Source organism: Oncorhynchus clarkii, chromosome 8 (genome assembly GCF_045791955.1).
Source record: "Oncorhynchus clarkii lewisi isolate Uvic-CL-2024 chromosome 8, UVic_Ocla_1.0, whole genome shotgun sequence".
In the NCBI taxonomy this organism is placed as follows: domain Eukaryota; kingdom Metazoa; phylum Chordata; class Actinopteri; order Salmoniformes; family Salmonidae; genus Oncorhynchus; species Oncorhynchus clarkii.
The window spans coordinates 14,126,067-14,270,245 of NC_092154.1; the positions used below are offsets into that span (position 1 = coordinate 14,126,067).

A 144,179-nucleotide genomic window follows, 5' to 3' on the forward strand; every position below is an offset into this window, starting at 1 on the left:
TTCCAAAAACAATAAAACAGTAACAAAGAGCAGATGCATCCCATTACATTTACGCAACTACGGTACCACTTGAATAACATTTATAAAATAATAATTGTTGCTTTTTCTGTATATAAACTATATTGAAGCCACTTTATAATGATCTTTTTCTCCTATATGCATTTTATTAGGCAATATTTGAATTAAAGTAAAGATTTTGTTTTTCCATACTGCACAGTGCATAGGATTATATTTATTATTGAACTGTACATAAGGGTCCATAAGAGTGGAGTGGAAGACCATCATATTAAAATGAAATTACTTGAGCTGAATATATGTCAGTCCTGCATAAAATGTAAATGCCTTGCTTTGCTAGCCCCCCCAACCAAAATAGCAAAACTACTAGCAGGCAACCGAGGAAGTGATGTAACAGCAAAGTTACACTTCCTGGAAATCGTTGCTATGACAAACGTCAACAACTAGACACTCTTCTTCACTTTCATTTAGCTACCAGTTTTAATGTTTTTATCAAATAATACGGTTTGTTTTCATTAGAATAATTTTGCTAGTTAGAGATTAGTTATTTGCTAACTGTAAATCAAAGAATGACATCCGTTTTACAGCCTCAAAAGGAGGCTCCAAACGGGACTTACACATTCGCCAGTCGCCCAAGACCTGTTCAAAACCGCACCAAATACAGAGAGCCCGCAGCGGAGCAGTAAGTTTGATAGACAACGATATATGCTGTCAGTAACTGATAGTTTAGCCAAAAGCTAACTTCAGCAGCGTAAACAACTAGACTTTTTGCTTAATGAAATGGGTAGCTAGATTATTGTCAGCATAGCAGAGTTGGGGTCAGTTACATTTCGATTCCTGTCAGTTGTTGCACTGTATATTTTGCAGGGTCAGGCAGCTGAAATGGTGCTAGCAATTGTTCAGGTTTTCAATAAGTACGCTATCCAGTCTTGATTGATTAAAAACAGGTGCAAAACCTGGTTCATTAATGTAACTGCATTAGTGCACGGCTGTGGATAAGTGTATGCTAATTCGTTTTTATCAAGATTGTACATAGAAAAAAAAGAGCACCTGTTCCCTTGTCATGCAGAAGTGATGGACAGAGCAATTATGGAAACATCATGTATGACCGACGTGTTGTCAGGGGAAACACGTATGCCCAGCACATCCTACCAGTGGTGAGTTTCCAGCTCACCAAGTCAGATATTGAAAGTGATAACCACATTGGTAAAAATGTTTCCATCACGTCTTGTATAATTATGTATTGGCCAGGCAGCTCAGCCTGACCCTATTGAGGTCCAGAGACAGCAGGAGTCCAGAAGGAGATCGGTCGCTCGGAAGCGTGCCATGGAGCAGTTCAGGCCCAGGACTCCAGAGGCTCTGGAGGGAAGGAAGCACATAGATGTACAGACAGGTAAAACCTAAATCTATGGGTAAAACAGAACAACATCTTAGCTGCCTACTGTCATTGTTGATTGATAGGACAACACAGAGGTTGGATTATTTCAGAGCTTTATCTTGAGGAGCTGAATGATCGCGTAGAGGACACCAGCGTCGAGTGCCAGACCGACGCCTTCCTGGACAAACCGGCCACCCCCCTCTTCATTCCTGCCAAGTCCGGTAAAGATGTGGCCACACAGATAGAGGAGGGAGAGGTATTACATCTTTTTATTTTTCCTCTTCTTCATTGCTGTGCAATGAAAACAATTCAACATTTTGTGAAGGAGCTTCCTTCAAATGGATTGGCAACAGGTTGAAAACACGTTAGGCATATCTTTGTATTTATTATGGATCCCCATACTCTTCCTGGGGTCCAAACAAGATTAAGGCGATTACATCAGAAAAAATATAAACGAAACAGTACATCATTCAACACATTATTACACCACTACTCTACCACTACATATCTACAATACAAAATGTATAATATAAGAATGTGTGTGTCTCTTCACAGTCCGCATTGTTCTAAAAGGTGTAGTTTCATCTGTTGAAACAGTATATTTGAAAATGTATTCAACACACTTTTAACCCTTTATTTTTTATTTGTACCCACTTTTTAACCCCTCCATGCCCATGTCCCCTGCCTTGTCCTGCAGCTGTTTGACTTTGACATGGAGGTGCGCCCGGTGCTGGAGGTGCTGGTGGGGAAGACTGTGGAGCAGGCCCTGCTGGAGGTCATGGAGGAGGAGGAGCTGGCCAGCCTGCGGGCACAGCAGCGGGCCTTCGAGGAGCTCCGCAACGCCGAGCTGGTGGAGGTGCAGCGGCTGGAGGAGCAAGAGAGACGCCACCGTGAGGAGAAGGTACAGGACCACCAGACATGGCTGCTGCCACACGGATACATGTAACCAATTCTCAGGCCAAAGATACATTACGGGATAGATTAGTTTTAAAAAGTTAATGTCCATTACTCTCAATAGTGCAACAGAGGTGGTTTGTTAGGGTGCTGAGTAGTGGTCTGCTTGCCTGAGACCTGAAAATATTTGCTTCCTGAGTGAATGCCTAGGCTTTCACTAGGGAAGACGGTGCCAATTAATCAGCCTGCAGGGATTGACATTAAGGTCTGAAAGGCAATCGCCCATTGGGCAAGTCAGCAGTATTTTGGGGTTCCCCAAAATTATGATAACTTGCCAGAACATTTAAAGTAGCTATTTTTACCAACACACATGGGAGGAACCAGAAAGACCAGACTATTGGAATTCTTTGCATTTTGGTTGTTATTAGTCAAGTAAAATAAAACACCTGGCGAATGGAGCAGCCTCAGAGCATGCTTAACTTGAGCGACTGCTCAGGGCACTTTCCCCAGGCAATAAGGCAACCCTCAATCCCTGACCTGGGTTTGATATCTGCTCAGGCACCATAGCATGAGGTTCCAGACAGACTCTTTGGAGGGAAACAGACCCATGACTTTCATTGTCTCTCTTCTCTGAACAGGAGCGTCGAATCACCCAGCAGCGAGAGGTGCTGAAGAAGGAGATGGAGACTGCGGACAAGATTGCGGCGCGAGCGTTTGCCCAGCACTACCTGGCCGACCTGCTCCCCTCAGTCTACACCACGCTGAGGGAACACGGCTACTTCTACGACCCTGTGGAGAGAGGTCAGTCTTCCCCCAGGGCCCTGCTGACTGTCCCTTGACCCTTTCCTCCAACAGTTACATAAGAGGTCGTGCTACATGAGATGTTCAATGCACAAGAGAGGACTGCCAAGACTGGTATTAGTTTGGTATTTTATTAGAATTCCCATTAGCTGTTGCGATGGCAGCAGCTGGTCTTCCACGGATCCACGTGAAGATCCATGGAAGAATCTCAATGCATAGTCCTCGCATCCTTGCTCCTTGCCTCCTGGAGGTGAAGGTCAGAGGGGAGGGACATCTGGCTTTCTCAAATGGGTTTTGAGGAGGCGAGGAGAGAGGACTCAAGGAGTATGCAATTGAGATTCTCCCTATGTATAGTTCGAGTACCAACATATTAAGTATTTGGTTCTAAAGATACATGCGTATTTAACATTCAATGTGTTTTTTTTGTTTTTTTTGCGTGTGTGCTCTGGTCTTCTCTAATGTCCAGATATTGAGACTGGCTTCCTCCCGTGGCTGATGGCTCATGTCAGTAACACTTTGGAGAAGAGATACGTGGCAAGAGCAGTGTTGGACAGTAAGTGGATGAATGCACTTCTGAGATTTTTCAAATATCAATACTTTAAATCTTAGTATCTGTGCAGTTAACACATTCCCATAAGCCTTCCACAGAAGTGCATTTGCTGTGAGGCCCTCTTGAGATTTAACTGGTCATAAACATTGTTTTGGCTCCATCTAGTGGCTATAATTTAATACTACAGAAGCGATTGTAATTGAGAGAACCACCCCCCTGGCATTTACAGTGCTGCAGTTCTAAACTCAAATATCCTACAAAGACCATTGATGCAACAGCAACCTATAAAATGCCATTTCAAAGACGTGTTATGCCTATGTTGTATCTGTGTTATGTCCGCAAGGGGTACTAGAACCATGAGGGTTAAACCCACCAGGGTACTCCGACACAGACCAAAGAGTTATAGCATACCCTCTCCGTATTTGTTTTAGTGCTTATCCATGATGTCACCCAGAAGAGGCTGGAGCTGTTCCAACAGATGCAGCCCCACGACCACTCCACCCAATGAGGGCCTGTACCACTATGGGGGGACATACAGGTAACATCAGCCAATTCGAAAGAACCAGCATTTGTTAATGGTATAAACAAATGAATAAACCCACTGCCTGTATGCTTAAGGCTAGTTATTTGATATTGGAGCCAGAACCATTGATGCTGTGAGTGTGTTCGTTTGAATGAAAGAGACCTCCCCATTCTGTCAGGCCTGAATCCAAAACCGTTATTCGGTAGTCCCCATAGGAGAACCTTTTTGGATTCCGTGTAAAACCCTCTGTCGAAAGGGTTCTATCTGGAACGAATAGGATTCTTCAAATGGTTCTCTTCTGGGGACAGCCAAAGAACCCTTTAAGCGTGTAGCTTGAAAACCATGCCTGCATAACTCAAGTTTTCATACAAATCTTTCATCCATGTTACACACAAGTCAGACTTAAAAGGCGCACTTAAGTCTGACTTTTGTCACAACTTAAGTGCGTCAGACTTAACATGCATGAATGATATGTATGACAACTTGAGTTATGCAGGCATGGATTACAAGCTACACGCTTAAAGGGTTCTTCGGCTGTCCCCAGAGGAGAACCCTTTGAAGAAACCTTTCTGGTTGCAGGTAGAACCCTTTCAAATTATGAATCGGTCCTTAGAGAGATGTACTACATGTTCCTCATGCTGGCCTACACCACTTAACAGCTCCTCCCTTGAGTTACAATCAAAATCAGGATGGTAGAGTGACTGATAAAGCAGGTTGATGTTAATGTTTTTAACCACACATCTGTAAGAATAGAAGAGTCTTCGAGCACTGTTTTTACACCTGACGACTCATTGCTATTGCATATACAGTAAATAACCCATAGCCGGTCTGGTCCCAGATCTGATTGTGCTGTCTAAAGCCACAGTGTTTAAAAATAAAAATATTTGCATCAGCATGTTGTTAATCCAGCGGTCCTGGCTAAATGCAAAAATCCATCAAGATTACGTATAGGGTATTCCCCTCCATTCTGACACTTCTGTCTTTCCCCAAACAGAATCCAATCACATTATTGGTTGATATTCTGAACAAACACCAATTTGATTATTTTAAAGTGTTTAATCTAACCCAGGCAGCACAGCACCTTTAATCATATGTACTGTACGTAATGTAATCCATTACAAAGTTCATCTCTGCTGCTACTGTGTCCAGGAAGTTAACACAAACCATGCTTTTTTTGGTCTGTTTTCTTTACAGGGAATGCATTTCAAATGAAAAGTTGAGGAGCTGAATGGTGAAAGGAAAATCTCTACATTAAATGGTTATTAAAAAATGATATATTCATGATTTGAAAATATCGAACAACTGTCTACAATAAAGACTATAGATTTAACTCTTAGCATTTTTCTACAAATCTCATTAGTCTTTGGTTTCATGGACAGTGCATTTATAGCCTATTAGTTTCCTGTCCTTACCCTTAGTGTTGTCGACCGAGTTTACTGACTTTTGATGTAATGTGTTGGAGGCTTGTGTTTCAGTAGCTCATAATCTGCAATTGGTGACTTGTCTTATTTTCCCTGCTGGTACAGTCATTTTCCCAAAATGGTATGTCTCTTGAAATTATACTGGTATTCAATCACTAAATTCCGGTTTACAAAAAGTCACATCCCTCAACAACAATCCTATAGTATTTGTGCCAGTGCCTTAACTTGAAAGTAATCTGCTAAACCAAAAATATTGCCTACTTGAAAATGTTTACCAAACATTAGCTCTTGCGGTCATACCATTATGCTATTATTATTATTTTTTAAACAAATAAGACATGCTGGAAAGTACAGTACATCTGTGTTTCAGGACACATGTATACGATCCTTGTTGTTTATAAATAGATTGTAAACTATTTCCTCTTTACAAGTGGCTGTTTCGGTCCAATAGAATGCATGCGTTGTGACCTATAGCGCGAGTTTTAGTGCACGCACTTCAGCGTTTATCTCTGATATATACCGTTCTATTTTAATCCTACTCAACTATTGGTCCGTTTCCATTTATGAAACCTTCCCAACCCGTTCACAGCGTTCCCTAGGTTGAGTTTTAGAGGGTGTGCTTCTGACGCGCACTATTACTCAACTATACAAATAGAAACACAAGAATGGTAATCCAAACAAATATACACGTGCATCTAATATCTTACTTTTGTTTGTTTATGACGCCATAGTTATTTTGTTAGAATGAATGTGTGGTATTAAATTACCACTTCCCATAATAGACTTAATCCACAGTAGCAACAGCAATTCGTAAAATTCTCAGATTATGTGGTGTTTTTATATGTAATTTTGACTGTAATGTAATTGACTTTTAAATGTAATTTTGCACTTTTTTTTGTAGTTGTATGCCTAAACCCAATAAATCATGTTAAAGCTACTCTGGTAATAAACTTATGGCACATAATGCTCACATAATGCTCTCATCTGAATACTCTTATGATGTGGCCTCTTGGTTATCTCAAGGTCTTCCCTTCTGTACAATGACACAACTATTCCATCTGGTCTGTTTTATCCTCAAGGTCATGGAGTGAAGCCATTGCATTTGTGAAATAAATATGCTGTTTAGTGCCTGTCTTTTTATAATTAGCCAAATATAACAGGCTAATTGTATAATTGTTTGCTAGTCAACAATGAGCAGTATGTACTATTAAGAAAATGTGCTTTGACTGTAGCCAAAGTTATATTCTGCCTGGTTGATATAGCGAGACTCAGGTTATAAATGATTATACTGTTCTGCCTGCGGCTATGGAATCCTGACCTGTTCCCCGGACGTGCTACCTGTCCCAGACCTATTATTTGACCATGCTGGTCATTTATGAACATTTGAACATCTTGGCCATGTTCTGTTATAATCTCCACCCGGCACAGCCAGAAGAGGACTGGCCACCCCTCATAGCCTGGTTCCTCTCTAGGTTTCTTCCTAGGTTTTGGCCTTTCTAGGGAGTTTTTCCTAGCCAACGTGCTTCAACACCTGCATTGCTTGCTGTTTGGGGTTTTAGGCTGGGTTTCTGTACAGCACTTTGAGATATCAGCTGATGTACGAAGGGCTATATAAATACATTTGATTTGATTTGATATAAATGCAGGCCTACTGAGTGGTTTCAACGGTGATAAATGACATACTGTAGGTGCCCCATAAAGGGTTGTCAGGGTACCAGAAACAATGTGCCCATAAAGAGTTATTGACCACATTGAATCACTGATCCTTCAATGGTCAACATTTTTCTATGATAATTTTAAAGCTTTGCCATATATTTTCACCCCAAATTAATTGTAATTACTTATCACAAATTAGGTTACTAATTTTAAAATAATGTTTCTCCATAATAAACATACCATTTTAATCCTACAGTAGATCAGTTGTAGGGTTTTGCCCTTATTTTGCATTTTTCTACAAGCTTGCTTGAGTTCAAACAGTTTTCAGTATAAACTACGTGTCATTAATGGGAGTCGCTGTTGTACGAATGACGGTTCCCTCTTGCCTGGCACCGGTGACAAACAGGAACTCATGCAAGCAGGCGGCAATAGTCGGAGCGCTGAAGTAGCGGAGGTCAGCCATATTGCCGCGCTGTTAGTTCTGCAGAGGAGTGTCCGAGGCTGCCCTGCGGTAGAACCATTTTAAATCACACCTGCTCTGGTAAGCCATTGTACCTATTAATGAATAGGCGATCGAATATTTATGTGAACGTGAGACAGTTGAACAGAATAGGGATGCTCACTACTTTGTTTCCGCACTTGTTGCACCACTTCTACCGCCGCTTCCCACAAAGGGGAGAAATATAACAACAGGTGTCTGGGATAATTGTAGTGGGTTGTGGCTTGGTAAAATGCTAGAAATGGAAGAGTATGTAGCTTGCAAGTGTAAAAATGTATCCATGATGCAACGGCTATTTTATTCGAATGTTTGCTCCAAAATGCACAATTAAAACCTATTCGAGTCGGTCAAATAATTATCTTGGATAATAATATTATGACATTTGACAACAAAGAAGATTCACTGATTAGCCTAGTAGCCTATGCTAGGCAACTACAGATTTAGGTTGGTAACGTTAGGTGGACTCAACTTGTTTCCTTTGTAGGTCTGTCTACTTCTACACACGTCGTGTAACCTAATAGGTTTTGTTATTTTTGAAAAAGCCTAAACAGTGTTGGCCTAATGTGTATTTTCTTCAGAAGTTAATGAAGCTCGTGGCTATTTAGTGATCCCAACTGCCCTGTTAAAGGATATAGACAAGGTGTTACATTGTAACAGACGGCAGACCCTAAGCGCAACAGTATATTTGATACGCAACAGTATATTTGATGTCCCTGTGATGGATAGGCTACTTTGTATTGGCTTCACATCACCCAGTAGTAGCCAATATTAATTGATTCTGAAGGAAAATGTATCTGCAGTACACCGTGTATCATATATTGTAGGCTACATCGAACGTCCCCTCATAATTTTATCCGAGCAAGGATCACACCTAGATACCACAGTAGTGGTGCTGAAGTAAGATGTTTACCTATAAGGGTGGAGACTCCTAATTTATTTCGGTATTAAAGCTCGACTCTCCGTTTTGTGGCTGTTATGGGTGAGGATCGTTTAATCTGAATTTCCATAGACTATTTATAAAAAGTGATTCATACGGCTGTACGAGGGCTGCGTCAACCAATCTCTATTTCGCACCAGCGTTTAAAGAAGGCAGGGTAGTCCCGTCTGACTGGTTATCACCGGAGTGGCTGAAACGCGTTTATCCTCTTTCGCTCTCTCTGACAGGAAGGCACTGACTGTGGAGACGTCATTTAGTAGGCTATCCGAAGTATTTGGAAACCAACTTCACAGCTCCGCGCACGGACCCAGGAAAAGGACACAAAATGCCTAAAGCTGTAAGTATTGCAGTGATTTTATATATTTCAAATATGTTAAGGTCGTCAGAGTTCTGAGTTGTCTAAACATATGCTTGGTAACTAAAGAGGATACGTTGGCAGTCCTGAGTCGAGATCCAAGTAGCCCAGGCAGGCAAGAGACACGATGTCTGCTCATGATAAGAGGAGGTACTATAAGCTATTTGTGCTGTAATGACTATCTTACACCAAATATATATTATTTTTCTATGGTTTAATTTGTAGTTTCACTTGTAGATGAAAATACAAACATCCTCACTTATATCAATACATTCTCTTGAAGATGAGAATAAGAAGTTGGCCTCTTGTAAGTGGTCACACTGTCTGAATATATGTGCTTCCTCACATGTTTAGTCATCTTCATTAGTCTTACTCTCAGAACCTTTTTATTTGACTTAATGTAATATCCTAGCTGAGGCCTACCTGGGTTTAAAGCTGGTCATTTTTTTGGTGACATTTGTCTTTGACAGCACTTCCCCAAAAAACTATGGACTTTCATTAGCCCCCCCAGTCTCTCATCCGAGACACTAGAAGACTAGGAGTCATAAAGTGTTAAGAGCATCACTGGAAAGTGACATCATTGTGGTGCTGGCTACATGACACAGTAGCACTCTCTGGTACTCCACATTTAGGCACACAACTTGAAAACCTGCCCTTTTTGGTAATATAATGGCAGACCGTTTTATTTTCTCTCCACGATATCAATGATGAGGCATAAGCATTGATTTACTGCCACTTACTGGCTTCTCTCTATATACCGTGAGTTAAGAAAGACATTAAATATTGCCAATGTTTTTTTGATGATCTTGCGCCTATTTATAGCATTGGTTGGTCAACATGTTTTGTTAGGCTGTGGCTGCTATGCTCACTACTGACTAGAAGTGCTTTCTATAACACAAACTGAGTTTCACTGACATGATGATCAGCCCATATTGAGATTCAGTATCGTGAGTTGTGATGCAATACTATCAACCATTTAAGCCAAAATCCTATTTACTGTGAAAAACACATCAAACCTGGTAGAATGTATCTATCATATAGAGAAATACAACTAGAGTAGATTTCAATGGTTTAGAAGAGAAAGTAATCTGACAAGAGAAAGTTGAGATTTGAGCAGCTGAGATTGAGATCCTGGTTTGGTGTTCTCTCTCTCAATTTACACTTGTCAGAATGACACATTGTCAGCAGGTTGACCTTTAATAGGATACATCTTGTCCTGGAGGCAGATCCAAGTGATTTCCACTAGATGGGCTAGCTGCAAAGTCAAAATTGGCTATATATCGTAAGAATTCACAAAAACTAAAATTTGCTTAAATTTGTCTTAAATTAAGGTTAGGCATAAGGTAAACAGTGCGGTAAAGATTAGGGTTAGATTTCAGATTGTATTACTTTGTGGCTATGCCAGCTATTGACTATCCTGCAGAGCTGCCTCCAGTACATGAGTCATCCCAATAAATGCCAACCTGCACATTGTCATCAAGTGAATCATGTTCCCTCCTTGGCTCTCCCTGAATCCTGTTTCACGGCCCCTTGAACATCCATTTGACACACACACACACACACACACACACACACACACACACACACACACACACACACACACACACACACACACACAGATGTGGGTGTTTCCTTCTCTTGTCTGAAACCCATTGTTAATAATTTGTTCTCGTGTATAATTGATAACTCAATAATATGACGATGCCTGCTGTTACGCCCTCTGGGCATGTCACTCCGAAGAGTCATCATGTTGGCACTTATCACATCATTATATATTTAGACATCATTATATAGTCTTTAGTTGTTAACAAAAAAGTTAATACACTATGTTCAGTCAACAAGTTGGCCAAGCTGAGGTGCCCCAGTCTGCAAAACTAACCCACTATTAGAGGTCTCAGTCCTAAATACCTAATTGAAAGGGACGCAGCAGGGGTGTATTCTACCCCCACTCCAGTCTCCATGGGACCTTCAGCTGGTCAGCAGGTAGGACCCAGCCCAGTGGGAGTTTATGGCTATATGGTTCTGTGGGGCATTGCAGACATGTTCCCATGACAACCCCACATTGCAACAGACTCCTTTAAAGTCACACCGTTGTTAAATATTGAATGGGAATGTAGCATGTAGCCCATTCTGTTGAGCCACTGTGGTGAGATGATGATCACCATCGGTCAACCAACTCATTAACCAGTGAAGGGTGTTGCATACTAGACTAGAGGTTCTCAAATGGTTTTGCCTCGGGACCCAGGTTGTCTCAGTCGTGACCCAATATTCATATCTTTAAGGCCGAAATGCAATCTGGAAAACTAGTTTTAATGCTATATTGACTGTAAATGTAGCAATTACATTACACAAGTGAACAACATTCCTAACTTTTTCATTCTCAATAATTCCATATTGATCATATTCTTGATGAAGAATGTTGTCAAGCTCACATGTTTGAAACCACAAAATCTGCTAATTGGCGCTAATAACTACATATTGAAAATATATTTATTCAAGCTTTTTTTTTCAAAGAATACATTTCTACACACTTTCTACCTGGTATGTTGTTTAAATTCAGACTGCAGCATTTTTTCACCCCCAAAAAATTTATTATATTTAAAAATATATATTTATATATTATTTTACTTAGACACCTGCGATCCACTCAACCTCAATTTGGTTACGACTAGGGATGTAAGGATTCACAGATCCACATCGGTCACCGGTTCAAATGTTTAATAAGATGTGAGTGCATCGGTCCGCGGGACCCCAAAAGATCCAAATGTAGCATGCATCGGTCAGAAAATGTATTCAAGTGTATTCAATCGGAGTTGAGTTTTTTTTGTATTTTTTGTATTATTTTCTTTATACCTTCCGAAAATACCTCTCATCTTTTGTGACAACCGCGTCCTCGCCTTCAGTGTCGAACTTAGTATGGAATTGTGTTGACAGTCATTGATCTACAAGTCATTTTGCATTCCCAACAACCCTATGCACTATCAGTAGCATAGTCAAACTGTGTGCTATGCAGCTTTGCACAATGATCAACTAGAACTATTCTGTTCGGTTTCTGTTAGATTATAAAAATAATCATCTCTGTTTTCTATTATTATTTTAAACATTAAACGCACTATGCATTATGAGGGTTGAATGCCTTAAGAACACAGAATAAAACTATTAATAAAAGTCCCATGATGGTACTGACGGCCCATTACACTTATTAACCATCATTTATTCACATGACTTTAATCAAATATTTCAGTTGTTGTGTATATTACATTTGTTTTATTTGATGACTTTATTTCGTTCCAAGTCATCATCTTCTCTCTATAGAGGGGCTGCCTATGCAGCCTGACAAAATCACTATTTTAGTAGTCTGGATTTGATTTATCTCTAGATAAACTGTGCGTTGTGCGCACTGAGCTCACAAAAAAACCCCACATGAAATGGAATTCAAATTATTGAACCAATGTTGGTCAATTAGTTGTTTAAAAAATGGAAAATAACCAACATTTGGGTTAATCGCTCAGCACTAGTGATCTGGCACACCTGCGCATCACCTTCAGCATTCAAATGTTTGGAAAATGGCTTGCGCTTTCTAATGTTGGTAGTTTTGCTTGAAACAATCAGTATTATGGTAATTTTTGGATATACAGGATAAAGTTGATAATTTCATAACGAGGACAGTAATCACTTTTGCTACACGCACTGCATGGTAGAAGCAACTCACTCCGAGTCTGTCAACACATCCAAACAGTCTAAACTATTCGATTGAGATGAGACGGGGGCGATTTTAAAAGATAAATATAGAGCCAGTAATGTATCAAACACTTTTAATCTGCAATAATGACAAATTCATGAGTTGGTGATGGGGATTTCAGATTGAAAGTGTGGGGGGGGTAGGTTCTCAGTTTCCCTTATGGCTCAGCTCAGGTGCCTACATACACCATAGACAAATACATCATTTACAGGCCTCTTTCCTGTGACTGACACACAGACACACAGACACACAGACACAGACACAGACACAGACACAGACACAGACAGACAGACAGACAGACAGACAGACAGACAGACAGACAGACAGACAGACAGACAGACAGTTCAGAGAGGCCCATAATTTAGAATGGAAAATGAATGTGTTTATGCAACAAGTGTTATTGTATCGCATTGAGTCAAATCACATTTGGTTTGTTGATTAATATACAAAGGATCATTTCGAGTCAGTTGGAAAGTTTGCTGTCATAAGCATACGTGTACTTCTCTTGTGGTTTCAGAATAATAATTATAGTCATTCTCACCAGAGTTGCACTTTCTGGAAATGTAGGTCTTTGCCCAGTGTATTTTTATCATTAATGTCATGTTTTCTGGTAATGTTCTGACTGAATGGCTTCAGTGACTTACCGTTAGTCGAATTGCATGAGATCAGATGTCACTCACCCACTGGTTTTGTGTGTGTGGCGGTGCCCACTCACTTGTTCCTCTCTTTGTTGGTCTGGGTGTGTTGACTTAGGGTGCCCCGATTTAGTCATTACTCTAGGTATATTATACAACGATGTGGAGGGATAACGTTGTGCACGTTTCCTGTCCTTTTCCTCCACTTAGCTGATCCGGAGTCAGTTTAACTGTGTCGTCACAGGGAAAAGGCCTGTCTGTCTCCCTCACACAGCTGATCTGGAGTCAGTTTGACTGTGTGCAGTCTGGGACCTAAGGTCTGTTTAGAAGGCATAGTGGTATAGGAGAGGAACCACTGGGGAGACCCAGCTGAAAGGGGATCTTTGTGTTGCTGTTTAATGGAGTTTTCTTCTGTCTCTCTCTTTTTTTTACCTCTGTTTTGGATGCTGCTTCCCACAGTGTGAGCTAGGAGCCCCCCACCTCCAGGTTTAGTGATGATACTGTCAGTCCCTGGTTGTTTAATAGAGAGCTAAACTTGCTAAATTTGTCCAATAAGAACACATATTTTAATTTTTCTGTTGGAAAATGTTTTGCTACGGTGTGCCATGCTGAATTTCTGTTGAACTACCCCCCCTCCTCCAACTGGACTCCCAGACTCAGACTGAACCAGTCACAGCTGACCACAACATTCAATATGTCCATTATGAGGCTTTTCCAATGCAAAAAATAAACAACCTTTCATGCTACCTTACCTACCTGTACCTTTTCATCTACCTTACCTACCTTACTTTTTATCTATCTATCTTTCCTACCTTACCTTAACTTACCTACCTTACCTTTAATCTACCTTACCTACCTTACCTAAACTTACTTACCTACCTTAACTTTAATCTACCTTACCTACCTTAATTTTAATCTACCTTACCTACCTTACCTTTAATCTACCTTACCTAAACTTACCTACCTTAATTTTTATCTACCTTGCCTACCTTTTATTTACATTTCTACCTTACCTGAACTTACCTACCATACCTTTTCATCTACCTTACATTTTCATCTACCTTTTATCTACCTTACCTACATTACCTAACTTACCTAAACTTACCTACCTTACATTTTCATCTACCTTACCGACCTTACCTTTTATCTACATTACCTACCTTACCTTTTATCTACATTACCTACCTTACCTTTTATCTACTTTACCTACCTTACCTTTTATCTACCTTACCTACCTTACCTTTTATCTACATTACCTACCTTACCTTTCATCTACATTACCTACCTTACCTTTCATCTACATGACCTACCTTACCTTTTATCTACATTACCTACCTTACCTTTTATCTACATTACCTACCTTACCTTTTATCTACATTACCTACCTTACCTTTTATCTACATTACCTACCTTACCTTTTATCTACATTACCTACCTTACCTTTTATCTACATTACCTACCTTACCTTTCATCTACATTACCTACCTTACCTTTTATCTACATTACCTACCTTACCTTTTATCTACATTACCTACCTTACCTTTTATCTACCGTAGTTGAATGTGCTGACTGTAAGTCACTCTGGATAAGAGCATCTGCTAAATGACCTAAATGTAAATGTAGATGCAATTTTCTCTTTGTAGTCCATTCACATTCACTTTGTTCTGAAAGGGTTGAATTGTTCTTTCTATGGAATAATTGTCTACTGCCATCGTCACGTCAGTTATTCTGTGTAGGCTCAGTATGTAGCCTACGAGGCAGCTAGGGAGCATGGCTGTGAGTCAACAGTCAGTCAGTAAGAGCCCAGGGCCCAGCCCAGCAGACGTCCCGTTTGGCCGTTTCCATTAGGCACCATTGAGTTTGCTCACTACAGAGCCTCAATGTCATTCACAATGGCCAGGAGATGACAGATTACACCAAAGGCTCTGCTAACAGCAGGCTTCCACTCCCTCATCTCTAAGTCCACACACTTCTTTATAGGGTTGTCAGTCAGTGCTAACCAATAACCTGGGTAAATACTGTACTGTAGAACCGAATCATAACTGAAACAACATCTGACCTAGAAGAGAGAGTTGAAGGACTGGTGTGTGTTAGAGAGCTCACAATGCTGACATTGTAATGAATATGATGTATTTTAGCAGGACTTTAGTGACTGAAGTGGTGATATCCTATCACGGGTCTCTATTGTGAAAGCCTTACACAGTTGATGTCATGTCTCATTCATTGAAATTGGGAAGATGCTCTCATTGCAACTCACAAGGCAGTTTTTTCCCCCTACGTTTTTCTCCGTATTTGCAACGTTTTAGTTGTTTGAATCATTTTATTACCTAAGTGGACCTCCGTAAGCAGACCAAAACTAGGACTGTTTGTGCAGCATAGGTCAGCCTTATCAATCATTAACCGAAGAATGGAAACGCATGCCTTTTCTCTCAAAACTGCAGTGAATGGACATAGGCTGTATTGACAAACTTCCCTGCCCACCCACGCCAACCTGATAGGCTGGTCTGTGTCAAGGGGTTATGACACTATCGCCCTCACCACCTATGGCTATCTCCGACAGGGGCCCCCTCTGAAGTCAACCATGTGCCTTTACTGTAACTAGCTAACTGCAGCTGGTAGCTACAAAAGGCTGACGTGCTTCACAACCACACACAATGTACTTTATAGTCAAACAGAGAAGTTTACCAGACTAGCTTAGTATGAAATCTGAAACGAGAGCTCAGGAGTAAATATTTGAGGTAAAACACATCGTGATTTTCCCACTCAGTTCCCTCCGATCAGTCTTTCTGTCTGTTACAAAGCATAGATAAACAAACACATGCTCTGTTGTGTTTATTCTGTCTTTACATACAGTATCATCCCCTTTGAAGTACACGTCTTTGTGACATGTAGATTACTCCTCAGCTGCTCTGTCACTGTTAGTTCCTATAGTGTTTTAACCCCTCTCTCTCTGACTAGATAGTAAATAGTCATGTTTTTGTGTTACTAATGTCTTTCTGTCATGTCTCTCCCTCCACAGGTCAATGTTCGTGTCACCACCATGGACGCTGAGCTGGAGTTTGCCGTCCAGCCCAGCACCACTGGTAAACAGCTCTTTGACCAGGTCAGTGTTTACAGTATCCTTCTTGCTGTTATATTCACAGGGTTGGTCCTGTTATTACCAGCAACAACAGAGCACCTAGAGTATTTACAATACATTTTTGCAGACATTTTTATTAAATATATTTTAAAGCCATCCTCTCGTGTGTGTGTGTGTGTGTGCGCGCGCGCTTATCAGTTGCCCTGCTCTAGTGACCCGGCCCCAAGCCCACTCCCCCACCTCTCCATACCTCCAGGCCTGTCCTGTACCCACTCACAGCCATTGATATGTTATCTAAGGCAGGGTTTCAAGAGATTTGAACTGGAATTGTTCTTATCAGACCCTCTCTCCTCACGTACTCTAGCAACCATTTCCCGAAAGGGGTGTTGTGCTTAGAGCCAAGAGGTTACTGAAACTGATTACCGGTAGGGTGATGTTACTGAAACTGATTACTGGTAGTGTGAGGCTGCTGAAACTGATTACTGGTAGTGTGAGGCTACTGAAACTGATTACTGGTAGTGTGAGGCTACTGAAACTGATTACTGGTAGTGTGAGGCTACTGAAACTGATTACCGGTAGTGTGAGGCTACTGAAACTGATTACCGGTAGTGTGAGGCTACTGAAACTGATTACCGGTAGTGTGAGGCTACTGAAACTGATTACCGGTAGTGTGAGGCTACTGAAACTGATTACCGGTAGGGTGATGTTACTGAAACTGATTACCGGTAGTGTTAGAAGAGAGAGCATGATAAAAGCCTTTTTCTTTTTATCAGATTACAATATATATAACAATCTAGATGTAAAATTGACATTATTTATGGAAGTGAATAGAGGTCGACCGATTATTCGGAATGGCCGATTAATTAGGGCCGATTTCAAGTTTTCATAAAAACGGTAATCGGCATTTTTGGACACCGATCATGGCCGATTGATTACATTACACTCCACGAGGAGACTGCGTGGCAGGCTGACTACCTGTTATGCGAGTGCAGCAAGGAGCCAAGGTAAGGTGCTAGCTAGCATTAAATGTATCTTATAAAAACAATCAATCTTAACATAATCACTAGTTAACCTCTCTAGGATAGGAGACGCAGCGCGGCAAATTCAAATAAAATTATATAAAAATCAAACTTTCATTAAATCCCACATGTAAGATACTAAATTAAAGCTACACTCGTTGTGAATCCAGCCAACATGTCAGATTTTAAAAAGGCTTTTCGGCGAAAGAATAAGAAGCCATTATCTGATGATAGCACAACAGTAAACAAAGATAGTAGCATATTTCAACCCTGCAGGCGCTACACAAAACACAGAAATAAAATATAAAACATGCCTTACCTTTGACGAGTACCTCTGGCACTCCAATATGTCCCATAAACATCACAATTGGTCCTTTTGTTCTATTAATTCCGTCCATATATATCCAAAATGTCAATTTATTTGGCGCGTTTGATCCAGAAAAAAACAGCTTCCAATTTGCGCAACGTCACTACAAAATATCTCAAAAGTTGCCTGTAAACTTTGCCAAAAGATTTCAAACTACTTTTGTAATACAACTTTAGGTATTTTTAAACGTTAATAATCGATCAAATTGAAGACGGGTTTATTTGTGTTCAGTACAGGAAGACAACAAACCAACGCTACTTTTCAAGTGTTGCGCAACTCTCAACAGTGTCACCCAGTTCCTAGATGGCCGTACTTCTTCATTGCACAAAGGAATAACCTCAACCAAATTCCAAAGACTGGTGACATCCAGTGGAAGCGGTATGAGTAGCAGGAAGTTGAAATTGGGCACGCTATTTATCCAAAAGTGAAAATGCTGCCCCCTATACCTTAAGAAGTTAACTACACATAGTTGATGATATTACTAGTTTATCTAGCTTGTCCTGCATTGCATATAATCGATGCGGTGCCTGTTAATTTATCATTGAATCATAGCCTACTTTGCCAAACAGGTGATTTAACAAGCGCATTCGCGAAGAAAGCACTGTCGTTGCACCAATGTGTACCTAACCATAAACATCAACACCTTTCTTAAAATCATTACACAAGTATATATTTATAAACCTGCATATTTAGTTAATATTGCCTGCTAACATGAATTTCTTTTAACTAGGGAAATTGTGTCACTTCTCTTGCGTTCTGTGCAACAGAGTCAGGGTATATGCAGCAGTTTGGGCCGCCTGGCTCGTTGCAAACTGTGTGAAGACTATTTCTTCTTAACAAAGATAGCCAACTTCGCCAAACGGGGGATGATTTAACAAATGTGCATTTGCGAAAAAAGCACAATCGTTGCACGAATGTACCTTACCATAAACATCAATGCCTTTCTTAAAATCAATACACAAAGTATATATTTTTTAAACCTGCATATTTAGTTAAAATAAATTCATGTTAGCAGGCAATATTAAACTAGGGAAATTGTGTCACTTCTCTTGCGTTCATTGCGCGCAGAGTCAGGGTATATGCAACAGTTTGGGACCCCTGGCTCGTTGCAAACTAATTGGCCAGAATTGTACATAATTATGACATAACATTGAAGGTTGTGCAATGCAACAGCAATATTTAGACTTATGGATGCCACCCGTTAGATAAAATACGGAACGGTTCTGTATTTCACTGAAAGAATAAACTTTTTGTTTTCGAAATTATAGTTTCCGGATTTGACCATATTAATGACCTAGGGCTCGTATTTCTGTGTGTTATTATATTATAATTAAGTCTAGGATTTGACAGAGCAGTCTGACTGAGCGATGGTGGGCAGCAGCAGGCTCACAAGCATTCATTCAAACAGCACTTTACTGCTTTTGCCAGCAGCTCTTTGCAATGCTTCAAGCATTGCTCTGTTTATGACTTCAAGCCTATCAACTCCCGAGATTAGGCTGGCAATACTAAGGTACGTATTAGAACATCCAATAGTCAAAGGTATATGAAATACAAATGGTATAGAGAGAAATAGTCCTACAATAACTACAACCTAAAACTTCTTACCTGGGAATATTGAAGACTCATGTTAAAAGGAACCACCAGCTTTCATATGTTCTCATGTTCAGGGCAAGGGATTTACACGTTAGCTTTTTTACATGGCACATATTGAACTTTTACTTTCTTCTCCAACATTTTTTTTTTGCATTATTGAAACCAAATTGAACATGTTTCATTATTTATTTGAGATTACATTTATTTTATTGATGTATTATTTTAAGTTCATTCAGTATTGTTGTAATTGTCATTATTACAAATATATATATATATATATATACAGTGCCTTGCGAAAGTATTCGGCCCCCTTGAACTTTGCGACCTTTTGCCACATTTCAGGCTTCAAACATAAAGATATAAAACTGTATTTTTTTGTGAAGAATCAACAACAAGTGGGACACAATCATGAAGTGGAACGACATTTATTGGATATTTCAAACTTTTTTAACAAATCAAAAACTGAAAAATTGGGCGTGCAAAATTATTCAGCCCCTTTACTTTCAGTGCAGCAAACTCTCTCCAGAAGTTCAGTGAGGATCTCTGAATGATCCAATGTTGACCTAAATGACTAATGATGATAAATACAATCCACCTGTGTGTAATCAAGTCTCTGTATAAATGCACCTGCACTGTGATAGTCTCAGAGGTCCGTTAAAAGCGCAGAGAGCATCATGAAGAACAAGGAACACACCAGGCAGGTCCGAGATACTGTTGTGAAGAAGTTTAAAGCCGGATTTGGATACAAAAAGATTTCCCAAGCTTTAAACATCCCAAGGAGCACTGTGCAAGCGATAATATTGAAATGGAAGGAGTATCAGACCACTGCAAATCTACCAAGACCTGGCCGTCCCTCTAAACTTTCAGCTCACACACACACACACACACATATTTTAAATACTTTATTTTAATCCACCAATCAAATGTACAAACATTTCAAAGGTCCCTGTATGCGTGGCACTCAAGTGTACAGAAGGCACCTCCTTCTCCTAACAGCTAGGCTTCCCACGACAGCTGAAACAGACCAGTACCTAGCCAACTGGTCTCCTTCTCCTAACAGCTAGGCTGCCCACGACAGCTGAAACAGAGCCGTACCTAGCCAACTGGTCTCCTTCTTCTAACAGCTAGGCTGCCCACGACAGCTGAAACAGACCAGTACCTAGTCAATTGCTTTGCCCTAGTTTTTGTGAGGCCCATAATCTGGAGGCCACGCAAGCCTGTGTACATGGTTGAGACTGCTGAATATCAGAGCCACCAGCTTGCACCTTCATGTGAGGCTGTCCCAGCATGCCACGAGGGGCTGTTTATTTAAGCAGCTTCTCGGCAAAGGCCTGCTCCATACTGTATAGCCGTCAAATGAGCAGCCCAGCCCAGATCATATCCTCCTCTCTGTGGTGGGCCCTGATCATATCCTCCTCTCTGTGGTGGGCCCTGATCATATCCTCCTCTCTGTGGTGGGTCCTGATCATATCCTCCTCTCTGTGGTGGGCCCTGATAATATCCTCCTCTCTGTGGTGGGCCCGGATCATATCCTCCTCTCTGTGGTGGGCCCTGATCATATCCTCCTCTCTGTGGTGGGCCCTGATCATATCCTCCTCTCTGGGGGGGGGGGGGGGGCTGATCATAGGACCATTGACGTGCAGCCCTGCTGCCTCAGCCCTACCTCTTCAACACACTCACTTTGATTTTTCCATAGAACTGCTTAAAGCCTTTTCCCCCACAGTTTTTCTTAGATACTGTGAATGTATACGTTCAGGACAGGCCACCTAAACAGTTCACTGTTCACATTTGACTGGAGTGACCGTACAAGGTGTGGCATTCGTGCTCCTGTCTCACTGTTCAGACTGCATGTGATGCAGAGTGGGAGATTCTCTAAAGTTGTCCAGAGGTGGTTCAAGCTGCTTCTCAATAGTTTTTTCCCCTCCAGTTTTATATACAGGATGTAGATTGTGTATATTATACATCTTTAATCCTTTGAATAATACTGCATATTTAACAATGATCTGCGCCCCAAAGATAAAGAATGAGAGAATCTTTTGATGTCATGCATGGCACAATTCTTGAATCCATTGTGGGACTAAACTAGGTCTTTTGTGTTGGGTGAGAACAGCTAACATGTAATCTACAGTTTGAGCTTCATTGATTCAACTGCAAATGTTTGTCTTAGAGCTGTTTAATGATTGGCTGATGGCCTGGCAGTGAGTGTCACACCCAGTTTGTAACTCTTTGGTCAAGTACTTTGCAGCCTTTTAACTCCAGGTTGATTAGTTCATTCCAGTACTTATGGTGGGGTTTTGTCTTTAATACAGGTACTATTGTTATTTGATAAAAATCTGTTTGACCCATCCCTAGACGGACATGTTCTGCTTTTGCAGACGGACAAAGGCCTCTAGTTGTACTTATTCCCCTGGGGAAAAGGAATCCTTCATTTAAATGACTCAATACCCTCTCTCTCTCTACCTAGCCCCTCTCTGTGTGGTTCCCGGTCCTGTTTGTGTCCTGAAACCCTCAGGACTTTCATTCCAGGGGAGACAACACAGTCAGATGCACTCTCTCATTTCAGGCCTGACTAGTCAGTGCTTGTTGTGCTAAAATACAATTTGGAGAGAAAAAACTTAACCTGAATCAAAGTCATTCATCTCCTGCAACTCTGGCACGTTAGCCCAGATCCATATTTGGTGGCAGCTAAGTAAGTACTGAGCGCTTGATTTTATGTTAACCTTGGCCACTGCTTATCGGATAGGAATGGGTGTGTGTGTGTGTGTGTGTGTGTGTGTGTGTTCACTCAAGCTGCTTCAACCAACCAGCTAAGCACCCCACATGATGATTGGGTGGGGAATCTGGCAGCGACACAAACAGAACATGGCCTGGCGACTGGTGAGAGTTTCTCATCCTAATTGAAATGCCTGGTCGATAGACTCTCCATAACCCATAATATATAACTATAGGGTGCCATTTCAGCCTATACATATATCTATGTTGCAGTCATTTTGGAAAATAATTTAAAAACCTAGAGATCAAAGAAGTCTCTGGTCTATCACAGTTGAGCTCCGAAGTCAGCGGAAAAGAGCACCTCTCCTTACAGCAACAAGTGGTTTCCCAGATCTGTAATTGACTACTCTTCCCTCTCACTACGCTAATCCCTGATTAATGGGATAATAAAATTGATATAGTTACATATCAGGGTATAGTCTTTTACGATATATGTTATCTTATCATTTTGACAATAGCGTAATATAATTTTTGTGCTAGTTGGCTGTACCTGCACCAAAACTCCAGTATTTTTCCTTCATAGCTTGTTCTCCTTCTTTTTAAATAGGGAGCCAATTCGTTTTCAGCCCTTTTATTTCCATGACTGATCAGAACTGGTTTTCTCATGGCTCTCTCTTCTCCCTCTGCTGCAGCAAAGTTATGGTGAGCAATATGTTTGTGCCCCCGAATCGCAATAGAATGATAGTATCGAATTGCAATACATATCGTATCGGCACCGAAGTATCATGATAATACTGGTTCGTGAGGTCCCTGGCAATTCCCAGCCCATCATTTCCTAATGTTCCAGTGTGTTGTAAAGAAACCAGTCATACAGACAGTACACACTAGTCATTCACTATTAGGGTTCCTCAGAAGTCAAACAATAGAGGCATAGTGTTGGGGAGTAGTGTTGGGGAGTAGTGTTGGGGAGTAGATATTGGGGAGTAGTGTTGGGGAGTAGTGTTGGGGAGTAGTGTTGGGGAGTAGTGTTGGGGAGTAGTGTTGGGGAGTAGTGTTGGGGAGTAGATATTGGTAGGATGCAGTTAAAGAGTATGCAATGCTTGAGATGTCCAGCCCTGAGAGGGTGGAGAGGAGAATCAAATGCTTCATGGAGCGGAAGGCAGAGATCTAGGAGGATGAGAACAGAGGAGATGAGTCAGCTTTGGCAGTGAGGACAGCCTCTGTGACACATAGAAGAGCAGTCTCGGTTGAGTGACCCGTCTTGAAGCCTGACTGGTTAGGGTCAAGAAGATCATTCTGAGAGAGATAGCGAGAGAGTTGGTCAAAGACTCAAGTGTTTTGGAAAGATGATACATAAGGGAGACCAGTGAGAGTGTTGGTTTTTGAGGAGGGGAGAGACTCTAGCCATTTTGAAGTCAGAGGGGATGCAGCCAGTGGTCGAGGATGATTTGATGAGGGAAGTGAGGAATGGGAAAAGGTCTCCAGAGCTGGCTGGAGAAGGGAGGGGGGTTTGGAGTCAAGTGGGCAGGTTGTCAGGCGGCCGGACTTCACTTGTTACAGAATTTCAACTGGAGAGCGAGGGGAGAATGAGGTCAAGGCGTAGGATAGTTATGTGTGAGTGGGACCAGTGGACTCAATAGGCTAATTGAATGAGGAGCGGATGTCGTCAACCTTCTTTTCAAAGTGGTTAACAAAGTCGTCCTCAGAGAGGAAGGAGGGAGGGGGAGGGGTGGACGATTAAGGAGGGAGGAGAAGGTGGAAAATAGTTTCCTAGGGTTAGATGCAGAAGCTTGAAATTTAGAGTGATAAAATGCAAAAGCAGCAGCTACTCTTTCTGGGGTCCACACAAAACATAAAACATGACATAATACAGAACATTAATAGAAAACAACAGCTCAAGGACAGAACTACATACATTTAAAACATCTGACATAGCCTACATATGAGTATGTACACAAACTATCTGAACCAAGTTTGTTGTTCCCTTGAGCAATCTGAAATGGGAGGTCCATACAATCATGGCTCTATATAGTACTGTAAGTTTTCTTGAATTTGTTCTGGATTTGGGGACTGTGAAAATACCCCTGGTGGCAGGTCTGCTGGGTTAAGTGTGTGTGTCAGAGCTGTGTGTAAGTTGACTATACAAACTATTTGGAACACATTGTTTTTATAAAAACAAGAAGTGATGCAGTCAGTCTCTCCTCAACTTTTAACCAAGAGAAACTGCTATGCATATTATTGATATTAGCCTTCTGATTACAGGGAAGAGCAAGATGTGCCATTCTGTTCTGGGCTAGCTGCAGTTTTTCTAGGTCCTTCTTTGCAGCACTTAACCACACGACTGGGCAAGAATCAAGATAAGATTAAACTAGAGCCTGCAGGACTTGACCACACGACTGGGCAAGAATCAAGATAAGATTAAACTAGAGCCTGCAGGACTTGACCACACGACTGGGCAAGAATCAAGATAAGATGAAACTAGAGCCTGCAGGACTTGACCACACGACTGGGCAAGAATCAAGATAAGATTAAACTAGAGCCTGCAGGACTTGACCACACGACTGGGCAAGAATCAAGATAAGATTAAACTAGAGCCTGCAGGACTTGACCACACGACTGGGCAAGAATCAAGATAAGATGAAACTAGAGCCTGCAGGACTTGACCACACGACTGGGCAAGAATCAAGATAAGATGAAACTAGAGCCTGCAGGACTTGACCACACGACTGGGCAAGAATCAAGATAAGATTAAACTAGAGCCTGCAGGACTTGACCACACGACTGGGCAAGAATCAAGATAAGATTAAACTAGAGCCTGCAGGACTTGACCACACGACTGGGCAAGAATCAAGATAAGATTAAACTAGAGCCTGCAGGACTTGACCACACGACTGGGCAAGAATCAAGATAAGATTAAACTAGAGCCTGCAGGACTTGACCACACGACTGGGCAAGAATCAAGATAAGATTAAACTAGAGCCTGCAGGACTTGACCACACGACTGGGCAAGAATCAAGATAAGATGAAACTAGAGCCTGCAGGACTTGACCACACGACTGGGCAAGAATCAAGATAAGATTAAACTAGAGCCTGCAGGACTTGACCACACGACTGGGCAAGAATCAAGATAAGATTAAACTAGAGCCTGCAGGACTTTCTTTGTGGAGTGTGGTGTCAAAAAAGCAGAGCATCTCCTTATTACAGACAGACCTCTCCCCATCTTTACAACCATTGAATTAATATGTTTTGACCATGACAACTTACTCAACAGCCACATTATTCATTATCAGATTCAGCTGAGGTCCAGGATTTAGGGAATGATTTGTACCAAATACAATGCTCTTAGTTTTAGAGATGTTCGGGACTAGTTTATTACTGGCCACCCATTCTAAAACTGACTGCAACTCTTTGTTTAGGGTTGCAGGGATTTCACTTGCTGTGGTTGCTGACACATATAGGGTTGAATCATCAGCATACATAGGCAGACAGGCTTTGTTTAATGCCAGTGCCATGTCATTAGTAAAAATAGTAAGTAGCTTTAGCAGAGGATGCAGAGGAAGAGAAGGTAGGGAGGAGGGAGTGAAAGGATGATAGGTCTTCCATAAGTTTAGTTCCCCTCGATTTTCACACAGCTGCCTGCAGCACTGTTCTTTAAGCTTGCAATGAGTCACTCAGCCAGGAGGGAAGGGCTGAGCCAGCCGGGGGGAAAGGGGGCAGTGTGAGTCAAAGGATGTGGAAAGGGAGGATAGTGAGGTCGAAGAGGCAGAATCAGGAGACAGGAGGGAGAAGGATTTAGAGCGAGATGATGGCGATCCGCGATGGCGGATGTCCATCTGGGTAGGGGATGAGTTGGTAGGGTTGGAGGAGAGGGGAAACTGCTAAAGAAACAAAGTAGTAATCAAATACCTAGAATGGGGTTGCAGTGAGATTAGTAGGCAAATAGCATCTAGTAAAGATGAGGTCAAGCGCATTGCCTGCCTTGTGAGTGGGAGGGGACTGGGAAAAGAGGAAATGAGTGGAAAGAAAGAGGTGGAAAGAAATTAATCGGAGGCAGACGCCAGGAGGTTGAAGTCGCCCAGTACAATGAGTGTTGAGCCATTGTCAGGAAATTAGATTATCAAGGTGTCAAGCTCATTGAGGAACTCGATGGTTACCTGGTGGCCAGTAGATGGCAACGATGTTAAGCTTGAGTGGACAAGTGACAGTGACAGCATGTAAAGCAAATGAGGAGATGGATAGGGTGAGTGAGGGAGAAAAGAGAAAATCTCCACTTAAGAGAAATGAGTATCCCTGTGCCACCACTGCGACAACCTGATGAACTGCGACAACCAGATGCTCAAGAATCAGCTGCAAGTTATGAGCAGCCAACAGTTCACACACCAAGTAGGCTACTGGGTAGACAGACAACATTTAAAGTAGATGGCACTAGCTAGAAAAAAGACAGTACTAGACAACAACAGATTAGGATAAAAATGTACTTATCACTCCTGGAGATATCAGGAGTCCTCTAGCTATAGATTGAAGCACAACAACTGAATATATATGACGTTGTTGTGGCTAGCTACTCGCTGCTTTCAGTCAGTGCAGATTTGATCTTACTGCTTTTCCCATTAAAGTCTCCTGTGGAGAAGGAGCCGAGTCTGGTCCCAGATCTGTATGTGCTGTTGTGCTGTTATCAACTCTGGCAAGACAGCACAATCAGATCTGGGACCAATACGAGTTGGCAAAACATAAGAAACAGATCTGGGACCAATAGGAGTTGGCAAAATAGCACAAACGGATCTGGAACCAATAGGAGTTGGCAAGACAGCACAATCAGATCTGGCTCCAGGCTAGAAGGAGCTAACCCGTATGTCTGGGGCTGGGAAAAGCGTAATCCTATGAGGCCTGGCCAGATTAAGCCTGGTACCTGAGTATGTCATTTTAAGGGCAAGCGCTCCGGGTCGTGCCAACATAATGCCACAGGGCTCAAAGGCCTGTTTATACAAGACGCTCTGCTCTGCTTGTGATCATGCTACAATCTAGTTTATTTTACAAATCAAATCAAAGTTTATTTGTCACGTGCGCCGAATACACCTTACAGTGAAATGCTTACTTACAGGCTCTAACCAATGGTGTGTGTGTGTGTGTGTGTGTGTGTGTGTGTGTGTGTGTGTGTGTGTGTGTGTGTGTGTGTGTGTGTGTGTGTGTGTGTGTGTGTGTGTGTGTGTGTGTGTGTGTGTGTGTGTGTGTGTGTGTGTGTGTGTGTGTGTGTGTGTGTGTGTGTGTAAGTAAAGAAATAAAACAACAGTAAAAAGACATTTGAAAAAAGAGTAGCAAGGCTTTATACAGACACCTGTTAGTCAGGCTTATTAAAGTAGTATGTACATGTAGGTATCGTTAAAGTGACTATGCATATATGATGAACAGAGTAGCAGAAGCGTAAAAAGAGGGGTTGGTGGGTGGTGGGACACAATGCAGATAGCCCGGTTAGCAAATTTGGTTACCTGTTCAGGAGTCTTATGGCTTGGGGGTAAAAACTGTTGAGAAGCCTTTTTGTCCTAGCCTTGGCACTCCGGTACCACTTGCCATGAGGTAGTAGAGAGAACAGTCTATGACTGGGGTGGCTGGGGTCTTTGACAATTTTTAGAGCCTTCCTCTGACACCGCCTGGTGTAGAGGTCCTGGATGGCAGGCAGCTTTGCCCCAGTGATGTACTGGGTATATGCACTACCCTCTGTAGTGCCTTGCGGTCGGAGGCCGAGCAATTGCCGTACCAGGCAGTGATCAAGTTTTTAATCAATGTACAGTACCAGTCCAGTTTTGACACACGTACTAATTCAAGTGTTTTTCTATATTTTTATTATTTTCTACATTGTAGAATAATAGTGAAGACATCAAAACTCTGAAATAACACACACAGCTTCACCTGGAATGCGTTTCCAACAGTCTTGAAGGAGTTCCCACATATCCTGAGCACTTGTTGGCTGCTTTTCCTTCACTCTGCGGTTCAACTCATCCCAAACCATCTCAATTGGGTTGAGGTCGGGGGATTGTGGAACCCAGGTCATCTGATGCAGCACTCCATTCCTCTCCTTCTTGGAAAAATAGCCCTTACACAGCCTGGAGGTGTGTTTTGGATCATTGTCCTGTTGAAAAACAAATGATAGTCCCACTAAGCGCAAACCAGATGGGAGGGCGTATCCCTGCAGAATGCTGTGGTAGCCATGCTGGTTAAGTGTGCCTTGAATTCTAAATAAATCACAGACGGTGTCACCAGCAGAGCACCCCAACACCTCCTTCTCCATGCTTTATGGTGGGAACCACACATGCAGAGATCATCCGTTCACCTACTCTGCGTCTCACAAAGACATGGCGGTTGGAACCAAAGGACAGATTTCCACTGGTCTAATGTCCATTGCTCGTGTTTCTTGGCACAAGCAAGTCTCTTCTTATTATTGGTTTTCTTTAGTAGTGGTTTCTTTGCAGCAATTCAACCTTTAAGGCCTGATTTCACACAGTCTCCTCTGAACAGTTGATGTTGAGATGTGTCTGTTACTTGAACTCTGTGAAACAATTATTTGAGCTGCAATTTCTGAGGCTGGTAATTCTAATGAACTTATCCTCTGCAGCAGAGGTAACTCTGGGTCTTCCTTTCCTGTGATGGTCCTCATGAGAGCCAGTTTCATCATAGCGCTTGATGGTTTTTGCAACTGCACTTGAAGAAACTTTCAAAGTTCTTGAAACTTTCCGTTCGTGTCTTAAAGTAATGATGAACTGTCATTTCTCTTTGCTTATTTGAGCTGTTCTTGCCATAATATGGACTTGGTCTTTTACCATATAGGGATATCTTCTGTATACCACCCCTACCTTGTCACAACACAACTGATTGTCTCAAACGCATTAAGAAGGAAATAAATTACACAAATTAACTTTTAACAAGGCACACCTGTTAATTGAAATTAATTCCAGGTGACTACCTCATGAAGCTGGTTGAGAGAATGCCAGGAGTGTGCAAAGGGTGGCTACTTTGAAGAATCTCAAATATATTTAGATGTAACACTTTTTGGGTTACTACATGATTCCATATGTGTTATTTCATAGTTTTGATGTCTTCTCTATTATTGTACAATGTAGAAAATAGTCAAAATAAAGAAAAACCCTTGGAGTAGGTTTGGCCAGTACTGTATATATTTTGACCAGTACTGTATATACTATTGCCGTGTGGCAGTTGTGTAAGCTAGTGGATTTAATATATAGAGGTACTATACATTGTTCATTTTGGCCTAGAGATCTGTGCATGTAACTTGAGTTTTCACTCAAATCTTCCATTGACATCAATGCATGATTTATGCAATTATCAAGAAGTGCTCAGATCTCAATTCAGGTTCCTGCCTTCACAGTGTATCCTATTTATTTTGTGTTTGGTATGTACAGTTTGTCTCTAGTAACTGTCTTACTGACAGTGTTGATTCATGGTACTGTCTCTTTCTCATTCACAGGTGGTGAAGACCATCGGCTTGAGGGAGGTCTGGTACTCTGGTCTTCAGTATGTAGACGGTAAAGGATACCTCACCTGGCTGAAGCTTGACAAAAAGGTAAGGTTAATCTAGGACTAAAAATGTTACAAGTCCCCTGTATTTTTCCTGATGTAGTACTGTACAAATATTTGTTCATATCTGCTCAGGCATTCTCAAACCATTTCCTGCTGTATTCTTAAACCGCTGGACTCCATAACCATTCTATGGTAAACTAAATAAAATAGGCCATACAAAAAGAGCACATTCTTGTAAAGGCGGGGTCAAATCACTCCACACTACATTTGCTTGCCACTCACTCACTGCATTATTGAATTCACATAATGCATTGCGGCTGCCCAATGGCCACCCTCTCTCACTCCTGTGCAGGCCAGTGGCTATTTCTTAATCTCTCTTCTTTTATTTTCACATCCTGTCAGGGACTCTGTCAAATGGCACCCTATTCCCTATTTAGTGCACTACTTTTGACCAGGGCCCATAAGGATCCCCACGGGGCTCTGGTCAAAAGTAGTGCACTCTATAGGGAATATGGCGCCATTTGTGACGTAAGCAATTTCCAGTGAATCCACTCCAAGGAAATTCCTGTGCAGTCGGTAGTGTGAACTCTTAGTGAACTGCTAGAAACTATAATACTAGTTCTACTTCACTCTTGCTGTTGTTCCTGAGCAAACAGAAATCTCACACTGCTCTGTCTTCATTCACTTGTAGATCATGTAGGCTCTGTACTGACAGTATAGCGACGGTATAGCTACAGTATATCTACAGTATAGTTACATTATAGGTAAAACACCTCCACATGTGTTTGTGGAATTGAGTTGAGCCTGTGTCAATGTGCAGCATTTCCAAATGGGTCAGATGGTTATCACCAGAGCTGTATATACAGGATATGTACTGTATGTATCAAATGGCTCTGGTATCACATCAGAGGTCACACACATGGTTATAGGGGTAGTAGAGTAACTTTACTTAGTTTACAGTGAAAGGTGTATAAGTGGTAATAGGGGTAGTAGAGTAACTTTACTTAGTTTACAGTGAAAGGTGTATAAGTGGTTATAGGGGTAGTAGAGTAACTTTACTTAGTTTACAGTGAAAGGTGTATAAGTGGTTATAGGGGTAGTAGAGTAACTTTACTTAGTTTACAGTGAAATGTGTATAAATGTGTATAAATGGTTATAGGGGTAGTAGAGTAACTTTACTTAGTTTACAGTGAAATGTGTATAAATGTGTATAAATGGTTATAGGGGTAGTAGAGTAACTTTACTTAGTTTACAGTGAAATGTGTATAAATGTGTATAAATGGTTATAGGGGTAGTAGAGTAACTTTACTTAGTTTACAGTGAAAGGTGTATAAATGTGTATAAATGGTTATAGGGGTAGTAGAGTAACTTTACTTAGTTTACAGTGAAAGGTGTATAAATGGTTATAGGGGTAGTAGAGTAACTTTACTTAGTTTACAGTGAAAGGTGTATAAGTGGTTATAGGGGTAGTAGAGTAACTTTACTTAGTTTACAGTGAAATGTGTATAAATGTGTATAAATGGTTATAGGGGTAGTAGAGTAACTTTACTTAGTTTACAGTGAAATGTGTATAAATGTGTATAAATGGTTATAGGGGTAGTAGAGTAACTTTACTTAGTTTACAGTGAAATGTGTATAAATGTGTATAAATGGTTATAGGGGTAGTAGAGTAACTTTACTTAGTTTACAGTGAAATGTGTATACATGTGTATAAATGGTTATAGGGGTAGTAGAGTAACTTTACTTAGTTTACAGTGAAAGGTGTATAAATGTGTATAAATGGTTATAGGGGTAGTAGAGTAACTTTACTTAGTTTACAGTGAAAGGTGTATAAATGGTTATAGGGGTAGTAGAGTAACTTTACTTAGTTTACAGTGAAAGGTGTATAAGTGGTTATAGGGGTAGTAGAGTAACTTTACTTAGTTTACAGTGAAAGGTGTATAAGTGGTTATAGGGGTAGTAGAGTAACTTTACTTAGTTTACAGTGAAATGTGTATAAATGTGTATAAATGGTTATAGGGGTAGTAGAGTAACTTTACTTAGTTTACAGTGAAATGTGTATAAATGTGTATAAATGGTTATAGGGGTAGTAGAGTAACTTTACTTAGTTTACAGTGAAATGTGTATAAATGTGTATAAATGGTTATAGGGGTAGTAGAGTAACTTTACTTAGTTTACAGTGAAATGTGTATAAATGTGTATAAATGGTTATAGGGGTAGTAGAGTAACTTTACTTAGTTTACAGTGAAAGGTGTATAAATGGTTATAGGGGTAGTAGAGTAACTTTACTTAGTTTACAGTGAAAGGTGTATAAATGTGTATAAATGGTTATAGGGGTAGTAGAGTAACTTTACTTAGTTTACAGTGAAAGGTGTATAAATGTGTATAAATGGTTATAGGGGTAGTAGAGTAACTTTACTTAGTTTACAGTGAAATGTGTATAAATGTGTATAAATGGTTATAGGGGTAGTAGAGTAACTTTACTTAGTTTACAGTGAAATGTGTATAAATGTGTATAAATGGTTATAGGGGTAGTAGAGTAACTTTACTTAGTTTACAGTGAAAGGTGTATAAGTGGTTATAGGGGTAGTAGAGTAACTTTACTTAGTTTACAGTGAAATGTGTATAAATGTGTATAAATGGTTATAGGGGTAGTAGAGTAACTTTACTTAGTTTACAGTGAAATGTGTATAAATGTGTATAAATGGTTATAGGGGTAGTAGAGTAACTTTACTTAGTTTACAGTGAAATGTGTATAAATGTGTATAAATGGTTATAGGGGTAGTAGAGTAACTTTACTTAGTTTACAGTGAAATGTGTATAAATGTGTATAAATGGTTATAGGGGTAGTAGAGTAACTTTACTTAGTTTACAGTGAAAGGTGTATAAATGTGTATAAATGGTTATAGGGGTAGTAGAGTAACTTTACTTAGTTTACAGTGAAAGGTGTATAAATGGTTATAGGGGTAGTAGAGTAACTTTACTTAGTTTACAGTGAAAGGTGTATAAGTGGTTATAGGGGTAGTAGAGTAACTTTACTTAGTTTACAGTGAAAGGTGTATAAGTGGTTATAGAGGTAGTAGAGTAACTTTACTTAGTTTACAGTGAAATGTGTATAAATGTGTATAAATGGTTATAGGGGTAGTATAGTAACTTTACTTAGTTTACAGTGAAAGGTGTATAAGTGGTTATAGGGGTAGTAGAGTAACTTTACTTAGTTTACAGTGAAATGTGTATAAATGTGTATAAATGGTTATAGGGGTAGTAGAGTAACTTTACTTAGTTTACAGTGAAATGTGTATAAATGTGTATAAATGGTTATAGGGGTAGTAGAGTAACTTTACTTAGTTTACAGTGAAATGTGTATAAATGTGTATAAATGGTTATAGGGGTAGTAGAGTAACTTTACTTAGTTTACAGTGAAATGTGTATAAATGTGTATAAATGGTTATAGGGGTAGTAGAGTAACTTTACTTAGTTTACAGTGAAAGGTGTATAAATGTGTATAAATGGTTATAGGGGTAGTAGAGTAACTTTACTTAGTTTACAGTGAAAGGTGTATAAATGGTTATAGGGGTAGTAGAGTAACTTTACTTAGTTTACAGTGAAAGGTGTATAAGTGGTTATAGGGGTAGTAGAGTAACTTTACTTAGTTTACAGTGAAAGGTGTATAAGTGGTTATAGGGGTAGTAGAGTAACTTTACTTAGTTTACAGTGAAATGTGTATAAATGTGTATAAATGGTTATAGGGGTAGTATAGTAACTTTACTTAGTTTACAGTGAAAGGTGTATAAGTGGTTATAGGGGTAGTAGAGTAACTTTACTTAGTTTACAGTGAAATGTGTATAAATGTGTATAAATGGTTATAGGGGTAGTAGAGTAACTTTACTTAGTTTACAGTGAAATGTGTATAAATGTGTATAAATGGTTATAGGGGTAGTAGAGTAACTTTACTTAGTTTACAGTGAAATGTGTATAAATGTGTATAAATGGTTATAGGGGTAGTAGAGTAACTTTACTTAGTTTACAGTGAAATGTGTATAAATGTGTATAAATGGTTATAGGGGTAGTAGAGTAACTTTACTTAGTTTACAGTGAAAGGTGTATAAATGGTTATAGGGGTAGTAGAGTAACTTTACTTAGTTTACAGTGAAAGGTGTATAAATGGTTATAGGGGTAGTAGAGTAACTTTACTTAGTTTACAGTGAAAGGTGTATAAATGGTTATAGGGGTAGTAGAGTAACTTTACTTAGTTTACAGTGAAAGGTGTATAAATGATTATAGGGGTAGTAGAGTAACTTTACTTAGTTTACAGTGAAAGGTGTTTAAATGGTTATAGGGGTAGTAGAGTAACTTTACTTAGTTTACAGTGAAAGGTGTATAAATGGTTATAGGGGTAGTAGAGTAACTTTACTTAGTTTACAGTGAAATGTGTATAAATGGTTATAGGGGTAGTAGAGTAACTTTACTTAGTTTACAGTGAAAGGTGTATACATGGTTATAGGGGTAGTAGAGTAACTTTACTTAGTTTACAGTGAAAGGTGTATAAATGGTTATAGGGGTAGTAGAGTAACTTTACTTAGTTTACAGTGAAAGCTGTATACATGGTTATAGGGGTAGTAGAGTAACTTTACTTAGTTACTTAGGAACATTCCAGTGATTTCACACAGCCACCCCATTCACTCCCCATTCTTCACACAGCCACCCCATTCACTCCCCATTCTTCACACAGCCACCCCATTCACTCCCCATTCTTCACACAGCCACCCCATTCACTCCCCATTCTTCACACAGCCACCCCATTCGCCTCATCAATACCTTTTGGTTCCTGTTTCGGAGCCAACACAGAAGAAGAGACCAATGCCAGTAAACAAACAACGTTACAGAGGATCATTCAAGTTTATCAGTACCATTTTACCCATCCCTATTTTAAAGAGGAATTTAACAGTGCATTTTTTAATGCAGCACCGTGCGTCCAAGATCATTTAACCCCCCTGGGAACAATAAAGTTGATCCAATCCCATCATTCTTTGCTACTCATGAAACTAGTAGACATAGGGCTACATCCCAAATGGCACACTATTCCCTTATAGTAGTGCACTACAGGGCTCTGGTCAAAAGTAGTGCACTATATAGAGAATAGGGTGCCATTTGGGATGTAGATCATTCTTGAAGGACATACATCAATCAATGATCAGTAAATCGTCTCTCTCCAACCAGGTATCTTCCCAGGACGTGAAGAAGGAGAACCCGCTGCAGTTCAAGTTCCGCGCCAAGTTCTTCCCCGAGGATGTGTCTGAGGAGCTCATCCAGGACATCACCCAGAAGCTGTTCTTCATGCAGGTAACACACACACACACACACACACACTGTTATACTATTCTTTGTACTCACAATGCTTCATTGCTGATACAAACAAAGTTGTTAAGCGTGTGTGTGTGTGTGTGTGTGTGTCCAGGTGAAGGAGGGCATCCTGAGCGATGAGGTGTACTGTCCCCCAGAGACGGCCGTGCTGCTGGCCTCCTACTCTGTCCAGGCCAAGTTCGGAGACTATACCCGGGACATCCACCGGCCCGGCTACCTCACCTCAGACCGTCTGCTGCCCCAGCGGTGAGCGTCGATCCACTCCCAGCCCACACTAGGGCTGCGTCCCAAATGGCACCCTATTCCCTATCCAGGCCCTGGTCAAAAGTTGTGCACTACATAGGGAATAGGGTGCCATTTAGGACACATCCGAGAGCTATTTTAGCACAGTAGCATGAAGCATTATCTTTGCTTCATTCATATCAATGTATTGGAACATAGGAAGCCAGGAGTACAGATACTAGACAATAGCTCAGTGTGCTGCTGTTATAAATCAGAACAGGATGAAGTTTTGTGTTCACATACATACATAGACACAAAGGAATCCAGATATTGATCATAACATGAGTACCCTTTATTCAGTGTACTCTCTGTTTACCCCCTCTTCTGTTCCTCCTCCTTCTTCCTCTCTTCCTTTCTGTCCTCCCTCCTTCTCCTCCCGCTTCCCCCTCTTTCTCCTCCTTTTCCTCCTCTTCTTTCTCCTCCTCCTCCTCTGTAGGGTTCTTGAGCAGCACAAGCTGTCCAGGGATCAGTGGGAGGAGAGGATCCAGGTGTGGCATGAGGAACACTGTGGAATGCTCAAGTGAGTTTCGGTCTGTTTTGGTTTGTATGAATCTCTATGTTGGTGTCCCTGTCATAAGGAAACAGGTCAATTGCATTATTTGTTGTACCTCAAAAAGCAGTGAATAGTTTCTTGTGGAGCAGTTTAATGAATAGTACAGCTGTGTGTGTGTGTGTGTGTGTGTGTGTGTGTGTGTGTGTGTGTGTGTGTGTGTGTGTGTGTGTGTGTGTGTGTGTGTGTGTGTGTGTGTGTGTGTGTGTGTGTGTGTGTGTGTGTGTGTGTGTGTGTGTGTGTGTGTGTGTGTGTGTGTGTGTGTGTGTGTGTGTGTGTGCGGAGTCAAATAAATTCCAAACCATTCCTTAATTTGTTCATGTTTGATTGTGCAGGGAGGATGCCATGCTGGAGTACCTGAAGATAGCGCAGGACCTGGAGATGTACGGAGTCAACTACTTTGACATCAAGAACAAGAAGGGGACCGAGCTGTGGCTGGGAGTAGACGCCCTGGGACTCAATATCTACGAGAAGGAGGACAAGTAAGAAACAGAGTCCTGTTCAGTAGGTCATACCGTAGCAACATTTTTTGCAAAGAAACATTTAAATGTCCAGGTAGTCCCTCCCTGTTTCAGTCTGTTTCAAATGTTTATTCCCTACTGGACACCACCCATGTTCCCTCTCTGAACTGACCACTAGGGGGTCAATTCATGAAAAACTTGATTTGGGTTTGCTTGATAATGCCTGGTGTGCCAGTTGGGCAAGGTTTACACTTCTGGGTCTATCCCAATGCTTCCATTGAGCCAGACAAGCTCAATCAAACACATCTGAAAGATTTCAAATACTATTTGAACTCAGGTCTAAAGTAATGTAGCCTATCTACCCATTCTGGTTCTGCTTGTCAATGATACCGGTGTGTTTTCCGGCCTTAGCCACAGTTCTGTGTCAGACATTGAAGCCTAATTCCAATGGATTTGACTATTGGAGCCGTACAGGTTAACCCACGTCTTTACTTAATCAGTACCAATGAAGATGATTCTCACCAGACAGTTACCACAACTCTCTTCCCTTCCACTCTCTCTATCTTTTGATGAGCTTTTACTGTGACTTCCTACCCAAGATTGCTCTGTGAATCTGCGATCCACCAAACACTTTGCTGAAGCTCAAAAGTACGATATTTTACGAGATTGCTTGAGCGACACATGCGGTAACTGCGTGATTATGTGTTAATTACTTGTTCCTTTTGAGGTCACTAAAGGTAATGTGTTAATTACTTGTTCCTTTTGAGGTCACTAAAGGTAATGTGTTAACTACTTGTTCCCTTTGAGGTCACTAAAGGTAATGTGTTAACTACTTGTTCCTTTTGAGGTCACTAAAGGTAATGTGTTAAAGTAGATTGTGACGTAATGTTCCAGATGACAGACATGGCAGCTCTGCTTTTAGCTCCTAAGCAACTTTACGCTCGTCCTAATATTTCTATAAATATATATTTTACTTTTAGATTTGTGTGTATTGTTGTGAATTGTTATATTCTACTGCACTATTGGAACTAGGAACACAAACATTTCGCTACACCCGCATCTGCTAAATATGTGTGTGACCAATAAAATGTGATTTTATTTCATTTAATATGTGTCCCCAGCTTCTCTATACAGCCGATGGCCCTGCAGTCACTGACCCTCTGGCAGAGGAGTCAAGTAGTATTTGTTTATTTTCAAATACTTTGAGCGTTTGAGTGAACCTGTCAGAGTGCTAGATGATTGGGGTTTACACTTTGTAGTTTTGGCACTACTCCACTCAATCAAGCACAGATAAAAGCACAGAAAAGTATGTCTGGAAGACATGCCAAAGTAGTGTTTTGGGTGCAGTGGACTAACCTCTTGCTGGATTGTGTTGTTAACGGCCGTTACTCCCTCCCTACAGCTTCATGCACTGTTTAAACCCTCCATGCCAAAGGTCTCTTGAAAGCTGTCTGATCCAAGAGCCCCTAGAAGACTCTGTCTGGCCACAGATGGTAACTATTTAACTTGAGTGGCCACAGATGGCAATGCTGTATCTCTAACTCGAGTGGCCACAGATGGCAATGCTGTAACTCTGTAACTTGAGTGGCCACAGATGGCAATGCTGTATCTCTGTAACTTGAGTGGCCACAGATGGCAATGCTGTAACTCTGTAACTTGAGTGGCCACAGATGGCAATGCTGTATCTCTGTAACTTGAGTGGCCACAGATGGCAATGCTGTAACTCTGTAACTTGAGTGGCCACAGATGGCAATGCTGTAACTCTGTAACTTGAGTGGCCACAGATGGTGTGCTGTAACTTGGATTGTTTGGGATTCCCCATTGTCTTACTCTCCACCCATATTATTGTGGCTTGTGTCCAAATTGTCTGGAGGTTTTATGTTTCGCTTTAAATCCATACAAAGCACACATTGATGAGTGTTAGAGTTCCATGAAAGTGTTTATTTACAGAAACTTTTGTACCATAGAATGGCTTTAAAATGAATCAAACGCTCTTATTTTAAGTTAGTAGTCTGATACCTGTAAATCTGGCTAACCATAAAGAAGAGCGAGACACTCAAACACAGGGCTCTGTGTGTGTATGTAGGGTTCTTAGTGTCCTTGAGTGTGTATGCATGCGTGTGTGTGTGTGTTTGTGCATTCTGGGGCTCGGCTGTAACCATGGCAACGCTGACTGGTTTTTCAAGCTGTGCCTTAAGAATCCGAGACTAACTTAGAGCGCAGGCCCCGCGAAGAGGGTTCCAGGCCATAGACAATATGTAGCACCATTACTGCCAAGAACTCACACACACACACACTAACGTAGCATTGCTCCTTTTTGTGTCAGATATTGCCATTCTGCCAAGGTTTTAGTCCTTAGGCCCTTTGTCAAACAAACACACACCCTCATTTAGCAGAAGACATATAGCTAGCTATCAGGACAGGATTCCATTTGAACCCTATATCACACCACTGGGACCTTTTAGTTTGTAGAAAATAAGGTCTATTTTGTGTTTTTTTGTCCTATATTGTCCCTGATTGCTGGATAAAGCCATCCACATACATGTTCACATTTCTATGAGATTCTATATAACGCAGAACACACCATATATTCTTTATATATTCTCTATGGAACACATCTCTGTGGATAACAGTTGTTAGGGGTCCTTGGAAGGGGTTACCTTATCTTCTTGACGCACCCATCCCGTTAGCGGGATCATTTTCATCAACACCCGCTGAATTACAGCGCCCCAAATTCAAATTAAATTACTAAAAATATTTAATTTTCATGAAATCACAAGTGCAATATAGCAAAACACAGCTTAGCTTGTTGTTATTCCACCTGGTGTGTCAGATTTCAATAAAGCTTTTTGGCGAAAGCATAACAAGCGTTTATGTAAGAACATCTCTCTCAGTAGACAAAATATTACAAACAGCTAGCAGCCAAGTAGATTGGTCTCGAAAGTCAGAAAAGCAATAAATGAAATCGCTTACCTTTGATGATCTTCGGATGTTTGCACTCACGAGACTCCCAGTTACACAATATATGTTCCTTTTGTTCCATAAAGATTATTTTCATATCCAAAATACCTCCATTTGTTTGGCGCGTTATGTTCAGAAATCCACAGGCTCGAGCGGTCACGACATCAGAGACAAAAATTCCAAATAGTATCCGTAATGTCCACAGAAACATGTCAAACGTTTTTTTTATAATCAATCCTCAGGTTGTTTTAAAAATATATAATCGATAATATATCAACCGTAGCTTTTTCAATAGAAGAGGGAGAGACAATGGCTGCGCCACTCTGTTGCAAAACAGCATTTCGCTACAGTACAAGCATTTCGCTACACTCGCATTAACATCTGCTAACCATGTGTATGTGACAAATAAAATTTGATTTGATTTGATTTGAAACTCTGCGAACACCCAGCTATCCACTGATGCGATGTGATCTTTCTCGCTCACTTTTCAAAATAAAAGCCTGAAACTGTCTAAAGACTATTGACACCTTGAGGAAGCCATAGGAAAATGAATCTGGTTGATATCCCTTTAAATGGAGGCAAGGCATCCAATGGAACAGAGAGCTTTCAGGGAAAAAGCACTTCCTTGTTGGATTTTCCTCAGGTTTTCGCCTGCAATATCAGTTCTGTTATACTCACAGACAATATTTTGACCGTTTTGGAACCTTTTAGAGTGTTTTCTATCCTAATCGGACAATTATATGCATATTCTAGTTTCTGGGCCTGAGAAATAGGCAGTTTCAAATGGGTACATTTTTTTTGGCCAAAAACGAAAATCCTGCTCCCTACACTCAAGAAGTTATACAACGTCTAATCTAACACTTAGCCATGCCTCTAGATAAGACCTTGATCATCGTTATGTCTCAGTCCTCCTCGATGTCTTTAGATAAGACCTTGATCAGCGTTATGTCTGTCCTCCTCTATGTCTCTAGATAAGACCTTGATCAGTGTTATGTCTCAGTCCTCCTCGATGTCTTTAGATAAGACCTTGATCATGGTTATGTCTCAGTCCTCCTCTATGTCTCTAGATAAGACCTTGATCAGCGTTATGTCTGTCCTCCTCTATGTCTCTAGATAAGACCTTGACCATCGTTATGTGTCAGTCCTCCTCTGTCTCTAGATAAGACCTTGATCAGCATTATGTCTCAGTCTTCCTCTATGTCTCAGTCCTCCTCTATGTCTCAGTCTTCCTCTATGTCTCTAGATAAGACCTTGATCAGCGTTATGTCTCAGTCCTCCTCTATGTCTCAGTCCTCCTCTATGTCTCAGTCCTCCTCTATGTCTCTAGATAAGACCTTGATCAGCGTTATGTCTCAGTCCTCCTCTATGTCTCAGTCCTCCTCTATGTCTCAGTCGTCCTCTATGTCTCAGTCCTCCTCTATGTCTCTAGATAAGACCTTGATCAGTGTTATGTCTCAGTCCTCATCTATGTCTCTAGATAAGACCTTGATCAGTGTTATGTCTCAGTCCTCCTCTATGTCTCAGTCCTCCTCTATGTCTCTAGATAAGACCTTGATCAGCATTATGTCTCAGTCTTCCTCTATGTCTCAGTCTTCCTCTATGTCTCTAGATAAGACCTTGATCAGTGTTATGTCTCAGTCCTCCTCTATGTCTCTAGATAAGACCTTGATCAGTGTTATGTCTCAGTCCTCCTCTATGTCTCTAGATAAGACCTTGATCAGTGTTATGTCTCAGTCTTCCTCTACCTGATCCACATCTACCACAAACAGGATAACCAGGTTCCTAGAGTTAACGCCCAGAGAGACAGACAACTACTGGAGATCCCAGTACTGGAGATCTGGAGCATGTCAGCAGTTATGTTTTCAAGATGGAGCACTTTCAGTACAGAGCAAAAAAATGATCTATCCCTTTAACTTAACAGTGTTCACTAACATTGATGCTAAAATATCCTGTAGAGTTCAGGTTTGGATCTCCATGGAAAGCTTGTTGAAGAGAAAACTGCTCAAATAACCTCTAGTCTGGTATCAGATCTGTTTGTACAAAAGGTGACAAAACGTGACGTAGGTGTTAACAATACAGCACAAACAGATCTGGGATTAGTTAGGTGTATGTCACCCAGGAATTTAAATACCAGTTCAGGCAGCAGCAGGGTTTCACTGTGTCTCACTGGGTGTCACTGCGAGGCGGATCAAACAACTGTGTGTGTGTGTGTGCTCTCGCGTGTGTGTGTCTGTAAATTGCCACATGAGATTGGCATCCAGTCAATGTGTCTCTCTCTAGTACACAATGGACGAGCCCCACCCCAGATTCCTCCCACCTAGCCCTATTGATACAGAGGCCAACATGTACAACACAGCAGTACAACACACAGTCCTGCCTCACACATGGATGAATCATATCCTATTTGCAATTGTTTCCTACCACATCCCAGGCTGCGTAACCAATGGCACCCTTTTCCATATGTAGTGCATAGCCCTATGGGGCCCTGGTCAAAAGTAGTGCACTATATTTAAGCAATAAGGCCCAACGAAGTGTAGTATATGACCAATATATCACTGCTAAGGGCTGTTCCATGCACCATGCAACGTAGAGTGCCTGGATACAGCCATTAGCCTTGGTATATTGGCCATATACCACAAACCCCAGGGGGAGGGGCGGGCCCAGCCACCTAGCTCTGTTCCTCCTGCCTAAAATCATTTCAACTGAAAGATTTGGCTACAAAAACCCTGGATTGTGAGTTGGGAAATAATCTGGAATAAATCTATGGAAAATGTACACTGTAATGTCCACTATTTAGCCACATAAAGAAGCTTGTCCTGGAGGCAGTGATTTCCACTAGATGGGCTAGCTGCAAAGTCAAAATTGGCTATATATCGTAAGAATTCATGAAAACAAAAATGTGCTTTTTGGTTTTAATTTGGGTTAGGGTTAGGCATAAGGTTAGAAGTGTGGTTAAGGTGAGGGTTAGGTTTAAAATGAGATTTTATGACTGTGGCTGTGTCAGCTAGTGACCACCCTGCAGAGCTGCCTCCAGTACATGAGTCATCCCAATAAATGACAACCTGTTTAAAGCACATGCGGCCTACACAATACTTACACTGGTTTGCCTCCTCCCCCACCAGACTGACCCCAAAGATCGGCTTCCCCTGGAGCGAGATCAGGAACATCTCCTTCAACGACAAGAAGTTCATCATCAAACCCATCGACAAGAAGGCCCCGGTGAGTTACACACTATAAACTGAGTCTACAAACATTAGGAACACCTGCTTTTTCCATGACACAGACTGACCAGGTGAATCCAGGTGAAAGCTATGATCCCTTATTGATGTGACGTGTTAAATCCACTTCAATCAGTGTAGATAAAGGGGAGGAGACAGGTTATTAAAGGATTTTTAAGCCTTGAGACAATTGAGACATGGATTGTGTATGTGTGCCATTAAGAGGGTGAATGGGCAAGACAAAATATTGAAGTGCCATTGAACGGGGTATGGTAGTAGGTGCCAGGCGCACCAGTTTGAGTGTGTCAAGAAATGCAACGCTGCTGGGTTTTTCATGCTCAACAGTTTCCTGTGTGTATCAAGAATGGTCCACCACACAAAGGACATCCAGCCAACTTGACACTGTGGGAAGCATTGGAGTCAACATGGGCCAGTATCCCTGTGGAACGTTTTTGAAACATTTTAGAGTCCATGCCTTTACGACTTGAGGCTGTTCTGAGGGCAAAAGGGGGGGCAATTCAATATTAGGAAGGTGTTCCTAATGTTTTGTACACTCAGTTTAGATCCACACTACAGGGCCAAACCAAGAAGGCTCCAGTGAGTTACACTATATTTCCACACTACAGGGCCAAACCAAAACGGCTCCAGTGAGTTACACTATATTTCCACACTACAGGGCCAAACCAAGTAATGTAAACTCACCCCGTTCCATACAAATGTGCGCAACCGTGACATTCAAACGAGGCTACAAAGAAAACTAATGGGATTGTGGCGACTGTGTTGACTTCAAAATCGGGGGTGTGAACTAGGTTTCTATTCAAGCGTTGATCGACATGGTAATAGCTCTATAGTATTGGAGAAAAGTTCAAAACTGACCCTCCGTTACATCTTGACATGCCATGTCGTAATGTACAGCACGCATAAAGCAACTATTTCTGTCTTACAATCTCTCTCCACCAGGTGTAGCACTTCTCTCATCCTTTAAAAAGAAGAACTGGACAGTGACGGGGTAAGGGGGGGATACCTAGTCATTTTTTGCGTCGTCAATGCAAGCGATCATGACTCTCAAATTACACTGTTTACTTCTGAATATCACTTTAGCACCGCCCCAAAAACCTGATTCAAATTCGACACAAACCTTCAAATAGGTATGTAATGACACATTATATAAGATCTTTATAGTGTTTTATTTACATTTTTAGAGGCGATAAGGTGATAAGTTGGACAGATCGAGTGGGAAAAAAGCCGTTTTCCCACACGACATCTCTCCTTCTCACTATCACACATTAGTTTCTCTTCCCCACTCACCATTTTTAAAAAGACTGTTAGGAATATTATGAATAAATGACTAAACAATATTCTCATTTTAAATGGAACTGTAACTAAGTAAACTTATACTCTGTTTTATTATATCTGATTAACAATATGAGTTCATAAGAAGGGATTGTGTGACACGGACAAGGAGTAATTAAATATAACGAACACCATTCCAAACTAGTCTGGAGAGGAGTGGGTTAAGTAAGCACACAGGGTCGTTAACCTATGGTTGAACCGACGAAACTGAGCTCTGGGGTGTTTTAGATAAGGCAGTGAGTGCATTCCTAGGTTTTCTGTTAATTAGAACTATCAGCTAAGTGGTGATCGATAATGGTGAGCGGTCAAGAGTTAATTCAGTTATGTTGTGTGACCTGTGAGTGTGTTAGTGAGTTGGAATGAACTTTTAAACTCAATTAATTCTAGGTCGGGAGGAGGGGATTCGTTCTAGAAGCAATGAAAGGACGTCATGTTATTGTATATAAACTGTTGCTCGTGGTAATGTGGCAGCGTGCTCCGAGAATAAATACTTTTATATATTATTGATAAGACTGGTCTCCGTCTATTTTATGCAAACAAGAATCTTACAAATTCTCATAAAATAGATTAAGCGAATTAAATTAATGAAAACATATTGGAATAATTAAATTACAGTAACAAAGACCCGACGGAGCTCATTGCCTTCTTGAATCATGCAGAAATGTGCAGCGTGGAGGTCATGTCATTGATTTTGTTGGAAAGGGGAAAAATTGTGCTTTACAATGGTATTGACATTACAGTTGATCTGGAAGTGTTACGTTTTTGGGGCACTAAAATAAAGTCAATTGTACGGACCAAGGCGATGTACAAAAGTGAGTGAGTTTACGTTAGGTTCCAGTGAGTTACACTATAGTTCCACACTACAGGGCCAAACCAAGAAGACTCCAGTGAGTTACACTATAGTTCCACACTACAAAGCCAAACCAAGAAGGCTCCAGTGAGTTACACTACAGGGCCAAACCAAGAAGACTCCAGTGAGTTACACTATAGTTCCACACTACAGGGCCAAACCAAGAAGACTCCAGTGAGTTACACTATAGTTCCACACTACAGGGCCAAACCAAGAAGACTCCAGTGAGTTACACTATAGTTCCACACTACAGGGCCAAACCAAGAAGGCCCCAGTGAGTTACACTATAGTTCCACACTACAGGGCCAAACCAAGAAGGCTCCAGTGAGTTACACTACAGGGCCAAACCAAGAAGACTCCAGTGAGTTACACTATAGTTCCACACTACAGGGCCAAACCAAGAAGACTCCAGTGAGTTACACTATAGTTCCACACTACAGGGCCAAACCAAGAAGACTCCAGTGAGTTACACTATAGTTCCACACTACAGGGCCAAACCAAGAAGACTCCAGTGAGTTACACTATAGTTCCACACTACAGGGCCAAACCAAGAAGACTCCAGTGAGTTACACTATAGTTCCACACTACAGGGCCAAACCAAGAAAACTCCAGTGAGTTACACTATAGTTCCACACTACAGGGCCAAACCAAGAAGACTCTAGTGAGTTACACTATAGTTCCACACTACAGGGCCAAACCAAGAAGACTCCAGTGAGTTACACTATAGTTCCACACTACAGAGCCAAACCAAGCCAAGCTATTCTGGTCTGGTTACGCATCTACCATAGTTGCTGGAACTGTGCTGTATAGGACAATGTGAAAATAAATAAACTTATTAGAGCCAACACATTACAGTTTGGGTCAGCCCTACAGTCTGAATCAGGCATCATATGCAGGTCGCCATGATCCTGAATCACAATGACACTGTTTTGATGATGGATGGCATTCACCACATCACACACTGTCTCCACACACCACACTTAACATGACAATGAAACCAATCTGAAAGCATCAGCAAACAGCTGCAGCAGCTGTCCTGATGGACCAATTTAAAACACAGTAAGCCTGGTCCCAGATCTGTTTGTGTTTGGCCAAACAACAACCATAGGAGTTGGCTATACAGCACAAACAAATCAATGCAGTGTAAGTATGAGGTACAGGAAGATGTTTACTGTAAGTACAATTACACTGTGGGTGTTGGCTCGCTCACCTCCCATATTGCCAGTTCTACCTGCCTGCCTACCTGCCTCCTATCTCCTCTCCTATCCTTCATTAACCCTATCCTAACCTCTCAGCCCTATCCTAACCTCTCAGCCCTATCCTAACCTCTCTCCTCTGTCTCCTTCATTAGCCCTATCCTAACCTCTCTCCTCCTCTGTCTCCTTCATTAGCCCTATCCTAACCTCTCTCCTCCTCTGTCTCCTTCATTAGCCCTATCCTAACCTCTCTCCTCCTCTGTCTCCTTCATTAGCCCTATCCTAACCTCTCTCCTCCTCTGTCTCCTTCATTAGCCCTATCCTAACCTCTCAGCCCTATCCTAACCTCTCTCCTCTCCTATGTCTCCATCATTAACCCTATCCTAACCTCTCAGCCTTATCCTATCTCCTCTCCATCTCCTTCATTAGCCCTATCCTCTCTTCTCCTCCTCTGTCTCCTTGGGAGCAGCAGGTCCATTAGCCCTATCCTCTCCTCTCCTCCTCTGTCTCCTTGGGAGCAGCAGGTCCATTAGCCCTATCCTCAATCCCATCTTCCATTGTCAACAGAACCCTGGCTCCAGCCCCTGTGGCACAGATAGGGAGCAATACAGACACACATGCACACAAACGTGCATGAGGATGCACACACACACATGTGCATCCATACACACACGTGCACACACCCTGAGTGCTCTTCTAATGTCCTAATGTCCATCAAGCCTCTACACTCAAGGCACCTTATCTCTTCTGCTCAAGCCAGTGTGTGTGTGCGTGTGTGTGTGTGCGCGCCAGGGTTTCCGTTAGCCGGTAATTGCCGACCTTTTGGCAGATATAAACAATTAAAAGCCAATAAATATAATTGTTGCCGGCCAAATTGACCGGGAGAAAAAACTCTCCCAAACCAAGAAGGGCCCACGTTTCCCATGCATACCGTTGTATAGGCAACAGTATGCAGGCAGGTGGAAGCAGTATGCATACCGTTGTATAGGCAACAGTATGCAGGCAGGTGGAAGCAGTATGCATACCGTTGTATAGGCAACAGTATGCAGGCAGGTGGAAGCAGTATGCATACCGTTGTATAGGCAACAGTATGCAGGCAGGTGGAAGCAGTATGCATACTGTTGTATAGGCAACAGTATGCAGGCAGGTGGAAGCAGTATGCATACCGTTGTATAGGCAACAGTATGCAGGCAGGTGGAAGCAGTATGCATTTGGAAAACATGTACTTAAAACATGGAGGCAATTATTTTGTTTCAACTTTATTTTGTTGTCCAGAAGCCAAAGGCACAATCCTAGTCATAGTAACAACCCATCCTAGTCATAGTAACAACCCATCCTAGTCATATTAACAACCCATCCTAGTCATATTAACAACCCATCCTAGTCATATTAACAACCCATCCTAGTCATATTAACAACCCATCCTAGTCATAGTAACAACCCATCCTAGTCATAGTAACAACCCATCCTAGTCATATTAACAACCCATCCTAGTCATATTAACAACCCATCCTAGTCATATTAACAACCCATCCTAGTCATAGTAACAACCCATCCTAGTCATATTAACAACCCATCCTAGTCATATTAACAACCCATCCTAGTCATAGTAACAACCCATCCTAGTCATATTAACAACCCATCCTAGTCATATTAACAACCCATCCTAGTCATATTAACAACCCATCCTAGTCATAGTAACAACCCATCCTAGTCATATTAACAACCCATCCTAGTCATAGTAACAACCCATCCTAGTCATAGTAACAACCCATCCTAGTCATAGTAACAACCCATCCTAGTCATATTAACAACCCATCCTAGTCATATTAACAACCCATCCTAGTCATAGTAACAACCCATCCTAGTCATATTAACAACCCATCCTAGTCATAGTAACAACCCATCCTAGTCATAGTAACAACCCATCCTAGTCATATTAACAACCCATCCTAGTCATAGTAACAACCCATCCTAGTCATAGTAACAACCCATCCTAGTCATAGTAACAACCCATCCTAGTCATAGTAACAACCCATCCTAGTCATAGTAACAACCCATCCTAGTCATATTAACAACCCATCCTAGTCATATTAACAACCCATCCTAGTCATATTAACAACCCATCCTAGTCATATTAACAACCCATCCTAGTCATATTAACAACCCATCCTAGTCATAGTAACAACCCATCCTAGTCATAGTAACAACCCATCCTAGTCATATTAACAACCCATCCTAGTCATAGTAACAACCCATCCTAGTCATAGTAACAACCCATCCTAGTCATAGTAACAACCCATCCTAGTCATAGTAACAACCCATCCTAGTCATATTAACAACCCATCCTAGTCATAGTAACAACCCATCCTAGTCATATTAACAACCCATCCTAGTCATAGTAACAACCCATCCTAGTCATAGTAACAACCCATCCTAGTCATAGCAACAACCCATCCTAGTCATAGCAACAACCCATCCTAGTCATAGCAACAACCATCCTAGTCATATTAACAACCCATCCTAGTCATAGTAACAACCCATCCTAGTCATAGTAACAACCCATCCTAGTCATAGTAACAACCCATCCTAGTCATAGTAACAACCCATCCTAGTCATAGTAACAACCCATCCTAGTCATAGTAACAACCCATCCTAGTCATAGTAACAACCCATCCTAGTCATAGTAACAACCCATCCTAGTCATATTAACAACCCATCCTAGTCATATTAACAACCCATCCTAGTCATAGTAACAACCCATCCTAGTCATAGTAACAACCCATCCTAGTCATAGTAACAACCCATCCTAGTCATAGTAACAACCCATCCTAGTCATAGTAACAACCCATCCTAGTCATATTAACAACCCATCCTAGTCATAGTAACAACCCATCCTAGTCATAGTAACAACCCATCCTAGTCATAGTAACAACCCATCCTAGTCATATTAACAACCCATCCTAGTCATAGTAACAACCCATCCTAGTCATAGTAACAACCCATCCTAGTCATATTAACAACCCATCCTAGTCATAGTAACAACCCATCCTAGTCATATTAACAACCCATCCTAGTCATAGTAACAACCCATCCTAGTCATATTAACAACCCATCCTAGTCATAGTAACAACCCATCCTAGTCATATTAACAACCCATCCTAGTCATAGTAACAACCCATCCTAGTCATATTAACAACCCATCCTAGTCATATTAACAACCCATCCTAGTCATATTAACAACCCATCCTAGTCATAGTAACAACCCATCCTAGTCATATTAACAACCCATCCTAGTCATAGTAACAACCCATCCTAGTCATATTAACAACCCATCCTAGTCATAGTAACAACCCATCCTAGTCATATTAACAACCCATCCTAGTCATAGTAACAACCCATCCTAGTCATATTAACAACCCATCCTAGTCATATTAACAACCCATCCTAGTCATAGTAACAACCCATCCTAGTCATAGTAACAACCCATCCTAGTCATAGTAACAACCCATCCTAGTCATAGTAACAACCCATCCTAGTCATAGTAACAACCCATCCTAGTCATAGTAACAACCCATCCTAGTCATAGTAACAACCCATCCTAGTCATAGCAACAACCCATCCTAGTCATAGCAACAACCCGTCCTAGTCATAGCAACAACCCGTCCTAGTCATAGCAACAACCCGTCCTAGTCATAGTAACAACCCGTCCTAGTCATTGCAACAACCCGTCCTAGTCATAGCAACAACCCGTCCTAGTCATAGTAACAACCCACCCTAGTCCTATTACCAACCCATCCTAGTCCTATTAACAACCAATCCTAGTCATAGTAACAACCGTCCTAGTCATATTAACAACCCATCCCAGTCATAGTAACAACCCGTCATAGTAACAACCCATCCTAGTCATAGTAACAACCCATCCTAGTCATAGTAACAACCCGTCCTAGTCCTATTAACAACCCATCCTAGTCATAGTAACAACCCATCCTAGTCATAGTAACAACCCATCCTAGTCATAGTAACAACCCATCCTAGTCATAGTAACAACCCATCCTAGTCATAGTAACAACCCATCCTAGTCATAGTAACAACCCATCCTAGTCATAGCAACAACCCATCCTAGTCATAGCAACAACCCGTCCTAGTCATAGCAACAACCCGTCCTAGTCATAGCAACAACCCGTCCTAGTCATAGTAACAACCCGTCCTAGTCATTGCAACAACCCGTCCTAGTCATAGCAACAACCCGTCCTAGTCATAGTAACAACCCACCCTAGTCCTATTACCAACCCATCCTAGTCCTATTAACAACCAATACTAGTCATAGTAACAACCGTCCTAGTCATATTAACAACCCATCCCAGTCATAGTAACAACCCGTCATAGTAACAACCCATCCTAGTCATAGTAACAACCCATCCTAGTCATAGTAACAACCCGTCCTAGTCCTATTAACAACCCATCCTAGTCATAGTAACAACCCATTCTAGTCATACATACACCTTAGCCAAATACATTTAAACTTAGTTTTTCACAAATCCTTGTCAGTTAGGATCACACTTTATTTTAAGAATGTGAAATGCCAGAATAATAGTATAGAGAATTATTTATTTCAGATGTTATTTCTTTCATCACATTCCCAGTGGGTCAGAAGTTTACATACACTAAATTAGTATTTGGTAGCATTGCCTTTAAATTGTTTAACTTGGGTCAAATGTTTCGGGAAGCCTTCCACAAGCTTCCCACTGTAAATTGGGTGAATTTTGGCCCATTTCTCCTGACAGAGCTGGTGTAACTGAGACAGGTTTGTAGGCTTCCTTGCTCACACAAACTTTTTCAGTTCTGCCCACACATTTTCTATAGGATTGAGGCCAGGGCTTTGTGATGGCCACTCCAATACCTTGACATTGTTGTCCTTGAGCCATTTTTCCACAACTTTGGAAGTATATTTGGGGTCATTGTCCATTTGGAAGACCCATTTGCGACCAAGCTTTAACTTCCTGACTGATGTCTTGAGATGTTGCTTCAATATATCCCCTCCTCATGATGCCATCTATTTTGTAAAGTGCACCAGTCTCTCCTGCAGCAAAGCACCCCCACAACATGATGCTGCCACCCCCGTGTTTCACGTCTGGGAGGGTGTTCTTTGGCTGCAAGCCTCCCCCTTTTCCCTCCAAACATAATGATAGTCATTATGGCGAAACAGTTCTGTTTTTGTTTCATCAGACCAGAGGACATTTCTCCAAAAAGTACGATCTATGTCCCCATGTGCAGTTGCAAACCGTAGTCTGGTTTTTATATATTTTTTTTTTATAGAAGCCAGTGGCTTCTTCCTTGCTGAGGAGCCTTTCAGGTTATGTCGATATAGGACTCGTTTTTCTGTGGATATAGATACGTTTGTACCTGTTTTCTCCAGCATCTTCACAAGGTCTTTGCTGTTGTTCTGGGATTGATTTGCACTTTTCGCACCAAAGTACGTTCATCTCTAGGAGACAGGCGTCTCCTTCCTGAGCGGTATGACAGCTGCATGGTCCCATGGTGTTTATACTTGCGTACTATTGTTTGTAGAGATGAATGTGGTACCTTCAGGCTTTTGGAAATTGCTCCCAACGATGAACCAGACTTGTGGAGGTCAAGCAAAGAGGCACTGAGTTTGAAGGTAGGCCTTGAAATACATCCACAGGTACACCTCCAATGAACTCAAATTATGTCAATTAGCCAATCAGAAGCTTCTAAAGTCATGACATAATTTTCTGGAATGGAAGTTATTTAAAGGCACAGCCAACTTAAGTGAAATAATCTGTCTGTAAACAAATGTTGAAAAAATGACTTGTGTCATGTACAATGTAGATGTCCTAACCGACTTGCCAAAACTATAGTTAGTTAACAAGAATTTTGTGGAGTGGTTGAAATATTAGTTTTAATGACTCCAACCTAAGTGTATGTATCCCTCCGACTTCAACTGTACATGTGATGTCTGTCATTCTGAGCATCGTGGGTAGATGCCCTAAATGGTTATGCACCAATAGCATACGGTTCCAGTAAATTAAAATCTTTCCGGTCATGTTGTCCAGTGCCACATTTTCCTAACGGGAACCCTGGTGTGTGTGTGTGTGTGTGGGGGGGGGGCAGCCTAACTGTGTTCAGTAACCGCAGATGGGAAGTGTCTCCTTCAAATTAAAGGTTTGGTTTAGTCATCCCTACTGTTCCTTTCAGCTGCCATTTTAACTTTCCATTCCAAACTAAATGGTCGCTATGGGTGTTGTCGAGTTTCGGACTCTGCACCTGCCTACTGTTAGTAGAGCCTTTGTCATTTCAACGTTATGGAAACACTAAAGATGGCTGGTTGCAAAACCATTTAGTCTGACCTGAGTTTTGTTATTTTCTCCACCCTCCTTCACCATTCTCTCACCCACCACTCTCCCCTGCTCTCTCTCTCTCTCTCTCCACTCACCCCTCCCCCTTTCTCTCTACCCATTCTCTCTCTTTTCCTACCCCCCTCTCTTTCTAATCTCTTCCTCTCTCAGGACTTTGTGTTCTTTGCCCCTCGCCTGCGCATCAACAAGCGTATCCTGCAGCTGTGCATGGGCAACCATGAGCTGTACATGCGCCGCCGCAAGCCAGACACCATCGAGGTGCAGCAGATGAAGGCCCAGGCCCGCGAGGAGAAACACCAGAAACAGATGGAGAGGTGTGTGTGTGTGTGTGTGTGTGTGTGCGCGCGCGTGCGTGTGTGTGTGAGTTTAGAATTGGGGTGGCCAACTCTCCTCCTGGAGAACTACTGTATGTGCATGCTTTTGCTCCATCCCTACACAAACACACATAATCAGATTGAGAATATCACTCACGAAAAGGGATATATTGTATCCCATGATCGGAGTTGCCCAAAGTTACAAAAATATGCCATGAATCATATCCTAGCATGTATCTCTTGCTCCAAAGCATAGCATGCTCTTCATTATAGCAAGACATGCTCAGCACCTTTGCAGGATTCACAGGTACATGAAGTACTGCAGAGATAGGCCACTAGCATAACTAGAGTAATCCCAGCGTAGCACTGATGATTCAGTAGCATGACCTCATTCTGGGATGAGTGACGCGACCTAAAGACAAGGTTGTGGGAGCTGGCTGCTGTATCTTCTAGTGTTAGCGGGACAGGATGGCCTTCGCACAGCTCTTCAACATGATGTTAGATGGCCAGGGTCCGTCACAATCACCTGTAGGACTTTCCCTACATTAGAACCTAACCCTACACTAGAACCTAACCCTAACCCTAAACCTACACTAGAACCTAAACCTACACTAGAACCTAACCCTAACCCTACACTAGAACCTAAACGTAAACCTACACCAGAACCTAACCCTACACTAGAACCTAACCTTAACCCTACACTAGAACCTAACCCTAAACCTAACCCTATACTAGAACCTAACCCTAAACCTAACCCTATACTGGAACCTAACCCTACACTGGAACCTAACCCTAAACCTAACCCTACACTAGAACCTAACCCTAAACCTAACCCTACACTAGAACCTAACCCTACACTGGAACCTAACCCTAAACCGAACCCTACACTGGAACCTAACCCTAAACCTAACCCTACACTAGAACCTAACCCTACACTGGAACCTAACCCCAAACCTAACCCTACACTGGAACCTAACCCTAAACCTACACTGGAACCTAACCCTAAACCTAACCCTACACTGGAACCTAACCCTAAACCTAACCCTACACTGGAACCTAACCCTACACTGGAACCTAACCCTACACTGGAACCTAACCCAAAACCTAACCCTACACTGGAACCTAACCCTACACTAGAACCTAACCCTACACTGGAACCTAACCCCAAACCTAACCCTACACTAGAACCTAACCCTAAACCTACACTGGAACCTAACCCTAACCCTATACTGGAACCTAACCCTACACTGGAACCCAACCCTAAACCTAACCCTACACTAGAACCTAACCCTAAACCTAACCCTACACTGGAACCTAACCTAACCCTACACTAGAACCTAACCCTACACTGGAACCTAACCCCAAACCTAACCCTACACTAGAACCTAACCCTAAACCTACACGGTAGCCTAACCCTACACGGGAGCCTAACCCGACACTGGAACCTAACCCTAACCCTACATGGGAGCCTAACCCTACACTGGAACCTAACCCTAACCCTACACTAGAACCTAACCCTAAACCTACATGGGAGCCTAACCCTACACTGGAGCCTAACCCTATACTGGAACCTAAACCTACGCTGCCAACCATCAACAATAAAGGGGAAAGGGTGTTTTTGTGTCATTAGTCTAGATTGTCTAACCAGCTTATTTAACATCACTGAACAAACTACGAAGGGTATCTGTAGAATGACAGTTTATACCTGCTACACTGTGCCCTGTGTGTGTGTGTGTGTGTGTGTGTGTGTGTGTGTGTGTGTGTGTGTGTGTGTGTGTGTGTGTGTGTGTGTGTGTGTGTGCGTGTGCGTGCGCGTGCGTGTGCGTGCGTGCACAAAGTGTGTCTCTACTCAATGTGTGTAATATCACACAGCGAGAGGGGCCAATGACCCCCTGGGTGGTTATTACTTAATTAGCCAGCACACGTCAGCCTCTCTTTGTGTCTCACACCGGCCCTCTCTTATCTGCAGGGCCCAGCTGGAGAACGAGAAGAAGAAGAGGGAGGCCATAGAGAGAGAGAAGGAGCAGATGGAGAGAGAGAAGCAGGATCTGATGATGAGACTCTACCAGTTTGAGGAGAAGACCAAGAAGGCAGAGAAAGGTATGCCCGGGGAGAACAGGGTCTGACTGGTGAGGACACTAGGGTCAACCAGAGCACATTTATCACCTAAATGTAGGGAGATGTGTGAGTAAGAGAGACAGAGAATGTGTGTGTGTACATGCGTTTGTTGGTGTGTGTGCTGCGTTTTCATGCCGCATTAAATAGCTTAAAACAGTAATGATATTTGAGAAAATTACTCTGTTGACAACAATTTGCATTTAAATAGTTTGAAAATTTCTATTGAAGTTATTTTTTACTGGAAGTAGTAGTTTACAGCTAGCCTTGTGCTATGTGTGACTTTATGTCCCGGTGAACCTTAGATAGCCCGGCGGTATTGTTTCTGCATGGTTAGATATCAGTTATCAGGTTGATAAGGCATTTACTGACTGTCAATGCTTCCTCATCGACCTTTGTTTGTAACCTTATATATTATTATACTATACATGGGTTGTATTCATTAGGCATCAAATGGAAGAAAAGCTACTAAAACAGGAAGGGACTACCTGAACGTGTCCAATAAGAAATACTTGCTTTTTTTTTCTGTTGCAAAACATTTCTGCAATGTTTTGCTACGGTGAGCCCTAATGAATATGACCATGGTTTATCTCCATATTCAGTCTAGCAGACAGCGTATACCTTCTGCCGGATTTACTTAACCGGATTATTATTGTATTATTATTTCCATGAATAGCTGTGGAGAGGGTTTAGGATTACATCATGGAAGTAGAACAACCCTGTAACTACAGTAAGTGCCTGGTGGTTCCATACTATCCATAATGCAATCATACATTTCTAAGATTTTGTACTTCGTTTTGAAGGTCTGCTTCAGAGGTCGGTCCTTTGTCCTTACTAACATTTTAAGTGTAGTGTTAGAGAGTTGTTAGGGTGGTTCTGATTGTAGTGTTAGAGAGTTGTTAGGGTGTTTCTGATTGTAATGTTAGAGAGTTGTTAGGGTGTTTCTGATTGTAATGTTAGGGTGTTTCTGATTGTAATGTTAGAGAGTTGTTAGGGTGTTTCTGATTGTAATGTTAGAGAGTTGTTAGGGTGTTTCTGATTGTAATGTTAGAGAGTTGTTAGGGTGGTTCTGATTGTAATGTTAGAGAGTTGTTAGGGTGGTTCTGATTGTAATGTTAGAGAGTTGTTAGGGTGGTTCTGATTGTAATGTTAGAGAGTTGTTAGGGTGGTTCTGATTGTAATGTTAGAGAGTTGTTAGGGTGGTTCTGATTGTAATGTTAGAGAGTTGTTAGGGTGGTTCTGATTGTTATGTTAGAGAGTTGTTAGGGTGGTTCTGATTGTAATGTTAGAGAGTTGTTAGGGTGGTTCTGATTGTAATGTTAGAGAGTTGTTAGGGTGGTTCTGATTGTAATGTTAGAGAGTTGTTAGGGTGGTTCTGATTGTAATGTTAGAGAGTTGTTAGGGTGGTTCTGATTGTAATGTTAGTTGTTAGTGACCTTATGTTTACTATGTGGTTGTAGTGTTTGTCTAAAACTATATGCGTTCCTTAGTGTAGTTCTGTTCTATGTCTAGTACTATATGTGTTCCTTAGTGTAGTTATGTACTATGTCTAGTACTATATGTGTTCCTTAGTGTAGTTCTGTACTATATGTGTTCCTTAGTGTAGTTATGTACTATGTCTAGTACTATATGTGTTCCTTAGTGTAGTTCTGTACTATATGTGTTCCTTAGTGTAGTTATGTACTATGTCTAGTACTATATGTGTTCCTTAGTGTAGTTATATACTATGTCTAGTACTATATGTGTTCCTTAGTGTAGTTCTGTGCTATGTCTAGTACTATATGTGTTTCTTAGTATAGTTCTGTAGTATGTCTGGTACTATTTACTATATGTGTTTATGAATATCTCTGTCTTGCAGAGGTGTATTTGTCTTTTATCTGTCAGTGTCTCTCTGAGTCTGACCTGCATGAGGAGCATGTGTTTGGGTGTTTTAGGTGTTTTCCAGGTCATCTTTGATGCCTTACTAGTCTGTGTATCGTGTTAGGCTACTTTCAGATCTCACAACGCCTGAAAAAGTGTTAAACCAGCATCTCTGAAACCACATTAGTTTCAAGTTTCACGTTTTATTTGTCACATGCACAAGTGCAGTGGAATGCTTAACTTGCAAGCCCTTCACAACAGTGCAGTATTCAATATTAAATATATATTCTGTATTCTCTCTCTCTCTCCACTCCACTCCACTCCACTCCACTCCAGACCTGCAGGAGCAGATGCAACGTGCCATGCAGCTGGAGGTGGAGAGGAGGATGGCGGAGGACGAGGCTGCCCGCCTGGAGGCTGAGCGTCAGGCCGCCCTGCTGGCCAAGGAGGAGCTGGCCCGCCACGCCCAGGACCAGATGCACAACCAGGAGCAGCTGGTGAGAACCACCACACAAACATCATACGACCATGTTATAACATTATACAACAATGTTACAACCATCTGACAACATGTTACAACCATCTGACAACATGTTACAACCATCTGACAACATGTTACAACCATGTTATGACAACATGTTACAACCATGTTATAACATCATACGACCATGTTATAACATCTTACAACCATGTTATAACCATGTCAGAATCATGTTACAACCATGTTACAACCATGTCACAACATCTTACAACCATGTTATAACATCTTACAACCATGTTATAACATCTTACAACCATAACCATCTGACAACATGTTACAACCATGTTATAACATCTTACAACATGTTACAACCATGTTATAACATCTTACAACCATGTTACAACCATGTTATAACATCTTACAACCATGTTATAACATGTCAGAATCATGTTACAACCATGTTACAACCATGTCACAACATCTTACAACCATGTTATAACATGTCAGAATCATGTTACAACCATGTTACAACCATGTCACAACATCTTACTACCATGTTATAACATCTTACAACATGTTACAACCATGTTATAACATCTTACAACCATGTTATAACCATGTCAGAATCATGTTACAACCATGTTACAACCATGTCACAACATCTTACAACCATGTTATAACATCTTACAACCATGTTATAACATCTTACAACCATAACCATCTGACAACATGTTACAACCATGTTATAACATCTTACAACATGTTACAACCATGTTATAACATCTTACAACCATGTTATAACATGTCAGAATCATGTTACAACCATGTTACAACCATGTCACAACATCTTACAACCATGTTATAACATCTTACAACATGTTACAACCATGTTATAACATCTTACAACCATGTTAAAACCATGTCAGAATCATGTTACAACCATGTCACAACCCCCCTATAACCTTACTGCACTGTACCATAACGCTACCATGTCACAACCCCCTTATAACCTTACCTCACTGTACATTAACGCTACTATGTCACAGCAAATTGAAACCCTGCTATAACCCTACTATACTGTACAATTCTGAAATTGACCTGTCTGTGACACAAGACTGTGTTAGCCTGCTGAGCTTAAGCCTAGACACCACCTCTTCAACATGTAAAACTCCAAACCTCACCTCACTAGCGCACTGTGCAGAGCTGAAATTAACTCCTCCATGCAGCACTGAAGACTGCGCCTCTGTACCTTACTGTAATAATGTCCTTCACCACAGTAACAGTGGACTACATCCCTTTATGCCAGACAGTGTCCACCCCACCCTGCTCTGCACCCTGCACCCTGCTCTGCACCAGACCACACACAGGGTCACTGTAACAGACCTGACAGTAAACCTGTAGTCTAGGGAGAAGACTATTGACAGTGGAACACTGAGGCTGTTTTTACAGGGAAAAGTTGGGACAACAGCCACTCTGAACCAACCCCATAACAGAGCAATGTGTCATGATAAACAGATAAAGACACCAGACAATAAGCCACTATAAAACATCTAAATGGTCCGTCTCTGTGAAGAAACAGAATGTAGGATACGCTACAGGGTTTGCTCTAATGGGGCTTTCCTCAAACATGTAATGCCTCGCTATGAACCCATATATACAACAGGCACCACTAGTATGAACATTACAACACAATCTACTGTTTCTCTCAACATCTCCTCAGCTTTAACTAGGTAGACTGGAATCTCCAGTGACTAAGCAGCAGTCTAGCCTAGCAACCTGTTGACTGTTTTCAATAGAGGCTGTGTTGGCCCTTTTTGGGCCAGACACCAATTTTACAGCTGAACACACTTGACAGATGTGTTTTATGGTCAAGTATCCCCACTGTGTGTGTGTGTGTGTGTGTGTGTGTGTGTGTGTGTGTGTGTGTGTGTGTGTGTGTGTGTGTGTGTGTGTGTGTGTGTGTGTGTGTGTGTGTGTGTGTGTGTGTGTGTGTGAACAACAAAGCAGCGTACTGAGCCCTACAATAAGCACTAAGCACTGTACTCTACTCGAATGTATTCTACTGCAGGTCTCTCTGGTACAATGGTGTATCTACTATATGGCCCACACCATATAGTTAGATAGAGGACTCCAGATGAATATAACCCATTTTAATGGCGCTGCCCATGCTGTCAGAGATGCCAGGTTGGCACAGATACAAATATGAGTCTTCTATCTAACTCTATGGCCCACACTGAAGTCATTATACCTCATCACCAGATTATTAGCCCCAGCACTTGAGACAGACTGGACTCTGGCCAGCCCCAGCACTTGTTTAGTCAGACTGGACTCTGGCCAGTCCCAGCACTTGTTTAGTCAGACTGGACTCTGGCCAGCCCCAGCACATGTTGAGACAGACTGGACTCTGGCCAATCCCAGCACATGTTGAGACAGACTGGACTCTGGCCAATCCCAGCACATGTTGAGACAGACTGGACTCTGGCCAGCCCCAGCACATGTTGAGACAGACTGGACTCTGGCCAGCCCCAGCACATGTTGAGGCAGATTGGACTCTGGCCAGCCCCAGCACATGTTGAGACAGATTGGACTCTGGCCAGCCCCAGCACATGTTGAGACAGATTGGACTCTGGCCAGCCCCAGCACATGTTGAGACAGATTGGATTCTGGCCAGCCCCAGCACATGTTGAGTCAGATTGGACTCTGGCCAGCCCCAAGCACATGTTGAGTCAGATTGGACTCTGGCCAGCCCCAGTACATGTTGAGTCAGATTGGACTCTGGCCAGCCCCAGCACATGTTGAGACAGATTGGACTCTGGCCAGCCCCAGCACATGTTGAGACAGATTGGATTCTGGCCAGCCCCAGCACATGTTGAGTCAGATTGGACTCTGGCCAGCCCCAAGCACATGTTGAGTCAGATTGGACTCTGGCCAGCCCCAGTACATGTTGAGTCAGATTGGACTCTGGCCAGCCCCAGCACATGTTGAGTCAGATTGGATTCTGGCCAGCCCCAGCACATGTTGAGACAGATTGGACTACTCCGCCCTGTAATGCTCTCAGCCCTGAATTAAAACCTGTAGGCCTCCACACTATCCCCTCCACCCATCGCTGTCTCTCCATCCCTTCCCACAGACCTGTAGTCTTTTGTGTACTGTACCCAACTGTCTGTGACCTGTCGCCCTCCTCCTCTGTCCTCCTCCTTGTCTCTCCCAGATGTGTAAGTCCTCACCTCTTTCCCTTCTCTCCTCTGTTGTCTCTCTCAGGCCGCGGAGCTGGCAGAGCACACAGCTAGGATCGCCCTGCTGGAGGAGGCCAAGAGGCGCAAGGAGGAGGAGGCTGACACATGGCAACACAGGGTGAGTTGCCCACACACAGACATGAACAAATGCATGCACGCATATGTACGCATGCACAAGCACGCACAGTTGGATGCACACACACACGCACACCCACTCACACGATCAGGGTTCTATTAAATCAGATCCGCTTTAGCCAGTATCGGAGGTGAAACTGCATTAGAGCTGTTAAATCCACAAGCGGCTCCCGGCACTATACCTAAAGCGGATATTGCCATTGGCTGCATGGAGTCGCATTAACACAGAATGTGAGATGTAATCTACACCTCCGTTAGGCTGATAGAAATCCTAATTACTTTGTTGAATGATTTTTCAATTTGAGCGCTATTATTTCTTGATAGCCTACATTTTCTTGCTCTGAACTTCTAATGAGAGTGGGACGGCTGTGGCTTCGTGACATTGAACAAGGTCAGCTGCTCACCAATTTGACAGCACCAACGTAGTTACACCTCCGACAACGCCAATATATCAGCATTGCGGGTGTCGGCTATCGCCGGTTAACGCTTGATCTGATTGAGTCTAAGCCTGTGTCACACAGTCAAGTAACTGTAGTTACTCTACCTTTGACATGGAATCACTTTTTGCTGTGGCTCAAGATGAGAATAGGTTGTATTGTAATGTGGGGCATTCCACAGTGTTCTGTAGTAATAACCCTCTCTCTCTCCCTGTCCTCCCACCCCACCCCCTCAGGCTCAGGAGGCCCAGGACGACCTGCTGAAGACCAAGGAGGAGCTGCAAATGGTGATGACGGCCCCCACTCAGGCGCCCCCTCCCCCCATGTTCGTGGAGGTGCCCATGTTTGTGGACAACCAGGACTTTTTGATGGTGGAGGAGCAGAATGACAGCGAGAACAACAGCACGTACAGTGCCGACCTGCAGAACGAGGGCTTCAACGACCACCGCCTGGAAGAGGAGCGCCTCACCGAGGCCGAGAAGAACGAGCGTGTGCAGAGGCAGCTCATGGTAAGAGCAATTAGTTTGCAGCAAGATGTGCAAATTTGCAGGGATTGGTGGGTTGCTTAATGGGTTGAGTATCACTTGATTGATCACTTGATTGATTGATTGTTTAAATCATTAATTCATTAAATCACTCAGTCTTGAATCATATATTACTGGTTGAAAATCAACCTACAGTTGAAGTCAGAAGTTTGCATGCACCTTAGACAAATACATTTAAACTCAGTTTTTCACAATTTCTGACATTTAATCCTAGTAAAAATGCCCTGTCTTATGTCAGTTAGGATCACCACTATATTTTAAGAATGTAAAGACAAATAGACAAATAGACAAATAGTAGAGAGAATTATTTATTTCAGCGTTCATTTCTTTCATCACAGTCCCAGTGGGTCAGAAGTTTACATACACTCAATTAGTATTTGGTAGCCTTTAAATTGTTTAATTTGGGTCAAACGTTTCATGTAGCCTTCCACAAGCTTCCCACAATAAGTTGGGTGAATTTTGGCCCATTCCTTCTGACAGAGCTGGTGTAACTAAGTCAGCTTTGTAGGCCTCCTTGTTCGCCCACGCTTTTTCAGTTCTGCCCACACATTTTCTATAGGATTGAGGTCAGGGCTTTGTGATGGCCACTCCAATACCTTGACTTTGTTGTCCTCAAGCCATTTTGCCACAACTTTGGAAGTATGCTTGGGGTCATTGGTCGGAAATGGGTCTTCCAAATGGACAATCGTTAACTTCCTGACTGTTGTCTTGAGATGTTGCTTCAATATATCCACATAATTTTCCTACCTCATGATGCCATGTATTTTGCGAAGATAGAACCACCCTCCTTCAGCAAAGCACCCCCACAACATGATGCTGCCACCCCCGTGCTTCACGGTTGGGATGGTGTTCTTCGGCTTGCAAGCCTCCCCTATTTTCCTCCAAACGAAATTATGGCCAAACAGTTCTATTTTTGTTTCATCAGACCAGAGGACATTTCTCCAAAAAGTATGATCTTTGTCCCCATGTGCAGTTGCAAACCGAAGTCTGTCTTTTTTATGGAGGTTTTGGAGCAGTGGCTTCTTCCTTGCTGAGCGGCCTTTCAGGTTATGTCGATATCGGACTCGTGTTACTGTGGATATAGATACTTTTGTAACTGTTTCCTCCAGCATCTTCACAATGTCCTTAGCTGTTGTTCTGGGATTGATTTGCACTTTTCGCACAAAGTATGTTCATCTCTAGGAGACAGAACACGTCTCCTTCCTGAGCGGTATGACGAACAGGTCCCAAACATCATCATGAAGGGACAATTTTAAGTTAAACAAATAGCTAATGCAACAGTGATGTTAGTTAGTAGGAGATATGAGTCTTTGAAATTACTTACCACGGATATAAAGCGCTCCACACGTCATCGTGTGGAAAAATGGCCTAGAAAGGCAAGCGACAGCAGCGAACAGCCTACTCTGCCCCTATTGAGTCTGCAGCTGTGCTGCGCTTTTAGCTGATCCAACATTACAACATGGCAATTGGTGCTTTGGAAACATGCTAAAGTACAGAATGACTGCTGGGAACATGTCTACAACTTCATCAGCAAGCTGTCAAACTATCGTAATTAAGTGCCAAACTACACACTGTTTATCAGTAGTGCCCAACATCCTTAGCTAGTTAGCTAAAATTCCATCCCTGCGTTTGTCAGTGAAGCTAGTTAGCAGCAGGCAAGCTACAACAAGCTAAATCAGCTGATGAGTTCACTGGCAACCGATATACTTGCACATATTTTGTGCAGGAGTAGAGAGATGTAATTTTGTTTTTACAACTTTCTCACTGTTTCATGGCGAGTGAGTCATGCACAAGACAGGTCGTGGGAGACAATGCTCGTAAAAAAAGTGTCGAGTGGACATCGTCTCAATGCTCATTTAGCCCAAAACACTTACAAATTTGTGATCACTATCGAACACAACAGCAAGTGGCCATGTGATAAAGGGCTTAGGGTTCAAGTGTTAGATTTGAGGTTCAACCTATGGCTGAGATAGATAGATAGAACGTCATTGCCCCCTAGCAGCCACATACTCAATAGAACCACCATGCGAAATAGGACCATATTCTGTATTTTTTATTCATGTGGAATTAAATGAATTTGTCTTGTTTTAACGGAAAACAGATAAAAATGCAGTTTTCCAAAACAAATTTTTCCATTTATCACATTGCTAATTCTGATTGGATGGTACAGAATAATATATATTTGTATATTTACTCGGTAGTCCACTAGAACAGATAATTATAGACTAATAGGTGAAAACTACTTAGCCAAATATGGCATTCAAATTATGTTACCAGGGAGCTAAAATGGTAGGTGAAAATATATGGTTAACAACTCGAGTTTCCCTTCAAGGGGAATGTGTCATTGTCAGTCTGGAATAAGCAGCTCTAGCAGAGGAATTTCTCTGTCAGCATTGTGGTAGTTTCTCAGAATAGCGTGGCTTCTGAGCAGAAGTGAAGCGTTTAACACAATGCATACGTACTATTTGTGTCTAAATATAATATATAGAATATTCTGGATATATTTATTGGATTATTATAAAGATCTGGTTCAAATCCAGATCTTCAACAGCTTGTTGTCCTGTTGATCACTCATGTCCTTGGCATGTTCCTCCCTGGTTGACTTCTTCTTGACTCATCGTGTTCCTCCTTGCAGGCCCTGAGCTCGGAGCTGGCCCAGGCCCGCGACGACACTAAGCATACCCAGAACGATCTGCTCCACACAGAGAACGTGCGCGCCGGCCGGGACAAGTACAAGACCCTGCGGCAGATCCGATCGGGCAACACCAAGCAGAGGATTGATGAGTTTGAGGCCTTATAAGAAGGCCCCTCCCCAGAGGCCATGAGGGCCACACAGCCACGTACCCTTTCTGAATGGTCACTGAACTAATCCCTCCACTGCCCCACACACACACACACACACACACACACACACACACACACACACACACACACACACACACACAGGAGCAGTATAAAGAGAGTGAGTGATACACACATCTGCCTCACCACTTTTACCAGTTCCCCCTTAGTGAGAACTTACTCCTGTAAAAAGGCTTATCAAATTCTTGTAAGAAAACTTACTAGTGCCAAAATATATATTATTTTCTTTTAGCATAACAAATCTTCTTTCTGTTTTGGTTATTTGTAATTTGTCATTTGATGCGATCAAACAAAATCACTCACCATTATTTTTAACCAGAGGTGTGGGACTAGACAGTAATAGTACGCCATGATGTGCACCTGATAGACATCAAGTACAGCCAATCAGAGCCTTGCTTTTTGGTGTTTTCTTAAATGTGGTGTCAATTTTGAAAAAGGGTAATATATATTTATTTTTTTCTGACAGGGACCACTCAGAAAGGGGAACATACAGTATATTAACTTCATACTCTTACTTGCAGAAAAGTGTACTATGTTCTGTTTCATTGTTTTTCCATAATATTTGAACACTTTCATTTATGTTTAATATTGCTCTACAGTATCTGGGAAATCATGAATAGTTTAATATTTATACGATAAATGGTTCATTTAAAAAAAGGGTTATTTCCTCTTGGTTTGTATATTTCTGCTATTCTACTAATGATCACAAGAACATTTAAAATGTATCAGGTTCTATATAAACCAAAATAATGATAGTTTTGTGTTCCATAAGGTTTTCTTTTAGATCAGTAAATTAAAGAGATTTATTTGTAAATTATAACTTTCTTTTTATACTTTAGAAAATATTCCACTCATCAAATCAACATAAGGAGACCATGCAGTTCACGGTAGCTAGCAGCATTTTGCCATGCAGTTCACGGTAGCTAGCAGCATTTTGCCATGCAGTTCACGGTAGCTAGCAGCATTTTGCCATGCAGTTCACGGTAGCTAGCAGCATTTTGCCATGCAGTTCACGGTAGCTAGCAGCATTTTGCCATGAAGTTCACGGTAGCTAGCAGCATTTTGCCATGAAGTTCACGGTAGCTAGCAGCATTTTGCCATGCAGTTCACGGTAGCTAGCAGCATTTTTCCATGCAGTTCACGGTAGCTAGCAGCATTTTTCCATGCAGTTCACGGTAGCTAGCAGCATTTTGCCATGCAGTTCACGGTAGCTAGCAGCATTTTGCCATGCAGTTCACGGTAGCTAGCAGCATTTTGCCATGAAGTTCACGGTAGCTAGCAGCATTTTGCCATGAAGTTCACGGTAGCTAGCAGCATTTTGCCATGCAGTTCACGGTAGCTAGCAGCATTTTGCCATGCAGTTCACGGTAGCTAGCAGCATTTCCAAGGCATATTATTTCAACTGGATTTTATAATGAGGTGTTTAGCATATTGGCAATAAAGATCTATGATTACAGCTTCATACTGTGTTTTCACTTTCTGCTTTCTGATCTTCTGACTTGAGGGAAAAACGTTAGCTAGGGGTTAACTACAGGTTACAGAAACTCATGAATAGAAAGGACAAGAAGAAACTAAGAAAGAATGAGACAACCACATGTTTTCTTATGTTGTAGACAGTCACTTTCTCAGACGTTTAATGACTTTCATTCATTCAATGTTATCAGGTGAGCATGCTTAAAGCACAAGGAATATTCCCCTCAAAATACAACTTAACATGATTTTCCACTTGAACACCTCAGTTGTAGGCCATTTTCCAAGGAAAGTGGAAAAATCATGTTGGGTTGTATTTGAGTGGAACATCCCTTTAAAAACAGTAATAAAGAACAATAGGTTTCCTTTTGAGTAGAACATCCTTTTAATACATAAAAGGTCATCAATTGAACATAAATAGTTAATAGGAGGGACTTTCACTAAGCAAGGGCCTGACAGTCAGTGCAAATAGAGGTAAAGGTAGAGTAGGGGCTCTATTCAGTCTGTATTGCAGAAATGTAAAAGTCATTTCATATTGAGCCGAAATCCGCAACGTTTACCGTAAATGCAGACTCCGCTAATGTGGGAGCATTGCCTTTAAATTACGCTGAATTTCTGCGATACGGATTGAATAGAGCCCTTAAAGTGCCAAGGTTTTTCTTGTGGAGAGACCGTGTCCAGTCCAGGTGCTTTTTTTCCCTGTTGACTCTGACATCATGTTCTCCTGCTGTTGATGTTGGCTTGCATGGGTAAACTGAAGTCATGCCACATGTTGGGTGTCTGCAGCACCAGTTGCCATGATGACCCTAAGAAACATGTGGTTAACAGAGAGTGCCAGGTCAGTGACATCATCAGTCCTTCCTTGCTTCCTCTCAAATTTTTTCAATGTTTTATAGTTCTGTGAAACCACAGACGGCACTAAGCTGAGTCCATCACACAGAGAGAGAGAGAGCACGAGAGAATGAAAAGAGAGAAATTATATGCTAAGGAGAGAGAGTCCTCAATACCCTGTAAGGTGAAATTGAGGAAACAGGTTTCACCTGATGGCCCTCTAAATTCCATTAGTGTGAAATAGGACATTGGTGCTCTTGTTAATTCAATTATCATTGACGTTTTACTCAGTCTGGGATTTTAGACAACTGGAGTTGGTATTAGATGAAGTAAACCCAGTTGAAGAATTTAAAAACAAATAATGTATCTCACCTCAAGCCCCCTTGGATGGGCCTGGTCAAACTTTTCTATTTACGCCATTTCATTTTCATGCAAACTGATTCAAATCTACTGTATGATTGTAAAGGTATGACAGACAGCCATATTACCGGCTTCCATTCTGACCCAGCCCAGGAGGCGGTCTGAGAAGGTAAAGGGGGCGTGGTCCCAGAGGTCAAGCTCCAGAGTGCAGATCTGGAGGTCATAGGGCGTGACTCTGCTGAAGAGCAGCTGGATGAGACCACGCCGGACTGGGCTTCTTCAGGACAGGGGTCCTCTGGACCAGCTCTCTGGACCCGGGAAGAGTCAAGCACCTAAAATACAAACATGTAAAGATAAACTGTTATGGGATTTTTTATGAATAATGACTAAATGATGTATACATTTAGCTTAGAATTATAACTAAACAGAATACTACTCTGTTACTGTATGAATGTATGAATCTTATTATAACCATAATACTGAATATGATGTGTGTAGCTTGTGTCAAGAATTAGAACAAGGACTTTCTGTTCCTTGTTAGAAACGAATGGAGCTATTGTCAGACCAGCTAGAATACTGTGTTCCTTACAGGACATTCTGTCCCTACCCAGGGAGGGGAGAGACCTTGGGCTTGTAGTAGATTGTTTAACAGGTGGCAGACAATGTGAGAAGGCTTGTGAACTATATTGCCATTGTATCTGAGAGGAGGAGGGACATTTATGACAAAACGTGAGGTATATAAACCAATGTACATGGTATTATGACCAGAGCTCTATGCTATTGATTAATTTTGAGCCTGGTCTCTGTCCATTTTATGCAAATAAGAATCTTACAAATTCTTAGAAACGGACAGTGTTTTAATTGAATTGGTTAATGAACACAATAATTAAATTCCTCTAACATAAACATATAGTTCATAAAACACACACACACACGTACTGTATGTATGCATGAAACACATGTACTCATAGATACATAAACACACAACACACCTAAAACAGACACACAATATCACACCCCAGCAAACACACACACTAATCATACATTTACCCTTTCACATAGGTGTTCTGACTGTTGTTTGCTTTAGTGGGCAGATTTTTGGCACCAGTAACAAGAACAGTCAGTTGACCAACATCATGTGGTCCAATATGAACCGCTGTGAGGAGGAACAAAATAAATCAAGGTCATTTCAAACCAATATAAGGATCTTCTGACCACTGGTGCTGTAAAAACACACTGTAAACTGTTTCAAAATCAGGTCTTATTCATTAGACACCAAAGAGGTGAAAACAAAATGAAACAGGGAGGGACTAACTGAGATATAAACATTTGTTTTCTGTAGCAAAACGTTTCGGTGCGTGAACGGTAGAGAGTCAACTTACCATCTGTGTGGCAAACCCAGGACGGCTGGGACAAGGAGGTGAACTTCATTCTGACCAGCAGTTCTCCTGCTGTATCCTGCTCTACTGCATTCCCTTCTGGACTCTCAGGCTATTGACCGAGAGAGAAATAAGAGTGAGATAGAGAGAGGACAGAGGAGACACACCAGCAAGTTGAACAAAACTTTTTCCTAAAAATATTGTTTTATAAAGATAAAGGGTATTGTGTGAACGTTTCTTCATGTCAGCAGTTATACCCTACCTTTGGACACAGGGGGTACCAGTTGGAGCCCTGGGTGGTGCTGTCCTTAAATATACAGCCCTCCAGCGGGACGAGGACCTCTCCCAGAAACACCTTCTTCTTCAGGGTCGCAGAGTGCCACACAGACACCTGCAGAGTACTCCTGGACAACAAGGGGCTCTCCATCTGGCACTGTGCATCAGGGAATACAATACATAGGTGGGTGAAAAACAGGAGATTTCATTGCCATGTAGCCTATTCCACTCACTACTTTTAAGCCAGTTCAGGGTATTCTTTAGACACTAAATTGAAGCTTGTTTTGATTTTAAGTTGAACAAGTTTTTACTATGTTTTGTAGTGTCCAAATGAATATGACCCATAATATTTGTCTCCTTACCTGTAAAATTTCATTATAAATGGGATCCATTGTGTTCCTCTTGATAGTTGTCTTCAGTTTGCTGCTCTGAGACTTCTCCGGCAGTAGGTAGACTTTGACGTACCTGCCCATGATGTTGACACATACAGTACAGCGTGAGGAGATCTAGTTTTCAAATGGATATATCAGTACAACAGAGAGTAATAATCTGTTATGAAAGACATAGAATTACTAGAATGGGCCTCCCCAATCAAGTCAGCATTCAATGATGGGTAGGGCCTCTATAATCTAGGGCAGGGTAGGGCCTCTTCTATAATCTGGTGTATTGAGTAATAATGCTTACGGGTGACACTTCTTCCTCTTGATATCTCCATACGCCAGGTTTCTGCAGCCGTTTATTGTGATCTCCAGGCAGGAAGTGATGTGGTTGAAGGCGATGGCGAGCTTTAGCTCCCCTGTCACTCTGTTGATCTCCAAGAGTCTGTACCAGTGCTACTAGCACTACTGCCCTGTAATATTAATATATGTATTTTTTTATATACAGATCAACATGTCACATTGCCTCTTTAAAAGGATGTTATGACAGCATAATGCAGGTCTATTCCGTAATGTATTCAGATGATTTGGATGCATTGCTTTCTAGCTTCTCCGCCAGCGACAAGACTATGCAGCTATGCGAGACATGAAAAATACACGACAACCACATAACAACAATCCTTATCTGATAAAATGTCAAATAGATTGTGAAGTTTGGCACGAGCTGCTGTTGCACAAGTCCCTGTGTTCTTTATGTCTCTTTTCTTCATCATCAGGGCACTCAACTCACCCTCTTTCCCCATGAGTACTCTGAACCCAGGGAAAGGTCCTCATCCGCCCCTGACGAGGAACTGCTCTGGTCATCATTCCGGCTCTTCTTGAACAGGTTGGTAAGACTGGGGCCTTTGGTAAGCTGTGAGGAGAGAGGTTGTGTCTGTTGAAATATAGTATACTTTTGTTCATTTTCTAGTGAATTTCCAGGGAAGCGCAACTGGTACTTGAATCCGGGTCCCTGCGTCTGTCAGTCCAACATCTTAGCCATTCCACTGAGGCTTGAACCTCTTGACAAGATGGAAATGTGTATCATTATTAAAGGTTGTTCCAATAGCTGTTTCTAAAGTCTCCCTCTTTCCTGTCTGAAATAGTTGTCAGTGTCATACGTGTCATATGTAGGTGGGGTCTCTTTGATTTTACCCCAGGGGTTTGACGAAATATATGTGGTCTGTGACTTGATAGTGTGATACTTTGACAAAGTTGAGGGGTTGATATGTATTTGGTTTCTCTTACATTGTTGTATTTGTTGATGTTTGTGTCAGAGAGGCTTTTCCAGCCAGTGCTCTGTCCCCGCCTGTTGTCCACTGTAAGAAGATCCTGTTCCACTCGTACATCCTGTTGCGACCTGGAGAACCCTGCAACCAGAACGGTAGGGCGGATAACACACACAGACCGTCTCCAACCATAACATAGCACTTCTGACGTGCTGCTTGCGAACAAGCTTCAATATAGATACAGTATCATATCTTATCTTATTTCCTAGGTGCGGTTTCCTTAACACCGACAACTGATCGCAAGGATATCTTATCGACAAATTACATTAAGGTTTGCGATAACGCTCAGAGGAAATGTGTCACTGTTTTGACTTTCTTGGATCCTAGTTCTCACCAAGATGTACATAAAATTACTTCATATTGAAAGATCATACAGTTTTCTTTTTTTACAGAGACCTTGGCTGCGTTTCAAAATCATAAAAGACACACCCTAGTCCACTTACCTTTGCCTTATGCCCTTGGGGGAATCCCTGTAGCCATATTTGTCTTCGGTCCAAATGACTAGCCAAGCAAGGGAAGTTTGCAACGAAAACCTCTGCGACAGAAGTTTTCTGGACTCAAACTCAGGATTTCTAGTGGCACAGCTAGCACAGTGATGCAGTGCCTTAGACCACTGCACCACTCGGGAGGCCCAGGGTGTGTCTTTTAAGTGTTTGGAATGCAGCCTTTTTTTTCGTAAATACCAAAATGGCTCAAAAGAGTCACTTACTTCTCATGTGGCTTGTGAGGGAAACCATCAGGTCCTCCATAGACTTGGTGAATGTTTTTTTTGGTTTGTTCAGTCCCTAGAGATGATTGACAATACATCTGACAGACCAAGTCATAATTGTGGTTCATGAAACTGTGAAGGAGTGAGCCCATCACAACCTATTTATTGAATAAAATAAGTTGTATGCAGAATCCCTTTCATTTTAACAATTCATAATTCCAGGCAATTCTATAGCTGCAATGTCAATTGCACCTCTTGGATTTTTTGGACATCATGTTCAAATCATCTATAAGTGACTTTGTTGAGCTTCAATCAATTTGAGATACTTTTGGATGATTTGGACATGATGCGCGAAAAATGCTAATATCGGGCCCATGACTTAAGTGGGATTTGTGCCACAAACGCTAAAATGTTAGCACATGGAAACAGTGCTAGGGAAACATAACCAAAGCATGGATTGCTGCCAGACCATGTCCATAGACTGCTTACAGAGGAAGGAAACCAACCTTTTACAATAAGTTAAGCATTTTTGCACGATACTTCTCAGATGGTTTTTAAAGCCTTTTAAGTGGTAGATCATTTGGATATCTTTATTTGACCTTACCCCTGATCTGCTGAAGGATGGACCATCGTAATAGGGTGGAGCGGTTGGCGGAACGACTGTTATATGACTGGAAAGTGAAACACACACACAGAGAATGCTATTTCCATGTTTCTATTAAACATGACCTATAATTCATCACAATATAAGTTAAATAGTTTTTCTTCCCCCCCAAAATGTAGTAGTTAAATAAGCAGTTTTTCTACGTTTGAACGGTGTGGGTGTATACTGGTTGCTAAAAATAGTAATAACAAGTAAACAGCTGATTGGCCAGGCCAGCCAATGAGACGTCTCGGCCAAAAACGTGACATCACGTTATATGAGGAAATGCCAAACATTTTTGAAACAGTCAGATAGTTTGAAGTGGGTTTTTTTAAGTGTTTTTTTTCCTCTCACAAATGTATGCTTTGGCCACACAAGTATAGGATAAGTCAACCATTATTTGGGCATGACTTAACAGAATGAGCTTTTAAAAGTGATATTTTCACTGAACAGTGTTTTGCCCACCAATTTCTGATGTTTTTAAATATTGATAAAGTACATACCTGCATCCATCTGTGTCTAATATCTCTATCAGACACTATGGTCACATAATACAATACATTTATAAATTATGACTGCCCATTGACTCACCTCAACCTCTGGTAAGACTTTAGTAGCTTCTCCCCAACAGTCTCATGCCTTTCTGTAAATTAAAAGAGTATTGCTATAGCTGCCAACACCAGTACACATACACTATTAAATATTACTGTTATGGACTCTATCCCACTCTCCCGGGCAATGTCCTAGCAGACAGCAACAATGCATTATTCAGTCAAAGCAGTTCTCTAAACCATACACACATTAGAAGATTATGTAGAAGACCACTTTTCAATACCATGCAAAACAACTGAAACACATCTAGCTGTATGATGTATTACTTGACTAGTCCTGTACTGTATAGCTGTGTTTTTAGACATACAAGGCATTTTTACATTTTAGTAATTTCATGAGTGCATATGGCTTCATACTTTTTCATACTGCCATTTTACTTCTGAGAGAATTAGGCATGTGAGGGGTAAAGGAAACAAACCCGAGTCAGGTGGAAATTTCTTGTCCCTTTCTTCCAAAAACCACTCCCCGGACCTGATCTTAACCTTCCTAAGAAGTGTGAAGAAATGCATTTGAGATAAATTATCCTTTGTTTACCAGGGCTGTTAAATTCTGGTCCTGGAAGGCCGAAACACTTCTGGTTTTTGTTTCTACTTGCTAGTAAATTACACTCACCTGTTGTCCCAGGTTGGAATTAGTCCCTTATAAGAAGGACAGGATGAAACCCAGAAGTGTTTTAGCCCTCCAGGACCGATATTGAACAGCCCTGGTTTAGATTACAAAGGAAATACTGTACATTTTGTCAGTTCATTCTCTCAACATGTTAACACGCCTTAAAATATTGAATAAAGGATAGAGGATACCAATAATAAAGAGGTTAGAGCATACAGTTAGAGGTTAGAGGTTAGAGGTTAGAGGTTAGAGCATACATTCTATGTTACGGCACTGAGATGACAGTATGTTATTGCACTAACATAAAAGTATATGTTATAACAATTACATAACATTCTATGTTACAGTGCTGACATGTGAGTCCATGTTACAGTTTTGGTATTGACATAACTTTCTATGTTACGGTTCTGACATCTAAGTCTATGTTACAGCACTGACATGCCTCCTACCTGTAGGCGTGGCAGACGGTACACTTCCAGTCCAGGGCGGACACGCCCACACGACACTTGTTGCAGACGCGGTGGCTGCAGCCTCGGCACACGGCGCCCGAGTTCCAGAACATTCCCAGCGGCCTCTGACAGCGGGCGCAAGTCCTTTCGCTGTACTGCCGGGCAAAACTCTTGGCACCTTTCCTTCGGATCTCCTGTAGCTCCGTCTTCAGCCTCCTGTAACAGTAGATGGTCGCAGGTGGGGGATACAGCACAGGAGGTTGGTGGCAACTTAATTGGGGAGGACAAGCTCGTGGTAATGGCTGGAGTGGAATTAGTGGAATGGTATTAAACACATGGTTTCTATGTGTCTGATGCCATTCCATTTGCTTCGTTCTGGCCATTATTATGAGCCGTCCTCCCCTCAGCAGCCTGAGGTACAGTAACGATGGCAGTGGTTTAACTGTACTGATCATCTCTTCGCATCCACTTTTCCTGTCAGTCAGCCACTGGCAATTCATTCTAATTAAATGCATTATAGTATTAATGATACATTTTACACCAACGATTGTGAATACTATTTTGAGGAGCATCAGTTAAGCGTTGTCATTGTCTCCACAGATCCTGAAGTACCCTCTGAGTGTTGTTGTTATACAGTGTGTCCATGCAGTAAATGTGAAAAGCTTGGCTGAAGTAAATTATGTTGTCTACCTTATCCTGTCGTCATCCGTGCTGCGTAAAAGTTTGTCTCTCTGAAGAACCTCCAGAACCTTCTCTCTCTCCAGAGCCTTGAGCACACCCAGATCCATCTGTAAAAATGTGAGTTTCTTTCTTCTCTCGTCCCCACTTTACCTCTCTAGTCTCTCCTTTTCTCTCTCTCTCTCTCGCTTATTCTTCTTCTGTCTCCTCCCTTTGTTCCACCCTCTTTCTCTTTTTATTGGGTGCCGGATGTTGCTTCAAGCTGGACGACGTCTTCACTTGTTACCAGACTGAGGGCAGAATGAAAGTCATGTTGATTTCGCTGCACAGTCAGAGACATCCCATGTCCCCGTCACGATATTCACAGAAGCTCTCTCCGCTTCGCATCACAGACCTTGATGTGTTTCTGCTCTGGTGACCAGCACTACCTCTTACGCTCTGCTCTCTAACCCATTCATAGTGCTGCATCCAAGAAGCAAACTCTGACCTATAGTCACAGGGATCCTCTTCACAAAGTCTGATGACTGATGTTCACTTTGTTCACTAGGACAAGAAAAGAGCAACCAGTCATTTAGTCATTGTAGCCCTCACAGAAACGTCCCACTCACTAAGGCAGAACAGGGAAAGACCAACAGAATGACAATGCCGCATGCTGTGCACAGGAGGTTGGTGGCCCCTTAATTGGGGAGGACGGGCTCGTGGTAATGGCTGGAGCGGAATAGGTAGAATGATATCAAATATATGGTTTCCATGTGTTTGATGCCATTGCATTAACTCAATTGCAGCCATTATTATGTGTTGTCCTCTCCTCAGCAGCCTCCACTGGTGCTGTGTATAATGCTACAGTATCAGAGCCATCTGATAACCCATTGAACGTATCTCGCCCTTCCTCCCGACTCCTGTATTGTACACTTGCCCTTAATGTCAATGTGCTTTGCTCAGAATAGTAAATCCCATTTGGTCCTGCCACAGCTCCCACATGCACCGATCCTCTCACAGCAAGCTGACTACTCTGCCACGGTAATGTAGTGATGCTCCAGTGAAGGCATCACACACACACGTTATCCAAATGCCAACCGCTGCATTATTAATGTCTCTGTTTTTCTTTTTTTAGTTTGGGAGGTGGGATGTGAAGTATGGTGAGAAAGAGCGTCATCAGAGTGTATTTTGGTTTGGGAGAGGAGATGTAATCTGAAGCATGGTGAGAAAGGGGGAAAGAGCCTCATTAGTGACTGGATGCCATCATGTGTTGTCTCTGCCTTTCTCCATGACAGCAGAGGGCCACTGTAAACAATCAGTGTCACAATTAATGTGATCAATCCCCCATGGCGAAGCAGCAGCATCTTTATGGTTCTGTCCCAAATGACACCCTATTCCCTACAGCCCTATGGGTACTGGTCAAAAGTAGTGCACTAGAGAGGGAATAGGGTGTCATTTGGGATGCATTTTTTGCATTTCTGATAAAGAGAGTGGACAGGAGACACTGAGCAGAAAGAGTGCAACAAGTGTAACAAGTTTTCTCCTATTCAATTAACTGCTATCTTTTGATAATATACTGTAGTTATACAATACAATATTATAATATATTAATATTCCATGTATAACTAAAAGTAGCTCTTCCACTTGTTTCTCAACTGTGTGCGGGGGTTGAAATTATGCCTATAAAAAATACGAGGTATTTTCAGGAGCTGTTTTTCAAATGCAGCATCAGACTTTAGCCTAACTTCAATACCATTTACAGCACTAAATTTGAATGGCAAATGTCTGTCCGTTTCTGACCGTCATATTAAACCGTTAAACTGTCATGGTGAAATGCACTAATTTAATGATTACCGGCGCTAGCAGACCACCATGACAGCTTAAGTGTAGATAATGGGGATGAGGGCTATGCTTGTTTAATGAGGATGATGAATTCCCAGACGTGACAGTGACCTGATTCAATCCACCTCAGTAATGACAGTAGGACACCTCACTGTGTGTGTGCACGTGTGCACACACACACTCGCTTAGGGCCTTCTGGGGGTCCTAAGCGAGATTTGGTTGGGGGGGCCCCCCCACCTCATGGATGGCATAACATTTTAGTGGCCCTTCTCTTGACGACAGAGAGAAAATGTAAGTTTGAAAGTTTATTTCTTGCAATTTTACCATGGGGCGGAGAGAACATTTTGACATTTTAAACATCCAAAATTATTACTTTTTGGCTGAAAGACAATGTCCATAATTTACACAACAATTGAAGTCAATAAATCATTGTATTATATATTTCAGGTTGATGTGGAAATCCAATGTGGTAACTTAAGATATTTTCAGTGCGTTTGCCCAATTTTTTTTGGTTTTTTTACCAGTAAATTGACTGAGACAACCTGGGGAATAGTTACTGGGGAGAGGAGGGAATGAGCCAATTGGAAGCTGGGGATGATTAGGTAGCCAGCATGGTATTTGGGCCAGGACACCAGGGTTAACACCCCTACTCTTACAATAAGTGCCATGGGATCTTAGGCAACCACAGAGAGTCAGGACACCTGTTTAACATCTCATCTGAAAGACAGCACCCTACACAGGGAAATGACCCCAATCACTGCCCTGGAGAATTTGGATTTTTTTTTTAGACCAGAGGAGAGAGTTCCTCCTACTGGCCCACCAAAACACCACTTCTAGCAGCACCTGGTCTCCCATCCCGGACCAAACCTGCTTAGCTTCAGAGGCAAGCCAGCAGTCGGATGCAGGGTGGTATGCTACAGGCCTTGTGATATGACAAGCTAATACTTTTCAGTCTACGTATCTTTTCAGGGCTGGGTTTTATTTGAATGTTACCACCAACCAGCATGGCATTTATTAATCAGAAACACTTGCAAAGTTCTTCCTCTGCGAGTCGCGAGTGAGCTGAGCAATATAATCGATGATCTTTAGCTGAGCCAAACAGCTTTTCGCCTGAGCTATGGAGCAAATGTATTGTTTTGCACCTCCACTTTTCTTTACCAGCAAATTATCATAATCCATTAGATAATTTGTCAAGTTTCACTTATTTTTGAGCCAGTCTGTATTTTGTAAATGGTGAAATTGATTGCATTTTGGAATCCCGCTTCCCCCGTCGCTCCGAGATTAATGGTTTGACCATGCTTCCATGCTTTGATAGCCTTATACCAACCATCCTGATCTCGCCAGCTCACATTCTGGCCCCGTTTCAAGCTCAAAGTAGACGGCCCTAAACCCTCAGCCCTATGCCCTTTGGGGAATTCCATCGGTTATATTTGTCGTCAGTCCAAATAATTAGCCAAGCAAAGGAAGTTTGCAACGTCAGCCCTCGTTTTTAATTGAGTTTGCGAGTGTACAATGATGTTCACTTCGAAGCCTGAAACGCCCAATAATTCAATTCGCAATGATTGTACATCCGCTAAGAAAAGTCCGCCAAAGCATGGAACCTCATCGTCAATATGGAGTCAACATACAAATGTAAGTAAAAACGAATTTGAATAAGTTAGAAATTGTGCTACTAATCTATATACATGTACTTTCTGTATTGATTTGTTGTTAATAAAAAAAATAGTGTCCACTTAATTTGAGGGTGTGTATTTTAAGTGTTTAATGCAGACTGTGTTTCGTGTAGAGAAACAGAATGTGAGCTCGCGAGATCAGGATGGTTCGTACGAGGCTACTGCTTTGATTAGTGCATCTAGAAATCACAAGTGTCTATCCGATAATGAAAAGGCATCCGCACATTTATTTTTTACGGATGTATCTATTTTGTGCTGTTACATTTCTATTGTTGTTTCGTGTCAGATGCGTTCAGGTTGTTGATACATAACAGTATAATTTGCGGCGTGCATCATGATCAAAGTCATTGTACTTTGTATCATTTGACTTCCCCCTAGTTGTGAGAACCATGTCATGTGCACGGGCCAGTGTAGTGAACTATATGTAATTACATTTCTAGTTTAATTAAATTTTACAGTAGCTTGGTGGTAGCCTAACTAAATTCAAATCTTGGTAGTGTTTTCAGTTGTTCATTACTTTTTGACATGTGTTGTAGCTAACTACTGGAACTACACAATCCTTTTTTTGCTAAATGAAAACCAAATATGGGTGAAGTTGGCAAGAATTTACAGACTTGTTTAGCTTGAAACACTTTTTGTGTGCCTAATTATTTTTGTGTTTAGGCTAAATTACACATTCTGTTGACATTGGACTCCAGGGTGATCTGTTTTTTCAATTTATGGTCTATGACATTTCAGATTTAGATATGATAATTATCTAGTAGTTTAGATGTAGTGAACTACTTTTTCCAACTTTAGCTTTAATGTAACTGAAGTTCCAGTGTGAAGTAATTAGCTAAGTAAACTATATTTTCAGTGTAGCTTCCCCAAGACTGGCACGGGCTGATTTGACATTGCTGTAGCTAAGCCTGTGTCATTCTTCGGAGGTGAAACATAAATGAGAATTTCCGCAATAGGACAGAAAGCAAAATTCCTACAATTCTACACAATTTGCCATGACTTATGCGGTGTTAATATGATATGAGTGAGAATGACTAACAAGATCAATGTGGCCACATGGTGGTCAGGCCCCCTAGTCATGTGCGCTGTGTGCCTGGTTGGTATTCGGCCATGATTAACACAAGTTTAGATAGCTGACCAATTGTCAGCTAATTGAGTGACTGACATAATAAGAGAGAAACTGCTGATGCACAACCAAGTTTTGAGATTGAATGAAATAGAATTTTACTATTCTTACTCTCAATAGTAAATTGAGACCCCGACTGAGTTAATTTTAAAAAAGTGGGCACCATGAGAGTATAGTGCGTTCTCACAGCAGCCGGGGGTCCTAAGTGACCGCTTATGTCGCTTATGCCTGGAGCCGGCCCCGTGTATGTGTGTGGGACCACATACGTGTCTGTCTGCTGTGAGAACTCATGGGGCCCACAGACACGTTACCCAAGCATATACACGTTTCCTGGAAGAAGTTACCTCGCTGCTAACCAATAATTACTTACCTTACTCAACTCGTCCGAAGAGATGTACATAGCAACAGGAGACACCACCATTTCTTCAGTGGTGTAAATTAATGAAGTAAAAATACTTGAAAGTACTACTTTAGTAGTTTTTTAGGGTAACTTTTACTTCACTACATTCCTAATAAAAATTACTATTTTTACTCCATACATTTTCCCGACACCCCAACAAATTACTATTTACATTTTGAATCCTAGCAGGACAAGAAATGGGCTAATTCACACATTTCTCAAGAGAACATTCCTGGTCATCCCTAATAACTCTGATCTGGCGGACTCACTAAACATGTGCTTAGTTTGTAAATGATGTCTGAGTGTTGGAGTCTTTTTCCACCATTGCAGTTCTGTATCCTCACAGTTCAACACAGATACCAAATAAAGCTCCTCTGAAATAGGTTGCATTTCTCACCAGGGTTGAGATCAATTTAAATTCAGTCAATCTAGGCAAGGATAAGCAATGGGTTTCTCCCTGAATTGCTAAGTTAACTCCCTGAATTGACTGAATTGAAATGGAATTGACATGTGGTGACTACAACAGTGTTTCTCACAGAAGAGATCTAAGCGCCCATCGGCTGCCGAGCCATTGCTATGCAGACAACTAAAAGAGAGCACAGATGAAACAACCACAGAATAGAAACCTATGCATTGCTTTGCAGCAGATTCAGAATGAGAGCAATTTCAAACACCTACAGTACCACTCACAGTCATAAAGACAAATCCTAAATGCTCTGTAGAGGCTGTAGATCACTTTACAAGTAATTTACCTCCTTAGTATACTGCTGAGCATTGCAGTAACGGAATATGCAATAGTCCTCTACTGTGGATGGCAACTGGAAGGACTAAATCCTAAGAATCATCCAGCAATGCCAGGGTTAGGTAGAGGCCACCAAGCTGACAAGGCCTTGAGGCATTGACCTCATGGAATACCTAGTTTCTTATCTTATCCTTAAAATTGCCTCATGTGCAAACCAATCAAACAAAGAAAAACCAATTGTGGCACTTACTGAAGAACAGCTACTGTATCAGCTGCATGAGCCGTTTCTTCTCAAAGCCCCCCACCAAAAAAAGTAAAACAGTCAGATGAAGTCAGGATCTTACCTCTTGAGCTGAGGCCTCAGTGCAGTGCTGTTTGTATGACCCGTGGTCACCCTGAGAGAGGCAGATTCTTATGTGCAGCCAAGGTAACAAGGAAAACACTTCACTTTCTGTTTCCTTCCTTCCTGCTGTCACACAACTGCTGCTTGACAGAGCTGAGGTGAATGAGGTTGGTTGAAGTGGCCCCGGGTGCAATTTCTTCTTCCTTTGGTTTTCTTTGTTGAGGGCCCGGTTTAGGGTGTGTGTGGCAGGGGAGGAAGTATTTTTGTAAAATTAGCCATTTTTAATGGAACCCCATTGTGAGAGGTTTTGTTGTTGTCTTGTAGGCTCTGCCTTAATTTGTGCCGTCTGACACCTGGAGTTGCAAGGAAAACGGTCAAGGAACAAAGGACCAATTTTTTTATTTAAGGACTAGTCAGCCCTTTATCTCTTTGGTACAGTATCCAGAGCACTGAATGTGGTAGAATACTACTATAGGATCCATGTCTGGTTTCTGTCTGAATGTAATGCGATGCGAAGCGGCAGAGAAGTCAGGCGCAGGAGAGCAGAAACTGATTTACAACGGTTGTGGTTAATAACCAGAAACCACCGTCAACAGAATGATTCAATAAATGGGTCAAACAAAACCCGGTAACTAACAGCATACCGTGCACAAGCACAACAACAAACAATTACGGACATGGGGGGGAACAGAGGGTTAAATACTCAACATGTAATTAATGGAATTGGAACCAGGTGTGATGGAAGACAAGACAAAACGAATGGAAAATGAAAAGTGGATCGGCGATAGCTAGAAGGTCGGTGACGTCGACCGCCGCCCGAACAAACCAACTTCGTCGGAAGTCGTGACACTGAAACTTGTTTACTGAGGATAACTCGGATGCTATCTATATGGATGTATGATCTCAGTGCAACTTGTATCTCTGTACAGGGTGAACTCTGAATTACTATATGCAAAAACCTTTTATGGTCCTCTCAGGCAGTGGCAATTTTAGCATGTCAATCTTGGTGTGGAAAACTCTAAGCCACAACACAACACTAAGCAATGCATTAATTGCACTATGAAGCTGACAAATGGTGCCCACAAATTGTTAGTACCTACATAAAGCTGTCTCAACAGCAGAGATTTCTTTTCAGCACCATGGAGTGAATCCTTATCATTGCTTCATCTGGCTATCAGCAGAGCCTTGTCTGGCAGCAAAACAGTTAATTCAGCCTAATTTACTGCCTTTAAAAAAACAGATGATATGGCTGACTTGCTGAAGCAAATGTGGTTTCTACTGACAATTGAGATGTACAAACTATGGCATAAGGGGACGATTAAGACATTGAGCGAGTTAGGATGGATGTAGTCAATATAACTATGTGTTCAGCACTTTTGAACTGTACAGCGACATAATTCAGAACATTGGCTTACAGTATTCTCCCTGTACACCAAGTCAGAACTGTAGGATAAATAAAGGGGGCACATAAGCAGACAATGAAAGCTCTTACAATATTTGATGGTGACATTTCTCTAAAACAGGCTATAGACTACATGTGCACCAACAAGTCAGAACAGTAGGCTAAGTTATGAGGGGGAAAGGGACCTACTTATTAGGGTGAGGCACATGGGCTATTAACAGATTACTAAACAACATACACTTAGCATTACTTTCTTAGCTACAGTATACATATCTCCCTGGCATATTATATAATGTATGCAGCAGCATAAATTCACCTTGTTGTGCTGTGCTCACTTGAACAGGAAGGTGGTCCTTAGTGGGCAAATCTTGACATCAAACTTTGTCATCAAAATCTAGCATTCTCCAGATTTAAGGTGCTTTCAAGACAACTGGGAACTCTGGAAAAAACAATGTCTAGGCCCAAGTTCCTGACTTGGAATTCCGAGTTAGATGCCTGTTCAAAATGTATTTTCCCAGTCAGAGCTAGTTCCCAGTTGTCTTGAACTCACTGAAGTCAGAGATTTCCCAGTGCCGAGTTTCCAGTTGTTTTGAACACGGCAGAAGTCATGCTGGATTGACAGCATGGCCAATGTAGACTGTTTATAATTTTAAGTTTGGAAAAGAGACCCTTAAACCCAGACTTGGACCACATACCCACTCCACTGAATAGCCGGCAAGTGATTGCTTTGCAAAGCTTGCAGTTAGCCACTGATCCCTTCCAAACCACTCATTGTTGATTTGCGATTTTCAACTTGTTGTGTAATGTTTATGTCCAATGGCTAATGAGCACTGATACGTTTTATCTATAATTTCTCTCCATAATTTCTCTTCATATGACAAGGATTGAAATGGATTTACAAGTAGATTGTCGACTTGATTCATGATGATGACTGCTAGCTAAGATTTTAAGTCTGATGTTGGCATGATCAGTCATTTTATCTGTGGTCAGTGACCTTGAGCCTTCTTGGATGGGCACTTCTAATGTAACTCAATGGCAGCACCAAAGGGGCTTGAATTTTCTAGTTCTCCCTGTAGATTTTGCAGTGACGTAGTGTCCCTATGAGTGACAGAACACTGAGCCAATCACAGTGCAACTAGAGAACATTACCAACCCCATACGCTCCTTATTTTCCACTGGCTGCCCCACCACCACAGAAAGCACTGTGCTAGGCTGAAACACCTGCATTTCGGAGCTGCCTTACTCAAGAAAGCAAAAAATAAACTGTTTGTATGCTGCTTTATTAACTCAATGATTATACACTGCTCAAAAAAAAGGGAACACTTAAACAACACAATGTAACTCCAAGTCAATCACACTTCTGTGAAATCAAACTGTCCACTTAGGAAGCAACACTGATTGACAAATTTCACATGCTGTTGTGCAAATGGAATAGACAACAGGTGGAAATTATAGGCAATTAGCAAGACACGCCCACTAAAGGAGTGGTTCTGCAGGTGGTGACCACAGACCACTTCTCAGTTCCTATGCTTCCTGGCTGATGTTTTGGTCACTTTTGAATGCTGGCGGTGCTTTCACTCTAGTGGTAGCATGAGACGGAGTCTACAACCCACCCAAGTGGCTCAGGTAGTGCAGCTCATCCAGGATGGCACATCAATGCGAGCTGTGGCAAGAAGGTTTGCTGTGTCTGTCAGCGTAGTGTCCAGAGCATGGAGGCGCTACCAGGAGGCCAGTACATCAGGAGACGTGGAGGAGGCCGTAGGAGGGCAACAACCCAGCAGCAGGACCGCTACCTCTGCCTTTGTGCAAGGAGGAGCAGGAGGAGCACTGCCAGAGCCCTGCAAAATGACCTCCAGCAGACCACAAATGTGCATGTGTCTACTCAAACGGTCAGAAACAGACTCCATGAGGGTGGTATGAGGGCCGACGTCCACAGGTGGGTGTTGTGCTTACAGCCCAACACCGTGCAGGACGTTTGACATTTGCCAGAGAACACCAAGATTGGCAAATTCGCCACTGGCGCCCTGTTCTCTTCACAGATGAAAGCAGGTTCACACTGAGCGCATGTGACAGACGTGGCAGAGTCTGTAGACGCTGTGGAGAACGTTCTGCTGCCCGCAACATCCTCCAGCATGACCGGTTTGGCGGTGGGTCAGTCATGGTGTGAGGTGGCATTTCTTTGGGAGTCCGCACAGCCCTCCATGTGCTCACCAGAGGTAGCCTGACTGCCATTAGGTACCGAGATGAGATCCTCAGCCCCTTTGTGAGACCATATGCTGGTGCGGTTGGCCCTGTGTTCCTCCTAATGCAAGACAATGCTAGACCTCATGTGGCTGGAGTGTGTCAGCAGTTCCTGCAAGAGGAAGGCATTGATGCTATGGACTGGCCCGCCCGTTCCCCAGACCCGAATCCAATTGAGCACATCTGGGACATCATGTCTCGCTCCATCTACCCACAGACTGTCCAGGAGTTGGCGGATGCTTTAGTCCAGGTCTGGGAGGAGATCCCTCAGGAGACCATCCGCCACCTCATCAGGAGCATGCCCATGTGTTGTAGGGAGGTCATACAGGCACGTGGAGGCCACACACACTACTGAGCCTCATTTTGACTTGTTTTAAGGACATTACATCAAAGTTGGATCCGCCTGTAGTGTGGTTTTCCACTTTAATCTTGAGTGTGACTCCAAATCCAGACCTCCATGGGTTGATACATTTGATTTCCATTGATAATTTTTGTGTGATTTTGTGTCAGCACATTCAACTATGTAAAGAAAAAGTATTTAATAAGAATATTTCATTCATTCAGATCTAGGATGTGTTATTTTAGTGTTTTTTGGAGCAGTGTATATATTTATTTTTTTACATTGTTAGCAAACTGGTATGTGACACGTATTAATGCCAAAATAACATATAAAACAGGTGGCCAACGTTTCCCAGGAATTCAGTCTTATTTACTTTGGTTTGCTCACCCACACAAGCCTTTAAATGCCGTGACACCCTGTGGAGATTGGATCTGGGAGTGTTTTGGTCACTGTACATTTGGTATTGTTTGATTGGTCAATGGTGGTTGGTTTGGTGTTGAAAGGTTACACCTTCAGATGTTATAAATGGAATTAAATGCTTTTGTTTTCTCTCTAATCCTGCATTCAGTCCACAGAGGAAGGTTGTTTGATCAGTTATCATTTCCTAGACTTCTAGGCCTATGCCCTAGTAAACATCTCTTTGTTCATGCTTTGTCCTATGAGTTAACCTTAGGATCTATATGCTTGGAATAATGCCTTGTAATGCTTGTTATTGCTTTGTAACTTAAGCTTAATGCCTTTTATGTGAATCCATTCATTGTACAATGTTAATTGTCTATATCAAAGGAAGATGTTTCATTCTCAGACCAATTCTTGTTAGTCAAATCAAATCAAATTTTATTTGTCACATACACATGGTTAGCAGATGTTAATGCGAGTGTAGCGAAATGCTTGTGCTTCTAGTTCCGACAATGCAGTAATAACAAGTAATCTAACTAACAATTCCAAAACTACTGTCTTGTACACAGTGTAAGGGGATAAAGAATATGTACATAAGGATATATGAATGAGTGATGGTACAGAGCAGCATATGCAAGATACAGTAGATGGTATCGAGTACAGTATGTACAAATGAGATGAGTATGTAAACAAAGTGGCATAGTTTAAAGTGGCTAGTGATACATGTATTACATAAGGATACAGTCGATGATATAGAGTACAGTATATAAGTATGCATATGAGATGAATAATGTAGGGTAAGTAACATTATATAAGGTAGCATTGTTTAAAGTGGCTAGTGATATATTTACATCATTTCCCATCAATTCCCATTATTAAAGTGGCTGGAGTTGAGTCAGTGTCAGTGTGTTGGCAGCAGCCACTCAGTGTTAGTGGTGGCTGTTTAACAGTCTGATGGCCTTGAGATAGAAGCTGTTTTTCAGTCTCTCGGTCCCAGCTTTGATGCACCTGTACTGACCTCGCCTTCTGGATGATAGCGGGGTGAACAGGCAGTGGCTCGGGTGGTTGATGTCCTTGATGATCTTTATGGCCTTCCTGTGACATCGGGTGGTGTAGGTGTCCTGGAGGGCAGGTAGTTTGCCCCCGGTGATGCGTTGTGCAGACCTCACTACCCTCTGGAGAGCCTTACGGTTGAGGGCGGTGCAGTTGCCATACCAGGCGGTGATACAGCCCGCCAGGATGCTCTCGATTGTGCATCTGTAGAAGTTAGTGAGTGCTTTTGGTGACAAGCCAAATTTCTTCAGCCTCCTGAGGTTGAAGAGGCGCTGCTGCGCCTTCTTCACGATGCTGTCTGTGTGAGTGGACCAATTCAGTTTGTCTGTGATGTGTATGCCGAGGAACTTAAAACTTGCTACCCTCTCCACTACTGTTCCATCGATGTGGATAGGGGGGTGTTCCCTCTGCTGTTTCCTGAAGTCCACAATCATCTCCTTAGTTTTGTTGACGTTGAGTGTGAGGTTATTTTCCTGACACCACACTCCGAGGGCCCTCACCTCCTCCCTGTAGGCCGTCTCGTCGTTGTTGGTAATCAAGCCTACCACTGTTGTGTCGTCCGCAAACTTGATGATTGAGTTGGAGGCGTGCATGGCCACGCAGTCGTGGGTGAACAGGGAGTACAGGAGAGGGCTCAGAACGCACCCTTGTGGGGCCCCAGTGTTGAGGATCAGCGGGGAGGAGATGTTGTTGCCTACCCTCACCACCTGGGGGCGGCCCGTCAGGAAGTCCAGTACCCAGTTGCACAGGGCGGGGTCGAGACCCAGGGTCTCGAGCTTGATGACGAGCTTGGAGGGTACTATGGTGTTGAATGCCGAGCTGTAGTCGGTGAACAGCATTCTCACATAGGTATTCCTCTTGTCCAGATGGGTTAGGGCAGTGTGCAGTGTGGTTGAGATTGCATCGTCTGTGGACCTATTTGGGCGGTAAGCAAATTGGAGTGGGTCTAGGGTGTCAGGTAGGGTGGAGGTGATATGGTCCTTGACTAGTCTCTCAAAGCACTTCATGATGACGGATGTGAGTGCTACGGGGCGGTAGTCGTTTAGCTCAGTTACCTTAGCTTTCTTGGGAACAGGAACAATGGTGGCCCTCTTGAAGCATGTGGGAACAGCAGACTGGTATAGGGATTGATTGAATATGTCCGTAAACACACCGGCCAGCTGGTCTGCGCATGCTCTGAGGGCGCGGCTGGGGATGCCGTCTGGGCCTGCAGCCTTGCGAGGGTTAACACGTTTAAATGTCTTACTCACCTCGGCTGCAGTGAAGGAGAGAACCGTTGCAGGCCGTGTCAGTGGCACTGTATTGTCCTCAAAGCGGGCAAAAAAGTTATTTAGTCTGCCTGGGAGCAAGACATCCTGGTCCGTGACTGGGCTGGATTTCTTCCTGTAGTCCGTGATTGACTGTAGATCCTGCCACATGCCTCTTGTGTCTGAGCCGTTGAATTGAGATTCTACTTTGTCTCTGTACTGGCGCTTAGCTTGTTTGATAGCCTTGCGGAGGGAATAGCTGCACTGTTTGTATTCGGTCATGTTACCAGACACCTTGCCCTGATTAAAAGTAGTGGTTCGCGCTTTCAGTTTCACACGAATGCTGCCATCAATCCACGGTTTCTGGTTAGGGAATGTTTTAATCGTTGCTATGGGAACGACATCTTCAACGCACGTTCTAATGAACTCGCACACCGAATCAGCGTATTCGTCAATGTTGTTATCTGACGCAATACGAAACATCTCCCAGTCCACGTGATGGAAGCAGTCTTGGAGTGTGGAGTCAGCTTGGTCGGACCAGCGTTGGACAGACCTCAGCGTGGGAGCCTCTTGTTTTAGTTTCTGTCTGTAGGCAGGGATCAACAAAATGGAGTCGTGGTCAGCTTTTCCGAAAGGGGGGCGGGGCAGGGCCTTATATGCGTCGCGGAAGTTAGAGTAACAATGATCCAAGGTCTTTCCACCCCTGGTTGCGCAATCGATATGCTGATAAAATTTAGGGAGTCTTGTTTTCAGATTAGCCTTGTTAAAATCCCCAGCTACAATGAATGCAGCCTCCGGATAAATCGTTTCCAGTTTGCAGAGAGTTAAATAAAGTTCGTTCAGAGCCATCGATGTGTCTGCTTGGGGGGGATATATACGGCTGTGATTATAATCGAAGAGAATTCTCTTGGTAGATAATGCGGTCTACATTTGATTGTGAGGAATTCTAAATCAGGTGAACAGAAGGATTTGAGTTCCTGTATGTTTCTTTCATCACACCATGTCACGTTGGCCATGAGGCATACGCCCCCGCCCCTCTTCTTACCAGAAAGATGTTTGTTTCTGTCAGCGCGATGCGTGGAGAAACCCGTTGGCTGCACCGCTTCGGATAGAGTCTCTCCAGTGAGCCATGTTTCAGTGAAGCAAAGGACGTTACAGTCTCTGATGTCCCTCTGGAATGCTACCCGTGCTCGGATTTCATCAACCTTGTTGTCAAGAGACTGGACATTGGCAAGAAGAATGCTAGGGAGTGGTGCACGGTGTGCCCGTCTCAGGAGTCTGACCAGAAGACCGCCTCGTTTCCCTCTCTTTCGGAGTCGTTTTTTTGGGTCGCTGCATAGGATCCACTCCGTTGTCCTGTTTGTAAGGCAGAACACAGGATCCGCTTCGCGAAAAACATATTCTTGGTCGTACTGATGGTGAGTTGACGCTGATCTTATATTCAGTAGTTCTTCTCGACTGTATGTAATGAAACCTAAGATGACCTGGGGTACTAATGTAAGAAATAACACGTAAAAAAACAAAAAAATGCATAGTTTCCTAGGAACGCGAAGCGAGGCGGCCATCTCTGTCGGCGCCGGAAGTCACACTAGTCAACGTCAACTCCTTGCCTAATGTATCTTTATGGAGTCAGAGAACCATTTTAATAGGCTAATTGCTAGGTCTTATTACAGGTTGCCTGGAAGGTATTTATAATATCATACATGACAAATATTAGTGTCCACTACAGTCTTGCTGTGTTAAACAAGGCTTTGAGTCCCCAAGGTCGTTCCTGCCCATCCTTTGCAGAGATTTTTGTACACTGTCTTTATATCTGTCATTACTTATGGGCAGATGTGTGAGGAAAATGCAAACTTTTAATTGTTTTACATAATGGGAAAATAATGTAGGTATTCAATGTTTTAGTTTAACTCATGTCAAAATACTCTTGACTTGTCAGTTGCTTGTTGTGGATAAATTGGTGCACACTGCTGAAAGACTGACAACTTACATAACGCCAGTAGAAGACCAACTAAAAGTGGGAGCTTTTCACTGAGCCAGTGTTGACCCCCTGTGGCAGTTGTTAATATGTATATTATTACTTTTGTTTTTATTTCACTCAGTGGTCATGCTGCTGCTTGCCCTATGATCATTCCACCCCACACCCTCAAGCCTTTACTCTGCCTCCACCCCAATGGACAGGTATATATTCATCACTGCTACAGTTATGATGTACATAGTTCTATTTCAATTATTTTCATTATTTTATTTCACTAGTCCTGCATGTTGGAGCTCCAAGCCTTAGATGTTCACTGTACCCTGCAATCACACCTTCAACCCTGTACATGTGACTATTAAACAATCTGAATCTCTGAATGTTAGATAACTACTCAGTTTTTCACAATTCTTGACATTTAATCCGAGCAAAAATTCCATTTTAGGTCAGTTAGGATCACCATTTTATTTTAAGAATGTCAGAATAATAGTAGTGATTGATTTCAGCTTTTATTTCTTTCATCACATTCCCAGAGGGTCAAAAGATTACACACACTCAATCAGTATTTGGTAACATTGCCTTTAAATTGTTTAACTTGGGTCAAATGTTTCAGGGAGCCTTCTACAAGCTTCCCACAATAAATTGGGTGAATTTTGGCCCATTCCTCCTGACAGAGCTGGTGTAACTGAGTCAGGTTTGTAGGCTTCCTTGCTCGCACACGCTTTTTCAGTTCTGCCCACAAATGTTGTATAGGCTTGAGGTCAGGGTTTTGTGATGGCCACTCCAATACCTTGACTTTGTTGTCCTTAAGCTATTTTGCCACAACTTTGTAAGTATGCTGGGGTCATTGTCCATTTAGAAGACCCATTTGCAACCAAGCTTTAACTTCCTGACTGATGTCTTGAGACGTTGCTTCAATATATCCACATAATTTTCCTACCTCATGATGCCAATGATTTTGGGAAGTGCACCAGTCCCTCCTGCAGCAAAGAACCCCTACAACATGATCCTGCCACCTCCGTGGTTCACGGTTGGGATGGTGTTCTTTGGCTTGCAAGCCTCCCCCTTTTTCCTCCAAACATAACAATGGCCATTGTGGCCAAACAGTTCTATTTTTGTTCCATCAGACCAGAGGACATTTCTCCAAAAAGTACCATCTTTGTCCCCATGTGCAGTTGCAAACCGTAGTCTGGCTTTTATATGTCGGTTTTGGAGCAGGGGCTTCTTCCTTGCTGAGCGGCCTTTCAGGTTATGTCGATATAGGACTCGTTTTACTGTGGATATGGATCATTTTGTACCTGTTTCCTCCAGCATCTTCACAAGGTCCTTTGCTGCTGTTCTGGGATTGATTTGTACTTTTCGCAACAAAGTACATTCATCTCTAGGAGACAGAACGCGTCTCCTTCCTGAGCGGTATGACATCTATGTGGTACCATGGTGTTTGTACTTGTGTACTATTGTTTGTACAGATAAATATGGTACCTTCAGGTGTTTGGAAATTTCTCCCAAGGATGAGACTTGAGTTCTACAATTGTTTTTCTGAAGTCTTGGCTGATTTCTTTTGATTTTCCCATGATGTCAAACAAAGAGGCACGGAGTTTGAAGGTAGGCCTTGAAATACATCCACAGGTACACTCCAATTGACGTCAATTAGCCTATCAGAAGCTTCTAAAGCCATGACATAATTTTCTGGAATTTAAGCTGTTTAAAGGCACAGTGAACTTAGTGTAAACTTCTGACCCACTGAATTATAAGTGGAAAAATTCCTTGTCGTGCACAAAGTAGATGTTCTAACCGACTTGCCAAAACTATAGTTTGTTAACAAAATTGTGGAGTGGTTGAAAAACGAGTTTAATGACTTCAACTGTACATTGGATGTCATGTACTGCATATCTTGTTTCATACACTGTATACTTTGTATTTTAGAGTCATGCTAATCTTGGTATTACTTTAAGTTCCGGTCACGACCAAAGTACACACATGTACATGTATTTGCAACCACAACACATGTACACCACATACTTATGTGCACACACCAATAGTCCTGTCAAGAATTTAATCCCAATTCCCCACATCAACTTCACAACCTTTAATTTACAGTGACAGAGCAATAAAAATAAACTCAATATATAAAAACATTGATATTAACAAAATAAAAACACTATCTAGTCAAACATACAATGACACCATTTGGCAAGTGCAACCATGAACATGTGTGTGGAATGTGTGGTTTTCCTGTTTTTGTTCTTGTAGACTAAACATTTTATTTTGAGCACCCATGCCATGTCTTTCAGCCAACTCTCCGAATCACAGACATCGGAGTCAAACACTTTGGCAGTGTTTCAGGCCTTCGGCCAGTGGCCGTTACTAACTTTTGCATTCCAGAATGTCTGAGGTTTCCTGAGAATGTCCCAGCTATTATAATCACTTAGTCAAATAGAATTCCTATTTATATGCCGGTTTCCTCGTATTTTCTTCCATTCTCACTCTTTCCCCTTGTTTTTCTGGGATGAAAGAGGGGTGTTTGGGGTTCAGCAGAGTGGTAGATGGATCTACAGTGCATTCGGAAAGTATTTAGACCCCTTGACTTGTCCATTTTGTTGCGTTACAGACTTATTCTAAAATAGATTTGTTTAAATCCCTCAATCTACACACAATACCCCATAATGACAAAGTAATAACAGGTTTTTAGACATTTTTGCAAATGTAAAAATAAATAACTGAAATCACAGTTACATAAGTATTCAGACCCTTTACTCAGTACTTTGGTGAAGCACCTTTGGCAACGTTTACAGTCAAGTCTTCTTGGGTATGACACTACAAGCTTTGTACATCCGTATTTGGGGAGTTTCTCCCATTCTTCTCTGCAGATCCTCTCAAACTCTGTCAGGTTGGATGTGGAACGTCGCTGCATAGTTATTATCAGGTCTCTCCAGAGATGTTCGATTGGGTTCAAGTGGGACCTTATATAGACAGGTGTGTGCCTTTCCAAATCATGTCCAATCAATTGAATTTACAACAGGTGGACTCCAATCAAGTTGTAGAAACATCTCAAGGATGATCAATGGAAACAGGATGCACCTGAGCTCAAATTCAAGTCTCATGACAAAGGGTCTGAATACTTATGTAAATGTCATATTTCAGTTTTTCTATAACGTTTTTTTTTTTTTTAGATTTGTCATTATGGGGTATTGTGTGTAGATGTATTTATTTAATCAATTTTAGAATAAGGCTGTAACAAGAAAATGGGTCTGAATACTCTCCAAATGCACTGTAATGATGACTTCTTTGGTTCAGTGTTCTGGCTCAAGTCCAAACAGACAACGGTCTATTATATTATGTCTCATAACTTTGGCTTCTTTCAGTGTATGCCTTTCTGGTTTAAAGTCTATGATTGAGGTTCAAGCGACTTTCAGGCAATTTCTCACTTAAACAGTACAGCTTTTTTTTCCTCTTTATGCACTTAAATATAAGTGTTACACCTTTTTGAATTTAATGGGATCCAAGGCTACACATTTAGCCCGTGCCTTTTTACTTGCATATGTGTAATAAGGCCTTACAGCGATAACAAAATATGGTACTAAAACCTGCCGGAGGCAACTTCTTGGGATCTTAGAAAGTCTGTAAAAATGTCTTGAGCTGTAGCGTTTCCTCCACTGATATCCTGTTGTGGTAGAAGCTGAGTCCAGTCAGGAGCTCTATGTCTCGGACCCGGGAAGCATGGAACTGGGCCCACTCCTGGACCCATCGGAAGTCTGAGCCATTCTGAGGAGACAGGGAGGAGGAGGAAAAGGAGGGCTGAGTCACTAATAATATTCATAGATTATCTTAAACAGCAAAACTAGAGGATCCCATATGATCTCCAGACCTAGGTCAAATACACAATCAAATACTTTGAAATTCCTGAAAATATTTCAGGTGCAGCTGATTTAGCTTGAAATGTGCACATTTGAGACGATTTAATTGGTTGCATTGTACACGGCTAACTAAATGAAGTGCTGCTCAAGTATTTGACAGTATTTGACATACAGCATCTATTTAAACCAGGTCTGATTATCTCAGCCATCCTTTGGTCTGTTGACATGTTACATTTCCTCAACAGGCTTTTCAGGTGACCCAGTAGGAAAGAGTAGGACAGCCAGCCAGAGCGGTGTGACTCACAGCACAGGTCTCAGTGTGGTCTGGTCTATGGGGGAGGGTGAAGGAGGTGGTCTCCAGGGGACCCTGGCAGTCAGCAGGGGAGAAGGAAGAGTTTCCACAGCTGGTCAGGATCACATAGAAGTGAGTGGGGATGGGAGCCTCATGTCTGCAGGAGAGAAAGATGGAAACATGTTCATGTACAACTGAGAATTAAAAAAAAGCCAGCAGCAACAACACGCATGGATGATGAACACTTACTGTGGTGTGCTAACTGTAGGAGCGTCAAAGTGTCCGTCGTAGTGCTGGTCAAAGATAGGTCCACTCATAACGTTGACCCCATTCAGCTGCTGGGAATATTTCACCAGGAGGACATCATGGAAGTACGTCCAAACAGCTGCAAACATACAATCATATACTTATTAAAACAAGAAGTTACTGAACAATGTCTTCAGGGCCCGTATTCACAAAAATGTCTTAGAGTATGACTGTTGATCTAGAATCAGTTTTGCCCTTTAGATCATAATAAATGTGATTAAATGGACAGTGTTGGGGGCTGATCCTAGATCAGCATTTCTACTCTGTAGACTTTCACCATTTGCCACCAGAGGGCAGTGAGTGTTTGTAAAGTTATCCACAGAGTGCTTCTGTTCATGGATTTAAAAAACAAAATCCCCTTGTATGACATATCACACTTAATAAACCCCTTTTATGATGGATTACCTGTGTCCACGGGCATCAACAAAAGTAACAACCATTTGCATCTCCCTTTCATCAATATGGAACCCACAAGATGGCATCATATTGTACCATCCTAACCGCTATCCCATAACCGAGTCCCAAACAGTATCCTACAGCCCAGTGTTTAAAACGCTGTGCTATTATTTTCCATCAGAGTAGACATGACCCCACACCACATTAGCAACATTGTCTGTCTGGGAAAGTCAGGAACACATCTTTAGGTCTACTACCAACACATTGACGGTCTATGAGTAACTACACCACAAGTTGTTATCGGAATGTTGCATCAGGAGTGCTCATGTTCTCACAAATGACATTACGTGCCAAGCAGAGAGTACAAAATGGGGTGGGATTTTAAACGTAACAAACTCCCCTTCTTTAGAATAGCATAGCAAGCAATCACTTTTGTCAAGCCAGTTACACAGAATGGAAAGTGAACAATAAAACACTAAAAGAGAGCTTAGGGAGTGGGCTGGGTTTTTACCGTGACCACTGCCTGATATGGTAACGCCCTGCTGCACCACTACTGTACACTACTGTCCCCTAGACAAAATGTAACAGAGATCCTATGTCTACTGAATAAATATGGCTCACTATGACCATGGTCAGATTATCATGTTAATTCACATGGAAGCTTTTATGTTGACAGACCAATCTGAGATTTCTCAGTTGGTGTGAGAGTTTTAAACCCTGCTCCTAAATCTACAGCTTGTTATTGAGTTAAATATTTACTATGGAGTCAGCTTTTTTCCACTATTCAACTAGAACCTTAGATCCTAGGAAAAATGGTACGATCTAACAGGAAATACAAGGGGAAAAACTGTCCTAGTACGTTATCTCAGCAGTTGGATCTTTGGGCTGAAATGTATACCTAATTGGCCAAGGCTAGTTCAAAATAGAATAGCGATGCAGGCTGGGAGTGTTACATGCTGTAAGAGTAAGCCTAAGAGTAAAAGTAAAACTGATAGAAACTACACTGAACAAAAATACAAAAACACAACATGTAACAATTGCAACGATTTTACTGAGTTACAGTTCATATAAGGAAATCAGTCAATTGAAATAAATTCATTAGGCCCTAATCTATGGGTTTCACATGACTGGGAATACAGATATGCATCTGTTGGTCACAGATACCGTTCAGAAAACAAGTAGGGGTGTTGATCAGAAAACCAGTCAACCAACCAACCATGGAGTGCGAGATCTCCTTCACAGAGTTAATCAGGCTGCTGTTGATTGTGGCCTGTGGAATGTTGTCCCACTCCTCTTCAATGGCTGTGCGAAGTTGCTGGATATTGTCGGGAACTGGAACATGCTGTAGTACACTCCAATCTAGAGCGTCCTTGGTGAGTATGCAGGCCATGCAAGAACTGGGACATTTGAACTTCCAGGAATTGTGTGCAGATCCTTGCGACATGGGGCCGTGTATTATCATGCTGAAATGAGGTGATGGATGAATGGCAGGACAATGGGCCTCAGGATCTCATCATGGTATCTATGTATTCAAATTTCCATTGATAAAATGCTATTGTGTTCGTTGTCCATAGCTTACGCCTGCCCATACCATAACCCCACCGCCACCATGGGGCACCCTGTTCACAACGTTAACATCAGCAAACAACTCGCCCACACGACGCCACATCAGCCATCTGCCAAGTACAATTGAAACCGGGATTTATCTGTGAAGAGCACACTTCTCCAGTGTGCCAGGGGCCTTCAAAGGTGAACATTTGCCCACTGAAGTTGGTTACAACAGTCGAACTACAATCAGGTCAAGATCCTGGTTGCTGGTCTCAGACTATCCCGCAGGTGAAGAATCTCCTGGGCTGGCGTGGTTACACGTGGTCTGCGGTTCTGAGGCCGGTTGGATGTACTGCCAAATTCTCTAAAGCGGCGTATGGTAGAGAATTGAACATTAAATTCTCTGGCAACAGCTCTGGTGGACATTCCTGGAGTCAACATGCCAATTGCACGCTCCTTCAAATCATCTGTGAGATTGTGTTGTGAGACAAAACTGCATTTTAGAGTGGTATTTTACTGTCACCAGCACAAGGAGCACCTGTGCAATTATGTTGTTTAATCAGCATCTTGATATGCCACAACTTTCAGGTAGCTTGATTATCTTGGCAAAGGAAAAATGCTCACTCACAAGGATGTAAACATATTTCTGCACAAAATTTGAAAGAAATAATATTTTTGTGCATATGAACAATTTCTGGGAGCTTTTATTTCAGCTCATGAAACATGGAATTAACACTTTACATGGTATTTTATTCTATTTTTGATCAGTATAAAACAAACCCATTAGTCCAGTGAGCAATCTTATAGTAGGCCTATACATGCATCATGCAAAGACACACTTGGTCCTAAGAAGTCATTTCCTGAAGCTGCATGTCCATAAGAAATCACACATACCTGGTTGAGTGTTTGAGCTATTATTGCACAGTACCTGAGATTTATCTGTCTCTTAGCCAGCTAGCTTGACCTGCTCACCTTTAAAAGCAGGGTACATGGGCGCAATGTTGCTGGTGAGTAGTGACTCTGCCTCTGTTCCATTGGCACCCAGATCTGAAACATCAACATGAATTAATCACTTAAACACACACACACTAAACACTTCATTTAACAATTCATTTAAATCATCAACTGGTCTTCAAAAGTTGTATGAGAACTGTCCTGATTTAGTGTTAGAATCTGATGCACCACTGGCTATATGCACGTCCAGTAATATGGAGTAGGTATTTAACAAAAGGTTTTGGGGTGTAATCTCCCTTTCCTCACTGGGTGGATGCAGCAGGCCGTAGGACAGCGCAGGGTTGTCCTTGTATCGGACACAGTTCTGGCTGAAGAGCGGCGCCACACGGACGTCTGCACGGACACAGGCCTCCGCTACTGGACTCAGTGGCTGGACATTGTTCTGACGGGGACGAGAGAGATGATTCCAGTTCTTGAGCTCTGGTATTAGTTATGTGAACCTGGTTTCATTCCTTATTGCAGGGTTGACTCAATATATACATTAGGATAATGCTTTTCCCGTTACCTTCTCCTCAGATAAAATAAAACCATGAATCATCTACTTTCCATCCTCTTAATAGCTTTTAGACAGAAAGTAATGGAATAAAAGGAGGATGTTGAGAGAACGAAAGCCAGGGATAGATATACTGTAGAGAGACGTCCTGATTTACATTGAGGTTTTCACCACATAATGACAAACACAAGAAGCTATGAAAGCCAGCACGAGTTAGGAAGATCTACAGCCAGCTAGCAGGGCCAGGCAGCAGCTCAGCTCTCAGCACTTCACACATCTTTACAACTTATTTCATTTCCTAGCCAAAAACACTAACCAGAGAAACACTAACACTAACCAGAGAAACACTAACCAGAGAAACACTAACCAGAGAAACACTAACCAGAGAAACACTAACCAGAGAAACACAAACACTAACACTAACCAGAGAAACACTAACCAGAGAAACACTAACCAGAGAAACACTAACCAGAAAAACACTAACCAGAAAAACACTAACCAGAGAAACACTAACCAGAGAAACACTAACCAGAGAAACACTAACCAGAGAAACACAAACACTAACACTAGCCAGAGAAACACTAACCAGAGAAACACTAACCAGAGAAACACTAACCAGAGAAACAAACCAGAGAAACCCTAACCAGAGAAACACTAACCAGAGAAACACAAACACTAACACTAACCAGAGAAACACTAACACTAACCAGAGAAACACAAACACTAACACTAACCAGAGAAACCCTAACCAGAGAAACCCTAACCAGAGAAACACTAACCAGAGAAACTAACCAGAGAAACACTAACCAGAGAAACACTAACCAGAGAAACACTAACCAGAGAAACACTAACCAGAGAAACACTAACCAGAGAAACACTAACCAGAGAAACACTAACACTAACCAGAGAAACACTAACCAGAGAAACACTAACCAGAGAAACACTAACACTAACCAGAGAAACACTAACCAGAGAAACACTAACCAGAGAAACACTAACCAGAGAAACACTAACCAGAGAAACACTAACACTAACCAGAGAAACACTAACCAGAGAAACACTAACACTAACCAGAGAAACACTAACCAGAGAAACACTAACCAGAGAAACACTAACACTAACCAGAGAAACACTAACCAGAGAAACACTAACCAGAGAAACACTAACACTAACCAGAGAAACACTAACCAGAGAAACACTAACCAGAGAAACACTAACCAGAGAAACACTAACCAGAGAAACATAATACAACAGTGCATCTCCAACACAACATACTATCTATCTGTAGACATTAAAGAGAGCCAGAGTGTAATGGAGGTGGTTTAGAACCAAGCTCGCGTGAGGGGTAACATTTCCTAAGATTCTGAAGACTTGCGTTAACTCCCCCAAGCAAATGCCTCGGCTTTAGCTAAGCAGACTAACACATACCTGGGTATGAAACCTGGTCGTTCACACAAGCACATAAAGACTCACCAGTGGGTTAATTGTGTAGGCGACCCATAAGGGCATGAGAGTATCTTTGCTGTAACCGTTGATGTAGTCGGCGTGGTGCAGGACACAGTACTCTGAATTCTCCTGGAGAACTCGAGGGATTCCATATGGTAGGTGAAGAGCCTTGGTTCCGGAAACTGAGAGAGGGGAGGGTGTGATAAAAAACATAATCATAGACAAAATAGAGCCATGATTACGCTAACTGGAGTGTTTGGCAAAGCTTTTACTACTAAGCCATTACAAAGAGACCCCATGAAGTGTGTACTCACTGGAATTGTCTTTGATGAGTTGCCTGTTCATAGTCTTCTCCTGAAACATATATTTTCAGCATGTTAGTGTGTCTGTCAACTTCTCTCCCTCTGAGTGCTTCTGGGTTATCAATCATAAAGTGAGGATAAATATTAGTTTTCAATGAAGCACCTTTCAAACATTGAGGATTTAGAGTGTTATGGACAGGACAGACCCTCTGTCTACCCCTCCCCTCCCAGTCCTGCTCTCTGGGGATGGATGTGCGAGTTTGAGGATACACCCCCCTCCCTGATTGTACCCCCTGGTCATACCGCTGCTTTGGTGCGGGTGCTGCAGCTACAGCCCAGGTGGTCAGAGGGGGCAAGGCCACTGGCCTCACAGGTGGAGTTAGAGGAGAGCTCAGCTGGGTACACGGGGCGGTGGGGAGGGTTCTTCAGGAGGTGGTTCAGACTCCCATGGGTCCCGTTGTTAGGAGCAGGGGGAACGTCCAACAAATCTGACAGGCAAAGAGAGAGGGTGATAGATAGAGACGGGGGGGGGGGGGGAATAAAGTGATAGTAGAGAGTTGAAAAGGTATTTTCTTTAACTGACTAGATTTGATCTAATGGGCTAACTGTACAGAATAGCTGTGTGACTATGGACTTAGTTTCCAGTGGTGGTGCTGTGGCCTTCTCAACTGGCACATCCTCTTTGAAACGTATCACAATGTTGAGAAATAGTCCTGGGAGTTCTGTATAGAAGTGGTTGAAATGATGCTATAATGAATGTAAAGCCAGTTCGGCCTGCTGAAATAATTTCACTTTAGAGAAGTATTACTTAGCCTGGGTACCAGTCTGTTTAGATATCATTCCACTCCTTTGGCATGACAATTCCATCAGGAGTTGGCAAGAGAGCGAAAACAGACTGGCACCCAGGCTAATCCTTTCTAGTTATGCAACAGGACATTGTCCCCATGTTAAATGGTCCATTGACTAACAGGCTTACCACACAGGAGGTTGTACACTTCAATGTTTTCAAAAGGTGCAACTTGGGTCTTGTATTTCAGCCCTGGTCCATAACTGATAAAAATGGCCTGAAAAATACAAAAACAATTCATTTTCACAAGAATAACTGACACATAAATAGATAGAGACACGCTATTCATGACAGTGGAGTAGACATGTTAGATATGGAGAGAAGAACAAAGTAACCACAATTTCACCATCTCATTTAGTTAAAATTTCCCTACACCTACGAAGGAGTCAAAACCACAAATAGACCATGTGTAAACATCAGAATAGCTAAAAGTAAACCGTGTGGGAGTTTAAGTACTTAAATGACCTTCCAAAAAGGTGGGTTGAAAAGCAATTAACATTTTGAAATAATCATAAGATGAGCCTTAAAGCGGCAATCAGCAGTAGAAACAATAACAAGGGGACTCCCAGCCCTTGTTTAAGTAAAAAGCTGAGAGATTGGGGCTGGAGAAATCGACCACTCTCAAATTCAGAGCTATTGATGCAAGGACTAACCATCCATGAAATCAAAATGATAGTTTTAACCATGTTGCGGCTGTATAGTGTTTGGTCACATTTACTTTGTTTACAAACATTTAAGTAAAACAAACTTACAGTATATTTTGGGTTCTGATGGGGTATGACAGTTTGAGGCATTCTTAACTTGTATTCTTCATGAGTCAATGGGCACATAATTCATTTATAAGTCCAAAAATGTATGTAGTAACTGCTGATTGCCCCTTTTAAAACGTGGGTGGCTACTAAATTAAATAGGTGATGTTGTTACTTGCTAGCTACGTCTGCTTTTCTTCCGGTCTGCAGCAAGACACACAGAAGATATTTTCAGCAGACTTTCATTTGTCTCATGCACCTGTTTTATTTAGGTTAGCGAGTAAAGTCGCAGGGATAATTATAGCAACACATTCCAGGTGTGACCACATCTAGAAAGATACACAGACCTATTATAAACATAAAGACTAACAGGGAGATGCCAGGGAGACGTCTAGTAAACTATAGTAAACATAGCCATGAGAAAACACAACACAAATGGGAACAAAGCATACTGTTATAGGGGATGGTATTTCAGCAGGCTTATTTTGGGAGAGATTTTCTAAGGCCGGAAACATACACAGACCGATCATAAAGACTAACATGGAGACGGGGAGAAATCTAGTAAAACCTAGTAAACCTAGTAAAAATGTACATGGGAAAACAACAACTCCAAATGGGAGGACATTACTGTTATAGGTGATGGTATTGCAGTGGGTTTACTTTGGGAGAGACTTGACTCTCTCGGAGGACACAGCTTGATTTAACCTAAAGAATGTCAAGCATGATTTAACAAACTGGGGCTCCTTTGGAGTGGCCTGCTCCCAGATCTGTTTGGGACATTTGGCCTGAGAATGGCCATACAGGTGTAGGATCTTAATTTGAGCCAGTTTGCTACAGCAGGAAAATAATCCTGCAGCTACAGGAAATGTGGATTATAATGGACTTTTTTGTAGGCGTTGATACATTTTTCTGCAAATCAAGTCTGAAATGTTTAAGTGAAAATTACAAACGTAGGGCCTCCCGGGTGGCGCAGTGGTTAAGGGCACCAGTCTCTGCTGTGCCACCAGAGACTCTGGGTTCGCGCCCAGGCTCTGTCGTAACTGGCCGTGACCGGGAGGTTCGTGGGGCGACGCACAATTGGCCTAGCGTCATCCGGGTTAGGGAGGGTTTGGCCGGTAGGGATATCCTTGTCTCATCGCGAACCAGCGACTCCTGTGGCGGGCCGGGCGCAGTGCGCGCTAACCAAGGATGCCAGGTGCACGGTGTTTTCTCCGACACATTGGTACGGCTGGCTTCCGGGTTGGATGCGCGCTGTGTTAGTTGGGTTGTGTATTGGAGGACGCATGACTTTCGACCTTCGTCTCTCCCGAGCCCGTACGGGAGTTGTAGCGATGAGACAAGATAGTGGCTACTAACAATTAGATACCATGAAAAAGGGGGTAGAAATTCAACAAAAAAATCAAAAAAAGAAAATTACCTTTTAAAAACTCAAATACACTAAGTTTGCTTTTCCTGCCACCCAGGACCTATATACTAGGTGGTGTCACCTTGTAAGATCCAAAAAATGGTTGAAGACTCCAGTAACCCAAGTCAGACTGTTCTCTCTGCTATCACACGGCAAGCGGTACCGGAGCACCAAGTCTAGGTCCTTAACAGCTTCTACCCCCAAGCCATATGCCTGCTGAACAATTAATCCAAAGGCCACCCGACCTATTTACATTGACACCCACACCCACTTTGTTTTTACAATGCTGCTATTATCTATGCATGGTCACTTTACCCCTACCTACATGTACAAATTACCTCGACTAACCTGTACCCCCGCACATTGACTCGTTATTGTTATGTACTTTTTTTGTTACTTTTGATTCGATTTTTTTTTTTCTTAAAAAAATATTTACTATATAAACTAAACTCTTTCTTGAACTGCATTGTTGGTTAAGTAAGCATTTCACGGTAAGGTCTACCTACACCTGCTGTAGTCGGCGCATGTGACAAATCAGCAACAAAAGGGTAATCAAATTAAGATGCTATATCTGTAGGAGATGGCAATCAGATCTGGGACTCAGGCTACCTCTCTGTAGTGCTTTCATCATAGAACTTCACATCAAAATAAAAATTAGTTGTGTTTTTTTTTTTTTTAATCTCCATGTGATTCAAGTGTAATGTAGCTATTAGCGTTAGCTGTTTTTTAGTTAGAGACAGTATGTTCGGATGGGTTTCCCTGGATGTGTACATAACCACGTGTCCATACTGTAATATCACAGAGTATCAACGGAAGTACAGCATCATCCCTCTCACCCTTCCCTGACCTGCATGTTTTTGAAGACGTTATCCGAGCCGTGGAATCCACCAGTGCAGTACTTGACTTCCTTAGGTTGTCTGTGGATGAACAGAGATGAAAAAACATTATTCCATTCCTAGAAAAAACATCACACCTCCAACAGAACAGAGGGTGTTCTTTAATGGAAGTCTCTCCAAAATAATCCAGGTAGAATCAGGAATTCCTCAGGGCAGGTGTCTAGGCCCCTTACTTTTTCAATCTTTACTAATGGCATGACACGGAGTTCTGTATTTTATATATATTTATACAACACTAAAATTGAGGGGTTTTCAATTGAACAGCTGTATAAACCAGCCCAACTAAATAATAGCTCACATACTCAACTGTGGCAACCATAACAACAAGGAACAGCTTTCAGCACCCATTAAAGACATCTGTAAAAAACATGCCCAAACATGGGCAAAACAAAATGTATGTTGGTATGTTAATAGGCTTTCTGTTAACCGGAGACCAACTATCACTTTTCATATGTGGCAGCTGTTGAGAATTTCAGTGGTCAAGTTAGGGCTAGGGAGTCGTCTTGTCGAATAATGTCTCATTGCAACAGACGAACATAACGAGAGTTAAACATTTACTTTTGAATCATTTAGCAGACGCTCTTATCCAGAGCGACCCACAGTAGTGAGTGCATACATTTTTGTACTTTTCCGTATAAATATAAAGTGGGATCACCTTTTGCAAGTACCTGTAACTGCTTTCAAAGTGCATGTAGGGAGAAATGCATATAGGGACAAGTGCATGTAGGCACAACGTTTAAAGTGAATGTCAATGGATAATGTGTAGTTCTAACCGGTGTGGATTTAGTTTTGCCTGGAACTGATGACTTGAAAAAGGAGTGAACCGTGATGAGTAGGCTAACTATTAAATATTTAAAACGGTACTTATTTACTTAGGTTATTCCACAACAGATACTTTGGCTTAATGCCAGAGTAAAGCCAAGAGTGCAGCTTAGGTTATGTGATAAAACAAAGTGTTGCGTTTTCAAAGAAATTACATTTAGGGTTATGGTTCATACTGTATACGGTTCCTACAGATGTCATATCTTAATTTGATCGGTTGTCACAGAGAATGAGTCTTGTGATTTACATACCTTCATTGAAAACCCAGAATTATCTTTCTCTCAGTAGATCTAACTAAACTAAACTATAGCCTATCAAAGCTAATTTCCCATTTGCAGGATTATTTTACTCATGTTCAAATTAAGATCCCACATCTGTATGAATAAAGATGTAAAAACAAAATGTGTTATGAAAAAAAAAAAAAAAAGCAAACAAGAGAGTTATGTTATGACATACAGAGCTGCTTGCCAGCCAGGCTTCATGTAGAGATGGGCCTTCTCAATGCGCACGTTGTTAGCAAAGTGCATCCGTTTGGGAAGGTGCTCTTTGAGGTAGGGCCTCATGGGCTGGTCAGGGCTCCTGCACTTCAAAACACAAAGCAAGAGAAGAGCAGAGAGTCAATGAAGGGACAGAGGGAAAGGCCAGTTTGACATAAGCTAAGGCAAGCAAATCATTTTTCAATTCATCTTATTAACACAGAAGTCAACTGGGCACAATAACTTCACATACCGACAGATTCTTCACCAGGCCTTCATAGTCGACTGGGGGAATAAAAACAGACATAGTTGGTAACTCAAGGGTCATGACCTTCCCCTTCCCAAATCACTCTTGACCCCTTGGACCCAACCGCTTGCCCTTTTCCCCTTGGCCCTCAACCACTTGGCCCTCAACCACTTTGCCCTCAACCACTTTGCCCTCAACCACTTTGCCCCTTCTCCTTTGATCCCCAAATGCTGTATCCCTCCCGTTATGTTTGCAGATCTGGATGGTCTGCATAGGTACAGGGCGATTAAGATTAAAATCACTTTAGTCAATTGTACACATAGTCCAACCGAATACTTTAACCCAGCCCCTGCGAAAGATACACATACACATATATATATACAGGTTTTTGGAGATGTGCGGGGGGCTGCCACACCCGGAAAGCCAGGGAGCTGCTGTTGTGGGGGGTTAAGGCAATGGCATCTAGGATTTGATAGCAGCAACCCTTCAGTTGCCAGCTCACTCTAACCACTAGGATACCTGCTGCCCCAGTGAAGTGGTGAAGCTTCTACCTTAATTAATGCTTACACATTACTAAGGGGGAAGGAGGGAATTGGGACCAGCTGTAACACTGAATGGTGTTTCAACATAAGGCCAGGAAGAGGGAGGAAAACAGCTGGAAGTGACACGTTGACATCATCAACAGTCATCAGCAACAGTTACTCACAGGAGAAGAAGTCTTCTGGGAGGTTCTTGGGTCGGATTCGCGCAGCAGGGCCTTGGATGACAGTGAAGTCGTCAATGTTGTCCTGGTACGAGCTTACAAATGCAGCCTTTTTGCAGGAAGCTTCCTCCATTCCTGCAATTACAGTAAACACACACACACACACACACACACACACACACGCACACATCATTTAAAAAACAATTGCCATTGTTTGTATTGTTGTTCCTGGCAACTGGGCAGTCAGAGCAATAGGAGAAGTTAGAGCAGAGAAATGGAGAATGAGAAAAGACAGTATAAGACTTCAACAGCACCATAATTAAGTGGTCTAATCTGTACCAGATTTCAGAGAATTTTTTTTTTTTTTTACTGAACAAACTGTTAACTTTAAATTATAAACAGATTATTGTTACTAGGATTATATCCTCCATTTCCCAATCAATCAAAACATCAAATCGATCACAATCACATCAATAACATTGACAAAAAAATAACCCAAGAGCAATGCAATAATTGTTATAGGCTAAATAAAAAAGATTCCCATATGACATTTGTTATTATAAAAACCTGACATCAAAATGTACAACCCTGCAACGTGGAGCTTATTACAAGGCCAGTTGAGTAGCCATCGGTCGGTGCCACCAAATGAATTTCATTTTGTTAATCCTTTACACGCATAATGACATAATTACAAGACTAGACACATGTCAAATGCTATGCAGATGTTGCGAGCATCTCTTCTTTACAGACCTCTCCTCTGTAAACCTCCCTGGCTAAATCATTCACAGCTGTTTCAGCATTCAATCTGACCTTGTTTTACAAAAGTTTTCGCTCTGCCATGTGATTCCCCAACAACAGGTGCTAGGGCAGCGTCTCTAACGGAACCCTATTTCTTATATAGTGCACTATTTCTGAACCAGCCTTATGGGACCTGGTCAAAAGTATTGAACTAAATAGGGAATAGGGAGCCATTTTGGAAGCATCCATTGTCTCAGCCAAAACAAACAGTACGTGTGGCTGACAGTAAGCATTCAAATGCCCCCACAATGGCAGACCCCAGAGTACAGGCCAGAGGCTGGAAGACAATCCAAAAGTTACTCAATAGAAGAACTATAACATTTAAACAAAACAATATGTTGTGGTAATATACACTATGGCTACACTGTTAATTGTTATGTTTTATTTCTGAATTGCTACTTGTACAATAAAATCTGTAGACAATAACTTAATGATTGAGTTTGATAGTGGATTGTGTGCTATAAGGCAGGAGCTATGTAGCCTTTATACAACAGCTAAGGGAGGTTAGGCAGGAGCTATGCAGCCGTTATACAACAGCTAAGGGAGGTTAGGCAGGAGCTATGCAGCCGTTATACAACAGCTAAGGGAGGTTAGGCAGGAGCTATGCAGCCGTTATACAACAGCTAAGGGAGGTTAGGCAGGAGCTATGCAGCCGTTATACAACAGCTAAGGGAGGTTAGGCAGGAGCTATGCAGCCGTTATACAACAGCTAAGGGAGGTTAGGCAGGAGCTATGCAGCCGTTATACAACAGCTAAGGGAGGTTAGGCAGGAGCTATGCAGCCGTTATACAACAGCTAAGGGAGGTTAGGCAGGAGCTATGCAGCCGTTATACAACAGCTAAGGGAGGTTAGGCAGGAGCTATGCAGCCATTATACAACAGCTAAGGGAGGTTAGGCAGGAGCTATGCAGCCGTTATACAACAGCTAAGGGAGGTTAGGCAGGAGCTATGCAGCCGTTATACAACAGCTAAGGGAGGTTAGGCAGGAGCTATGCAGCCGTTATACAACAGCTAAGGGAGGTTAGGCAGGAGCTATGCAGCCGTTATACAACAGCTAAGGGAGGTTAGGCAGGAGCTATGCAGCCGTTATACAACAGCTAAGGGAGGTTAGGCAGGAGCTATGCAGCCGTTATACAACAGCTAAGGGAGGTTAGGCAGGAGCTATGCAGCCGTTATACAACAGCTAAGGGAGGTTAGCCATCATTTAGCTGCCAGATACTGACTCGATATGAGCTCTTTTTCTTTGATGAGTCACTAATATTTAGGGATGTAGGAAAATCAGCTACTTCCTCTTTTTATTTTCATCCCTTTTCCCCCCTAGACCAACTCCTCTTTCATGTTAAGTAGTAGTGGATGCTCACTATCGCATCACTTTATGATTTACAGCAGACCCATAAAGTAAACCACTTGTCTTTTTTCATTTGCCAAAAAACACTAAATGGGTTACCTCCGCCTCCCCTGCTTTCACATTGACTTTCTTAGTGCTTATCTCTGAGAAACATTGTTTCTCTTGTACTGTACATTTCCCCTCGAAGCCCTTTGCTCCAGTAGGAGCTAAAACAACAAGTCACTTTCCAATCTACTGTTTCATCTGAATGCTGTGTAGAAAACAAGGCTACTGATTCCTTGGTTGATCACAGAGACCACTGTGTGTACAGGACAATCCGGCTGTGTGTTGTGGCAACATGCTGCTCACCGTGGTCAGACAGAAGCACCAGGTTGACACAGCGGTGAAGGTTCTTCTGTTTCAAGCCGTCCATTAGAAGTCCTAACAACCTGTCCACGTTCAGCAGGGCCTCAATCACCTGCAAATACAGTATATAGTTATTCATAACACCACATGTTATACAAGGCCCAGGAGTTCTGCCTGACTACTTTGTGGCCTTTGCTGGGTCTGCTTTGATTGGTTATAAATTACCCCCCACCTGATTGGTGGGTTGAATGAATAGAGATGGATCTGACCTGGCTGCTCATTGGTCCGTATCGGTGGCCGGCAGAGTCTGGTTCCTCCATGTACAGAGTGTAAAAATCTGGCCTACATGAAAACACAATGAAAGGACTCTGATTACATAGTGAGGTCCGATCAAATGAAAGAGAACGACAGTGTTTGGACTGTCCTTCAAAATGATGCTCATTTAAAGGTTATAAGAAGCATATTACCATACCTTTCCCCTTGAGGCAAGTTCAGCCATTGCAATATGGTTGAGATTCTCTCCTCAAATGAGATGCTCCTAAAACAAAGATACTGCTTTATTTCTTACTTTAGAAAGCATCACTATGGATAGCTTACACACTGCTACAGTACACTACAGCAAATGCTGGTCACCTCCAAATAACACATTCATACTTTATATCTTTTTTTTTTATTTTATTTATTTTTTTATTTCACCTTTATTTAACCAGGTAGGCTAGTTGAGAACAAGTTCTCATTTGCAACTGCGACCTGGCCAAGATAAGGCATAGCAGTGTGAACAGACAACACAGAGTAAACAATTAACAAGTCAATAACACAGTAGAAAAAAGGGGAGTCTATATATACATTGTGTGCAAAAGGCATGAGAAGGTAGGCAAATAATTACAATTATGCAGATTAACACTGGAGTGATAAATGATCAGATGGTTATGTACAGGTAGAGATATTGGTGTGCAAAAGAGCAGAAAAATAAATAAATAAAAACAGTATGGGGATGAGGTAGGTGAAAATGGGTGGGCTATTTACCAATAGACTATGTACAGCTGCAGCGATCGGTTAGCTGCTCAGATAGCAGATGTTTGAAGTTGGTGAGGGAGATAAAAGTCTCCAACTTCAGCGATTTTTGCAATTCGTTCCAGTCACAGGCAGCAGAGAACTGGAACGAAAGGCGGCCAAATGAGGTGTTGGCTTTAGGGATGATCAGTGAGATACACCTGCTGGAGCGCGTGCTACGGATGGGTGTTGCCATCGTAACCAGTGAACTGAGATAAGGCGGAGCTTTACCTAGCATGGACTTGTAGATGACCTGGAGCCAGTGGGTCTGGCGACGAATATGTAGCGAGGGCCAGCCGACTAGAGCATACAAGTCGCAGTGGTGGGTGGTATAAGGTGCTTTAGTGACAAAACGGATGGCACTGTGATAAACTGCATCCAGTTTGCTCAGTAGAGTGTTGGAAGCAATTTTGTAGATGACATCGCCGAAGTCGAGGATCGGTAGGATAGTCAGTTTTACTAGGGTAAGTTTGGCGGCGTGAGTGAAGGAGGCTTTGTTGCGGAATAGAAAGCCGACTCTTGATTTGATTTTCAATTGGAGATGTTTGATATGGGTCTGGAAGGAGAGTTTAGAGTCTAGCCAGACACCTAGGTATTTATAGATGTCCACATATTCAAGGTCGGAACCATCCAGGGTGGTGATGCTGGTCAGGCGTGCGGGTGCAGGCAGCGAACGGTTGAAAAGCATGCATTTGGTTTTACTAGCGTTTAAGAGCAGTTGGAGGCCACGGAAGGAGTGCTGTATGGCATTGAAGCTCGTTTGGAGGTTAGATAGCACAGTGTCCAAGGACGGGCCGGAAGTATATAGAATGGTGTCGTCTGCGTAGAGGTGGATCAGGGAATCGCCCGCAGCATGAGAAACATCATTGATATATACAGAGAAAAGAGTCGGCCCGAGAATTGAACCCTGTGGCACCCCCATAGAGACTGCCAGAGGACCGGACAGCATGCCCTCCAATTTGACACACTGAACTCTGTCTGCAAAGTAATTGGTGAACCAGGCAAGGCAGTCATCCGAAAAACCGAGGCTACTGAGTCTGCCGATAAGAATACGGTGATTGACAGAGTCGAAAGCCTTGGCAAGGTCTATGAAGACGGCTGCACAGTACTGTCTTTTATCGATGGCGGTTATGATATCATTTAGTACCTTGGGCGTGGCTGAGGTACACCCGTGACCGGCTCGGAAACCAGATTGCACAGCAGAGAAGGTACGGTGGGATTCGAGATGGTCAGTGACCTGTTTGTTGACTTGGCTTTCGAAGACCTTAGATAGGCAGGGCAGGATGGATATAGGTCTGTAACAGTTTGGGTCCAGGGTGTCGCCCCCTTTGAAGAGGGGGATGACTGCGGCAGCTTTCCAATCCTTGGGGATCTCAGACGATATGAAAGAGAGGTTGAACAGGCTGGTAATAGGGGTTGCGACAATGGCGGCGGATAGTTTCAGGAATAGAGGGTCCAGATTGTCAAGCCCAGCTGATTTGTACGGGTCCAGGTTTTGCAGCTCTTTCAGAACATCTGCTATCTGGATTTGGGTAAAGGAGAACCTGGAGAGGCTTGGGCGAGTAGCTGCGGGGGGGGGGGGGAGCTGTTGGCCGAGGTTGGAGTAGCCAGGCGGAAGGCATGGCCAGCCGTTGAGAAATGCTTGTTGAAGTTTTCCATAATCATGGATTTATCGGTGGTGACCGTGTTACCTAGCCTCAGTGCAGTGGGCAGCTGGGAGGAGGTGCTCTTGTTCTCCATGGACTTCAGTGTCCCAGAACTTTTTGGAGTTGGAGCTACAGGATGCAAACTTCTGCCTGAAGAAGTTGGCTTTAGCTTTCCTGACTGACTGTGTGTATTGGTTCCTGACTTCCCTGAACAGTTGCATATCGCGGGGACTATTCGATGTTAGTGCAGTCCGCCACAGGATGTTTTTGTGCTGGTCGAGGGCAGTCAGGTCTGGAGTGAACCAGGGGCTATATCTGTTCTTAGTTCTGCATTTTTTGAACGGAGCATGCTTATCTAAAATGGTGAGGAAGTTACTTTTAAAGAAAGACCAGGCATCCTCAACTGACGGGATGAGGTCAATGTCCTTCCAGGATACCCGGGCCAGGTCGATTAGAAAGGCCTGCTCACAGAAGTGTTTTAGGGAGCGTTTGACAGTGATGAGGGGTGGTCGTTTGACTGCGGCTCCGTAGCGGATACAGGCAATGAGGCAGTGATCGCTGAGATCCTGGTTGAAGACAGCGGAGGTGTATTTGGAGGGCCAGTTGGTCAGGATGACGTTTATGAGGGTGCCCTTGTTTACAGAGTTAGGGTTGTACCTGGTGGGTTCCTTGATGATTTGAGTGAGATTGAGGGCATCTAGCTTAGATTGTAGGACTGCCGGGGTGTTAAGCATATCCCAGTTTAGGTCACCTAACAGAACAAACTCTGAAGCTAGATGGGGGGCGATCAATTCACAAATGGTGTCCAGGGCACAGCTGGGAGCTGAGGGGGGTCGGTAGCAGGCGGCAACAGTGAGAGACTTATTTCTGGAGAGAGTAATTTTCAAAATTAGTAGTTCGAACTGTTTGGGTATGGACCTGGAAAGTATGACATTACTTTGCAGGCTATCTCTGCAGTAGACTGCAACTCCTCCCCCTTTGGCAGTTCTATCTTGACGGAAGATGTTATAGTTGGGTATGGAAATCTCAGAATTTTTGGTGGCCTTCCTGAGCCAGGATTCAGACACGGCAAGGACATCAGGGTTAGCAGAGTGTGCTAGAGCAGTGAGTAAGACAAACTTAGGGAGAAGGCTTCTGATGTTGACATGCATGAAACCAAGGCTTTTTCGATCACAGAAGTCAACAAATGAGGGTGCCTGGGGACATGCAGGGCCTGGGTTTACCTCCACATCACCCGCGGAACAGAGAAGGAGTAGTATGAGGGTGCGGCTGAAGGCTATCAAAACTGGTCGCCTAGGGCGTTGGGGACAGAGAATAAGAGGAGCAGGTTTCTGGGCATGGTAGAATATATTCAGGGCATAATGCGCAAACAGGGGTATGGTGGGGTGCGGGTACAGCGGAGGTAAGCCCAGGCACTGGGTGATGATGAGAGAGGTTGTATCTCTGGACATGCTGGTTGTAATGGGTGAGGTCACCGCATGTGTGGGGGGTGGGACAAAGGAGGTATCAGGGGTATAAAGAGTGGAACTAGGGGCTCCATTGTAAACTAAAACAATGATAACTAACCTGCACAACAGTATACAAGGCATATTGACATTTGAGAGAGACATACAGCGAGGCATACAGTAATCACAGGTGTTGAATTGGGAGAGCTAGCTAAAACAGTAGGTGAGACAACAACAGCTAATCAGCTAGCACAACAACAGCAGGTAGAATGGCGATTGATTAGGCAGAGAGGGTCGGATTAACTACACACAGAGCCTAAGTGCGGCTGGGGCCGACAGATAAAACATAAACAAGCAGAATGGATTACCGTGATTAATGGACAGTCCAGCATGCATCAGCTATGTAGCCAAGTGATCAGTGTCCAGGGGGCAGCGGTGGATGGGGCAGGGAAGCTGGACTGGCGAGTGTTATCCAGGTTAGAAAACTAACAACGACTAAATAGCTTGTAGCCAGTTAGCTGGTTAGCTTCTGGAGGTTATTGAGTGTGTTCTAAAAATGTAAAGATAATAGCGGTTCCGTATCACATTGGGTGAGGCAGGTTACCGGAAGGTATAAACAAATTAAAAATCGAAAAGGGATAGAAAGTAAATATGGGTTCAGTGAGTGTTTGGGACGCGGCGATTCAGACGGTTAGCAGGCCTGTGCTAGCAAGCTAACAGTTAGTAGACGGTGCTAAACACGGTAGCAGTTAGCGGACCGGGCTAAACAAGCTAGCAGTTAGCAGGCCGAATTTGCAAGCAAGGAGATAGCAAGGGCTAGAGAGTTAGCCTTTGGGGACGTCGCGATGGGGGGAGTCTGTTTATTCCTCTTCATGCGGTGACATCGATGGACCGGTCGTGGGTCCGGATATTGTAGCCCAGGAGCTCAAAATGTTCCGTTTGCGGTGGGAATCCGGGGATGAGAAATAAAAAAATAAATAAGTCCGTTATGCTCTGGTTAGAGTCGCGTTGTTCGAACTGGCGAGAGCTTTCCGAGCTAAAGGTTAGCTGATGACCGGTTAGCTGAAGACCGCTAGCAATGTTTTGCTGAAGCTGGTAGTTAGTTGGCTAGCTTCAGTTGAGGGGTTCCAGATCCGAAGTAAATATAAATACTTTAGGAAAAATAGCTACGTTGGGTGAGGCGGGTTGCAGGAGAGTATTTAGAAGAAGTTGAGGTTCAGCAAATTGTTTTAAAGATATGCGAAGAAAAAAAACGAAAACAAACGATATATACAAGGGACACGACACGACAACACGTCCTACTGCTACGCCATCTTGGATCGAAAAATCTTACAAAACAAATAGATGGGGTATTCACTAACGGATAATTACCTACTCCTCTTTATTATGACAAACAAACATGGATAAGAAAGACCATTACGCATGTCTCTTACTTGTCATACTTCTTATAGAAGTCAGGTAATCTTCCATTGACTGCCACATCAGAGCCCGGCCAGAAGAATGTGGCTGACTTCAGGTTATTGTCCATGGCAGTGAACCAAACCTAGAGAGAGAGAGACAGACAGACAGTGGAGGTGCTCTGATCATCAAAACAACCACAGACCACTAGAAAGAGCTACTCTAATAGCTCTATAAACTCATCAAAACTGACCCTATACGCTGTTTGCCTTTCACTCCAGCCATCCGGGTTTGCTTCCTGCTCCCTCCGTTCGCTACATTGGTTGTCAGAAGTGAGATGGTGCCTGTTAGGCTATTGGAGAGGCATGTACACGTGAGGGGCACGCTCTCCCGAAGGAAGGGGGTAATGTAGCGACATTAACACCTAGAAACCTCATCAAGTGGTTCAGACCTCTTGGTGTAATGGTTAAGGCATTGGCTTGACAGTCGTTGGACCCAAGTCTGAGTCGCAGTTGGGGCTACCCCCCAAATTGGTTTCAGAAGTGGGATGGCGGCGGTGAGGCCACCAGAAAGCCTGGCGGACGTGTGAAGAGGCTTGAAAGAAAGTTGATGCACGGGGACGTGCCTTCCCGTTTGGAGGGCCCAGTGTAATGATCCTCAGCTCTTCACTATATGAGCCACATTACAATTCCCTCCCAATGGGTTAACCCTAACTCCCTAACGGGCTCGGGAGAGGCGAAGGTCGAATCATGACCCGCCAAACCGCGTTCCTTAACACCCGCCTGCTTAACCCGGAAGCCTGCTGCACCAATGTGTCGGAGGAAACACCGTTCAACTGACGACCGGAGTCAGCCTGCAGGCGCCCGGCCAGCCACAAGGAGTCTCTAGAGCGCGATGAGCCAAGTAAAGCCCCCGGCCAAACCCTCCCCTAACCCGGACGACGCTGTGCGACGCCCTATGGAACTCTTGTTTTAGTAAACATTGTTCTGTATTGTCATTATGTCTCATAGTTAGGGTTGTTTTAGTAAACACAGTTCAAATGAATTTCCTCAACAACATTCATGTTATTATTCCTCATGCATTTTTCCAGCTAAATGTTTCAGGAGGAAATCTTCTCAAAGTGCCATCTGTGACTTGTTCTAACAACAACAGGGCCCCTTATGTCTTCCCAAGCTCCACTCGTCTAGCCTGGGTACCAGTCTGTTTGAGTTATCATTACACTCCTTGTCATTCTTAACATGACACAAGGAGTGGAATGTTAGCCTGAAACGGAGAACCTGTTTTGCTACCAGTCAAGTTACATTTCTCCTAACACTAGGTCCATATTATCCTCAAACCAATAAGTTCTAGCAGTAAACTAACATTGAATGAAGGTGCGGTATTTGCACTGTTGTGTATTCCAATGTATCCACTCACTGGTTCTCCTTGGTACCATTTGGCATTGAATTTTTCGGGAACTTTCAAACTGAAGGAGGCGTTGCGGGTCACATCATACATCTTGTTGTCAACGATCCCATGGGACTCTGGATAGAGGCCCTGTGGGAGTAACACACACCAGTGAGGCCCTGTGGGAGTAACACACACCAGTGCTTTGACAGCTGCACGGCTAAGTAAGTGGACATATCATCTGTAACTTTACATCTAAACCACTTCATCACAGAGAGCCACCGGTTAACCCACTGTGTTGAAAGAATTCTGGAGGCTAAATGGAAGGTGTGGGTTAGTCCAGTAGATCTGAAATCACCGCCTACAGTTGCACACCTCCAACACAGTTTCTCCTGAGGTGCAGCATGTCCTAGCCATCCAGCCACAACAGTCGTAAGTGACAATTTGATGGATAAGGTGATTTAAAGAGTCATCTTTCTTTTAAGTGAATTCCATTTTCAAATAAACAAATAGGCCAGTCGTGTATACAATTCTGCAGAGTAACAGAGGGTTCCATATTAGAGCAACTAAGACGAGCATCAACACTTACAGTCACAATGGTGTAGTGGTTGGGGAAGGTCTTCGTGGGGTAGACAGGTCTCATGTATGAGGTAGAAGTGCCACAGTTGCCTGAAATAGATGGAGACGAAAAATAGTTAAAAGCTGCCAAAGTAAATGGATTTCACCATGTGGATAATGGTTTTAAAAGATTGACGTCTTTTGCGATGGTGCGGACATAAGTGGCCAAATAAACAATAGTTTCCTGAAACAGGATCATTTCCTCCACGACGTCTTTACTTGATTGTAATCTGATGTCGTTTCAACCAGAAACCAAATTTCAACCAGATAACTTCTTTAGAATGTTTCATGCCAAATGTTGCCCTACGCACCAGAAAACAATGGTGTGCTTACGTAATTTGCTGATGACTGGAAGAAGACTGCCATAGGCCTTTAAATAACCTGCCCGGAAGCCATCCATAGACACCAGGATCAGTGGGGGTTTGGAAAAACTGGGGATACAAACAGAGAATGAGCTGTATTGAGGTTAAAACAGAACATACATTTTTCCTGGAAAGCATGAATCTAAAACTGTCTGAGTCTGGCACAGTGTGGATGGTACAGTTCCACCGTTACAGTAGTTGTGCTGTGGGTTTGTGTGGAGGAACACAAAGCAAGCCCTTTGACTGTGGGGAACTGACATGAGCTGACTAGATGAGACGGATAGGCAGGATGGATTCAGCCCACACAGACACACAGAGAGGAGGGGAAGGGCAGGAAGAGGTCTGGGGCTGGATGGCTGCATCCAAGATGAGTCAGATGTTTCTAAGGCCTGTGGTTTAAAAATGTTCCCATTCCCTGAGAATTTTAAAAACTTTCCCCTTCCCCTTTTCAACTGAAATGCAATGCAGGGTAAAGACAGATTTCAGTCGAACACAACAGTTGCTTTTTTTCTCTCTCCTTCCTTTTTACTCCTTCTTCCGCTCTCCCTCTCTTTTCTCCAACATGAGGGATAACAGAGGTAAGTGATGTATGTTAAAGTTATTTAAGGCTCTCTGTGGTTCAGTAATAGGCGTTTTAAACGTATCTATTCATCATGACAGAGAGGGCCGCACCAGAGGAGATTTGTGTTTTCCTGTAAAGGCTAACAACTCAGAAAATAAACCCTAATTTGAAGTTATAGCCAATAGAAATCCTCCCCTTCCCCAAAAGAGAAAAGACAAGAATGAGTGACGTCAGTCATTAAGAAGAAGAAAACATTCAAAAGATAAACAACGTTAATTAGACCTTTGGGAAGGTCTTTCAGACTAAAAATGGCTTCAAGACAACCAGCTGTTAACTTTTCCATAGTCCAACAAGTCTGTGGTCCCAACCTTATCGCACAACATGCCACACACACACTCAATCCACAGCCCCATTAGCTAAGTTTCCATATAGACACTGAACAGCTTCACTCCAACTTCTCCATCATAAAAGCCAGGAATAACATTTGTGTTAATCCTGTTTTAGTCTCACAAGTAGAGCAAATGGCCTCAACTTGTACACAATGCATTTGCGTCATAATGTGCTCTGTTTTTGTCTGTAGTACGCACAGATTGTAGTGTGACTAAGTAACAACAGCACATTGTGTGTATACACTATCAAGCAGTTTAAATCAAGGACTGTGCTGTGCCTTAAAGCACAACAGTAGATACTATCTTCAGACTGTGGTGTATGAAAGTGTTTCTCACAGAGAAAGTACTGTAGTTGTGGAAAATGACTTACCTGGCAGGACATTGTGGTGTTTGAATGTCCTCACACTCCTCTTCTATCCAAGACTTCACTCCCACTGGAAAGTATTATAAAATCAACCATACTATCATCACTCATTTGTGGCGAACTACCAAACACACTGACAGTACATCTATCTACTAGACTAAAATCACATTACACTTAAACCACATCTAATATATATTTAAAAAATGTATGAAGTGAACATTGTGCTTGGATCGCTTAGGCTAAAGCAAGCCAAGTAATGGTGAATACTAGCTGAAATGACCATGAGTTAAAGCTTTATTTCGGTAGTTAAGAGCGATAAGTATGAAGCCAACTGGATGACTCTAAAACAGCTCTAAAATGTAGATATGAGATCCTGTATAGTCTAAGCCAGTGTTTCTCAACCTCAATTCTCTGACACTCATTTATTCAGTTCTAGAAGTGCTAGTGTAAGTGGGTGTCCAAATAGGAAGGCCCTAGCTTGCTGGTCCCTGGTACAAATAAGGTTGAGAAACACTGGTCTAAGCACTTATAAGATGGTCAGGGATAGTGAAAGATTGAGATGGCCTTATGTTGTGGAATTCATTCCACCACACTGGAGGAGCTAGAAAAGAGAGAGACCAACATCAATCAGAAATCAACACACACAAATCTATCTGTGGGACTGAGTGCATTGGAACTATAGGGAGAAGATGATTTTACAATCAAAGGTGGAATTCAGTTTATATTCAGCTGCAAATGTGTTAAATCCTAAAATCCCTTGACACAATGTCCTAATATCTGGTGAGCCTTACTTTCCTTTGGAATACAACTCTACCAACCGTCAACAACCAACTGTGAACAACCACCCACTCTAAACAACCAACCACCCACTCTAAACAACCAACCACCCACTCTAACGGTCAACAACCAACTGTAAACTGTCTGAGTATAGGCCTTTACGTAACAGACCTGGGCAAAATACTTGAAAGTATTTGAGGTGCACTTGATATAGCCTTAAAACAAGCATATGTAAAATATTTGAATCTATATGATAAATGTATTTGACCAAGGTCTGTTGCAAAAAAATGTATGTTGTTTGGGACTGCAATCCATGCAGGGACAGTTTAGTCTATGGTTTTACCTTTGCAGGAGCTGTAGTAATTTGCACAGCAGTCCCCTGCTTTCACACAGTCATCAGAGCAGGAGCACAGGCCATTGGCCAACCTCTCCTCACCACAGCGGAATCTGGAACAGGTCCAACGCTGACCTGAGAGGAGAGAGTGAGAGAGTTTATGACAGGAAAATATTTAAGTATGAGGGAGAGAGAGAAACAGATTTTATGACAGAAAAATAGGGAGAATGTGAGAGAGAGAAGGACAGAGAGGGGAGAGCGCGAGAGAGAGGAAGAGAGCGAGTACGTGTGTGTGAGCGTGTTTTTTTTTTTTGTAGGAGAGCAACTTAAGGACAAACTCAGAGAGCAGCATTTGAAGAATCTGTCATCTCTCCTACCGCTGTCTGCTTCTCACAAAGCACTACAGTAAAGCAAGTGAGTATTACCCATTAGAACAGACAGAGACAGAGCTCTACCTGTTTTGAGCCCATATTATTAGCAACAAACAGGCTTGTGTTTTGCATGTTATTCTTGCATTAATACGTGTCACATATCAGTTTGCAAACAAATATATATATATATATATATATCATTGAGTTAATAAAGCAGCATACAAACATGGTGTCTTTTTTGTTTTCTTGAGAAAGACAGCTCCAAACTGCAGGCGTTTCGGCCTAGCTCAGTGCTTTCTGTGGTGGTGTGGCAAGCCAGCAGAAAATACGGAGCGTTATGCCATGATTGACTCAGTGTTCTGTCACTCATGGGGACACTACGTCACCACCAAGTCTAAAGGTAGAGCTCTAAAATTCTAGCCCTTTGGGTGCTTCCATAGAGTTACATTAGAAGTGCCCATCCAAGATGGCTCAAGGTCATTGGCCACAAAATTACATCAAATCCCTACAGTAGCTTTGATTGGACTGATCATGTCAACATTATACTTTCAAAATCTTAGCTAGCAGTCATCATCATGAATCAAGTCAACAATCTACTGGCAAATCCTTGTCATATGAAGATAAATAATTAAGAGAAATTCTAGATAAAACGTATCGGTGCTCATCGGCCATTGGACATAAACATTACATAACAAGTTGGAAATCACAAATTCAACAATGAGTGGTTTGGAAGAAATCAGTGGCTAACTGCAAGCATTGTAAAGCAATCATTAGCCTGATATTCAGTGGAGTGGCTGTGTGGTCCCAAGTCTAAGATTAAGGTTATTTTTTCCTAGTGTAAAATTATAAACATTGGCCATGCTGTCAATGAAGCATGATTTGTGCCGTCCTCAAAATAACTTAACTCGGAACTGCAAAATCGGACTTTAGTGAGTTCAAGACAACTGGGAACTCAGGTAAAATGAGCTACGACTGAGAAAATACGTTTTGAACTTTGATCCAACAAATTGTAAACATCGGGAACTCTGGCCTCTTTCTAGAACCAGACTTTGATTACAAAATTTGCTCACGAAGGACTGCCGCGCCATCTTCCTGTTCAAGTGAGCACAGCACAACAAGGTGAGTCCAAACATGTAATGTATGCTGCTGCATAAATAATGTAATATGCCTGGGAGATATGCATAATGTAGCTAAGAAATGTATACTGTAGCTAAGAAAGTAATACTAAGTGTATGTTGTGTAGTAGGCTGTTTAGCCCTTGTGCCTCACCCTAATAATTTGGTCTATTTACCCCTCTTAAATGTGCCTACTGTTCTGACTTGGTGGTGCACACATAGCCTATAACCTGTTTTAGAGAAATGTAATCATCAAATATTTTAAGAGCTTTCATTGTCTGCTTATATGCCCACTTTATTTATCCTACGGTTCTGACTTGGTGTACAGAGAGAACACTAATAATGTACACCGACAGAATTCTGTCGCTGTACATTTCAAAAGTGCTGTACAAATAGTTATATTGACTACGTCTGTCCTAGCTCGCTTAATGTCTTAATCAAAATTACAGCTTGCCTCATATCCGCTTGTCGTCCCCGCACATGCTGACCAGACCGGACACGTCGCGTGCGCGAGCATCGCAAAATATATTTAGAAATCCATGTTATTAAATTATTGCACCCACACTGCTCAAGCGCACCAACGAGCGTCTGCGATGCCAAGGGATAAAATAGAACTCCTTTCTTTTTCTGACGTAGATCACGCTGAAAGTTCTGCCTCTCCCATCTCCTCATTGGTTTATAGAAGCAGGTACCCACGTGCCATCTCCTCATTGGTTATACCCACGTGGGTGAATGAAAGACGAACTGTTGCCGGTTGTCGTAGTAAAACTATGAAAGTTTAGATGCCAATCGCCATATAAGTTAAACGATTAAAAAAGCCTGGAAGGAGGAGAGATGACTAGAAACTATTCAGTTGGCCGTTTTATGTGTGGATTAATTGTCAGAGTATCTTCCTCTACATCTCTCATTCTGTCTCACTCGTTTCCTTCCTGCTAAAGTTTTTCTGCTGTTGTTTTGTTGTTTTGTTGTGCATTTCAGGTAAAATAACAACTCAATGTTTATATCCCAGGACAAATTAGCTAGCAACAGCAAGCTAGCTAAATAGGACAAATTAGCTCGCAAGTGCAAGCTAACTAACTAAATTGCCATACATGTTTAATGCTTTTCGACCTGTCCCCAAATTAATGTAATTGGTTCAGAGTTTGTTTTGATATTTTAACATGCGTGTCGTGATCGCGTTTGGTGTATTAGGACAAAATAAACTTATGCACGTTATCGCACGCGCGCGCGAAGCCGGTTTGGGTTCGGTGTTATGCCATAGTTTGTACATCTCAATTGTCAGTAGAAACCACATATGTTTAAGCAAGTCAGCCACATCAGCTATGTTTTTTTTTAAGTCAGTAGTTGCCAAACATCACTTGTTTTCTTTGGTGCAAAGATATTAAACTAAGAGCCAGCTTACTGTAAGTGTTGCTGTTTAGCTAGCAACAGCAGATACTGACATGTGAGTCTACAGAACATCACAGACTCACAGACTGAACCAGAAGTGCCGACTCAACTCGAGATGGTCTCTCTCTACCTCCCTCCCTACTGGTCAAGTGGAAGGTCTGTCAGGGGGATGCTAAGCTCAGTTAGTCTTAGGAGACATGCATCCATGTTACAATAATCAAGGGGAAAAACCAACATGTTCCTGTGAGGCTCAGTTGGTAGCGCATGGCATTTGCAACACCAGGGTTGTGTGTTCGATTTCCACATAGGACAAGTACGAAAAATGTATGAGCTCACTACTGTAAGTCACTCTGAATAAGAGCATCTGCTAAATGACTAAAATGTCATGTAAAATATAAAACCATGTGTGGGGAAACCACACTGCCGAGAATACCACATGGAAGCTAGGGGACCGCTGGCCACAGTGACCAGTGTAACCGGTGTGAAATGGCTAGCTAGTTAGTGTTGACATCACTAGCTGAGACCATGATGAAGTTGTTTCCCTTGCTCTGCAAGGGCTGCGGCTTTTGTGGAGCAATCAGTAATGATGCTTCGTGGGAGGCAGTTGTTGATGTGTTCAGGGTGAGGTGAGTGTTGGAAGCAGTACTGTTACACCAGAAAGGACCCTGAAAGGGAAGACTTGGCACTGTGGGTTTCATATGGGATGATGTTGCACACGATTGACCACATGGGTTCTGTCATGCTCTGCCTTATCTCAGAGTCAACATGCCTGCCATCTGCAGTGAACATTCCAGTTCACCTAAAAAAAAACGTGTTTTATAATAGTGTTAATCATTTATTCTGTACAGGAGAAAGCATTCATCTTTAAGTCCACGCACGCGCGCACACAAACAAGCATGTACACACACACACAGATCCTTTGACTTTGACACACACAGATCCTTTGACTTTTTCCACATTTTGTTACATTACAGCCTTATTCTAAAATGGATTACATTTACAATCTACACATAATACCCTATAATGACAAAGCGAAAACAGATTTTTTGAAATTTAAAAAAATGTATTAAAAATAAAAAACAAATACTTTATTTACATAAGTATTCAGACCTTTTGCTATGAGACTCGAAATTGAGCTCAGGTGCATCCTGTTTCAATTGATCATACTTGATATTTCTACAACTTGATTGGAGTCCACCTGTGGGAAATGTAATTGATTGGACATGATTTGGAAAGGCACACACAGGTTTATGTAAGGTCCCACAGTTGAGAGTGCATGTAAGAGAAAAAAAATCAAGCCATGAGGTCAAAGGAATTGTCCGTAAAGCTCTGAGACAGGATTGTCAAGGCACACATCTGGGGAAGGGTACCAAAAAATGTCTGCAGCATTGAAGGTCCCTAAGAACACAGTGGCCTCCATCATTCTTAAATTGCAGAAGTTTGGAACCACCAAGACTCTTCCTTGAGCTGGCCAACCGGCCAAACTGAGCAATCGGGGGAAAAGGGCCTTGATCAGAGAGGTGACAAAGAACCAGATGGTCACTCTGACAGAGCTCCAGTTCCACTGTGGTGATGGGAGAACCTTCTAGAAGGCCTGATTGCAGCACTCCGCCAATCAGGCTTTTAAGATTGGCCGACAGAAGCCACTCCTCTCTCAGTAAAAGGCACATGACAGCCCACTTGGAGTTTGCCAAAAGACACCTAAAGAACTCTCAGACCATGAGAAACAAGATTCTCTGGTCTGATGAAAACAAGATTGAACTCTTTGGCCTGAATGCCAAGCATCGCATCTGGAGGAAACCTGGCACCATCCCTACAGTGAAGCATGGTGGTGGCAGCATCATGCTGTGGGGATGTTTTTCAACGGCAGGGACTGGGAGACAAGTCAAGATCGAGGGAAAGATGAACGGAGCAAATTGGAGAGAGATCCTTGATAAAAACCTGCTCCAGAGCGTCCAGGACCTCAGACTGGGGGCGAAGGTTCACCTTCCAACAGGACAGCGACCCTAAGCACACAGCCAAGACAATGCAGGAGTGGCTTCGGGACAAGTCTCTGAACGTCCTTCAGTGTCCCAGCCAGAGCCCGGGCTTGAACCCAATCGAGCATCTCTGGAGAGACCTGAAAATAGCTGTGCAGCGACACTCCCCATCCAACCTGACAGAGCTTGAGAGGATCTGCAGAGGAGAATGGGAGAAACTCCCCAAATACAGGTGTGTCGAGCTTGTAGCGTCATACAGAAGAAGACTCAAGGCTGTAGTTGCTGCCAAAGGTGCTTCAACAAAGTACTGAGGTCTGAATAATTATGTAAATGCGATATTTCCGTTTTTTCCTTTGTCATTATGGGCTAATAGATGGTGGGTAGCTGGTGGGTAACCTGGCCCATTCTCTCCTGCTCCACATACCTCTGGTAGTGTAGTGTTGCAGTAACACTTGAGTTAGTCTAGGGACTTACCAGGCTCCACGCACACCTCAGTGTAATCCAGACAGCAGTTTCCCTCTTTCTCACAGGACAGGTCACAGTGGCACGATGCAGACTTGTCCCTGCTGCCCGTCACACACCTGTTTTTACAGCTTGACACTACAGGGGATGAGGAAAATATGTCATTGTGTTACTCAGGATGTCAACTACACTAATCAGAATGTCATTTGTTATTCAGAATGTGACTTGTTACACAGAATTACATTTATATTACTCAGAACGTCAAATACGTTACTCAGAATGTTATTTACATTCCTCAGAATAATTGGGAACATTTGACAGATTACAAAAAGCAGGAAAAAGTACATATGATTGGTTAGTTATGGCTGAAAACACATTGAATGCTGTGATTAACATGGATGTTAATGCTGACCCTTGGCTGTTTTTTGCCTTTTCTCAAAATAAAATATTGAACCATTTAAACTGGACATTCAATGCATTAAATTAGACTAGAACAGGATTTCTATTTTTACTGAAAAGCGTCTATTCAGTGGGCGAGCTCATAAAGACAATGGCGGGTTTTGTTTCTGTGTTTACAAATGGTCAGTTTTGCACAGCTGCCAAGCACAAAAAAGGGCCGTAGACAGAGATGGCTCGTTGTTAACTAAACCGTACCTTTAACATCGCAGCGCTGCTTCAAGGCAAATACGACCACGATGACAGTGATCATCAGCAAGCAGAGCAACAGTACCTATTGGTGAGACGAGATAAAAAAAACATTATAAAATTCCCCAAGTGTAGGAGTCCAAGCAATCAAATGTATTTCTAAAGTCCTTTTATATCAGCAGTTATCACAAAGTGCTTCACAGTAACCCTGGCCAAGAACTCAGAGGAAGAAACGCAGAAGCAGTGGCAGGAAAAGGTTCCTACAAGTAAAACATCTGGGAAGGAAAAGAGATACATTTAGCATCTTGTATAGTCCACTATTACCATTTTCACAGTATTCTGCCGACTCAAACCATACAGTGCTGGTTTGGATATTTTATTGTCACATTATCTTTCCAGCACGGTTCCAGTACCTACAGTGCATTCAGAAAGTATTCAGACCCTTTATCTTTTTCCATATTTTGTTGCATTACAACATTTTTTTAAATTGGGTTTTTTTCACCATCAATCTACACACAATACCCCATGATGACAAAGCAAAAAACGGTTATAATTTTTAGGAAAATTGTGTGTATGTGTGTGTGTGTGTGTGTGTGTATATATATATATACACACACACACACACACACACTGCTCAAAAAAATAAAGGGAACACTTAAACAACATAATGTAACTCCAAGTCAATTACACTGTCCACTTAGGAAGCAACACTGATTGACAATACAATTCACATGCCGTTGTGCAAATGGAATAGACAACAGGTGGAAATTATAGGCAATTAGCAAGACATCCCCAATAAAGGAGTGGTTCTGCAGGTGGTGACCACAGACCACTTCTCAGTTCCTATGCTTCCTGGCTGATGTTTTGGTCACTTTTGAATGCTGGTGGTGCTTTCACTCTAGTGGTAGCATGAGACGGAGTCTACAATCCACACAAGTGGCTCAGGTAGTGCAGCTCATCCAGGATGGCACATCAATGCGAGCTGTGGCAAGAAGGTTTGCTGTGTCTGTCAGCGTAGTGTCCAGAGCATGGAGGCGCTACCTGGAGACAGGCCAGTACATCAGGAGATGTGGAGGAGGCCGAAGGAGGGCAACAACCCAGCAGCAGGACCGCTACCTCTGCCTTTGTGCAAGGAGGAGCAGGAGGAGGAGCACTGCCAGAGCCCTGCAAAATGACCTCCAGCAGGCCACAAATGTGCATGTGTCTGCTCAAATGGTCAGAAACAGACTCCATGAGGGTGGTATGAGGGCCAGACGTCCACAGGTGGGGATTGTGCTTACAGCCCAACACTGTGCAGGACGTTTGGCATTTGCCAGAGAACACCAAGATTGGCAAATTCGCTACTGGCGCCCTGTGCTCTTCACAGATGAAAGCAGGTTCACACTGAGCACGTGACAGACGTGGCAGAGTCTGGAGACGCCGTGGAGAATGTTCTGCTGCCTGCAACATCCTCCAGCATGACCGGTTTGGCGGTGGGTCAGTCATGGTGTGGGGTGGCATTTCTTGGGGGGCTGCACAGGCCTCCATGTGCTCGTCAGAGGTAGCCGGACTGCCATTAGGTACCGAGATGAGATCCTCAGACCCCTTGTGAGACCATATGCTGGTGCAGTTGGTCCTGGGTTCCTCCTAATGCAAGACAATGCTAGACCTCATGTGGCTGGAGTGTGTCATCAGTTCCTGCAAGAGGAAGGCATTGATGCAATGGACTGGCCCGCCCGTTCCCCAGACCTGAATCCAATTGAGCACATCTGGGACATCATGTCTCGCTCCATCCACCACGTTGCACCACTGACTGTCCAGGAGTTGGCGGATGCTTTAGTCCAGGTCTGGGAGGAGATCCCTCAGGAGACCATCCGCCACCTCATCAGGAGCATGCCCAGGCGTTGTAGGGAGGTCATACAGGCACGTGGAGGCCACACACACTACTGAGCCTCATTTTGACTTGTTTTAAGAACACTACATCAAAGTTGGATCAGCCTGTAGTGTGGTTTTTCACTTTAATTTTGAGTGTGACTCCAAATCCAGACCTCCATGGGTTGATAAATTTGATTTCCATTGATAATGTGTGATTTTGTTGTCAGCACATTCAACTATGTAAAGAAAAAAGTATTTAATAAGAATATTTAATTCATTCAGATCTAGGATGTGTTATTTTAGTGTTCCCTTTATTTTTTTGAGCAGTGTATATACAGTGGGGCAAAAAAGTATTTAGTCAGCCACCAATTGTGCAAGTTCTCCCACTTAAAAAGATGAGGCCTGTAATTTTCATCATAGGTACACTTCAACTATGATAGACAAAATGAGAATAAAAAAAATCCAGAAAATCACATTGTAGGATTTTTAATGAATTTATTTGCAAATTATGGTGGAAAATAAGTATTTGGTCAATAACAAAAGTTTTTTCTCAATACTTTGTTATATACCCTTTGTTGGCTCTCTGAAATCTCCATCCCTAACTACAACATTTTCAGACAAGATAAAACGGCCAAAGGGGGCGGTGTTGCAATCTACTGCAAAGATAGCCTGCAGAGTTCTGTCCTACTATCCAGGTCTGTACCCAAACAATTTGAACTTCTACTTTTAAAAATCCACCTCTCTAAAAACAAGTCTCTCACCGTTGCCGCCTGCTATAGACCACCCTCTGCCCCCAGCTGTGCTCTGGACACCATATGTGAACTGATTGCCCCCCATCTACCTTCAGAGCTCGTGCTGCTAGGCGACCTAAACTGGAACATGCTTAACACCCCAGCCATCCTACAATCTAAGCTTGATGCCCTCAATCTCACACAAATTATCAATTAACCTACAAGGTACCACCCCAGAGCCGTAAACACGGGCACCCTCATAGATATCATCCTAACCAACTTGCCCTCTAAATACACATCTGCTCTTTTCAACCAAGATCTCAGCAATCACTGCCTCATTTCCTGCATCACTGTCAAACACAACCTGAAACACTTCAGTGAGCAGGCCTTTCTAATCGACCTGGCCGGGGTATCCTGGAAGGATATTGATCTCATCCCGTCAGTAGAGGATGCCTGGTTATTTTTTTTAAATGCCTTCCTCACCATCTTAAATAAGCATACCCTAATTCAAGAAATTTAGAACCAGGAACAGATATAGCCCTTGGTTCTCTTCCAGACCTAACTGCCCTTAACCAACACAAAAACATCCTATGGCGTTCTGCATTAGCATCGAATAGCCCCCGTGATATGCAACTTTTCAGGGAAGCTAGAAACCAATATACACAGGCAGTTAGAAAAGCCAAGGCTAGCTTTTTCAAGCAGAAATTTGCTTCCTGCAACACAAACTCAAAAAAGTTCTGGCACACTAAAGTCCATGGAGAATAAGGGCACCTCCTCCCAGCTGCCCACTGCACTGAGGATAGGAAACACTGTCACACCACCGATAAATCCACGACAATTGAGAATTTCAATAAGCATTTCTCTACGGCTGGCCATGCTTTCCACCTGGCTACCCCTACCCCGGTCAACAGCACTGCACCCCCCACAGTAACTCGCCCAAGCCTTCCCCATTTCTTCTTCTCCCAAATCCAGTCAGCTGAGGTTCTGAAAAAGCTGCAAAATCTGGACCCCTACAAATCAGCCGGGCAAGACAATCTGGACCCTTTCTTTCTAAAATTATCTGCCGAAATTGTTGGAACCCCTATTACTAGCCTGTTCAACCTCTCTTTCGTGCCGTCTGAGATTCCCAAAGATTGGAAAGCAGCTGCGGTCATCCCCCTCTTCAAAGGGGAGGGAGACTCTTGACCCAAACTGCTACAGACCTCTATCTATCCTATCCTGCCTTTCTAAGGTCTTCGAAAGCAAAGTCAACAAACCGATTACCGACCATTTTGAATCCCACCATACCTTCTCCGCTATGCAATCTGGTCTCAAAGCTGGTCATGGGTGCACCTCAGCCACGCTCAAGGTCGTAAACGATATCTTAACCGCCATCGATAAGAAACAATACTGTGCAGCCGTATTCATTGACCTGGCCAAGGCTTTCGACTCTGTCAATCACCACATCCTCATCGTCAGACTCGATAGCCTTGGTTTCTCAAATGATTGCCTAGCCTGGTTCACCAACTACTTCTCTGGTAGAGTTCAGTGTGTCAAATCGGAGGGCCTGTTGTCCGGGCCTCTGGCTGTCTCTATGGGGGTGCCACAGGGTTCAATTCTTGGATCGACTCTCTTCCATGTATACATCAATGATGTCGCTCTTGCTGCTGTAGAGTCTCTGATCCACCTCTATGCAGACGACACCATTCTGTATACTTCTGGCACTTCTTTGGACACTGTTAACAACCCTCCAGACGAGCTTCAATGCCATACAACTCTCCTTCTGTGGCCTCTAATTGCTCTTAAATACAAGTAAAACTAAATGCATGCTCTTCAACCGATCGCTGCCTGCGCCTGCCAGCCCGTCCAACATCACTATTCTGGACGGTTCTGACTTAGAATATGTGGACACCTACAAATACCTAGGTGTCTGGTTAGACTGTAAACTCTCCTTCCAGACTCACATCAAACATCTCCAATCCAAAGTTAAATCTAGAATTGGCTTCCTATTTCACAACAAAGCATCCTTCACTCATGCTGCCAAACATACCCTTGTAAAACGGACCATCCTACCGATCCTCGACTTTGGTGATGTCATTTCCAAAATAGCCTCCAATACCCTACTCAATAAACTGGATGCAGTCTATCACAGTGCCATCCGTTTTGTCACCAAAGCCCCATATACTACCTACCACTGCGACCTGTACTCTCTCGTTGGCTGGCCCTCGCTTCATACTCATCGCCAACCCCACTGGCTCCAGGTCATCTTCAAGAACCTGCTAGGTAAAGTCCCCACTTATCTCAGCTCACTCGTCACCATAGCAGCACCCACCTGTAGCACGCGCTCCAGCAGGTACAGTGCCTTGCGAAAGTATTCGGCCCCCTTGAACTTTGCAACCTTTTGCCACATTTCAGGCTTCAAACATAAAGATATAAAACTGTATTTTTTTGTGAAGAATCAACAACAAGTGGGACACAATCATGAAGTGGAACGACATTTATTGGATATTTCAAACTTTAACAAATCAAAAACTGAAAAATTGGGCGTGCAAAATTATTCAGCCCCTTTACTTTCAGTGCAGCAAACTCTCTCCAGAAGTTCAGTGAGGATCTCTGAATGATCCAATGTTGACCTAAATGACTAATGATGATAAATACAATCCACCTGTGTGTAATCAAGTCTCCGTATAAATGCACCTGCACTGTGATAGTCTCAGAGGTCCGTTAAAAGCGCAGAGAGCATCATGAAGAACAAGGAACACACCATGCAGGTCCGAGATACTGTTGTGAAGAAGTTTAAAGCCGGATTTGGATACAAAAAGATTTCCCAAGCTTTAAACATCCCAAGGAGCACTGTGCAAGCGATAATATTGAAATGGAAGGAGTATCAGGCCACTGCAAATCTACCAAGACCTGGCCGTCCCTCTAAACTTTCAGCTCATACAAGGAGAAGACTGATCAGAGATGCAGCCAAGAGGCCCATGATCACTCTGGATGAACTGCAGAGATCTACAGCTGAGGTGGGAGACTCTGTCCATAGGACAACAATCCGTCGTATATTGCACAAATCTGGCCTTTATGGAAGAGTGGCAAGAAGAAAGCCATTTCTTAAAGATATCCATAAAAAGTGTCGTTTAAAGTTTGCCACAAGCCACCTGGGAGACACACCAAACATGTGGAAGAAGGTGCTCTGGTCAGATGAAACCAAAATTGAACTTTTTGGCAACAATGCAAAACGTTATGTTTGGCGTAAAAGCAACACAGCTGAACACACCATCCCCACTGTCAAACATGGTGGTGGCAGCATCATGGTTTGGGGCTGCTTTTCTTCAGCAGGGACAGGGAAGATGGTTTGGGATGATGGGAAGATGGATGGAGCCAAATACAGGACCATTCTGGAAGAAAACCTGATGGAGTCTGCAAAAGACCTGAGACTGGGACGGAGATTTGTCTTCCAACAAGACAATGATCCAAAACATAAAGCAAAATCTACAATGGAATGGTTCAAACATAAACATATCCAGGTGTTAGAATGGCCAAGTCAAAGTCCAGACCTGAATCCAATCGAGAATCTGTGGAAAGAACTGAAAACTGCTATTCACAAATGCTCTCCATCCAACCTCACTGAGCTCGAGCTGTTTTGCAAGGAGGAATGGGAAAAAATGTCAGTCTCTCGATGTGCAAAACTGATAGAGACATACCCCAAGCGACTTACAGCTGTAATCGCAGCAAAAGGTGGCGCTACAAAGGATTAATTTAAGGGGGCTGAATAATTTTGCACGCCCAATTTTTCAGCTTTGAAATATCCAATAAATGTCGTTCCACTTCATGATTGTGTCCCACTTGTTGTTTATTCTTCACAAAAAAATACAGTTTTATATCTTTATGTTTGAAGCCTGAAATGTGGCAAAAGGTCGCAAAGTTCAAGGGGGCCGAATACTTTCGCAAGGCACTGTATATATTATTGTATATATATATTTTTCTACTGTATTATTGACTGTATGTTTGTTTTACTCCATACTCTGTTGTTGTATGTGTCGAACTGCTTTGCTTTATCTTGGCCAGGTCGCAATTGTAAATGAGAACTTGTTCTCAACTTGCCTACCTGGTTAAATAAAGGTGAAATACAATTTTTTTTAAATCCTCCTTTTTAAAAGGAAGAAAAGTTTTTCCCACCTCTAGTTTAATATGAAGTGTGTTGCTGTGGTTTGTTCCTTGTCGTCTTGCTTCCATAACAAATCTCAACAGATTGGGTCTGCTGTATGGTTGGGATATTTTCCTAAGGGTTGGCCCTCTTACTCCCTGACCCTGTAACTTTGCAGTGAGATTGCCAAGATGATAGGGACTATAAGCCAATTTGGGGAAAAATGGTTTAAACTGTGTATTTTTTGTATTTTTTTTTACCCCTTTTTCGTGGTATCCAATTGTTGTAGTAGCTACTATCTTGTCTCATCGCTACAACTCCCGTACGGGCTCAGGGGAGACGAAGGTTGAAAGTCATGCGTCCTCCGATACACAACCCAACCAAGCCGCACTTCTTAACACAGCGCACATCCAACCCGGAAGCCAGCCGCACCAATGCGCCGGAGGAAACACCGTGCACCTGGCCACCTTGGTTAGCGTACACTGCGCCCAGCCCGCCACAGGAGTCGCTGGTGCGCGATGAGACAAGGACACCCCTACCGACCAAGCCCTCCCTAACCCGGGCGACGCTAGGCCAATTGTGCGTTGCCCCACGGACCTCCCGGTCGCCCTTAACCACTGCGCCACCCGGGAGGCCTTAAACTGTGTATTTTTATTCTCTTTGACATTTGTTTTTAGAAATTTGTATTCAGAATATTGCTAGTAGTTATCATTTGTCATACAGTAAATCATTTGTCTGGATTTTCTGAATCAGAAATGCCCTAAACTAAACTGCTGTTCTGGTCAAGCCTCGAGGTTATGGCGAAGGTGAGTACAGATGCTATCTAGATACATGAAATTGTTATATAATTTGACCAAGAACAGTCGGAACCTCAACCGTCTGAAGCAATGTCGACAATGGCATTCATTATGGTCCTGCACCACTGCTACTTGAGAAACTTGAGTCCGAGCCAGCAACCTGTACACAGCATCCAGTCAAAGCCATCAACTGCCTTTTCTCTCATGTCTTTTTCTCTCACGCTGTGCGACGAGTCCACGTAGAGTGAGCATGGAGAGAGATCCTGTCAACTTCCTTCATGCTGCTGGTGTACTGGTAGGAAAATGGACAATACATAACGGACTGTAAAGGACAGTGAACATGTGCCATTTGGGAGGACGAACTGAAACACTATCTGAAGAAGAACATGAAGACACGCCAGAAGGATGAGTGCCGGGAAATAGGGTGTGGTCAACCATGCCTGTAATTGATTTAGCCTTATCCAAAATTACAGGTGACCATTGCTGTACATTCATATCCTGGGTGAGGATAACTTGACTATTGTAGTGGAACATCTGAAAGAGCTCAGCAGTGATCTCGCAAACTAACACCAACCAGACAACGATTGGAATGCGTTTTGAGGGTTCAGTTATTATTTGGTGTTATGGGAACTACAATGTTTATTTGATTGATTTATGTCTTGGAAATGTGTTTTTTCAATAAATACTTAACGGTCTAAGGCACTGCATCTCAGTGCAAGAGGCATTACTACAGTCCCTGGTTCGATTCCTGGCTGTATCACATCTGGACGTGATTGGGAGTCCCATAGGGCGGCGCACAATTGGCCCAGCGCCGTCCGGGTTTGGCCGCCATTGTAAATAAGAATTTGTTCTTCACTGACTTGCCTAGTTAAATAAAAGGTTAAATAAAAAATTAATGTGTGTTAAAAAAATTGTGCAGCTAAGCTGTTGACATTTCTTGCCATGCCATTACTGACCCCTGAAGGAGACACCTCAGAACCCTATTTACCGGATTTATTTCCTATGCCTGATTACATGTCTGATGAAGACTATGATAATCCATAACGACAAGGTAACAACATTGAATTAATGGTGCAACATGTCCATAGGCCATGCTCACGGCGGGGTTATGTGAATGGTGCTGCCAAGGTAGAGTGAACCATAACCTGCTCCAGAGCACTCAGGAGTGTTCATCATCAATCTCTCTGTACTTTGCTCTGTTCATCTTTCCCTCGATCCTGACTAGTCTCCCAGTCCATGCCGCTTAAAAACATCCCCACAGCATGATGCTGCCACCACCATGCTTCACCGTAGGGATGCTGCCAGATGTGATGCTTGGCATTCAGGCCAAAGAGTTCAATCTTGGTTTCATCAGACCAGAGAATCTTGTTTCTCATGGGCTGAGAGTCCTTTAGGTGCTTTTTAGCTAACTCCAAGCGGGCTGTCATTTGCCTTTTACTGAGTAGTGGCTTCCGTCTGGCCACTGTACCATAAAGGCCTGATTGGTGGAGTGCTGCAGAAATGGTTGTCCTTCTGGTAAGTTCTCCCATCTCCACAGAGGAACTCTGGAGCTCTGTCAGAGTGACCATCGGGTTCTTGGTCACCTCCCTAACCAAGGCCCTTCTCCCCCGATTGCTCAGTTTGGCCTGGCGGTCAGCTCTACAAACAGTCCAAACTTCTGTCATTTAAGATGATGGAGGCCACTGTGTTCTTGGGGACATTCAATGCAGCAGAATTTTTTTGGTACCCTTCCCAAATATGTGCCTTGACACAATCCTGTCTCTGAGCTCAACGGACAATTCCTTTGACCTCAAGGCTTGGTTTTTGCTGTGACATGCACTGTCAACTGTGGGACCTTACATAGACCGGTGTGTGCCTTTCCAAATCATGTCCAATCAATTGAATTCACTACAAGTGGACTCCAATCAAGTTGTAGAAACATCTCAAGGATGATGATCAATGGAAACAGGATGCACCAGAGCTCCATTTCAAGTCTCATAGCAAAGCATCTGAATACCTATGTAAATAAGGTATTTCTGTTTTTAAATCAGTTTTCCCTTTGCCAATGTAGGGTATTGTGTGTAGATGAATTAAATAAATATTTTCCTCATCAATTTTAGGATAAGGCTGTAACGTAACAAAATGTGGAAAAAGGGGTCTGAATAGTTTCCAAATGCACTGTATGTTGGATAGGTACGAGGCCAGCACAGTACATATCATGGGTATATAATGTTATGGAAGCATTGCGTCCTGAAAAACCATCTTGGATCTCTTCTCATCCGATCAAACTATTATCCCTATTGTGACGCTACGTAGCACTCACTCTGGTTAAACCAGAGTACTTCTTTCTCTGCTTTATCCCAGTATTCAATCTTCTGGGGATTGTTTTGTGGCTTTTTTTATATTGTGTACATGGGATTTTAAATCACTGTCACTGTTAGTAAGGCCAGTAAATCGAGACTGCAAAGTGACATCGCATACCACAGAAAAGTATTGCGTCAGAAAAATGATGAAGAGACGTTTGGCAGCAGTCTTTCCTGCTGTGACCTTGAGAAATATTATTGTAACTTGTGTATGAGGAAAACATCTAGTCGTTTATAATCGAGAGAAACCAAACTTTTTTTATTTATTATTATTTATTTTTTTAATAGACACATCCTAGAATAATAATCAACCAAAACAATAAATGAAATACTAAAGACCATACCCAAATTAATCTTCTTGAAAATGTGTCGTATGACACTTTAATCTTTCCCATTCAAATGTATACCTCTCTTCTGGGTACAAATAAAAAGTCAGTAATTCTCCACATCTGGGTGTTGGCCCTCTAACTGAGAAGTAAATGCTGGTCGTAAGACAACTCCCCTCCTCTTGGCTGCCTGGTGGTCTGCTCTGACTGGCTCCTCTGGCCATGGAAGGGTGCACGGCTGGCCACATGTTTAATTAGTGGGCGGTTCAAAGACTGTGGATCTCAGTGGTTTAAAGTTTCAACTGAGTCAGCCATGTTAAATTGGAGGGATATACAGAAGTTTAATAAGCAAGACTTGAAGAGAGTCAAGAGTCTCATTAGAGGCTAGCAGGACCTGTCAGGATTAGAACTGGGCTCTAATCAGTATGGCGTGTTCTCATTGTGGGTTAAAACCAAGAACCTGTAGTAAAGAGCATAAAAGACAACTCGGGTCCTAATCTTGGAGTGCTTTGAAAACTCTGAGGACTTTGTTTCATGAATCATATGCTGTACATGTGTGATGTCGTAAGTCGAATATGGCTTACTGGAAAAGCCATATTAGAACAAAATATTGTGCAAGTGTGTATATATGTGTGTGTGTGTGTGTGTGTAGATGTGTTTATGTTTGCAAGTGTGTGTGTGTGTGTGTGGTGTTTGAGAAACCTGGCTGGTGTCCTGGGAAAGCCAAGGGTAAAGTACCGAGGTCCAGTGAAAGTAAACACCCTGTCCGGTGGAAAGCTACAGCAGGCGCCTCAGGACACTAAACAGAATATACATCTCACAACCCAAATGTTGGGAGTAGCTATACACACCCCAGGTTAATTGAGCAAGACTACTCAAAAATGTCAATTTGCTTCATGTAATCATGAAGGATTCCTGTTATTGGTTGACTTTTTGTATTATTATTCTGTATGTAAATCCAAGACATTCAAGGGTTTTTCTTTATTTTTTCTTTTCTTTTCTACATTGTAGAATAATAGTGAAGACATCAAAACTGTGAAATAACATATGGCATACAGCAAGAACTGGCAAATCTGGTGCAGTCCATGAGGAGGAGATGCACTGCAGTACTTAATGCAGCTGGTGGCCACACCAGATACGGACTGTTACTTTTGATTTTGACCCTCCCTTTGTTCAGGGACACATTATTCAAATTCTGTTAGTCACATGTCTGTGGAACTTGTTCAGTTTGTTTCAGTTGCTGAATCTTGTTATGTTCATACAAATATTTACACATGTTAAGTTTGCTGAAAATAAACGCAGTGGACAGTAAGAGGACATTTCTTATTTTGCTGAGTTTATTTTCATGAACTGAAGTTTAATTTCAATAGGCGAACAACAATACTTACAAGGATTCCTAAATCATTGCTAAGAATAATGAAAATGACTGCAGTTTCTACTGGTCATTGTTTTCACGCTGGTTGTATTGGTGCTAGCTTGGTACCAAGCTAAAGCTAGCTACCCCTGAAGTTGCGGTCTAATAAATTATACTTTATTACCAATGCGGTATTGAAAACACATTGTTCGTGGCTGGTGTTTACAGACTTCTTTGTACAGCTTTGACAATGCTACTATATATGTTTTGATACGCAAAGACCCAAACGGCGTTCCATAGTATGTATGTCGTGAAGCTAATAGCAGTGACGCTATTACTGTGTAACTCTGGTAGGGCAACATCTGAAAAATAGCGCACTTGATAGTGTGTACCGGTGCTCGACCAGTCTGCGAAAGCCAACATCACCCACGACAGAGAACGGTTGATTGTCAAGGGCAATGAATTCCATTATTTTGGTTTTAATGGATTTCACTTTTGAGTTGTCTTGCTGAAATGTTCTTACTCTTTCAAATGACTGCTCGACTTGTTGACTGTTGATCCACACACCAGACGTTGTGGGCTAGGTTAGGAATGCTGTGTCACACGTGTAGGGCAACATTTTACGTGGCGTCATTACGCCATGTACCTACGTTATATAGGTATGCATGGCAGCTTTGATATCGATATTTTAACATCGGCGTTAAACTAGACATCGGGCTGATACCGATGTTGGCATTTTTAGCTAATATTGGCCGATTCCGATATGTTAACCGATATATTGTACATCCCTACTCAACACACCTCCAGGCTGTGTAAGGGCCATTTGACCAAGAAGGAGAGTGATGGAGTGCTGCATCAGATGACCAGGCCTCCACAATCACCTGACCTCAACCCAATTGAGATGGTTTGGGATGAGTTGGACCGCAGAATGAAATAAAAGCAGCCAAAAAGTGCTCAGCATATGTGGAAACTCCTTCAAGACTGTTGGGAAAGCATGAAGCTAGTTGAGAGAATGCCAAGTGTGCAAAGCTGTCATCAAGGCAAAGGGTGGCTACTTTGAAGAATTTCCAACATAAAATATATTTTGATTTGTTAACACTTTTTTGGCTACGACATGATTCCATATGTGTTATTTCACAGTTGTGATGTCTTCACTATTATTCTACAATGTAGAAAATAGTACAAATAAAGAAAAACCCTGGAATGACCAAACCTTTGACTGGTATCGTATGATATGTATTCATTTGCGGATGTCGATCATCCCTTTCGTATGACATGTTACGAATTTGCAAAATGTACATTTATGTTCAAAATTTGCAAAACGTACATTACAAATTGGCAAAATGTACAATATGTTATGAATTTGCAAATGTATGATACAGTTACAAATTCCAATTTGTTGTGGCTAATGCTAGCTAGGTGGCTAATGTTAGCTAGCTCTAGGGGTTAAGGTTAGGATTTGGGGTTAAAGGGTTAGCTAAAAGGGTTAAGGTTAGGTGAAGGGTTAGCTAACATGCTAAGTTGTTGCAAAGTAACTAAACAGTCGTAAGTATTTGCTAAGTTAATTAGCTAAGGTCCCCGTGATGAGTTTCAAACAAGCAACCTTCGGGTTGCTAGGCGTTCACGTTATACACCTACCCATCCACTCAGACCAACCACCCCTCCTGATGTTTTTGCCTTAAGTAATCTTATGCAACCATACCAAATGCAAACCATACCAAATGTAACATGTAACATACTCTCTAAGTTGAGTGTCCCGGCATTACGTTTACTATGTTATGTTTAGTCTATGAGACCAGTCTGTATGGCAACAAGCTCTAATATTGCCATCTGTTGTAATATTTCACAACTCTAAACCGACGTTTGCAGAATGATTCCTGAAGAGAGTTGACTCATGTCTGACAGGACATATTGCCCAAGTGCACACAAGCTGATTGTTGAGACATTGCGTTGTAAGTAGCGCACGTAGGCTACTGAGACATTCTTGAACATAAGGATATAGTAATTGCAGGTTCAGACAACCACAACGTCAATGGCTGGCACAGGCAAGTAGGGAAGTGAACTCAGGTCGCTGGCAAACACCCTACCCGTCACACGAAAGAGGTTAACTGGCTTGGTGGGAATTGGTGAGGATCGCTAAACGGCCCCTCCAAATGGGAAGGCAGGTCCTTGTGCTTTGACCTAGCATGGCCCCCTCACATGTCCTGTAGTGCGTTCTGATGGCCTCATGGCCACCATCTCACTTCTGACACCACTGTAGTAAAACAGCCGGGCAAGGAAGTAAACTCAGGTCCCTTGTGTGAAATGCAAACACCCTACGAATCGTGCCAATCGGATTAATCCGCTAGGTGAGAATTGTAACGTGGCTCATATATGGAGGATCGCTACTATATCGCCATTAATGATTGAACATCATTGCCCCAGGGCAGTGATATGGGACATTGCCCTGTTTAGGGTGCCATCTTTTGGATGGGACGTTAAACAGGTGTCCTGACTCTCTGTGTCACTTAAGATTACATGGCACTTAATCATAAGAGTAGGGGTGTTAACCCCGGTGTCCTGGCCCTCATACCATCATGGCCACCTAATCATCCACAACTTCCAGTTGGCTCATTCACCCTCTCTCCCCTGTAACTATTCCCTAGGTTGTTGCTGTAAATAAAAACATGTTCTCAGTCAACTTACCTGGTAAAATAACGTTTAAAATAAATACAATGTAAAAATACCTCATCAGCTTAGTTTAACTGTCTTACCCAATCAGAACCCAAAATATAAGATCGTTTTAGCCTACTCAACTGTTTGTAAACAATGTCATTGCTCCTTTATGTAATTCAATAGCCTATCAAATTCGATAACCTGTTCGCCTATGAACGAATCATTGAATGTGTACCATCCAAAATATAACACAAAATGAATTGAAATATATGGGCTATGCATGCTGGTAATTGGCTTTAAAGTTTGGCTAGGTTACATTGTATCATCATGCGATATAACATCACCAAGAGTGTAGACTGCGCAGGTACACTTGATCCTAGTTTTACCATAGCCTACCCAGCCCGAAAAGTTACAGTAATTCCACTCACCGCAACGATGACCATGCGGTTCTTCGACCTCTTTTTATGGACCTGTCCACTCTGTCTCATCTGATTGTCTCGACCAGGTGAACCTAGTAAATTGGCAGCCTGCTCAGTCGAAAGGTCATCTGCTTTGGATATTTCCATTCTGGAGAAAGTTTTTCCCGGGGGTTTGTAACAGAAAGTTTTTGCAGACTTGAGAGAAAATAGTCAGTCTGGTCTCTTTTGCCTTTGGATTTTGTAGGGCTCAATGAAGAACCGCCTTCTTTTAGTGTTGACGTCTCGAAGTTAGCGTTGTAGCCTAATCCTTATACAACATGTGCAGCCAGCTGAGTCAGGTTGAAGTACAGTATTGGAGTAGTACCATTAAAAAGTAAATTACAAGACTACCGCGACCAAGTACTGCCACACCACCCTCACGAATGGCAGAGGAAACATCGAAAATAGACGCCACAATAGGTATGGAGAGCTGGAGTTGGACGTTTGTAATTATGTTGAGAGGATATTTGTAATTAGTCAACATTCGCTTTATGTACAATAACTACTCACTGTAATTATTACAATAGACTACCTCGGACATGTATAAAGAAAGCTAAACTTCAGTTTGAAGGTGGTATACTGTTTAGGCTACACAACTCAACATCGCTCAAGGAAAAAATTCTACAAGTTCAGATAATGCATCACTGCCGCCATCTTTTGGTGATCATGACGCTTGCAACCGCCAACCTCATAACCTTCAAGACTATGGCTAATACGAGTGCTTAATTTGTAGATTGGGAGGTGCCGGAACAAAAAGTGAGCGCGAGAGTTGGCTGACCTGGGGAGTTCTGAGGTACCAGAAGGCATTGCATGCATATCATCGCATTTTCGTTATGGCATAGAGCAGTAGAATAAAAGCACTTACAGAAGTTGCACACGAGAAAACATTGTTGTAGTCTTTTATCCGGAAAAATGTTTGCCTTTTATAAACACATTTCGTGCAATACTATGTCATTTTACATGACTGGAGACTTTGGCAGCATCTTTTTAAAATACCGCAAAAAACGACCAGCTGAGATCAATAAAACGGCCTTGTCTTGAATCCATCTATAGCCCAGGCCTAGGTGGAGACATTGTAGGCTACAATATGAAGAGGAAATTCTAGTCCTAAAAATGACTCACACACTGACGCGCAGCTCACTCCCTGGCTGGCAGATGCGCTCGTGCCAAAGCCTATTTCGCTCTCTCTCTCTTGTAAAACAATCAATGGCGATATTAGCATGTAAATCTTAGTGGGACAAACTCAACATTTTTTATGCATGTTATCAAAGCCACAACAGGACACTAAACAATACATTAATTGCACTAAAACAGTGCCCACAAACTGTTAGGACCTACATAAAGCTGTCTCAACAGCAGAGATTTCTTTTCAGAACCATGGAGTGAATCCTTATCATTGCTACATCTGGATATCAGCAGAGCCTTGTCTGGCAGCGAAACAGTTCATTCAGCCTCATTTACTGCCTTTCAAAAAAACATAGCTGATATGGCTGACTTGCTTAGAGAAAATTAATGTGGTTTCTACTGACAATTGAGATGTACAAACTATAGCATAAAGGAACGATGAATGGATAAGAGGTAATCCGTAATTTTTATTAAGACATTAATGAGCGAGCTAAGGCGGACGTACTCAATATAACTATTTGTTCAGCACTTTTTAAAAGTGTAGCGACAGAATTCAGAACATGGGCTGTTCTTACAGCAGACAATGAAAGCTCTTGCAATATTCAATGATGACACTTCTCTAAAACAGGCTATAGGCTACATAGCTGTGTGTTGCCGCTTTCCATGTCTGTTGTCTGTAACTTGTGATGTGTGGAAACACTTTGTTGCTTTTATGAATTTTGTCTTGCTGCTTTTTGTTCTATGTTGTTCTGTCTGTATGCTACGTCTTGCTTGTCCTATGTTGCTCTGTCTGTATGCTATGTCTTGCTTGTCCTATGTTGCTATTGTCTATATTGTAATTGTTTTTAATAACCTGCCCAGGGACTGCGGTTGAAAATGAGCCGGCTGGCTAAAACTGGCACTTTTACTGAAACGTTGATTAATGTGCACTGTCCCTGTAAAAATAAACTCAAACTCAAATAAAATAAATAAACTCAAACATGTGCACCAGCAAGTCAGAACAGTAGGCTAAGTTATGAGGGGGGAAAGGGACCCAATTATTAGGGTGCGGCACATGGGCTACTAACAGCTTACTACACAACATACACTTAGTATTGCTTTCTTAGCTACGATATACATATCTCCCAGGCATATTACATCATTTATGCAGCAGCATATAAGACATTGTTGGACTCACCTTGTTATGCTGTGCTCACTTGAACAGGAAGGTGGCATGGCTGTCCTTGTGGGCAAATTTTGTAATCAAACTTAGTCATCAAAGTCTGGCATTCTCTGGATGTATGGTGCTTTCAATAAAACTGTGATGTCAGTGATCTTCAGGTTGGAGCTCTAGAAAGAGGCCCAAGTTCCTGACTTGGAATTCCGAGTTGGATGACCTTTCAAAAAGGATTTTCCCAGTCGGAGCTAGTTTTTTTCAGAGTTCTCAGTTGTCTTGAACATGGAAGAAGTCATGCTGGATTGACAGTATGGCCAATGTATTCAACCTTTTCTGGCCCATGGAGTTGCATGTGAATATTTTTCCATTTAAGCTTGGAAAAGAAACCCTTAAACCCAGACTTGGCCCACACATAATCTCCATTGAATTGCTTTGCAATGCTTGCAGTTAGCCACTGATTCCTTCCAAACCACTTGTTGAATTTGAGATTTCCAACTTGTTGTGTAATGTTTGTCCAATGGCCGATGAGCACCGATACATTTCATCTATAATTTCTTTATATGACAAGGTTTGAAAAGAATTTGCCAGTAGATTGTCAACTTGATTCACAATGATGAATGCTTGTCTAGCTAGCTAAGATTGACAGTATTATGTTGACATGATCAGTCCAATCAAAGCTACAGTAGATATAACGTGATTTGAAATTTTATCTGTGGCCAATTACCTTGAGCCTTCTTAGATGGGCACTTCTAATGTAAATCTATGGCAACACCCATGGGGCTTGAATTTTTGAGCTCTCCCCTGTAGATGTTGCACTGACGGTGTCCCCATGAGTGACAGATCACTGAGCCAATCACGGCGTAACTAGAGCACATTACCAACCCCTACGCTCTGTATTTTCCACTGGTTACCCCACCACCGACAGAAAGCACTGAGCTAGGCTTAAACACCTGTATTTTGGAGCTGCCTTACTCAAGAAAGCAAAAAAGAGACTGTTTGTATGCGGCTTTATTAACTCAAATATATTTTTTACATTGTTTTCATTTACATTGTTTGCAAACTGATATGTGACACGTATTTATGCCAAAATAACATGCAAAACAGGCAACAACTGCAATGTGTGCAATTTCATTTATTTCTGAAGAGACTGCAGTCATTCTATAACTTTGACAAATGTATTTCAATTGATCAGGGATGCTGCAGTTCCTTCAGAACCCTTCGTGCGGGTATGATTCCATATGGAAATAAATGATGAAGTGCAACACTGGATAGATGAGAGTTGCAGGCTCATGCATATCAGAGCAAAGAGGGAGAGAGATTATAAAAAGTGAATGTCATTCTCGTTATGTGAGAGATACTGGCGCTCTTCTTACACAGCCGCGTTCAAGCGTTGGTTTCAAACAGAGGTTACAATGTTGCGCAAACCATAAAACCGACCGAACCCAAAACAACTCTGAGAATATTAGCCCCGTGCTGAAAATCTACTTTTTGACATTACGTTTTTTGTGGGGGACAGGATAATTAATGAAGAGGCAACTCGATTGAACTTTGATTGATTTTATTAGAATTGTTACATTGCAAAAACATTGTTTTTCATGCCACGAAAGTTACTGGATCCGACCAAATAGGCTCGGAACAAAACAGTCCAACACGGAGAGGTGCCAGGATCCGGCTCAAATTAAGCACTGGTTACTACTATGTCATCATAGTTCATGGCCATACCATCGAGGTATACGTTGTAAATTCTAAAGTGAGGTGAGGCCTCACTTAACCACCGACTCAGTGAATGACTGTCATATGTACTACCCCTCAATAAAGGTAGCTACCAAAACATTCAAAGTTTTTTACCACCATGAACGAATTTAGGCCATTAAACCATCCTCTCTTGCAGTGTAGCCATATGCAAAACAATTATAGTGGGTTGAGTCTTCTTAATTATCTAGGAAATGATTCACGGTCTCCAGGGCTAGGTCTATTTACTGTATTCAGGTGGAAGCCGTTCAAATACACAGTGTTAACTCCCATCTACACCCACAAGGTGGTAGTGTTGTAACTGTCATTACTAGAGCCATAATGGCTGAGGCTTGACTTTGACAATGGACAGCACCTAATTTTACAGCAATTTTTCTCACGACGGCATATTTATTTATTTCAAACACGTTTTCCATAGCATTGTACATTGTATGTTTTTACAGCATTTGGGGTTGAGGTTAGGGTGTTCCACTGTCCCTCTGAGAAACGTAGTGCTCATGATGTCATGATGGCGATCACATTGCCAGCACTGGGGCAGGAACACGCGACCTCTGACCTCTCCCTTGTGTGACACTCAGGATTTACAACATGCCTGGGACTTACTGTTTCTAGTGCTGCGTGTTTATCTTTCTTTCTCTGTTTGTGTGTGTGTTTATTTACTGTGAGTGAGTGATGTGCAGTGTCCTATGCTCAGTGAACTAGTTTTGCCGCAGCAGTGTGTCTCAGCAGAGAGCCTACAGCTGTCCTCAACCCAGCTGGCCATTAGAATATGACCTTATCTGTGACCCTCACATTCAGCACTTATTGTCTCCATCGCACATTCTCCCTTGTTCTTAGAATCTTCTCTCACATTTTGCTCTTGAAAAGGCCTATATTGTCAATTTGATGGTGATGGGTAAGGTCTATAAGTACAATTAAATTGCTATATGGGTTCAATGGTTATGCCCCAAATGGCACCCTATTCCCTACAGTATATACTATATTAATATACAGTATGAATCTACCGTGTGTTCTCTCTCTGCTTCTCTCCCTCTCTTTCCCTCAGGGGTCAAGGCATACTTAAGAGTTTTTTATTTGATAGGGTTGCACGATTTAGAAAAATTAAATAAAATTGCAGTATTTTCACCATTAATTGCGATCTTTACTTACCATATGATTTCTTAACAGATCTTTTCACGTCAGATTTTCTTCAGAGCAGATCTGATTGGTCAAAAATCCAATGAGTGAAACACATTTCAGAATTGGGCTGCCTTTCTGTCAGGTAGATGTGTTTTCTTATGTCCTTGAGTCACGGAAAGTATGCCCGGTCTAGTTCACTGGAGGCCTCTGTGTTTGAGATAGTTGTTTTGACATAATGGCTCAATGGCTGTGTCTACACTTGACAGTTAATGCATTGTTTGTATTCTGATCATGGAGTTCTGATAATGGAATTCCGAACACATCATGCGTTTACACCTAGATTTAAATGTGTTTACCATGCCCATATTGTGTGTAGTGCACTACTTTTGACCAGGGCCCTATGGAATAGGGTGCCATTTGGGACGCATATTGACTAAGGCCAAAACATACCAGTTAGATCCATCAGGCATTTATGCCCAGGAGCAGAATTAGATGTCCAACAAGTGACAGCATAACTTTCCCTGGTCTCTTACTGCTAATCCCACAGGGATTCATGGGTAATGCTAATAACGTCAGAATGCCCTAACTTTTCCAAAGGCTGTTGCTGTTGAGGCTTTGGGGTTTATTAGCTTAGCTGCACCGCGTGTCATCACCGTGTTTGAAAAATCAATCCGCCTCAGTGGTACTTGAGGGGACGTTGAGTGGCTTCTCCAGCTCCGTCCCAGGCGAACAATGACACTTGAATAATGTAATATGAAGTGGTGGGAGTCATTCTTTAGTTTAAGAATTCATCAGCTGACAGTTATGAGCGCGACTCTCATCTTCCCTTGGAGAGAACGTAGGCCACTTATAAAAACGAGGTAAAAATGTAATGCTCGGGTGAATTATTCATTGGATGTGCGACATGCTCCTCAAAACGTTGCCATATTGAAATCGTCCTTCGTCTCAGCAATATCCGTCACAGATGTCATGTACTGTACATCAGCCATCAAGACTATCTGAACAGATGAG

At 42.4% G+C, this 144,179-nt stretch overlaps 4 protein-coding genes across 5 annotated transcripts; 2 read left to right on the forward strand and 2 right to left on the reverse strand.

Annotated features, from left to right (window-relative positions):
* Positions 1–419: 419 nt before the first annotated feature.
* Positions 420–6,559, forward strand: LOC139415531 (radial spoke head 3). The gene is made up of 9 exons (XM_071163638.1): positions 420–697; positions 1,085–1,172; positions 1,267–1,408; positions 1,504–1,649; positions 2,091–2,294; positions 2,926–3,088; positions 3,555–3,641; positions 4,070–4,176; positions 5,356–6,559. The coding sequence occupies exons 1-8, from the start codon at positions 585–587 to the stop codon at positions 4,144–4,146; spliced, it is 1,020 nt and encodes a 339-aa protein (XP_071019739.1). The 5' UTR covers positions 420–584; the 3' UTR covers positions 4,147–4,176; positions 5,356–6,559.
* A 1,106-nt stretch (positions 6,560–7,665) lies between these two features.
* On the forward strand, positions 7,666–65,771 carry LOC139414986 (ezrin b). Of its 2 annotated transcripts, none has more exons than XM_071162672.1 (15): positions 7,666–7,779; positions 8,902–9,011; positions 16,426–16,509; positions 29,657–29,752; positions 34,930–35,052; positions 35,168–35,319; positions 35,792–35,875; positions 36,241–36,387; positions 42,450–42,546; positions 52,475–52,638; positions 54,608–54,738; positions 56,950–57,110; positions 60,356–60,448; positions 61,139–61,411; positions 64,083–65,771. In XM_071162672.1, the coding sequence occupies exons 2-15, from the start codon at positions 9,000–9,002 to the stop codon at positions 64,245–64,247; spliced, it is 1,782 nt and encodes a 593-aa protein (XP_071018773.1). In that variant the 5' UTR covers positions 7,666–7,779; positions 8,902–8,999; the 3' UTR covers positions 64,248–65,771. The 2 variants fall into 2 exon arrangements, with proteins under 2 accessions (XP_071018773.1, XP_071018774.1); XM_071162673.1 differs by having other exon boundaries at positions 8,906–9,011.
* A 697-nt stretch (positions 65,772–66,468) lies between these two features.
* LOC139415532 (synaptotagmin-like 3) lies at positions 66,469–74,140 on the reverse strand. The gene is given in 17 exon segments (XM_071163639.1): positions 66,469–66,585; positions 67,099–67,222; positions 67,224–67,302; positions 68,021–68,126; positions 68,353–68,461; positions 68,612–68,782; positions 68,988–69,090; positions 69,310–69,445; positions 69,448–69,475; positions 69,793–69,915; positions 70,290–70,411; positions 71,040–71,115; positions 71,644–71,710; positions 72,274–72,325; positions 72,713–72,780; positions 73,353–73,568; positions 74,043–74,140. Coding segments are annotated over 17 exon segments (1,770 nt in total). The 3' UTR covers positions 66,469–66,493.
* A 16,726-nt stretch (positions 74,141–90,866) lies between these two features.
* LOC139414987 (ectonucleotide pyrophosphatase/phosphodiesterase 1) lies at positions 90,867–138,597 on the reverse strand. The gene is made up of 25 exons (XM_071162674.1): positions 137,987–138,597; positions 123,386–123,461; positions 122,744–122,869; positions 117,425–117,550; positions 116,311–116,374; positions 114,961–115,058; positions 114,599–114,678; positions 114,040–114,159; positions 112,659–112,768; positions 107,554–107,619; positions 107,351–107,423; positions 107,085–107,193; positions 104,595–104,726; positions 103,895–103,926; positions 103,622–103,749; positions 102,295–102,364; positions 99,423–99,510; positions 98,750–98,934; positions 98,459–98,498; positions 98,172–98,326; positions 96,452–96,587; positions 96,164–96,238; positions 93,191–93,326; positions 92,954–93,098; positions 90,867–92,557 (listed from the first exon to the last, which is right to left on the reverse strand). Exons 1-25 carry the CDS (start codon positions 138,122–138,124, stop codon positions 92,405–92,407), a joined length of 2,661 nt encoding a protein of 886 aa, XP_071018775.1. The 5' UTR covers positions 138,125–138,597; the 3' UTR covers positions 90,867–92,404.
* Between the last annotated feature and the right edge of the window lie 5,582 nt (positions 138,598–144,179).

What these genes read in the sequence shown, in the direction of transcription:
- LOC139414987 (XM_071162674.1), bottom strand. Translation starts at nt 138,124, where the DNA reads ATGGAAATATCCAAAGCAGATGACCTTTCGACTGAGCAGGCTGCCAAT. An exon ending in TTACTACAGCTCCTGCAAAG is followed by an intron (nt 116,375 to 117,424) that starts GTAAAACCATAG and finishes AATACTTTCCAG; the next exon opens with TGGGAGTGAAGTCTTGGATA. An exon ending in ACGTCTTCAAAAACATGCAG is followed by an intron (nt 99,511 to 102,294) that starts GTCAGGGAAGGG and finishes TGTATTTTTCAG; the next exon opens with GCCATTTTTATCAGTTATGG.
- LOC139415531 (XM_071163638.1), top strand. Translation starts at nt 585, where the DNA reads ATGACATCCGTTTTACAGCCTCAAAAGGAGGCTCCAAACGGGACTTAC. An exon ending in CCCAGCACATCCTACCAGTG is followed by an intron (nt 1,173 to 1,266) that starts GTGAGTTTCCAG and finishes TGTATTGGCCAG; the next exon opens with GCAGCTCAGCCTGACCCTAT. An exon ending in GCACATAGATGTACAGACAG is followed by an intron (nt 1,409 to 1,503) that starts GTAAAACCTAAA and finishes GGATTATTTCAG; the next exon opens with AGCTTTATCTTGAGGAGCTG.
- LOC139414986 (XM_071162672.1), top strand. An exon ending in GAACACTGTGGAATGCTCAA is followed by an intron (nt 35,876 to 36,240) that starts GTGAGTTTCGGT and finishes TTGATTGTGCAG; the next exon opens with GGAGGATGCCATGCTGGAGT. An exon ending in ATCTACGAGAAGGAGGACAA is followed by an intron (nt 36,388 to 42,449) that starts GTAAGAAACAGA and finishes CTCCCCCACCAG; the next exon opens with ACTGACCCCAAAGATCGGCT.